We start from the raw sequence: 141,226 nt of genomic DNA on the forward strand, positions 1-141,226 counted from the left end.
TGGTGGGTTTTTGTTCTGTTTTGAGATGGTCTCACTACATAGCCCTGGCTGTCCTGGAACTCACTATGCAGACCAGACTATCGAACTCCCAGAGTTCCACCTGCCTCTGCCTCCTGAGCACTGGGATTAAAGACGTGTGCCACCACACTCAACCACAGATTAAAAGTATTTTTTTTTAAGTGTTGGGCACTTAACACTTTAAAACAAAACCAACACATAGAGGAGGATTTTTGTTTTGCTTTGTTTGTTTTTATTTTTGAGACAGAAGTTCAACCATGGCTAAAGGAAGAAAGGAGCCTTGCAGTGACAGGATCTCTGTGAGTTCAAGGTCAGCCTTGTCTACAGAGAAAGTTCCAGGACAGCCAGGGTTGTGTAGAAAGACTCTATGCGGGGGGGGGGGGGGGGGACAAAAAGAAGAGGAGGAGGAGAAAAAGAAGAAAGCAATATGTAGTTGGTTTTTTGTTTTTTGTTTTTGTTTTTTTTTTTTGGTTTATTTAGACTTCACTCAGCAGCTCTCCCTACAGTCCAATTATTTTGTTTTCCCTGAAGGTCTCTCTCTAGAGAGCAGATTTGCCAGAATAAGGAAGCAGAGGCTCCAAGGCAGGTAGGGAAGGGGAAGCACTGGAGAGAGCAATCCACAGAGACCCCAGAGCCAGCTCTGCCACGGGGGCAGGGGCGGCAGTCCAGACAGAAGGCGGTCAACCCCTAGTATGTCTTCCACAGACAGATTTCCAGGGTTTTCCGCCCTGGCAGGGTCAAGTTCTCCGTCGTCCCTCTTGTTCTCCTCGTTCTGCCTAAGTCCTGAGGGGTGGTGTGAAAGCCGCAGGTCACTGGGAGGCAGCGGCACCAGCAGCACAGGTGGCTGTTTTCCCGCCCTCATCTTTCACACCCTCCAAGGTCTCCATCTAGCTTTTAAACCTAACAACGGGGGACCTAAGTACCCCAGGCCAGCCTCAAACTCACTAGGTAGCTGGGAACGCCCTCTGGTCCTCCTGCCTTAGCCACTGGAGTACTGGGCTACAAGCCTACATCACCACACCCACCCAGCAAGGATGTATCCTTTTTTTTCTTCTTCTTTCTCTTTTTGAGAAGTTGTCTCACTGTGTATCCCTGGCTGTGCCGAACTCACAGAGAGTTACCTGCCTCTGCCTTTGTGCTGGAATTAAAGAAGCAAGCTTTAATTAAGAAGTATCTTAATTTACAAGCTACTCCTTCTCTACAAGCTACTCCTTCTCAAACCGGTGACTTCTTCCCCTCAGCTCTCTGTGGCCTTTGGCTGCAGGAGACTTTTGCTGCTTTATTTACACAAGAAACAATAGATGGGAAGCTGTGGGAGCAGAAAGTTTGGAAGACAAGCCGGTGGGAGGTAACAGGCTAATTAGGTAATTAAGGGGCCCTGTGGGCGGCTATGCACTGGGTTGCTAGCTGCATTTGGGCAGAAGTTGCATCTTATTTCTGTTACTATTGCGCATGACTCACTCACATGCTTCCTCTCCAACAGCTCCAGGAATTCCATGTTTCACTCAGTCAGTCCTCTCTGTAAGGCTGAAGAGGACATGGGCCCTCTGCTTCTATCTTCTGACAAGAGGAAAAAAAATTCCTATTACACCTATTTGTCTGCCTCCTAGATTTTCCTGTTGTCTTTAGATTTTTTCTGTTGTCTCCAAACCTACATTTTTCAAGCTTCTCGGGGTCCCTGGGGATGTATCATGATGCTAAGCTATTCTGAAACTTGGGTCTCCTGAAGCCCAGATTGACCTTTAACCTGATGCATAGCTGAAGCTGGCCTTGAACTCTTGGTCCTCTGTCTACCAATTGTTGGGATTACGCATTACAGGCGTGTGCTACCATGCTGGGCTCCTTCTGGAACATAAACTAATGGTTTTCATCCCCAGAACTGTTTCCTCTCTAGGGCCTTCCCCTGTGGCAGGCAGGTAGATCTTTGTTGTCTCAATGGAGAGAGAGGTGGACTGGGTGAACCGGTGAGGCGTGTTCTAGCTTCTGCGCCATGACTTCGGAGAACAGATCTTGTGTTGTTGAGATCACACGGGGCTCCACAGAATCCCCTCCACTCCCAGATAAGCCTGGGCCGCTGACTGAGGAGGTGCTGACTGGAGAAATCACGTCAGGGTTCTCAGACCTGACGCTGTTCTCCCCAGGACGAAGGAAGGCCAGGTCTCGTGAGTGTGAGTCTGGGATGGAGATGAGAGGAGTTGCCTAGCAACTGTCGTCTTCAGGACATCTTAGGTAGCATGACATACTATTGAGCGGGCAAGATGGTTGCGTGCATCTGTCATGCCAGCATTTAAGAGCACTGAGGCAGAAGGATTATTCTTGAGTTTGACGTCAGCCTGGGCTACATAGGAGGCTGCAGGCCAGCATCAGCCTTGTCTCAAAAAAGCAGACAGACTGGAAAGATGGCTCGGGAGTTGACAGTGCTTCATGTACGATCTTTAGGTCCAGGGTTCAAACCCCAGCACTCACATAAGAAGCCAGGTGTCCCACACAGGCATGCAATCCTAGCTCCTGGCTGGAAGGAAAGCAGTCAGATCATAGATTGTCTGAATTCAAGGAGAAACCCTGCCTCAGAGGAACAGGCAGAGACTGAGTAAGGAGGACACCCAATGCTCTCTTCTGGCTCCACTTACACACACAGGCGGCACATAGGCACACCCAAATAAATGTATGCTAGTTCCTTTTTCAGACTGAATTCTATGATTTTAAATTGTGTGTATGTATCTGTGTACAGATATGTGCTTGTGAGTGCACACACCTGAAGAGGCCGGAGGAGTTGGATCCCCCAGGAGCTGGAGTTACTGGTGGGTGTGAGGCTCTTAACATGGGCATTGGGAATTGAACCTGGGTCCCCTGGAAGTACATGCGCTTAATTGCTAAGTTATCTCTCCAGCCCCCATAAATTGCTTAAAACCGGGGTCAGGAACACAGCTCAATGGTCGAGCGTTTGCTTGTGTGTACAAGTTCCTAGGTTCGTTCAGTCTCCAGTAGAGGGGGCTGGACACTCAGAAACTGCTGCCTGTTTTGTTGGCCCTGGCGTTGGTGCTTTCTTCATTTCCCAAGATCACGTTAGGCAATGTCTGGAAGATAACCAGAAAATGATGTCCCACGAAGGAAAGGAAGGGAACATTCTGGGTCCCTCTAACGTGTGCATCCTGGGAGCTCTCGGCACACTGCGGCCTGCCCTGCAGAGCAGATGACATTCTGGAGCACAAAGCCATCTCCCCCGTGTCTTTGCCACCACAGAAGTCCCAGGGCACTGGGGTTATAACCCAGGGAGCAGCCTGGAGGTACAGGATGACCCCATCGCAGCTAATTGCAATCTGCAATAATTGCTACCTGGGCAAGCACAGGCCTCTGGTCTGTGCAGATTGATCTGCTGGGTGGAAAAGGGTAAATTAAAGATAACTAGTTGTTTGTCAGGTAGGAAGAAAATCCAGTCCCTGGGCTAGCAATTACCAGCTGAGCCACTTACAAAACACGGTCACAAGGAAGATGAGGAAATTAAGTACTTGAAGGAGAAAGGTCAGTGAGCTGAGAAGGCATGCTCACCCAGGGCAAGCAAGCATAAGAGGACTCCATTAGCTACCATGAAGGTATTGTTTCTGATCCTGTCTAGAACAATTGGAGGCTGGGACGTCAGGAGAGGATTAACAGCAGGGTGTGGTGACACAGGCTTTTGATCCCAGCACTGAGGAGAGAGGCAGGCAGATCTGTGAGTTCAAGGCCAGCCTGGTCTACCGAGTGAGTTCCAGGAGAGCCAGGGAGATCTTGTCTGAAGAGACTGAAAAGGAGAGCTATAGGACGAAAGGTGGGAAGCAGCTGTGAGAGGAGGAAAGGGGTGGGCAGCAGCTGGGGAAGAGCCTTTGAAGCCTGGAGCCCCTGACTGAAGGGAAAAGGAGGGACGTTGGGAAATCCAGAGAGGATGGAGTGCCTGAAGAGTCAACAAACAAGACACCAAAGCGAGGGATGGGAAATTGGCCTCAGTAGGGAAGAGATACGAATGCAGGCGTCTGCACAGAGATAACAGAAGCTGAGGGGATGCTCTCTGGCTCTGATTTACTGAGTGGGAGGTGCGAGAATAACTATTTGAGTAAGATGCTGAGGAGCAGGGATGGGTAAGAGGGGCTGGTGAAAACCAAAGAAAGGTAAGCTTTGCCAGGCAGTGATGGTGCATGCCTTTAATCCCAGCACTAGGCAGGCTGATCTCTGTGAGTTCACAGCCTGATCTACAAAAGCAGTTCTAGGACAGGCACCAAAGCAACACAGGGAAACTCTATATTGAAAAAACAAAACAAAGCAAAAAGAATGGTAAACTTAGAAACAAAACAGTCACCAGATGGATGGGTCCCAGTGCCAGGTGCCAAGAGGACATTTGTCCATCAGATCAGGTCTTTCATCTCGGCCAGTTCATGCAGAGTGAAAGGTGCGGTCCAGGGCTATAGTGCAGAGGAGATTCTAGTTGAATGGCAACAATTTGGGATTCATCAGTAGAGTTTGTCTCTGGGGTGCTGGGAAGTTTTGACTTGGCTCATGAAGAAACAAAACAAAACAAAACAAAACTGAAAAGTCACACTTGGAAACGGCAAAGCCCTCAGTGTCTAAAGGCCATCATGGAGGAAGAAGACTCACGACGGAGAGTTGGAAGGTAGAGCAGGAGAGCATTATAAGGATGGGGAGCTGGTCCCGGCCAACACCTGGACCAGCCCTTAGAAGGGAAGGGCTGAAGAACAGAAGTTCAAGGTTACCCTTAAGTACATAATGTATTGAGGTCAGCCTGGACTCTATGAGAACCTATCTAAATTTTTTTAAAGAAATGGGCATGCGTGCGTGTGTGTATGTGTGTGTGTGTGTGTGTGTGTGTGTGTGTGTGTGTGTATTTGTTCTTGCAGAGAACCTGGGTTCAGTTTCCAGCAGCCATATGTTGACTCCTAACTGCCTATAACTCTAGTTCAAGGATCTGGCGCCCTCGTCTGGATTCTGAGGGCACTGCATGTGTGTGGAACACAGACACAAAGGCAGGCAAAACACCCTACACATAAATAAGGTTAAATAGGCATAAGCATCCACACTGATCCCCAGTCACAGAGTCTCGCTCCCGTGAGTCTCTTCTATCCTGGGTTTCTCGTGCATCTTTCCGTAGTCTTTGCATATGCAAACACGGCCTACAATAATCCTTTTGAAAACAGCAGCTTAAAGTTAAAAAGAGACGAGACAGGCTGGTCACTCGGGGGACTCCATTTGGGAAGCTGAAACAGAATATCCAAGTGTGAGGTCAGCCTGAACTACATAATGAGGTCCAGACCAGACTAAGATGATAGCAAGACCTCACTCAAAAATGCGGGAGAGTGTGCTCTCTGGAAGAGCAGCCAGTGCTCCTGACCAATGAGCCACCTCTCCAGGCACACACACACACACAGGCACACACACACGCATGTGTGCACACACACAAAAACACTAGTCTAAAAAATTGACATTTATTTATTTATGTATGTGTGTGTTTGCACAGGTACACACACAGAGGCCGAGGGACAACTTGCCAGAGTCCTTAAAGAAGACCTGCCGTCTTCTCCTTCACCATGTGGAACCCAGGGATGGAGCACAGGTCACCAAGTGGGACAGCAAGCACCCATAGCCACTGAGCCCGTTCACCAGGCCCATTTTAGTTTTTTTAATTATATTATTTTAGTGTGTGTATGTGTGTGTGTGTGCTCGCTCACATGCACATCTGTGAAGGCCAAAGGGACCAAGGGCTCTCATTTTCCTATGTGGGTCCCAGGGATTGAATTCAGGTTCAGGTTCTAGGCTTGGCTGCAGGCTCCTTTATGGGCTGAACCATCTTGCTAACAGTTTCCAACAGTTTCTTTTCTTTTTTCTTTTTTTGATAGGGTCCCGAGGAGCCCAGACTGGCCTTGACTATCCAACGATGACCTTGACCTCCTGATTCTCTTCCTCCCAAGAGCTGGAGCACTGCGTTTTAGCACTTGCCTAGATGGAGGAACTGCAATGCTTACTATTCACATTTGAGTGCTATTTAATTAATAATTAATAATTAATTAATAAGCCCCACCAGAGGCATTGTCACCCATGAGTTCCAGACCAACATGGGCTACAGTGGATTAAAAAAACAAACACAAAAACAGAAAAAGCCAAACTGTGTCACCTGTGTGAAAATGTATTTTTAAAAACATGTTAAATGAATCATTTTGCAAGGTTCATTTGTAATGCAAGCAGCCACTCCCTAATTTGCTTTGGAAATGTTGACATTTGTGTACTGGATTTTCTTAAACCGTGAAAGACGAACATCTGCAAACCACACCCTGACCGCTTAAGTTTGTCACAGACAAAACCAGCCAAGCGAGTATGACGTTATTGAAAAAAAAAAAAAAACAAACCACAAAGGTAGTACAGAGAGGTTGAGTTGCTGGAGCAAGGGGTGGGGGGTGGTGGTGGTGTGTGTGTGTGCATGATACCAGGCCCTGTGTGTGGAGAATAGGGTACCAGCTCCTTTCTTCCAGGAAACTAGCTCCCCAAACAGGACCCTACCTAAGAAAAGATCATGCCATTTTTTTTGAAGGGGGGTTAGGGACTGGAGAGTGCTCACTGTTCTTGAAGAGAACCCCAGTTCAGTTGACAGTACCCACATCAGGTGGTCACAAACCCGTTAATCCAGTTCCAAGGCATCCAAAGCTCTCTGGCCTCCATAGGCACAAACACAAAACACATAAACTTATGCATATGCATATAAAAATAAATCTTTTTATTTTTTGTTTTGTTTTGTTTTTTGAGACAGGATTTCTCTGTGTAGCCCTGGCTGTCCTGGAACTCACTCTGTAGGCCAGGCTGACCTCAAACTCAGAGATCTGTCTGCTGCTGCTTCCTGAGTCCTGGGATTAAAGGCGTTCACCACCACAGCCCAACTTAAAAATAAATAAAAATTTAAAACTATGTTTTTAAGATTTATTTATTATGTATACAATGTTCCTCCTGCGTGTACACCTACAGGCCAGAAGAGGGCACCAGATCTCATAAAGGATGGTTGTGAGCCACCACGTGGTAGCTGGGACTTGAACTCAGGATCCCTGGAAGAGCAGCTAAATAGTGGGTGTGGGTATTGGGCAAAAGAAGTAGGGATATGAATCTTATTTTGAAAAGAGAGGACCAGAGCCTCCTGCTCCTGGCAACTCTTTGGCTGATTTTGGTGTGAGGTGCACTTACAGCTCCTCAAAGAATAGGCTCTTGAAGCCACATGCGGTCTAGCAGGTGACCTTTTGGGCTCTGACCTGTCTCCACAACCCACATCCTGCTCACAGCCATGTTTGCTGGAGCACACATTTAGGGAATATTTTACAAAATCATTTGTTTTCTTTTAAAATGATGTATAAGCGTGTTTGTCTATGTGTAGGTATGGGCACAGAAGTGCAAGTGCCCACAGAGCCCAGAAGATGGCATTGGGTGCCCTGGGGCTGACGTGACAGACACAGCAGGCTAGCCGATGTGGGTACTGGGAACCAAACTCGCTCTTAACTGCTGAGCCATCTCTCCAGCTCCCACTTTTAAGAAAAAGTTAATTGGTGCACCACAAACCCTCTCAAATTAATTTTGGAAAATCCTATGTAATCTGTGAGCCCTGATGGACAGTCATAGGGACATTAGCAGTTCTGAGATGGCGTGTGACAATGAGACCCCCGTGACTTCCCTCAGCCCGCTGCTTTGCTTTGCCCATAGACATGGAACGCATGACCCCAAACCACTCCATTTACAGGGAGCGTATGAGCTATCTGTCGGTTCGCAGCGAAAATAGTTCTCGGGTCTCTGAAAATCTGGGAAGATTTAGGAGTCTCCCCAAGGAGCTGGAGAGGTTCATGATTCACGCAGCTCTCTACCCCTCCCGTTGGAAGAGTCCCAGCAACTCCCTTGTCTCCCTGGGAGGTTCCCAAGCAAACAGTGAGGTCAGTGGACATCCTATCCCTTTCAGTTCTGGCTTCCAGAGGGTTTTTGTTGTTGTTGTTCCTGGGAACATATTTTCTCCCTCTTTTTATTCAGAAACTAGAGTTCTTTTCCTCTCTTCACTCGGATGCCTGCAGGCTACCCACGCTAGCATATTTCCCTCCCTTCGACTATTATTTGGTTTTTCAAGACAGGGTTTCTCTGTGTATCCCTGGCTGTCCTGGAACTTGCTCTATAGACTAGAATGGCCTTGAACTCAGAGATTCGCCTGCCTCTGCCTCTTGAGTGCTAGGATAAAAGGCGTTCACCACCACCACCCAGCAAATTTATTTATTGTTGAGACAAGGTTTCACTGTAGCCCTGGTGGACCTAGAACTTACTCTGTAGAACAGTCTGGCCTCGAACTCACAGAGATCTACCTGCCTCTGCCTCCTGAGTACTGGGATTAAAGGGTGACACCCTACCTGGCCCTGGTATCTGGTGTGCCACCCTACCTGGCCCTGATATCTTCATTTACAAAGGCTGAACTGGGAAGCAGATGTAACTTGGGTGATGACGGCCCCTAGACCAGCCACACCTTAATCTCTTCTTGACATTCTCACCCCCATTTCCCAGAGAAACACTGACTCATTGTAACACACAGATGTGGTCACCTGGAAAAAAATTACTTTAAAAACTGTATTTCTTAAGATTTTTCCAGTCCTTTTCTCCTCATCAGTAATCATGGCAGCTTAAGAAGCCGTCTTTGAACTACGAGTAAGTAGAATTGTAAGTCTGAAACCAAGAAATGATGTAAAAAGCTATTTTTTGTCTTTTTTACTCTCTTTGCTTAGAGGTTTTTCAAGTTTCAAGTTTTGTTAGCAGTGAGGGGACAGAGGCATAGCTCCATGTCATCCTCAGCCATTTGAGAAGTTCCTTTAATATTTGCCTGCATGTATGTCTGTATACTGCAAGTGTGCATTGCCCGCCAAAGTCAGAAGCCGAAATCCCCTGGGACTGGAATTACAAATGGTCATAAGCCTCCGTGTGGGTTCTGGGAGCTGAACCCAGTACTCTGGAAGAGAAACCTGTGCTCTTAACTGCAAGGCCATCTCTCCAGCACTCTCCCCCATGTGCTGAGATGTAGCCCTGGCTGGCCTAGATCTCACAATGTAGGCTTCAGCAGGCAAGCATAGGAGTGGTTTAGAAAGCTCTGCTTGATTTGGGCTCTGCACACCACTCTTTGAAAACCTCATCCAGCAGCCTGAGAGTTCCATCTGTGCACACTACACACACATACACACACACACACACACACACTCCTCCCAACCCCTCAGGCCCCTATCCCCATCAGGCTATAGTACACCCCTCTTTGAACAGTGGGATAAGCTCTCCCTCCCTTTAATGACTGTCAAATTCAGTTTCTATTTAAATGTATTCCCAATACATCCTGGGACAGGATGTGCATCTGTAATCCAGTCTGAACTGGTTCTGGATTCCTGCCCAGTAAGGCAAAATTATCTCATCAAGTGAATTTACAGGGAGACCTCTCTAGTATCGAATGTCTGGACACGATTGGGGGTGTACAGGATCCCGATCAGATGCCTTATGGGAAGGGGCTTGAAAAAGAAAAAACAATTATATGAGCTAATTTATCAGGCGAAACAGAGACCCGCCCTCCCCACATCCTCATAAACAAACTCTGCTTCACTGAACCTCATGAAAGAGAACCCTGGCAGTAACTGTGGCCCCTGCTGCTGTAGTGTAGGATGGTCTGTTCCATCCCTGTGCTTTCTGGGGATTTAGTCACGAGCCACCATGTCTTGTTTGGCATTCCCTGGCCAAACCTTTTAGGGACCCCAGTTTAGGAAAATCCAGGATTCATGGCTTTGACATAGAAAAGACTCTCAGGACTAGCTTGTTTAAAGCAGTTGAGGGTTAATAATAGAAAGGGTGCCAGGCGGTGGTGGCACACACCTTCAATATCAGTCCTTCAGAGCTAGAGGCAGACAGTTCAAGGTTAGCCTGGTCTACAGAGTGGGTTCTGTCAGAGGACACGAGCTGGGCTCCCAGCACCCATGTCTGGTGGCTCACAGACGCCTGTACTCCTGCTCCAGGAGATCTGTGAGCCTGCATGGGCACCTGTACACAAGAGGCATGCGCGCGCGCGCACACACACACACACACACACACACACACACACACACGGATAAAAATAAATCTAAAATAGAAACTCAACAATGTACACCTGAGAGCATGGGTATGTTACTTTCTCAAGAAGATTTGCAATATTTATTTATTTAGGTTGTTTGAGACAGGGTCACTGTGTAGCCTGGCTGTTCTGGAATACACTCTGTAGACCAGGCTGGCTTCAGACTTACAGAGATCCTCTTGCCTCTGCCTCCTGAGTGCTGGGATTAAAGGCGTGTGCCACCACTGCTCAGTTTAACTTGCAATTTATTAGAAAAACACTTTTTATTTATTTATTTTTATTTTTTTGTTTTTTGAGACAGGGTTCTCTGTAGCTTTGGAGCCTGTCCTGGAACTATAGAAAAATTCTTTTAAGAGAATTTAAGCGTGAGGGTTAAGGGAAAAAGAGATGCGGAAGGAAGGTGTAAGGGTGGGGGTGGGTGTCGAAGTGCTAGGTCTTGGAGTTACTTAAGGCAGGTGCCATTCAAGCTGACTCAAGGGTGAGTACCGACTCTGACGTCACAGGCCCAGCGACGGTGGAAGCATTGTGTGGAAGTTGTCCCACCAGTCAAACCGTTGAAGACATCAAGGCAATGAAGTGAAAACGGAAAGGATCGCAATAAGGGGTGAAAGACAACCCAAGTCGAAAGCGGACGCCTTCATAGGGGCGCAGGCGGGAGTGAACAGGCAGGGAATGACTGCTACTATTACAGGTCTTGTAGGTCACGTGGTCTTTATTTGCAAGTCTGTACCTGCAGTGTAGAATTTAGTAAGAATAAAAACTAGCCCAGTGCCGGACTGTGGTGGTGCAGACCTTTAGTCCCAGCATTTGGGAGGCAGAGGTAGATGGATCTCCTCGAGTTTGAGGTCAATCTGGTCTACAAGAGCTAGTTCCAGGACAGGCTCCAAAGCTACACAGAAAAATCTATCTTGAAAAACCCAACAAATAAACAAATGAATAAATAAATACAAAATAAATGAAAATGTTATATGGGCCTGTGGTAGTTTGAATGTAATGAACCCCCATAAACTCATAGGGAGTGGCACTATTAGATGTGGCTTTGTTGGAGTGGGTGTGACCTTGTTAGAGGTATGGTCAAGTGTGTCTGTTGACTTCCTGTTGCCTGAGAGATGCAGTACTCCCTGCTCCAACGCCACATCTGCCTGCATGCTGCCATGCTCCCCATCATGATGATGACGGACTGAACCTCTGAAACAGTAAGTGAGCCTCAATTAAAGGTTTTCTTTATGAGTTGCCGGAGTCATGATGTCTCTTCACAGCAATCAAAACTCTAACTAAGACACTGTATAAGCATGAGGACCAGAGTTCAAATCCCCAGTTCCCATGTAAAAGCCAGGCATGCTGCGCAAGTCTGTACCCCCAGCACTGGAAGAGACAGATCACTCACTGGAGCTTGCTGGCCAGCCAGTCTAGCCAATCAGTGAGCTCCAAGTATGGTGAAGAGACCTGGCTCCAAAACTAAAGTGCAGATAGAGGAAGATATGCCTACATCAATATCTGTTCTCTCCACTCATGACGGAGAGAGCAGGGGCGGTGGGGCCATACCTATGCACACTCATGTGCACAAACCCACACAAACACATACATGCATCATATCCACATATGCATCTCCTTAACTGCGGTCTTGATAGAGGACTAGGACTTCTGGCCCTTCTTGCTACTCCAAGGTGATCCTTGCATCAGCATCGTCAGCAGGGCCTGGGTTCTACCTGACCTTGGAGCTGGCAATCAAACCCATGCTGGTCAAGCACGCTACCTCCAAGTTACACAACCCAAAGCCTAGAATTTGATTTTTTTTAGAAAAAATTTTCTCTTCAATTTGATTTAATTTTGTGTTTATCTGTGTGTGTTTGTGTATGTGCGCGTGCGCGTAGGTGCCTGTGAAGGATCTGCGAGGCTCCAGGCAGTTATGAGTTATCCAGTGTAGATGCTGGAGCCAAAGTTGGGTCTCCTGCACAAGCAATGTGTACTCTTAACCACTGAGCTCTTTGCCCAGCCCTGTTTCGCTTTTCCACACTTATTTTTAACGTACGTGTACAGGTGTCTGCTTGTGCACTCCCCATGTGCAGTGCCAGAGGAGGCAAGAAGAGAACATCAGATCTCCCGCAGACTGGAGTTACAGACGGTTGGGAGCCATCATGTGGGCGCTAGGAACTGAATGTGGGTCCTCTTGCAAGAGCAGGGTATGCTCTTAACTGCCGAGCCTCTATGTAGCCCCGTTCTGCTCTTTAAACCGGTCTTAGGGAATTATGTGTATGCACACTGGAGTCAGGGAAGCACTGCATCATCACACACTAAGCTCTGATCCCGGTCTGTCATGTCATGGAAGAACAGAGTCAGCTGACAGTTGCCTCTGTGGGTGGGGCACCAGCGCCAGGGGCTATGGTGCCCGTCCTTCTGTGCTTTCGGCTGGTGAGGCAATCACTTGCCAGCCTGACGAGGAAGCAGGTGACCGCTGCAGAGTGACTCGGGACCGCACAGAAAGATGAAGAAAGAGGAGGGATGAGGTGAGAAACTGAAGGAAGGGTGAGGGGATAAGTGTGGCCAATGGGGATGAGGGTGAGTCCTTAGGGGATTGAGGGTGAGTCCTTCTTAGGGTGAGGGTGAGCCCTTCTTAGGGGATGAGGGTGAGTCCTTCTTAAGGGTGAGGGTGAGCCCTTCTTAGGGGATGAGGAATGACAGGAATAAAAGCCTGCACCACCTCTCCCTGTTTTGGAAATTAATTTTCTTATATTTTTGGTTGTGAACCTAGACTTTAATGGCTGAGCCATCTCTCCAGCACACAGAAATTAATTTTCAAAAGATACAAATGAGTACTCTCAGGATTTGGTAGGCTGAGACAGGAGGATTTCAAGAGTTCAAGGTCCATCCTCAGCAACACATTGAGTTTGGTGTCAGCCTGAGCTACATAAGACTGTCTCGAAAAAGAAAAATTTAAGAGGCTGAAAGATGTCGTAGCAAGATAAGTAATAATTCAATACAATTCAAAAAATAAATCAAATGGGGGCTGGAGAGATCATTCAGCTGTTAAAAGTACAGAGGACCCCGGTCCAGCCCCCAGCATCCACATGGCAGCTAGTAACTTTCTGTAACTCCATTTCCAGAGGATCTGACACACTTGCCTTATGATGGGACGGCATACATGTGACGTACACACAGACTATCTTACAGGCAAACACCTCCCACATACAACAAAAACCATCACTGCTGCTGCAGCATCTTAGCCATTTGTCCGGGTTTCTTTGAGATCAGAAACACATACCTGCAAGTCAGAGGACAAATTGTAGACTTGTTTCCTCCTTCCGCCGTGTGGGTTGTGGGGATTGTGTTGTGGAATATTTGTTTAGACTGTGAAGATGTGTCTTTGCCAAGGTACCTTCTGACTGGTTTAAGAAAGACTTGAATAGCCAATAGCTAGATAGGAAGAGGTTAGGCGGAACTTTGGGGGACAGGGAGGACTCTGGGAAGAAGAAAAGGTAGAGACTCAAAGGAGATACAGAACAAGCAGGATGTGCAGGAGGAGAGGCAACAGCCAGAGCCATGTGGCAGAATGTAGATTAATATAAATGGATTAACTTAAGTTATAAGAGCTAGTTAGAAATAAGTCTAAGCAATAGGCGAGAGCTTCCATAATTAATAAGACATCTCCATGTCATTATTTTGGGGCTGGTAGAATAGAAAAGGACCCCTTACAACATTGAGTTTAGGGCATCTTGCTTAGCAGCAGGCAACTTCTTCACTTGTTGAGCCACCTCGCAGGCCCTTGTTTTTGTATCATTATTATTACTACTATTATTACCATTATTATTTTTTATGAAGGCAGGTGACCTGAGGCTGGTCCCACGAGGGCCAGTGGCAGGAGACCTGAGGCCTGAGGCCTTGGTGGATCCCCTTGGTGGATGGCAGACTGAGACCAGGGCGGGTGAGAGACAGACAGATATGCCTTGCAGAGAGAAGGGAGAACTGGGGTATAGAATTTATTTAGTGGGTTAGAGAGGGGGAAGGGAGAGGGAGAAGAGAGAGAAGCAGAAGTTGCCAGAGGAAGGGCAGAGAGAGAGAGAGAGAGAGAGAGAGAGAGAGAGAGAGAGAGAGAGAGAGACAGGGCACCCAGGTGACAGACCAGGCCAGCAGATTATAACATTCCCATCTTTTTTTTGGGAGGGGGAAGGTTTCGAGACAGGGTTTCTCTGTGGCTTTGGAGCCTGTCCTGGAACTCGCTCTTGTCGACCAGGCTGGCCTCGAACTCACAGAGAACTGCCTGCCTCTGCCTCCCAAGTGCTGGGTTAAAGGCGTGCGCCACCACTGCCTGATCATCTTTTTCTTACAAGAAAAAGGTGGTGAGTTCGGCACAGCAGGTTGAAGGAATTGGGACGGCAGATTCTCAGGACTGCTTCCTGCTTGTTTGTGGGTGGAAGTCTTTCTCGGGGACCTGAAATAACTGGGTTTTGGTAACATCCTAGGGCAGCTGGTCACTTTACTCCTATCCAGGATTTGTGTTGTGGAGCTGTCTGATGTCTCTTGGATCTGGCAAGGTGTTGGCAGAGCAGAGAAGAAAGTTAAGTTTAGGAAGGAAAATTTTTTTCACAGTCAGGGAATTGAGAGGGGTATATCTGACCTGTTCAAGATGAGTCCTTCAATTCGGCTCCCTGGAACTCACATATATTTTTTGAGTTTGTTAGACACATACATTGTATATACAGCAGCATATTTATATCAGAATGACTGTGGCAGATGTTTTGGCACAATGAAAAGTATCTTTAAGACTATGAAGGGCAGCATGAGAGAGTAATTTGATAGCATGCATTTGTCCTCACACATTTATAACTTGCAGGTACATGCCTTAATAACTTGTATTTCTTAAAATATCCTTTATTTAGAACATGTTAAGAAGTTATACTGAAATTTGTTTGGTGAGGTTGCCTTTTAAACTGACAAAACCTCTCAGCTGTCAAACTTCATCTTTGAGAAGGATAAAATTTTACTTGAGGTATTGATTTAAAAATGACAGAGCACTTACTCCGTTGGCTTCCTGGAGCCACTCCTCAGGGTCCTCTATGGTCGTCGACGGCAAGGGCATCAGGACATATGTGCCTCCTGCTGTTTAGTGCAGAGCCTGCCAGGCTGAAGAAGATCCTGTGGGTTAGGAAATCTGTAGGATGACAAGCCTACCTTGACCTAAGCAGCTAGGCTGTCGATTCCAGCGATTCTGTCCACGTCTGGAGATCTTCAGTTTAGATGAAAGGCAGTTCTTGCCAGTGGTTAGCGCTTTCATTTGCTGAAGCGAATTGTGAATTGATATTGTTGTGTGCCCATCTGTCTTCTGTCTTCTTTGGAAGAAATAGAGTGCGGCTGCTAGGAGCCAACCTGTTTCTCTGTTATGAAAACTCTTTTAATAATTAAACATTTAAATGCCATATTCCCCAGATCTCTGAGCAGTTGAGGGCTGTTTATCAGGCATAGATAGATGAGTTATAACTACAGCGTAGAATCGGCCGGGGCTGGAGAGATGGCTCAGAGGTTAAGAGCATTGCCTGCTTTTCCAGAGGTCCTGAGTTCAATTCCCAGCAACCACATGGTGGCTCACAGCCTTCTATAATGAGATCAGGCACCTTCTTCTGGGTGCAGGCATACATGGAGACAGAATGTTGTATCCATAATAAATAAATCTAAAATAAAAATAAAAAAAGGAAAGCATAGAATCTGCCTGGAGAACTGGCAGACTGTACTGGTTTTTAACTTAAGAGGTGAGATTTATACTTGTGAAAGACAAAGAAGAAAAAACTTTTCAATAGAAGCTTAACAGTAGCACTGACAATGGCGGAGAGCAGCTTAACATATTTAAAGCAGGGCTGGATTGCAGATACAGTATTTTCATATGAGAGTTAAGAATACATACCAATTTAAAATATGAGACTTATTGCTTTTTTAGTCTGGAATGAGACACAATGAACAGACTATTTAAAACATTCAACAGTAAGTACATGTACATTTACACACAGTTGACTTTAAGTTCTGCATGAAGTTAAATGGAAAGTGAGTAAGACTTTTTCTACCCAGGAAAGGAGAGTCTTTGCCGGGGAGGAGATGCACTGCAGGTGGGTCTCTGCCTATAATGAGCACCTCAGGGATGGCTTACAGGTAGCTGGTGACAGGTCACATAGCTGGGGCAGCCAAGCCACTGCTGTGCGGATGTCTGTTAGCAGGCTGCCTGTACTGTTTGGCTAGGGGCGGGACCTCATGTGGAGAACCTGCTGTGTGCACTCTTTGGCCAGGGGATTCCCTTTGTTAATCTCTAAGAAAATGGCAGCAACCATGGTTGTCCTCGTGGGGTAACTCTTTACATTTTACCGTCTGCTGTGGTAGAAGTTAGAAATGTCAGCCTGTTTCCCACAGGTGAGGCAGAAAAATAAATGACTGGCTCAGGCCATTATTCATTTGCCCATAAGTCGCCTGAGAAGTGCTAGGCCGAGAGGGAACAGTATCCCAAAAAGGAGTCACAGATCTGAGGGGCCCTGGGTCCAAAACACAAGGGCACTGCTCAGTGAGCCCAGTGCTAAGGCAGAGCCGAGAACCTTGCTTGTGGGAAGTGTCAGGGGTGACCTTATCCATTGTCCCAGCAGACTGACGGAAAAGTCGGGAAGTAGGCTGGTAGAAGGTCCAGGTTCAGGATTTTCCCCACAGTGTAGCAGTGGCAGAAACAGGGTTCCATGACTGGAAGAAAGACAGATTCTGCCGCTACAGTGAGAGGGTGTGCCGGCAGGATAGAGTGATCTTTACGCTGCCAAGCCGGGAGCCAGAGCCGAACCCGTGAGATGGTGTGGGGCCTGAGGCAGCAATACAGTTCAGCACGTATGTGATTTTATACCGGGAATGAAAAGCAGATAGAAAAACACAGAAAAAGTAGTCTGCATTTCCAACTAACAATCACTGGCGAAATGTAAGCTGATAATAGATAGCTATGTAGCTTGATATTTGAGGAGGGGGTTGGCACAGTCTCCATGAGTAAGACAAGAAGATCCAGAGACCGAACTTCAGCATCCCGTAAGTTCAACAGAGACCACAGGAGGCTCAAGCTGGCTTTGGGTTGTCACTCACAAAGTCCAAGAGCTATGAGAATGGGTGGGCGCAAACCAAACCCCTATGTCATCACGTGGAGTTGGGGGCCCAAGCGAGGGACTTTAAGCCCGATGGGCAAGTGGTTGACCAGTACTGGGCCTTTTTTACACCAGGAACCACTGCCAAGCGACTGCACACTCGTGGAGGCATGGCCAAATGTGCGGAAGGAACCTATCATTTGATGTTGGGTGTAGAATTCCAGTGATTTTTAAGTTGAAAGTGAGTTTAAGTTGAAAAGAAGAAGAGTTAGACGTTTAGAGGATCCTGGGTAGTCCTCAGCTGCAAGGGATAGACATCCGCGTCATGGAACCAATGTTATCATTCATAACACTGATGACCTAAGGCTGGTCTCACGAGGGGCAGCAGCTGGTCACCCAAAGCCTTGGTGGGTCCCCTGGCAGGTGGCCTGAGGCCTCAGTGAGAGACAGACAGACAGATACACCATATAGAGAGAGCTGGGGTATAGAGTTTATTTAGTGGGTTATGGAGGGGTATGAGAAGAGGGTAGGGGGAAGGGGAGAAAGTGGGAAGAAGAGAGAGAGAGAGGCCTAGGCTGCCTCTCTAAGAAGGGCAGAGAGAGAGATCTGGAGAGGAGGCCGGATATCCTCTTGGCGGAAGGTGGGGGAGGTTGGGAGTGGGCAGGGCTTGTCTCTTGAAGGGACAGGGTACCCAGGTGACAGACGAGGCCAGGAGATTACAACAATTATTATTTTGATTTTTCAAAACAGGGTTTCGCCAGGCAGTGGTGGCGCATGCCTTTAATCCCAGCACTCGGGAGGCAGAGGCAGGTGGATCTCTGTGAGTTCGAGGCCAGCCTGGTCTACAAGAGCTAGTTCCAGAATAGGCACCAAAGCTACAGAGAAACCTTGTCTCAACAAACAAACAAACAAACAAAACACCAAAAAACAAAACCAAAAACCAAACCAAACAGGGTTTCTACGTGTGGTCTTGGCTAATCTGGGAACTTGCTCTGTAGATCAGGCTGCACTAGTATTATAGAGATCTGTTGGAGGAGGCCATTTGTTGGTTCCCTGCTGCTCAGTCCTGAAATAATCACACAGAAACTGTATTAATTAATTCACTGCTTGGCCCATTAGCCCTAGTTTTTTATTGGCTAACTCTTACATATTAAGTTAACCCATCTCCAATAGTCTGTATTGCCACGTGGCAGTGGTTTACTGGCAAAGTTTCAGCATGTCTGACTCTGACTCCTTGGCTTCTCCTCGACTCTGCCCTACTTTCTCTCAGCATTCAGCCTAACTTTCCCTGCCTACCTAAATTCTGCCTTGCTATAGGTCCAAAAGCAGTTTCTTTATTAATCAATGGTTCAGAGAGAAATTCCACATCAGAGATCCACTTACCTCTGCCTCCCAAATACCATTATTGAAGGGGTGAGCTACCATGCCAGAAGTTTTATTTATTTAGGTTTTTCGAGACAGGGTTTTTCTGTAGCTTTGGAGCCTGTCCTGGAACTAGCTCTTGCAGCCCAGGCTGGCCTCGAACTCACAGAGATCCATTTGCCTCTGCCTCCTGAGGGCTGGGATTAAAGGCGTGTGCCACCACCACCCGGCTTAGCAGTTTTATTTTTGTGTGCGTGTTTTGCCTGCATGTATGTCTATGTATCATGTGTGTGCCTGGTGCCCTTAGACGCCAGAAGGGTCATGGATCTCCCAGGGCTGAAGTTACAGAAGTCACAGACCATTGTGAGTTGCTATGTGGGTTCTGGGACTCGAACCTGGGTTTTCTGGAAGAGCAACTAGCGCTCTTACTCACAGAGCCACCCATCTCTTCTCTTCAGCCCTGTTTTTGTTTTTAGACTAAAGGAAACCTGGCTTTGAAGATGACACAGTCAAGCCTTTTTCAGACCATGAAGGAAACGTCTGGGATTTCATGCTTGAAGAAAGCCAAATCTCATGGTCCCACCAGTTAGGAAAGGGTGAATGGGAACAGTTACCACCAAATGCTCAGGGAATGAATAACAGGAGGAACATTCTTCTCTTGCTCCCAGAGGACCCGTTGGCAGGGAGGCTGGGATCTTGGGTCACTCACAATTGTTTCCAGGAGTTTAGAACTTCCCTATCAAGATCACTGTGCTCAGTTCTCTGGGCATGAACTAGCAACACCTTTAAGGTAAGATCCGTGCACAACGGAGAGGTCTAACGTATAAGAGATCACCTGACCCCAGACCAAGCACATTAATTCTTTGCAATCATGAAAAATAGGTAGGGCCAAGGACTCCAACAGACTATGGCTACAATGATCGGAAGTCAGGGAGGGTGGAGAAAACTCTGATTAAATTTCAGAGAACTACAGACACCCTCACACGAGTTCATGCCAACTGTTAAAATCCCAGGCACGCTAGTTGATTGCATTGGCTTGGTTGATAAAGAGCCAAAATCAATTTCCGGGTGTTGAGACGGTGTCTTATGTAAGACATTTGAGAAAGCTGGGTGGGTGCTGGCCTTTACGGAACTTCAGCATTTTCATTTTGTAACTTCTGGTGAGTCTATAATTATTTCAAAAGAAAAAAAAAAGCAAAAAACAAAACAAAGGCGAACTAGCCCAGCCCAAGCCACCTCGGAGTACGCCCCACACTGCACTCCTCCATCCTCCCTAAACCTTGGCTGGGCGCAGCCGGGTGAGGGGTGAAGAGGTGGGCGGGGCGCCGGCGCGCAGGCGCAGTCCCGCTGCCCGGGGAGCGCCGCCGGCGTATGGCGCATGCGCAGTCTCGGCCGCGGCGGCCCCTCGCCACAGACCGAGGGGTACCGGGGAGCCTCGGCCCCTTCGTGCTGCCGTCTGTTCAGGCAGTTGGGGTTCTTCCCGTGGTCCTCTCCCGTCGCGGCTCGGCGGCCGTGCTCCCTCGGAGTCCCCGGCGCGTCGCCGTCGCTCTCGGGCCGCCCGCACGTCGCGTCTGCGCGGTGGCCGCCGGCCCCGCGCCGCCCTCCCCCCGGGTCTGGTGAGTGTCTGGCGGCGGTCGCCTCAGGCTCGCCGCCTCGTCCGCCCGTCAGCTTCTCGGCACTCCGGGGCTCCCCTCTCCCGTCGCGGGCCGGGTTCCCCGCGTCCTCCCGTCCTCCTCAGCCTCTTGTCAGCGTCCTCTCTGCGGTCCCCAGAGCCCCCTGGTCCGTCCTCTTCCCTTCCACTCCCGTGTCCCCACTCGGCGTGCAGCCGGGACGGGCAGCCGCTCCCTCTTTCTTCCCTGGTCGCCAGCTTTGTGTGCCGGCTGCCCCCGGCCCGTCCCCTCTGGGACCTCGGTCAGCACCACTCTTCACCTTGGCCTCTTCCTGGGGTGCAAGGACCCGAGGGTGTCCGAAGTTCGAGAGTCCCACTGTGTAGGTGTGGGACCTCGGAGGCGGTCCCCCTAGTTAGCGGTTAGTTTTGGGGTACCCGTCCCCTGAAGATCACCGCAGTTGGCCTGAAGAACTGTGGAAAGGAACCCGAGCTGGAGGACAGGAAAAAGTGGCTAAGGAGTCAGAGGATAAGTGTGTCAGAAAGCGTGTAACGGCTGCCAGCGGCGCCCTGCGGGGGACCCACAGACACGGGGCAGTCTTGTTTCTCGGCGTGAATAGGAAGGTCAGGGTGAGGTAGACCCGCTGCTTCCTCCTTCAGCTCACCTTGGCCGTGAATTAGCCAGGACGTGCGGTTTCCCTAAACAGAAAACCACCAGCCTGCAGGAACAGCTCCCCGCTCCACCCCAAACATCAGATACCAGCTTCCTCATAACATTACAGGAGAGCTCCATCCTCCGACCCTGCTGATCACCACATCGTCCCGCCACGTACAGCTCTCCATCACAAGTTCCCCACTCCCACGAGTGGACGCCACAAACGGAGCGTCTTGTTTGTTTTGAGACAGGGTCTCACTGTGTAGCTCTGGCTGGCCTGGGATTTGCTGGTGTAGACGAAGGTGACCTCGAATTCACAGAGATCCACCTGCCCCTGCTTCCCTGGTGCTGGAATTAAAGGCGTGCGCCCCCACACCCTGCTCCCCAAGCAAACGTTTGAAAGTTCTAGGTGCCCAGCACTGTTTGGGGAAGATATTAAAACACATACACCTGACGTTTGCTTATCCACAGTTCAGGAGAGGTTCCACTTGTGACTCATCAGAAATAGTCTTGGCCCCTGCTTGAATTGTTCAATGAAAGATCTTTTGGTCCTGCGGTGGTGGCGCATACCTTTAATGCTAGCACTCGGGAGGCAGGGTCAGGCCGATCTCTGTGAGTTCAAGGCCAGCCTGGTCTACAGATCAAGTTCAGTTTGGTCACAAAGAAATAAAATATTGGTGAAATGGTGTTTGTAGAGATGGCAGACCATTGTAAAGTCAGCCAGCCAAGCATAACTCTGTAGTTCATAAAACAGTGGTTCTCATTTGACTTCATGAGTTCACAGTCCTTAATGCTACGTTTTATGAGGAGTATGTGCTTTGTTAATTAAAAAACAATAACCTTCTCAGACTTTCTTGCCTACTGTTCCCTTTGCCCAACTGAAGGAGAATGAAACAAATAGGACAGGGGCTGCTGTAGCCCTTGTGGGTCAGGGCAGGAAGCTGGAATTATGGAAAGCAGGAGGAAAAGGAAACCCTGCCTCTTAAGAAGCTCTTGGTTGACCCAGTAAATCCAAGAAGTGCCGTTGGGCAATATTAATCGTATCTTTTGATTAAAGGTTATTAGAATTAGGCTGCACCTTTTATGAGTGAAGGAAGAGAGAAGGGTTTATTTGAACAAAGGTCAAAGGGGCAGGGTGTGGTGGTGTCCACAATCACTGGGGAGGTAGAGGCAGGCTGAGCTTGTGGCCCCCTTGGTCTACATAGTGAGCTCAAAGGGGAAGAAGGATAGTGTAGTCCTTACCATTGCATTAGATCCTGGGTGGAAAATAGGTTTTTGTTGGCCTAATGTATTTGTCATCTTTGAGTGTATGTAATATCCTATTGGCCTGTTCCTTTTATTTTTTATTTTTTGAGATAGAGTCTCTATGTACCTTTGCTGTTGTGGAACTCACTTTGTAGACCAGGCTGGCATCAAACTCAGATCTGCCTGCCTCTGCCTTCCAAGTGCTGGGACTAAAGGCGTGCACCATTACACTCAGCTTCCTGTGGAACATTTTAGTTATTATTTATTTGTTAGTTGTTTTGTTTGTTTTTTGAAACAGAGTTTCTGTTTAGCAATGACTGTCCTGGAACTTACTCTGTAGACCAGCTGCCATTGAACTCAGAGATCTGCTTGCCTCTGCCTCCTCCCCAGTGCTGAGATTAAAGGCCTGACCACTACTGTCACCGTTGACCTCGCCTAGTTCTTTACGCACTAATCTGTAAACGTTCTCTCCCTTCCTGCATTTGTGTTTACAACTAAAAAAACTATTAGCTTGCTCACCTTACTAATTACTCATTGTGTGAAAGGCATTGTCTACCTCTACCTACAGGTCAGTCTTCTTTTCTAACTCTGAGCTGTATTTTAGTTGTTAAAATGTAACTGCCTGAGGGCCCAGAGGTAGTGGCCTATGGCTTTAATCCCAAAATTTAGGAGGAAGAGGCAGGTGGATCTCTATGAGTTCTGGGCTACAGAATTCCAGGACAGCCAAGACTAACACAGAGAAACCCTGTCTGGAAAAACCAAAGCCAAAATAGAAAAATGTAACTGCCTTTATGGCTGGGTGTGTAGCTCATGCTTAGAATTCCAGCACTTGAGAAGCTGAAGCAGGAGAATTGCCACGAGTTCAAGGCCAGCCTGGTTTACCAAGTGAATCTGTCTCCTACTTCCTACATACACACACACACACACACAGAGTTTGTGTAGACTCTCACACACACATGCACACACACAAATTGTGTAGACTCTCCAGAAAATTTTGGACAACTCTCACTTACCTCATTTTTAACTTTATTTTATGTGTGCACTGGGTGGAGTGGGAGGCTTGGGGTGACTTCCTGTGGTGAGTGTGTGGAGGTCAGAGGACAACTTGCGGGAGTGGACTCTCTCCAGTGACCATGTGGGTCCCAGGCATAGTTTAATATCTAAATGGTTGGTGGCAAGCACTTTTACCTGATGCCATTTTGCTGCCCTGTTTTGTTTTGCTTTTTTTAATGTTTGGTTTTAAGTGTTCTATCCAACTACACTTTGAGTGCATGTGGTTTTGATTGTGGGTGGAGGGTGTACAGGCTGACAAATAAGAAACCACACCCAAGCTTCATAAACCAGTTTTTTTCTCCCTTTGAGACAGGGTTTCATTGTGCTGCATTGGCTGTCCTGGAATTCACTCTGTAGACCAGGGTGGCCTCGAACTCATAGAGATCTACTGCCTCTGCTTCCTAAGTGCTGGGATCAGAGGCCTGCACCCCCGCCACCCGCTCGGAGTTCTTCTTTTTAATCCTCTACCATTGTTTTAAAAGCAGAATGTTTAGGTATTGGTAGGAACTTCTCTGTTTAAAAAAAAAAAGATATTTTCTGGAAGTAGTATTCAGTACTTCACTGTTTTGGATTTATGAATATATTTGCTGTCATGGATCAAAATGTTTGACACTAAAATGGTACCTTGATTTTGAATCTCTATTCTGAATGCATTGTCGTTTGTACATTTTTTGTCTGAACATCTTTAAAAGAAACAAAAACAAAAACCTACTGCCGTTAATCCAGCACTCAGGAGACTGAGTCAGGTAGGTGGATCACTATGAGGCCAACCAGATATGTATACTTAGTGAGTTCCAGGCCAGCCAAGGCTGCACAATGAGACTCTGGCTCAAAAAAAAACAAAACAAAACAAAACAAAACAAAACACAACCAGCTACTAATGTTAAATTAAGCCTTTTTTCACTCTTAGTAATAACAAGTATCTTTACATTTTTTGCAAACCTTAATTTAATACACAAAACTAGCAATTTAGAGAGCTGGGCGGGATCAATGAAGGACCTCTAAATGTTTTTTCATTAAAGGTGCTGTCTTTGAAAGTGCCTTACTACTACTCCTGAGTTTTGCTCAGCTTTCTATTGGGGGTAAAGGACAGAGTCAGATCACTAGGCATGGTGGTGCACACCTGCAATCCCAGTGTTTGGGTGAAGGAGAGTGAGTTCCTGGCCAGCCTTGGTGACAGTCATACCCTATCAGAGAAATCTAAATGAGAGCCGGACGGAGGTGGCGCAGGCCTTTAATCCCAGCACTTGGGAGGCAGAGGCAGGCGGATCTCTGTGAGTTCCAGGCCAGCTTGGTGACACAGTCATACCCTATTAGAGAAATCCAGATGAGAGGAGAAGGTGGAGGAAGGAAGTAACTTAGTTGTACAGACTCGAACGCGGGCTCGGGGTAAACTGTGGAGTGCTGCTACCCATGCTGGAGCCTTTCCGTTTGTTTGACATCTGGCCAGGTGTGGTAATAGAGGTAATTTGATGGAAAGTGAGTTTTTAAATTTCAGGGGAAAAGCATTTAGACCTAAAGGGTTTCGTTTTGTTTTTAACTGTAAAATGAGGAAGTTGGGGTCTCTGATTTTTAAGGTATCTTTGAGCACTAGAATTGTGTTTCAGTTTTCTTGTCATCCTACCACTCCAAGACAGGATTTCCCCTGTGTAGGCCTGGCTGTCTTGGAACTCACTCTGTAGAGCAGGCTGGTCTTGAACTCAGAGTTCCATCTGCCCCTGCCTCCTCAGTGCTGGGATTAAAGGTGTGTGCCACCATGGCACATCCTTTTCCTAAAGTTTTCTTCTTTGCAATAGTATTTTTAAAAATTGTTTAAGCTTATAAAATGAAGCAGTAAACATTTATCAAATACCTTAAGGTAAGTCAGACACATAAGTACCTATAGATGAGCGTTTCAGCCATAGAGATTCTTCTCATTGTAGAAATTGAAAATCTGAATACATTCTAGATGGAAATTATATTCTCACTGTGCGGTGATGGTGCACATTTTTAATCCCAGTACTTGGGAGGCAGAGGCAGGCGAATCTCTGAGAATTTGAGGCCAGCCTGGTCTACAGAGTGTGATCCAGGACAGCCAAAGCTTCACAGAGAAATCCTGGCTCAAAAACAAAAACAAAACAAAACAAATTATATTCTCATTTCCCATAGTTAGAATATGAATAACACTGATACTTTCTGTATTTTAGATAGACCAGGCTGCCCTCAGATTCCTTACTAAGCCGATGATGACCGTGAACTCCTGAGCTTCCTACATCCCAGGATAGCAGGCCGGTGCTGCCATACCTGACTTCCCTTTCTTTAAATAATTGAATACATTTTGCTGGGATTTTTCATATTTTTTAAGATAATTTATTTAGTTTTATGCACATTGGTGTGACAGTACGGATTCCCGGGAACTGAGTTACAGACAGGTGTGAGATGCCATGTGGGTGCTGGGAATGATTGTACCTGGGTTGTCTGGAAAGGCGGTCAGTGCTCTTAACTTTTGAGCCATCTCTCCAGTCTCCTTGTTTTTTGTTTTTTTTTTTTTTGGAGACAGAATTTCTCTTTGTAGACCTGGCTGTCCTGGAACTCACTCTGTAGACCTTCAACTCAGAGATCCCCCTGCCTCTGCCTCCTGAGTGCTGGGATTAAAGGTGTGTGAGCCACCACCATCTGGCAGAGTTGTTCATACTCTCAGTCACATATTTATTCATGGTATTTCTAATTTTCTTTTGTCATTTGAATGTTTCTTTGGCCAGGTGACAGTGGTGGCACACATCTTTAATCCCAGCACTTGGGAGGCGGAGTCAGGCAGATTTCTGTGAGTTCGAGGCCAGCCTGTTCTAGGACATTCAGAGGTATACAGAGAAACCCTGTTTTCAAAAACAAAAACAAAAACAAAAAAACCAAAACAACAACAACAACAAAAGTTTCATTGAAGCAGGGTGTTGGTGTACATGCCTTAGTCTCAGCACTTGGTAGGCAGAGGTAGGTTGTTCTCAGAGTTGAGGGCTGCCTAGTCTACAGAGTGAGTACAGGACAGCCAGGGCTACACACGGATATCCTGCCTCAGAAAAGCAAAAGAAAAAGAATTTTTTATCGAACCAACTTATAGGAATCTCATTTTCTTTTTTTAAATGTTTGAATCTTTATGAATTATTTTTTCAAGATAGTTTCCTATTTGGCAAAGAATGGAATGGTGTATAATTGTGTGTGTACTTACACTCTTTGTTTGCTTTGAGATCGGGTGTCTGCTAGTTGTTCTGTTATTTTCAACTTGATACAAGCTAGAATCATCTGAGAAGAGGGAACTTGAGTTGAAAATGCTCCTATTAGAATGGCCTATGGGCAAACCAGTGGGACATTCTTGAATGATGATTGATGTGGAGAACCCAGCTCACTGTAGGCAGTGTGCCATTCCTGGGCAGTGGTATATAAGTGGGTATATAAGAAAGCAGACTAAGCCATAGAGAGTAAGGCAGGAAGCAGCACTCCTCCATGGTGTCTGTGTGAGGTCTTACCATGGCTTCCTTCAGTGAACTTGGGCTGTGTTAGCCAAGCCAATCCTTTTTTTCCAAGTTGCTTCTGTTCATGGTCTTTATCAGAGCAGTAGAAAGCTAACTCAAGATGGTGTTGTGCCGCTGCCTCCCGAGCACTGGCATTACAGGCATGACACCGTACCTGGTGATTTAATTTTGTCTCCTGCTGCTGTGGGAAAACATCATCTTGAAGGAGAAAGGGTGTGTGTGGCTCACAGTCCCGGGTACAGTCCATCACTGTGGACGTCAAAGAAGCAGGAACTTGAAGCAGCTCTTCCCATACACCCAGAGCCAAGATCAGAGAACAGTGAATTATGCTGTCTGCTAGTGTTCAGCTTCCATTTTTATCTTTAAAAATTTTGTGTTTGTATGTGTAGTGGGTATGTGTATATGCACCCCAGGTATAGAGCTGAAGAGGGTGTCAGATCCCTAGAGCTGGAGTTACAGTTTCAAGTTGTCTAACGGGAGTGCTGGGCACCGAATTCTGGTCCTCTGCAAAAACAAGTTCTCAACTGCTGAGCCATCTTTCCAGCTGTCTGGTGCCACGCACAGTGGGTGGTTGGTACCACAGCAGCACAATCCAGAAAACTCCCCATAGACATGTTCTTAGACTGACCCAGAATAGACAGTCTCATTGAGAATCCCTTTCCCGATGCTTCTGTATTGTCTTGGGTACTAACCACGCCTGTCTTATTTGCCTGACGCATTTCATATTATGTTCGTCCTCCAGAAAGATTGTGCTGGCTTATATTTTACCAGGGGACAGGGGAGTGCTTAATTGTTGAATTCCAGCTGGAAGATGCCCAGTAATCTCTCTTTTCTTCCAGCAGCCATGGCAATGACAGGTTCAACACCTTGCTCATCCATGAGTAATCACACAAAGGAAAGGGTGACGATGACCAAAGTGACGCTGGAGAACTTCTATAGCAACCTCATCGCTCAGCACGAGGAACGGGAAATGAGGTAAAGAATACTGCTTGAAAGCCTTGTGTTTGGGAGCTGGGCATGCTGCCCGTGGTAGAGCGCCTACCAAAACCGACAAGAATGAAGAACTTGCGGTTACATGTTGTAGCCTGTGTTGTTAAACACAAGGAGATCAGGGTAGCAGCAGCCATGTTATAGCCCATCTGCTGCAGTGGACAGTGTGACAGATTTCCAGATCCTTTCTAGTAAAGCTGTATCTACTGGTCAGTAGTTCAGGAGTCTTGTACTATAAAAAGAAAGACTTGGTCAGATCACTTCTGTTCATTATTAAAGCAGTGTGATCTAGTAGAGGGCTTGAATCCCGTCTCTTGAGTAGCAGCTGCTATAACAGGGGAGCACTTGCCTTAGTTAATGGCAATGGTGATAACTGTTTTATTTTAGAAAGCAAACACCTCAAAACCTATTAGGTCTTACTATGTAGCCCTGGCTGTCCTGAAACTTGCTTTGTAGACCAGGCTGGCCTTGAATTTACAAAAATCCACCTGTCTCTGCCTTCCAAGTGCTGGGATTAAAGGCCTGCACCACCACTGCCCAGCCCAATTTAAAATACTGTCTTGACTTTTTATTATTGAGTTTCAGGAGTTCATTTTATTTTATTATATTTTTTGAGACAGTATTTCTCTGTAGCCCTGGCTGTCCTAGAACTCACTCTGTGGAACAAGTTAGCCTCTAGCCTGGAGATCCACTTGCCTTTGTCTCCCAAGTGCTGGGGTTAAAGGTGTGCGCCACCTCTGCCTGGACCTTGTTTTCAAGTCATAGAGACATTCTCTGTTCTAGAATTTTTGTAGGCTTAGCCTCTCAGATTTAGTTCCATGATTCTAATAAGTGACTGTGTGACTAGGGGTGTGTGCGTGCTGTGGCACATGGGTGGCGCTCAGGACGGTTTTCAGGACTCAGGTCTCTTTCCATCCTCACTTGGACTCTGGGCTCCATTCAGGCTCTCCAGCTTGTACAGCAAACACTTCTACCCTCCGAACTAGCTCGTCCTCTGAGAGTGCATTTCATTAGGTGAGATTTGAGGTATGATTTTTCCTTTTGGGTTTATAGTTATTTTCCCTCTAAGATTGATTTTGGACATTGTAAGTTCTTCACAGTTTCTTATAGATTTTGTTAGCTTGTTAGCAAATATAGAAAATTATAAAATCCATTGGTTATAAATTGGAATTATGTTGATTCTGTAGCTCAGTTTGGAATGATTAATGCTGTAACAATGCTGAAGATTCAGATACATTGACATTATATATTGCTCTACTTTATAAGTCTCTCTTAGAGGCTAGACAGGTGGCCAAAAACATTTAAGAGCATGGTTGCTCTTCAGAGAACCTGTGTTTGCTTCTCAGCTCCAATATAGTGGTTAACAACCATCTGTAACTTCCCTTTTAAAGAATCTAACTCCCTCTTCAGGCCTTCATGGGCACTGCATGCATACAGTATACTGACATTCACGCAGGCAAAACACTCCTGAGCATCACATAAAATAAAAATAAATCTCTCTCTCTCTCTCTTTCTCTCTCTCTCTCTCTCTCTCTCTTTTTAAAGACAAGGTCTCTATGTAGTATTGGCTGTCTCTCAAGTGTTAAGATTAAAGGTGTGCACTGCCACACCAAAAATAAATGTAAAAAGACTTTTTTTAAGTCTCCCTTTTTTTATTTTTTTTTTAAATCAGTGTACAGTGTATAGTTCCCACATACTGGTTCCTTTATATCTAATCTTTTTATGCAGTTGTAAATATTTAGGATTTTTTTTGTCCTATTTGCTGCTGCTGTTTTTTTTGTCTGTTTGTTTTGTTTTTGTTTTTCGAGACAAGGTTTCTCTGTAGCTTTTGAGCCTGTCCTGGCACTCGCTCTGTAGACCAGGCTGGCCTCGTACTCACAGAGATCCACCTGCCTCTGCCTCCCGGGTGCTGGGATTAAAGGTGTGCGCCACCACCTGGTTTATTTTATTTTTTGATTTGGTCTCACATGTAGCCTTGTCCGGCCTTTTCCCAAGCCTTTATCAGCTTCCAGAGTGCTGATATTATAGGCATGTGCTATCACATCTGGCTAAGGTTTTATTATAAACAAGAAACTTACTGCATGGGGAGATATGTCGAAGCTCTGGAGATAAAAGAAAAAATAAAACTCATTTGGGAATTGTTTCTTGTTTACAAGTAAAACAGGAGAAATTGAGCCGATTCATGGAAATACTATGGCAAGTCCCACAGATAAGTTGAGGGCAGTTACTTTCGGGGCATTGTGGCCCGCCTCCGCTTGAGATATTGAGGCAAGAGGATCAAGAACCCAGGGCAGCCTTGACCAGATGCTAAGTTTAAGGCCTGTCTGGATTTAAGATGCCAACAACATTCTGGGCAGTGGTGTCACGCACCTTTAATCCCAGTACTCGGGAGGCAGAGGCAGGCAGATCTCTGTGAGTTCAAGGCCAGCCTGGTCTACAGAGCAGTGCCAGGACAGGACAGGCCCCCTTCCAAAGTTAAAGAGAAACCTGTCTCTTAAAAAAACAAAACAAAACAAAACAACCACCAGCCCAAGAGTTTGCTCTTCCAGTGTAGTGTGCCACACCGTGCTGCAGTGTTTCCTAGTTTCTTGGGGTCCCACCGCAGACCAAGCACATTATGTAGCTCCTATATGGTGCTTGCTTTCTTTACTCTTTAGTCTCTAGTTTGCTTCTCTAGAACAGTGGCTCCCCTCCTATTCTCTCTGGTGTATACCCAAAGGTACCCAGTAAGTATTGATAATTACCTATTCAAGAAAAATAATGGTTTAGATAACTTATAGCCGTCAAATTAAAACCACGGAAACAGGCATTTCCTCCGACAAAATAGTGTATATCTTTTTCTTCCTGAAGACTTTGATGGATTAACTAAAGCCACAGACCTAACTTATTACATAGTAATGGTTGCCCTTTTCCCTGAAGTACAGACATGTGCTCTGCTGTCTGAGAGTGTCCAAATCCCACAACTTTTTACAGACAGTCTTACCCAGGAACTGGCAGTGTAGGTCAGTGGTACAGCACTTGTTTAGTGTGTGCAAGACTTGGAGTTCAGTCTCCAGGACTGAAAGAGAAGAAGATGAAGAAGAGGAGAAAGAGGAAAAGTGGGAAGAAGAACAGCAACTATTCTCTTAGGTCTTAGGGTTTTTTGATTTGAGACAGGGTTTGCTGTCCTAGAACTCATTCTGTAGACCAGGCTGGCCCGAACTCACAGAGATCCGCCTGCCTCTGCCTCTCGAGTGCTGGGATTAAAGGCATGTGCCACCACCGCCTGGCTTCTCTTAGGTTTTCTTAACTGTGCAGCGTTTCATATAATCAGAAATTCAGTAGAATATCGATGATGATTAGTGATCCAAGGTCAATTTTATTTAAGACCCAGGATAGGGAAATCCAGCCCTTCTAATGGTCTCCCCCGAGTAGGTGTCAGTCAAACTAGAGGATAGGATGGAAGGACTAATATGTTGAATTTTTCAACAATTGTGCAATATTAACTTTTAGGGTTTCTCTTCGGCATTTCTCAGTGTTAATCATGGAGATACAATCATGTTATTTCTGTACTGTTTTTATTGCTTTTATCTGTCTCATCAACAGAAATTATATTGTTAATGTACAGACACATTATTTGTTCAACCCTTGTGGAGTTGAACAGCCCTCTTATATTTTGGTGACCTTTGAATGAGGCTGTGCAAGGAAGGGAGCCTTGTTAGCTATTAAGGGAGCAAGTTATAGGTAGTAGTCATGAATGTATCCACATACTTATATGTTTGAGCTCTTTAAGAAGTACCCTAGAGGCTGGGCAGTGGTGGCACATGCCTTTAATCCCAGCACTCTAGAGGCAGAGGCAGGCAGATCTCTGATTTGAGGCCAACCTGGTCTATAGAGTGAGTGCCAGGACAGTCAGAGCTGTTACACAGAGAGACCCTGTCTCGAAAAACAAAACAAAAAAGAAGTACCCTAGGTGGAGAGGTGGCACTTACTGCTCTTTCAGAGAACCTGGGTTTGGTTCTTAGCATGCACGTAGTGGTTCATAGTCATCTGTAACAGCTCCAGGGGATCTGACGCTCTCTTTTGACCTCTGTGGGCACCAGGCATATATGTGGTGCACAAACATACATGCAGGCAAATCACTAGCACTCATACACATAAAATAAATCTAAAAATTTTAATAATACCTTAAAGATACTATCTGTGTATAAAGTACTATTTATATTGGAGATGGGGCTTCAAATGTGTTCCCTCCACTTCAAGAAGCTTCCAGTCTTCTTCAGAAGTGTGCATACATGTAAACACCTGGGATGCTCAGGAGAGGGTCTCTGCCTGGGAAAGTGGCCCCATCTCTGCCTGGTTCTGGTTGGAACATTGCAGTTGAGGGAAGAATGCTCATGGAAAGGGTGAGGAAATTCACTGACCTGGCACTGCCACATATTAGTCCTTGTCTCAGGCCTCTGGACTCTCCATTGCCTTCAGAAAAACAGCCAGCTTCCATGTGATGTGCCACATCAGTTACTGTGGACTGTATGCTCACATACATTTAAAAAATATTTTAATTTAATGCATATGGCTCTTTTGTCTGCATGTATGTCTGTGTACCACTTACCTGTCTGGTGCCTGCAAAGGCCAGAAGAGGACATCATACCCCAGGAATTCGAGTTACAGACGGCTGTGAACTGCTGAAAATTGAACCTGGGTCTCCTACCCCCACTCTTATTCCCTGGGCCCTATTCCAGCCCTATTCTTTGCTTTTCCTTATCTATGCACGTGGTCTGCTTGTTTGGATTATTGAGTTGGTGGGGAGATTCCAGCCTGTGTGCTTCCCTTCCTCTTGCTGATAAATGGAGGTTCTGCAGAGATGGTTATAAGGAATTTTTACTTGGTTATTTCAGTTTTATCAAATCACCACGAGGCTGTAGTTACCCTCTCTCTTTTTTGCTTCTTAAATTTGAGATTTAAGTCTCTAAGATCAGTCTGATCTTGAACTTACTGTGAGGTGAGGCTGGCTCTGAACTCCTGATCCTTTTGCTCTCACCTCCTAAATGCTGGTGTTACAGGTGTGTACTACACTGCCTGGCTTCTTTGTTACTTTACTATCTTATGCAGTCTTTATTTATTTATTCATTCTTATGCAGTCTTTTTAAAATACAGTTTTGCAGGGCAGTGGTGGTGCACACCTTTAATCCCAGCACTCAAGAAGCAGAGGCAGGCAGATTTCTGTGAGTTTGAGACCCCTGGCCCACAGATCGAGTTTCAGGACAGCCAGGGCTGTTACACAGAGAAACCCTGCCTTGAAAAATCAATCCCCCCCCCAAAAAAAACCCAAAAAGGTAAAAAATGTGTTTCATGACTTTTTACTTAAATGAAGACTTTTTTTTTTCTTTTCCTAAATGAATACTTGCAAGTGGCTAGCAATCATGTTCATATAGGCTTGTCAGAATAGAATGCTATTTATATATATTTATATATTGTTGTTGTTTATTTTAGACAAAAGAAGTTAGAAAAGGTGATGGAAGAAGAAGGCCTAAAAGATGAAGAGGTGATTGATGTGGTTATTTTTTCCTTGGACCCCGGTATGAAAGGTTGTGTTTTATCTGTCAAGTTAGCTTTGGTGCCAGAGAAGCATTGGCTCAGTGACAGGAGTAGGAGAGATGACATTACTTTGTGGCTCAGTTACTCATGCAGAGGAAGAAATTAATGAAATACTCAGGAGAGAGAGGTATCCCTAGTTGCAGTTAGGATAATTAATTAATGTTAGAATTCTAAGAAAAGAAAAGATGAAATTAGCAAAACTAAATTACAATGTAAAAGGACAAGGTGAGCATTTCTTCAGAGTTCATGGTGTTTCAGACCTGTAGTCCCAGCACTTGGAAACTGAGGCACAGCTGCTGCAAGACTGAGACCAGTGAATTCACGGTCTGTGAATGAATGAATGAATTCTCCAAAAAGGCTCCATAGCCGTAAGGAGCATCTCTGAAAGTATTGTCTCAAGTCAGCCTTTCTGTACACTGCCCACATGTGAAGTGAAAAAACAACCAACACGGGATGGTGCAGCTTACCAGACAGCCCGGACAGGCCTTCAGAAATCCAGTGACACAGCCAGGACAGAGGAGAAAGGGAGTTCTGGCTTGGTGCTGAAAGGCAGTGTGTGCTGGTCCCGGAGTTCAAGAAAAAACACACTTAACCTAGGAAGGAGCTCAGGGAAAATAGACTGTCTGTCTTCGTTAGACATGTCTGGACAGTGGATTGTTAAAGTGGTTCAGTCGGGGTTCTCACATCTCCTTCAGTGGGGCTTGCTTGTTGTATCTGATGGCCAGGGCAGGAAGAAGGGACCGCTGAAGGATGCTTGTGTGAGAAGCCGTGTGTGAGAAGATCATGTGTAGACTGGTGTGGCCCTGCTCCCAACTGCACAAGGCAGATAGAACTTGGTTTCAGAGTTTCAACTTTTCTCCCTTCCCTTTCTTTAAACATTAGAAACGACTCAGGAGGTCAGCCCACGCTCGGAAGGAAACGGAGTTTCTTCGATTAAAGAGAACAAGGCTTGGACTGGAAGATTTTGAGTCTTTAAAGGTTATAGGTCGAGGAGCATTTGGGGAGGTAAAAAATATCCCAGAACACCACAGCTTCTAACATACCAGGAGCTCCCAATTGTGTTATACAACTTGAAATATACAAGATATGGGGTTCAGTGGCATGCACCGTTACCCCTCACCTCATTGTCTCCTCTTGTTTCCCCAGTCATTGTCTCAAATCATGTCTCTGTCCTGTCAGAGATGACGGTGGCTAGCTCTTTCTTTATTTTTAGGATTTGTAATTTTTTTTTAAATTTTATTTTTAGGATTTTTTTGAGGTAGGATTTCTGCATTGGAACTTGCTCTGTAGACCAGGCTGGCCTTGAGCTCACAGAGATCCACCTGTTTCTGCCTCCCAAGAAGGCATGTGCCACCAATATCCAGCTGGAACTTCCTTTTTTGGAACAGTCACAATATGTAGTCCAAGTTTGCATCAACCATATGATCCCCTGCCTCAGCCCTCAGAATGTTGGGGTTTCAGGCACATGCCATTGTGCTTAGACACTGGTGTCAGGATACTTTGCAGCTATCAGTGCATCAACAGTTCTCTGTAATCACGACAGGGACCCACTTTAGAATTGGTGTCTACAAATTAAGACTCTGAAGATGTGTGCTGTCACACAGCTGTTGCCCTCCGACACCAGGGCTGGACCGGAGTCTCCCGCTTTAGAGCTCTTGCTCTCCCAGTACCACAGTGTTGTCACATAGAGACCCTGTCTCTTTTTTGTCATGGTTTTTGCTTTTCTTTGAGTCAGGGTTTATCTATGTAGCCCTAGCTGTCTTGGAACTCGCTCTGTAGACCAGGCTGGCCTCGGACTCACAGATACCTGCCTGCCTCTGCCTCCCATGCTGGGATTAAAGGCGTGGGCTACCACCACCAGGCAGGGTTTTTTTTGGTTGTTGTTGTTTGTTTTTTAACCTGTAGACATTTTTTCCATGGAAACGCTTTTGCTTTCATGGTTTGTTGTTGTTTTTTGACAAAGGATCACACCATAGTCCAGGCTAGCGTCACACTGGTGGTAGCTCTGCCTCAGCCTCTTGAATACCAAGATTACTGTACTCAAGTACAAATAGACCTGGTGTGTTATTTTCATTTTATATGCTGTGATTACTACTTAGGCTTTCCAAGATGACTGACTAATTTTTGTCATGGGTTTAACTAGACCATAAATTTGAAACTGAAGGGTTTTAAATTAGTTTGGTCAACCGGGAGCCAAAATGTTCAGAGGCAAAGATGGTTGAAGATCTTCCCAGCATTGGTATGGCTCCAAAATACATTCAAATGTAACACTAAAAAGTATTGTCTGGTTTTTTGCTAGTTATTGCTTATGTTCGAATTATAATGCTTTTCTAGTGTAAATAGTGTTTGTGAAGTCCCAGGTTTGATCCCCAGAGCTGGAAATGTAAATTCTCATCTTGGCAGTGTGAACTCGACCCAGCATTGCTTTTGTAACCTTCCAGGTGCGGCTTGTGCAGAAGAAAGACACGGGGCATGTGTATGCGATGAAAATCCTACGCAAAGCAGACATGCTCGAGAAGGAGCAGGTAACGTGAACAGTGCTTTACTGTGGAGGCTGTGGAGGAAGTGCTGGGTCTCCGAGATGGCACAGCTGCACTACCAGGGGTGACTTCTCTTGAGGTCACACTTGGTGTGATGGGAGTTTCTTACCTATTCTGAGAAATAACTAGTGTTTTGTTCTTGGGTGGGGAGGTAGAGCTCAGGTTTGTTGGCGCACACTGTGCTCTGTACCTAGACCAAAGATGGGGCCTTCTGTCAGGCAGCTCGTCAGTGCCTGAAGAGGCTACTTGCCAATGCTGGATTAAATTGGAGAAATAAAAATGGCAGAGCAATGGAGAGTTTCCTTTAATGGTTAGGAACACTTTCTTGGAGCTACAGTGCAGCTTAGTGGTGAGTGCTTGTCTGTGATGTGCATGGCCCTGGGTTCCATCCCTAATAACATCCCACCCTACCAAATAGGGATTGGAGCTCACATTGAAAATAGGTCTGAGATAGATACTTAGAGCAGATTCCATAAGATTTAAATATTTGATAGCTTATTGTTTTAAAAGTAAGAATATAGACCTTATGTAGATCTGGTTTTGCTGGTTGCCCAGAAACGAGTAGCAGTGGGTTATGCTATTGAATTCCAGTATACGGTCAGAGATCTTGTGCCAGGCAGAGCTCTCTGTTTGGAGCCCAACAGCAAGGATAGAGACTGTCTGTAACCTGAGAGGTATAGTTATAGAGTCATTTTTGCCTATATTCAAGTGCCACCTCAAAATTTAGTAGTTTTGGGGGCTGGAGAGATGACTCAGTGGTTCAAAGTAGTGACTGCTCTTTCAGAGGATCTGGATTCAATTCCTAGCACCTTCATGATTGCTCACACAGTCCACGTCTAGTTCCAGGGAATCTGACACCTTCTACTGGCCTCTTGGGGCACTGCATGCACATTATACTCAGACTAAATATGTAGACAGGACAACCATATACATGATTATTTAGTCCTTTTCTTAAAAAAGGATTTATTTATATATTTATTTATTTACAGGTCCATTTACATACATACATTTTATATGCATGCACCATTCATTCTACCTCCATGTCTGCCTGCAGGCCAGAAGAGGGCACCAGATCTCATTACAGATGGCTATGATCCACCATGTGGTTGCTGGGAATTGAACTCATGACCTCTGGAAGCAGCTAGTGCTCTTATCCTCTGAGCCATCTCTCCAGCCCCTTTTATTTTTGTTTCCATGTTTTACTCGGAAGCCTTAGAATCTTGATTCCAGTTGAAAGCAGGTGTTAGCAGCTCTTCAGATATCACTGCAGTCTGAGCAAACACCAACTTAATGCAGAGTGCTGTGTAGCTCTGCTTGTTACCCAGAGGACCGTGTGCTGTAGATGTGCAGCACTCAGGAGCACCAGTTAATCTCATGAAGGACACAGTTTCCGTGTTGGCTAGTCAGGATAGTTGTAGATCACGAGCACGTTTTCCAGTATGCATTTCCTATCATTTTAACCAACACTCAGAACTAGTGTCAGTTCGTTAGCAGTCACAAGAGTTACAAAGTGGGGCTGGCGAGAGGCTCAGAGCAGTCAGGTGCTGCCAATGAGCCTGATGGCCTGCGCTTACGGTTGGGACCCACAGAGCGCGAGAGAAGCAGCTCCTGAAGCTGACCTCTGACCTCCATTCAGACACGTGGACACACATGCATACAAAAGAAAACACTTCAAACGTTAGGAAAAAGGAGCATGCTGGCACACACCTTTAGTTTCAGCTTTGGGGAGGCAGAGGCAGGAGGATCTCTATGAGTTCAAGGCCAGCCTGGTCTGGTCTACATAGTAGGTTCTGGGACAGCTGGGACTATGTAGAGAGACTTTGTCTTGAGAAAGGAAAGCTCATAACAGGAAGCTCCATATAGCAGGTGCCAGGTGTCCATCATGATAGCAGGTAATCTGCACAGAAGTTATAAGCTCTTCTTAAATACTACTCTTTCTTCATGGTTAATAGCTACGATTTTCTAAATGAAAGTAAATATCAATTAGAATTAGAATTTTTAAATACTGCATTAACATAGACATTAAATGGAACACTAACTTAATTATTCAGGTCACCTTAGTTGGTGGACTCAGTACATGACCAGTTAAATCCTGAGAGAGCGTTGGGTGCTTATGCTAGGTGAGTGTGAAGTGGGCCAGCACAGCTCTGCCCTGTTCTTGGGTAGAGACTGAGAATCTATGCTGTTGTGTTGTCGGTGCTGTGTTACGTTTCTGAACTGAGCAGGGTTTATAGCTGTCTTTGGAGAGCTCAGGTTGTTACTCTGCCCACAAAGGGGAGCCTCTGGTATCTGGAAGCATGTAAAGACAAGACATGAGCATCAGCTGGTGCCAGATAGTTCCTTTCAGTGCGGGCAGTGCGATGGCACTGCTGTAAGGACAAGGCTGGCTGGTGTGCCAGCTTCCTCAGTGCCTTGAGTGTGCGGGCAGGAAGAGAACCTTCTGTGAGGTGTACCTCTGGCTCTGTGTCCACTGACTCCACTTGTAGATCTTAAGGCTTCTGGCTGCCACATCTCCTCAGGAGAGAAGGCTAAGGTGGACTCCCAGTGGTTAGCTTTCCTCTCGACAAACAGGGAATGTTACAGTCACCATTCTGTCCTCCAAGATGAGTGACAAGTGGTAATACTAGTGCCTTCTTTTTCCCTTGGGTCTTTGTAGTAGGTGGGGGCCCAGGAGAGCAGAGGTCATAGTCTTCTGGCCTCTGATACAGCTGCAGGTCAGCAAGCAGCAGTAAATTTTCACAAGCTTTTTCTGTTCAAGGAAAAGCAAGGTAGATGTTAGACTGGTTCTGTGGTTTCATAGCACTGTTCTTACCCATGGACCATAATAACCCTTAACAAAAACCTAGGAGTTTGATTGGTCATATTGAAGCTACTAAAGAGTTCCCCAAGGAACCATGTTAATGGAGACTGAAAACTCATATGTAAATTATTATGCCCTCAACCCCACAGGGCTTGGGCTGAATAGGCAGGTTAGATAGATCTAAGTCAGGAGATGATAGGGTGTGTCACCACCGAGTCCTGGAAGAGCATGTGGTCCTACTGAAGACATCCCAACAAAACAAGCAGTGCATAGACACTGTTTTAGGTAGAGCCACAGAAGTGTCAGTTCATGACGTCATATAACCGTGCCCTTGGAACCTACTGTCAAAACTTAAGATCAAACTGTTATTACAAGCTTGAACTGACTGTGATGAACTTAGACTTGACTCAGCCCATCTTTGGATCTTGTGACACTTAAAGAAAGGAGTAATTTGAGGATGTGCCATAATGTTCCTGTTTACTATTACATAATTTAAATAATGTGAATTTGACATAGTCATCATTTTTGAGACAGGATTTCATGTAGCTATGACTGGCCTCAAATTTGCTATGTAGTGGAGGATGATCACCTTGAACTCCTAATCCTCCTGCCTCTCTCTCAAGTGCTAGATTTGAAGGTATGCATCCCCGCCCCCTAGCTTCACATGGGCTGGGGATCAAACCCAGGGCTTCATGCATGCTATACAAGCTGTTTACCAGCTGAGCCTTACCCCTTCTCATAAAGTATTACATTTTTTAACAAAGTGATTTTACCAGGTCCCTTAAACTGCCTGTAGCTTGGTCTCTTTTTACCTAGATTTTGCAGCAAATGTAGAAAACTAGAAATGCCTTGATTTTTGAATCTGTAACCCAATAAAAACTTTTTATTTTTTTCTTATTTCAGTGTACTAAGTGCTATGGCATCATAGTATCCTAGAATTGTCTTCCAGAGCTCTGTTACTTTGATGTCACTGGGGGCATGTAGCTGAGTACTTAAGGGACATGAGCACTTGTGTAGAGTGCTTTTGTAGCTTGAGCAAGGTCCTGGGTTCCATCGCAGGCAAAATGAAACCAGAACCAGACAAAACAACCTCAGACAAAAATAACTTATCTTGGATAATGCAGACTGAGGTGGGGCTATTTATGCTATGGAATTTTTAGAACTGTGGGTTGGGGATGCTAATAGAGTGCTTGCTTATTCCTGGTTGAGTGTTCTCACTACACAAACCATGTACATGCCTATAATCTTCAGTTGTCAAGATGGAGGTGAGAGTGTCTGAGTCCACGGTAAACCTTGGCTACATAGTGAGTTCAAAGGCAGCATGGAACACAGAGACTCTGCCTTAAAAAAATAAATAAAGATTAGGACAAATATATAAAAGAATGGTAATTTTAATTAATCATAGGTTTACTGCTACGGTTGCTGTTGCATTCAAGCCATTCATTCATTTTGGCATTTTTAAAAACCTTTCTTACCAGGTTTCTATTACTGGCTTCCTTCAAGTCAAATGTCAGTTTCAAGTTGGTCAGTTTGTGATAGCAGAACTTTTGCTTGTCACAAGTAAATACTCAGAACAGTATTTAAATTGTTTATACAGATATACAGTTTACAGCAGAGCAAGGCTTGTCATTAATCAAATGCGTATACCTCCAGGTTGGCCACATTCGTGCGGAGCGTGACATTCTAGTGGAGGCAGACAGTTTGTGGGTTGTGAAAATGTTCTATAGTTTTCAGGATAAGCTAAACCTCTACCTAATCATGGAGTTCCTGCCTGGAGGTAATTACTTCACGATGAAGCTCGATTCCCCTTTGTTCTGTGGTTTTCTCTCACATCAACAATTAACCCTCCCTTCTACCTGTACCTCTCACAGAGTTGCTTTCTAGGTCTGCTCTAGGTCTAGAAAGGAGGTCAGTGCCTGCCCTGGGCTGGTCATTCACTCCCCATTTCAGATGGACAGGCCTTCCTGTCTTTCCTCTAAACATGCAGAGACAAAGTGGGGAGCTCTGCCTGCTTTCCCCCTCACTCATGTTGCCCAGCTGATTACACTGAAGCCATAGAATTGTTTGCTTCAACCTTTTGGTTTCTTTCTCAGTGATTTATTAGTAAAGAGTAATTTTTTTTTTCTTCACTTAGGTAATATCTAGAGACCACTTCCCTTTCTGAGATGTCAGACTTAGACAGCTACAAAGTAACCCGGAGCAGAGTGTCCCGTCTCTTTGGGGGACAGTTTCTCCTGGTGAACCAGTGAATTCTGAACAAACAGAAGACAAATTTCTCTCTCTTTTTACTTTTGTTTGTTTGTTTTTACATCCCAACCACAGTTTCCCTTCTCTCCTTCCAGGTCCCATACATCTTTTTGTTTTTTAACAAAGCAAATGTAATTTATTAGGACATACTATATTGATTTCGTGACACTCCTTAATTTAGACCCAGAGTCACCAATAATTTTTACTAACAACAGATCAAGATTACAATAGATGCTGGGTGCTATGGCAGGTATCCATTTGTGCCCCCCCCCCGCCTTTTTGCCCTAAACAAACATATATAAATAGATATAGTATTTATATATATTAAATAGTAATAAACAGCCTGGCTACCAGCTCCTTACCATGTGTCTTTCTAGCCATTACTACACCTCTTCCTTAGCTTTTCATGTCCCTTGACCTTACCCTTTGTACTTGGTGATGCTGGCCTGCGCAGCTATAGACCAGCTGGCCTGAGCTCTCCCACCATGTGGACAACGGCACACAAGTGAGGCCATCAGCCACTCTCCTTGGTCGTGAGTGACAGCTGCATAGACCTTAGAGCTGGCTTCACCCACTGTCCCTGGTCTCTGGGTGTTACCAGGAATGCTGAGGACTCACGATTTCAGGTCTTGGGTTTTTATTTAATTAATTAATTTTTGTCCAAGGGAAAATTCTTGCCAAGAATACAAAAGAAAAAAGAGTTATTAATGAAGGCAGCATGAGACTGTTAAGGTCAGAGGTCTCTCTTGTCCTTGTTTCCTACTGTAAGTAGCTTCACATGAGATAGAAACCGAACTTTCCTGTTTTTCTTAGCTTTTTATTTACTTTACATATTTTATGTGCTTTTAAGTTTAATTGCTGAATTTTTAGGATATGAATCTTTTTTTCTTGCCTTATGATGATGGTATTAAGCTTTAAATTTTCACCTTGCAGGAAACTAAGGAGTTTATCATTAGATTAAACGTTCTAATGGATAGTGGTGTCCATTTAAATACCTTTAATAAGATGTTAAGTGAAGGCCCTGGTGGTCTTGAGAACTGTCGATGTGCTCGCCTGTCAGGAAGTTAGAGCCCAGTGCAGAGCCGGCTCAGTGTCTGTTGGCTGATGCTTGGCTGCCCGCAGGCCACTTTCCTGTTAGTTTGCCTTGCTGTGTTATTAGTCCCCTAAATATCTATGTTTTATTTGGCATTTCATTCTAATGACAGCAACTCAACCTGTGTGGAATTGCCATCTGCTCTAGATACAGACAGCTTTACAGATACTGGAGCAAACATAAAAGTAAAGTAGTCCCAGCACTCAGGAGGCAGAGGCAGAGAGATCTCTGTGAGTTCAAGGCCAGCCAGGTCTACATAGTAAGTTCCAGGACAGCTAAGGCTACACAGAGAAACCCTGTCTCAATAAAATAAAAAACGTACAAAAAAGAAAATGTAAAGTAGGTTTTCCCCCAGTCCAAAATACTGTTATAAGCAATACACTGTAATCGTGAGAGAAATTCTTAGTTCTCCGAAGAGGAAAATTAAATTATAGCGTAGTAGTCATCATTACCTGGCTTAGGTGCAAGATGTGTTTCTCTCTGTGACTGATTTTTACCCTTTAAGTATTAGAAACCTCTTGCTGTTTTCTCCCATGTCAGCACTATGGGACACAGCATAGTTGGGTTTAGTTGGCTTGTATCTGAAATCTGGTTCTTACTCACTGTGTGTGTGTGTGTGTGTGTGTGTGTGTGTGTGTGTGTGTGTGTATGCGCGCGCTGGTGGCTTTGTATCTTTCTGCTTCTAGGGGACATGATGACCTTATTGATGAAAAAAGATACTCTGACAGAAGAGGAGACTCAGTTTTACATAGCAGAAACAGTATTAGCCATAGACTCCATTCACCAGCTGGGCTTCATTCATAGAGACATCAAACCAGACAACCTTCTCTTGGACAGCAAGGTATGTGGGGGGCGGGGGCGATGCACCCTGACCAGTGTGTCCACTGAGCTAGGCAGCCCTGTAACATGCAGTGATGATATGGGAACTATGATCCACCTCGTATGTTCTTTTTACACGTAACTTTGCCTTCACAGCATCACATCCTGTCTCTCAACTATGATTTTGTAATTTAATTGAATATTCATCTCTCTTTTTTTAAAGATTTATTTATTATGTATACAATGTTCTGTCTTCATGTATGCCTACATGCCAGAAGAGGGCACCAGATCTCATTACAGATGGTTGTAAACCACCTGTATTGTTGTTGCTGGGACTTGAACTCAGGTCCTCTGGAAGAGCAGCAAGTGCTCTTTATCTCTGAGCCATTTTTACATCCCTATTTTTAGGTTTTTGAGGTGGAGTTTCTCTGTATAGCGCTGGCCATACTGGAACTTGCTCTGTAGACCAGGCTGGTCTCTAACTTAGAGCTCACCTGCCTTTGCCTCCCAAATGCTGGGATTAAAGGTGTGCGCTATCACACCCAGCTGGAGTGGTTTTAGTATTTTTTTGTTATGTGGATTTCATTGTAGTGTGCTGGGTGGGGAGCACTGTGCTTACTCGAGAGGTGGTGATTGCTGGAAGGACCGGAAGGTAATGCTCTCTCTAGCCAAGAGTGCTTGTCCGTCCGTCATCGTGCTTCTTCTCCCTCACAGGGCCATGTGAAACTTTCTGACTTTGGCCTTTGCACAGGCCTGAAAAAAGCGCATAGGACAGAATTTTATAGGAACCTGAACCACAGCCTCCCCAGTGATTTCAGTAAGTGTAACAGTGACGTTAATTGCCCTGTTCCTTAACCCAATGGTTAAGGGTGATTTCCCTGGTAAGTGAACTATGCAGGAATGCCACAAGCCAGGTCTGAATGAGTGTGAAAACTGAACATAAAAAGTGAGGAGGGAGATGAGGAGAATAACCTGAGTGCATTCCGTGCACGTGGGAGGGGTGACCACAGAATAGTGACCAGAAAGAACATGTAGTTGCAGCCCGCTAGTAGACTGCATGCCTTCAGCAGTACCACTGCCAAAACCCCAAAAAGCACATATATGTACAGTTGATACACATTAGAGCTTCTTTCTCCTCAGTTCTGATAAGGCCTGTCTGTCCTCTCTGGCTACGTGAGCCCCATGAAACTGTTGACAGCTCCCACTGTGACTCTTGGAGCTGCTGTGTCTAGAGCTTTGTATTGGGGTGATAAAAATGGATGAAAAATGAGTCACCAGAGCTGATTTGGTTTTGTTTGTTTGCTTATTTTATTTTGTTGCTTTGAGGAAGGAGTCTCCATGTATCCCCAACTAGCCTGGGGCTCACAGAGATCTGCCTTCCACTGCTGTGCCTGGCTTCACCCAGAGAGTTTAGTGGGTGTATGGTGCGATTAGTACCAGATCCCCTAAAGTACTAAATATTCTCACCTGAAATTTTGATTAGGACTTGATTTCTCTACTTTTAGCTTTCCAGAACATGAATTCCAAAAGGAAAGCAGAGACCTGGAAAAGAAACAGACGCCAGCTAGTAAGTAATATTGGAAGCTACTGAAATACTACAAAACAGTCTGAGTAAGTTTTAAAATGAATACAAATGGGCTGGAGATGGAGCTCAGTAATAGAATGCTTGCCTGGCACGCACAAGGCCCTGGTCCTGTCCCCAGTACCAGCCATCACCAGCAACAACAACAACAAACCAAACACCCAGGAAAGTGCACATGTGCCTAGGTGATGAGCATTTGAACATCTCCCTTGGGTTGAGTACTTCAGCAGCAGCGCTGTCCCTGGGCTGATAGCCCCAAGGACCCAAGTAGTTCTCTGAGGGAAGGTAGGTAACTTAGGCAACAGCTGGTGAATTTTCAGGAGGTGACTTCATGCTGGCCTTCTACCATGTGGGTCCTGGGATGCAAACTCAGGTCATTAGTCTTGGTGGCAGGTGCTTTAACCAATTGAGCTATCTTGCTAGGCCAGAACTCATGTGTATGTTTGTGTGTGTGTTTTAATTTTTCATTTTTATTTTATGTATATGGGTGTTTTGCCTGTATATATGTCTGAATACCATGTGTGTATCTCTGGTATCCTCGGAGGCCAGAAGAGAGCAGAGGACCCTCTGGAAGGAGTTACAGATGGTTGTGAGCCACTGTGTGGGTTCTAGAAATTAAACCTGTGTCGTCTGCAAGAGCAACCAGTGCTCTTAGCCACTGGGGCATCTCTCCAGCCACACCAACATTCTTTTTGTTGTTGTTTTTATTTTTCAAGACAGGGTTTCTCTGTGTATCTTTGGCTGTCCGGGAACTCTCTTTGTAGACCAGGCTGGCCTCAAACTCACAGAGATCCACAGGTCTCTGGCTCCTGGGTACTAGAATTAAAGGTGTGTGATACCATTGACCGACCACCGACTTTTAATCCTTTTTTTTTTTTTTAAATTATTTTTTGAAACAGGGTTTCTCTGTAGCTTTGGAACCTGTCCTGTAACTTGCTCTTGTAGACAAGGCTGGCTTCATATTCACAGAGATCCGCCTGCCTCTGCCTCCCGAGTGCTGGGATTAAAGACATGTGCCACCACTGCCCGGCCCCAACATTTATTCTTAATAAATGATTGATTGATTTATCCTATCTGAAAATGAGGTATGTGCTATACTTTGTAACAGCCGTGGTCAAGTGTGTGTATGTAGAAAGAGCAGCACTTTGCTTGTCACATATTCACTAGTAGCTTGTCAGGTTGTGTTTAAAGCAGATCTCTGAGTAAGTGCTGGCTTAGACTTTCTTACAGTGCTTTACTGACTTGCCTCAACAGGAAGTAGATGTCAGTAGACAGGTAGGCCAGTGGAATAGAATAGAGGACTCACATAAGATGACAAAACTATACCCACTTAATATTTTGACAAATGAGGCAAAAGCATACATTGAGAAAAAAAAAATAGCCTGGGGCTTGAGATGGCTCAGCGTTGAAGAGCACTGTCTGCTCTTCCAGAGGACCCGGGTTCAATCTCCAGCACCCACGTGGTGCCTCACAACTGTCTGTAGCTACAGTTCCAGGGGACCTGACACCCTTACACAGGCATACATACAGACAAAACATCAATGCACATACAAATAAATAAGTGTTAGAAAGGCCTGGTCAACAAATGGTGCAGGATTTTTACCTGCAGTATTATGCTGTACTTTGAAATGAAATTAGATTCTTATTTCCATTGTGTACAAAAATCAATTCAAAATAGATCAAAGGCCTTCATTTAAAACCTGAAACTGGCTGGAGAGGTGGCTCAGTGGCTAAGAGGACAGACTGCTCTTCCAGAGGACCCAGGTTCAATTCCCAGCTCCACATGGCAGCTCACACCTGTCAGTAACTCCAGGTCCAGGACTTCTGGCAAAACACCATTGAACAAAAACAAAAACCTGAAACAAGACTGGACATGTTTGTGGATGCCTTTAATCCCAGCACTTAAAAGGCAGAGGCAGGTGGATCTCTGTGAGTTTGAGGCCAGTGTGATCTACATAGCAAGTTCTAAGATAGCCAGGGATACGTAGAGAAACCCATCTCAAACAACAATAAAAATCCCTTGGAGCTTCTAGAAGAAAATGCAGGGGAAAATACCCTTCGAGATAATTGGGGTAGGCTGGGACTTTTTGAGTAGAGCACCAGTAGTAGCACAGGGACTAATCCATGTGTCAACAGATGGGACCACACGAAAATGTTTCTACAGCAAAGGAAGCAATCAGCAGTGCAGACAGCCCAGAGTGGAGAAAACCTGATATATTTCAGACAAATGACGACTATCTAGAACTTGCAAAGAATTACAGGAATTAAATACTAAGAGAGTAAAACTGTCAGTCAATAATGGGCAAGTGACCAGAATAGATAGTTTTTAAAGAAACACAAATGATCAATAACTATTTTTAAACACGGTCAGCTGGACTTGCTAGTGCACACCTTTAATTCCAGCCCTTGGGAGACAGAGAAAGAAAATCTTAAGTTCAAGGCCATCCTGCTCTACATCAGGAGTCCCTGTCCAGCCAAGGCTGTATAGTGAGACCTATCACAAAAAACAAGCCCCCAAACAAATGTCCAGTCTACCTCCCCATCAGGGAAATGCACATTTAAACGACTTTGGTATACCTCAGCCCAGTCACAATGGCGACCATCAGCAGATCTGGCAAGGACAGGAATATGGAGAGGATGTGGAGAAGAAGGGCCTGTCCTCATTGTTGCTGTTGTGCAAATCTTATAGCTGCTGAGCCGTCCCCAGCCCAAATAGGACAGATTATTAAGGCTATCAGCGTCTACTGCAGGCCGGCAGATGAGAGTAGAGCTCATTTTTATTTCAGAGGCTGCTTACACACGACAAACCCCAAATGGAAGGCTTTGGCTGCACATCCTCCTAGGTTTTGTAGCCTAGTGTGTATGTGAGAGTAAAGTACTGGCGTTTGGAGACTGTTCTTGCTCATCCCAGAAAGAGTCTGCATTGTAGGACATCTATAAGCTTCTGGTCACTAACAGAGCTTCCCTTTGTGACTCTCAGACTACTTAGTATAATTTGGAAAGTGGGATGACTTGGAGCCGACATTTCATCTCCAAACTGGGCTGTCCCTGCACTGGTTCTCAGGCCCTGAGTAATGAGTTTGGATCAAGTTTTATCTGCATCATTGGGCTAGTTCGTTCTTTCTTGTATACATCTCAACAGAATTAGGAAGGCTCATTCAGGTATAGAGCCTGGTTCTTAGTGGGTTGTTTATGGTGTGGGCTCTGGGTGTGCTTAGGAGGGGTCTTCTGCCTTATTAACAAAGCTTATTGTTCATTTTGGAAAGTGCTGTAGCAGATGAGTTTGTAGGAGGCGTGGGCTGTCCTACTTATGTAGTTGGGGTGCCCCTGGTGGAGCTTGAGGCCTGTGGTCTCTGGAATAGCATTCTTAGCTTAGGCACTCACTCCTGGCCAGGCCTCTCTAATGTGTGTATGTGTTTTAGGCCTTCTCTACAGTGGGCACTCCTGATTACATTGCTCCTGAGGTGTTCATGCAGACCGGGTACAACAAGCTCTGCGATTGGTGGTCACTCGGGGTGATCATGTATGAGATGCTCATCGGTAAGTTGCATGCAGGAGGGCTTTTCTGAGCACCAGGAAAGACTCCATTGCTGTTACTGTCTCACTTGGAGGAAGAAGGTGCTGGTGTTTCCTTGATAGACAACTCTGGCAAGTGAGCCCTGTTGTGTAACGGGTTCCCTGACCTCTTGTGCTGCCTGTGCTGGTCATCTATTTAAATTTCTTCCGTTCCTTCATTCTCTCCATCTGCCCCTTAGCCACTCTCACCTATCAAGCGCCTGCTGTGTATAAAGAGCTCAACTAAGGCTGTGTCTCTCTTGGTTTGTGAATTGTGGATTGCTTCCTCTCTCGAGGCTTTTTCACAGCATGGAACCTTTCTTTCTCCTTGTCTGTGGATGGTGTGTCTCTTTATTTAGGGAACACATCTATGGCATGACCATATTGCCATGGAGCACTAGATGAGACTGGATAACAGGGTGGGTTTGGAATCACTTTATCTTGGAGAACATTGGATATGGATGTACTCCTTGTGGAGGACAGGCTAGCAGCAATAGGGAGTGCAAGTGTTTGTCCTTTTTGTTTTGTTTTTTCAAGACAGGGTTTCTCTATGTAGCTTTGGAGCCTGTCCTGGAACTCCCTTTGTAGATCAAGCTGGCCTTAAACTCACAGAGGTCCACCTGCTCTGCCTCCTGAGTGCTGGAATTAAAGGCGTGTGCCACCACTGCCCAGAGTGTTTGTCCTCTTGCTTAGACTTCCAGAAAACAACAAATAGGCCATGGTGGTCTCTTTAAAACCCATGCTTTCCCCTTAGCTTGCTGACACTGTGCCCTTATGAGGAGCTCCCTAGAGAGGGCCCTTTTTGTGGTGTTCATCCTGTTACTTCTTCTGGCATGCTAATTTCCACACTGCAACTCTGCCTGCCATTTCTTTTCTCACCTTCAACTGTTAGCTGGCTTTCTAGTGGTATCAGAGGTATAACTCTTCACCTCGAGTTGGCAAAAAAATGAAAAATGGGTGTAGATAGCCAGGCAGTGGTGGCGCACGCCTTTAATCCCAGCACTCGGGAGGCAGAGGCAGGTGGAGCTCTGTGAGTTTGAGGCCAGCCTGCTCTACATAGTGAGTTCCAGGACAGACAGGGCTACACAGAGAAACCCTGTCCAAAAAAACAAAACAAAAAGGGGGTTTAGACATTTTCTGGGCAGAATGAAAATTAGCGAGTGGTAGAGGAGCAAGCATGCAGAGGTGGTAAGTTGATGTGGAACTGTGCTGAGAACTAATTGCCTCAGAGTCCGGGTTCTGAGTTGGAAAGCTCACACTTCCTGCTCGTTACAGGCTACCCACCTTTCTGCTCCGAGACCCCACAAGAGACTTATAAGAAGGTGATGAACTGGAAGGAAACTTTGACCTTTCCCCCAGAAGTTCCCGTCTCCGAGAAAGCCAAGGGCCTGATTCTGAGGTAGTAGAGCATCTCTCATCTCCCACGCTCAGCCCTGTAACAGGAATGAATCCTGGGTGCTCCTGCTTCCTCCCTCCAGGGATGGGGTTGGGGAAGAGCATGCAGGAGCCTGGCTATTTATGTCTCTGAAGAAACTGTTGGAGTGTGCTGAAAAGCCCATTTTTCCAGGTTCTGCTGTGAATGGGAACATAGAATCGGAGCTTCTGGAGTTGAGGAAATAAAAAGTAATCCTTTTTTTGAAGGCGTTGACTGGGAACATATCAGGTATACACCATTACAGTTTCCAGGCTTTACCATAACTTGTTATTGGAGGGGAAGGGTGTACATCCCATGGTGTATGAGTCAAGTTCAGAGGACAGCTCTGTGGAGTTTGTTCTTCCCTTTACCTTTGGCATGGACTCTGGGATCGAATCAGGTCACCAGGCTTATGGAGCAAGCACCTTTCCCCATGAGCCATCTCCCTGGCCACAGACTGGGTCCCCTGCAGCCCAGCGTGACCTAGAAGGTATGTAGCAGGTGATCATGAACTCGATTCTCCTGTCTCTTCCTCCCAAGTGCTTGGGGATGATGTACCACCACACATGGATTATGATTTCCTTAGTACTAGTTTGGGAGGATCATCATCAACTTTCATTTGTGGTGAAAATGAGGAGTCACGGTGCAGTAGACGCAGCACTGACCGTCAGTGAGGGGAGGGGTGTCTGGGAAGCTGCTGTCTGTGCTCACAGCTAACCTCTCTGGTTGAGGGCCTCCAGCAGAGGCTGTCTGGGAGCTAGAAGGCCATGAGTAGAAGGCAGAAGGGGTGTGGTCCACAGGGCAGGAGTGGGGAAGAGGTGAAGCCCGAGCAGCTAGACTACCTGCTGAACGTTAGCGCTCAAGGGTTACTAAGCAGAAGGTGTCTCGCCATTTTATATTATAATTGTGTTCTGATTTCCATCCTTGAATTTTGTTTTTCGAGACAGGATTTCTCTGTGTAACAGCTCTGGTTGTCCTGGAATTCCTTTGTGGACCAGGCTGGGCTCATGAAGCTAGCCTGGGACTCACAGTCTGCTTTCCTTGGCTCCACTGTGGCCAGCCTCCTGGTGATTTTATCTTTCCCGTTTTGGAATCTGGGTAGAGCCCAATTCAGGCTGCTTAGCGGCTTTTTCCTTTCTAGGAGTCCTCCACTATGGGACAGGGCCTTAACGGCTCTGTTCTTCTGTCTTTCTAATGGAATTTTTTTTTCATTTTTTGGTTTTGTTGTTTTCTGAGACAGTATCTCAGCCAGGTGGTGGTGGTGGCACATACCTTTAAATCCAGCACTTGGGAGGCAGAAGCAGGCAAATCTTTGTGAGTTCGAGGACAGGGCTACACAGGGAAATCCTTTCTCAAAAAACCAAACAAACAAAACAACAAAAAAGAGACAGGGTCTCTGTATATTCTTGGCTGTCTTGAAATTAGGCACACCAGGCTGGCCTTGAACTCATAAGAGGTTCACTTCCCAAGTGCTGGGATTAAAGGCATGTGTTATCGGGCCTGGCTGAATTGCCAGTTTTTAATAATTTTGCTTGAATGCCATCAGTTGGCTTATTTAGCATTCAGAGAAAAAAAAATGCCTACCAGTGAATAGTCCTCACATGCCGGACAGGGGTCCTCTCAGAAGGACGTGGTCAGCATCCTCCATGTGAACACTGACTGGTGACTTATTTGTCTGTTCTTGGCAGGGAGAGACCGGCTGCGATCTCTATCGAAATCAAGAGCATCGATGACACCTCAAACTTTGATGAATTTCCAGACTCTGATATTCTTAAACCCACAGGTAATCTCCAGGCTGTCATCCTCTCCCTGCGGTTGGGGTGGAGGAACTTCTGATCCTGCAGGAGTATTTATCCGTGCTGTCAGGCAGCGGTGTGAGTACAAATTCGTGTTCAGACTTCAAGCTGGCCGAGCAGCTGCAAAACTGCTCCTTTGCTACTCATAGGTTAAAGGTTAGGCAAACAGAAATGACAGGAGCAAGAAAATAAGACTTAGATTCTGAAGCAGAAATAAGAAGTTCAGAGAACATAGGTGAGCAAAATAGAAAATTTGCACAACAAAAAATACTCCCTTTCCAAATGAGAACTGTGCTGTGTTCTTCAGGGTGTCCTGTCTCTGGGATTGCACTGTTCCTGAGGTGGGGCAGTGACTCAATCTCACCTCTGTTTCTTTGCCAGTGACCACAAGCAATCACCCGGAGAGCGACTACAAGAACAAAGACTGGGTCTTCATCAATTACACATACAAGCGCTTCGAGGGCCTGACAGCCAGGGGGGCCATACCTTCTTACATGAAGGCAGCAAAATAAGGCCTCTGCTGGGACCGTACACTAGGCAAAGATCACTGTACAGCATTGTGGTTTTCCTCACACTCTTGAAAGAACTTCCAAGAAGTTTATAGAACCCATTAACACACATAGTCAAGTCTCTGAGATGTGATTGTAAGTGGCTGTTCCTCCATAGTGCACCAGGAAACTGATAGGACAAAGACAAGCATTTCTCCATCGGCCATAAGCAGCTGTCTTGCTTCTCCAGAAGCCCCATGAGCCAGTTTGTCATGCGTTTCAAAGAGAATTTGAATTTCCTAAGTTCATCAGAACAAAGGGAAAAGAGCCATTATCCACCATTACTGAGAGTAATGTACACTTGAGTACCAGCCAATGCCTGCATTGTGGTGATAAGCCACCTGCCAAGCCCACCGAGTATTTTTCTCTTTATAGCTGAAAATCCTGTAGTTAAATAACGCAATAAGGAAAGTCTGTGTGAACAGCCAACAGTATGGCTGAAGGAATGAGCTCTGTCCTGCAGGTGTGGGTGTTTTCTCTTCATACCTCGGCCTGGACGAGTGGCTTCCCACAGCCTTCATTCATGGTGCACTTTACTTATGGTACTAGGGCAAAGACCCTGACCCACTGACCTATCTCCCCATCCGAAAGACTCGTGCTGCTCTTCTGAGTGTTCGTAGGGGAGGCACTAGTGTGATCCTTTGTGGCTGTTAGAAAGCCCACAAAGCCACTGGGCACTGCCAAGGAGTTATGGACCATGTGGACAACCCTCACTCTTTACGGCCATATGAGAAGATCTGGAGACACATGCTGCCTACCAGCAATACCTGAAAGTGCTACAAGGACTGACTTGTTCCTGAGGGCACAGCAGAGAGCCTAGTGGAGGCTCAGGTGCTGCCATGCAAGATTTCACAGCCTCCTTGGAAGTCAAGGCGGAACCAGCCTACTGAGGAGTCCTCAAGCTCATTCCTCAACTCATGGTGCAACCGTGTTTGTCTTGGTATTTTCTTATCCCAACTTTAAGTAGCCATTTTGCCTTGGAATCATGATTACAAATTTTCCCTTTGCAGATGCCTTCCTGGGGGGCACTTGCCCCTGCACCCAAAAGTGTTGCCTGCAGCTTGGGCTGACCTGGCTTCTCCGCTGTGGCATTCTCTAATGAGAAACACTGAATTTAGCACAAAGTGCCTTCTGTCACAGCTGCTGCCACCTTTAGAAGATTTTTGCTGCATCAGAAAAATGTGGAGGTTCGATATTAATGCATTATTAGTTTGGTGTCATGTGTTCTGTTAAAGCATTATTTGCACCTGTGTGGTAACTTGCAGTGTCACAGCCAAGCTACAACTGGGACTCGCGCTCTGCCAGTCTTGACGTTGTGAAGGTCAGCTGTCGTAGATCAGCCATTCAGAGAACAGAAAGAAGACTTCAAATTGTAAGCGAAACTGCTTTGGTGTCCATGTCTTAGATGAAGAAAAAGGAATGTTAGGGAAGTCTTGACTCTGGGAAAGGGTGCTGGATGTGTTAGCTCCTTAATTTTTCATTTAGAGCCTGCTAGTGCAAAGGAGATAGAAGGTCCTGTGTGGCTTTGAGCTTTGTATTACCAAACCCTGTGTGTTTGCAGGAATGTGTGAGCATGGGTGGAAAAGTAATATTGGTAGAGCCTGTGTGGTGGGGGATGCTTTGTTTTTGGGAAAACGCCCACATTTTATCTGTTAAACTTCTGAGTAAACTGTGAAAACAGTAATGGAACTTGGTAGTAGTTTTATTTCATGTGATGCATTAAGTAAAGTATCTGTGGTTTGGCCGGGTGGTGGTGGTGCACATCTTTAATCCCAGCACTCCTGGACCAGAGGCAGGGGAACCTGTGAGTTTGAAGCCAGTCTGGTCTACAAGAACTATGACAGCTAGGGCTGTTAGAAATCCTGTCTCAAAAAAACAAAAATACCTGATTTGAAATACAAGCAAGCAGAGCACTGGTGGCCCTTTCCAATCTTTGTCCAGAGAGAGGTATTTGGATCATTGCACTGTTCTCTTAATACAGGATGCTGTCTTGGAGCTGATCTGAATTGGTATTCAGAGACTATGGAGGCCCCTCCTACCTCCAGCTCTTGTTGGACAGGTGCCTGCCTTTAATCCCAGCACTAGAGAGAGGGTAGGATATAGTCACAAGATTTCATAGAGGTAAGAACTTTCTAGTGCCTTGGCTGCTTTGCTTTTCTGATCTTCAGGTTAAACCCCAGCATCTGTCTCTGGATTTTTATTCATGCTACACAAAGTTCAAAGTCCTTTGACTCAACTGAACCCAGTACTCAGAGCCAGCCAGTGCTGTTAGATCTGGAAGGGCTTCGTCAATAACAACAGAAGCTCTGACTACCATTCTACCAGTGCCTGCCTCTTAATCCCTCAGACCACTGTAGAGACTTTGGAAGACCTTGTCTCCCTTGCTGCCAAATTCTAAGTTGGATTGGAGTGTGGGGTCTCCAATAGCAACTAACTGTGAACTCAAGACGGCAGCCTAGGACAGCAAAGAGGAAGAGCACAGGCAGGCTTCAGGCAAGCCCATGTCCTAAGGAAAGGAACCCACTGTCCTGGGCAGTGGGCACCACCCCCTTAAATCCATTACAAGTTGGTTCTGTCATTTTCTTTTCTATTAATAACAATGGACACAAATAAAAATACTTTATTATAGAAAAAGCATCCCATATACAGGATTCCGTAAACACTGGTAGGTGAACAAGTGCAACTTCAAAAGAAAATACAAAGTAAGAGGCAAAGCCTACAAGCATTTTGCCATTAGGAGAAAACAGTTTTCCAGAAATGATCCCATCCAGACACAAAAGTGGCTCTGCCCCCTGGGGAGGTGGCAGCGCTCTGCTGTGCTCCCTGCGCCCACCTCAGAAGTTGTCGTTTGTTTTAAAAAACAAATTCAAGCACATAGTTTGAACTGAAGTCTGTGCTCTGAACATTCATTCTCCCGAAGACACACATCCTGACTCTGAGGATGCCCTTTTCCTGTGCTGCCCCCACAGCTCTCCTCAGGCCTGTCCGCTTTCCCAAGGGGCTGGGTGAAGTAACTGGCTACTGTACCCAGTCACTTCAATCTTCAACTTTTGCCCTCACCTTGCTCCACCATGGAGAGCCATGTAATTTTCAAAGTAATGCTGTCTCTGTTCTCCAGGTCCTTACCGGCAGGTAGTTTCTCATCAGTGTCACAGCATACAAGGGCACTGAACAGTCAAGCCTCGGGTGTAGGTAATCTTATATCCTGCTAAGATGCTCTGAGACTCTAGGTAAAGTCACTTTTCTCATGAGGTTGTTTCTGTGCACACAACACGGCCTACTTATTCAGACACTCGCAAGAGACACACGAGCCCAAAATCCATTTTTTTTATTGGCACAGTCCTCTCACTCATAAAGCCAATAACCAATTCCAAAGACCCAGTTCTTAGTCCGCAGGGACTAGAATGTCCCAACTCCCAACTTTGGAACAGCAGGCAAGGCTGACGGGAGGCACCAAACTACAAATGACAATGAAATTTAGGGAAGGGTGCAAAAGGAGCCTCCTCTCCCCAAGGCCTCGATCCCAGGCCTTCCTTTAGTCACCAGCATCCCATGGCACTGGCCAGCCTTCAGACTGCCTCCTACTCAAACCCCATGGGCTGCAGCCACAGCGTGGTAACTTATTTGGGGCTGAAGGCAGTGAACCAACTCCAAAGGACAAAGAAAGGACTGCTCACACCTCAACACCACGCAAGCACACAGTCATACTCCAGTGGTCAACAGTTAGCACAGAGGAAGCACCACTGAGCAAGGGCCTGGGCTGGTCACTGCGAGTAGACAAACATGTAGCACCAACAAAGTCAAGGCCAGACCTGACCTCACTCACATATAAGCCCATCAGCTTTCCAGAAGTAACTTCTGGACAGATAACCTTAACCTGTATTTTGGATGCTGGCCTTGAGCCTCACCAAAACACCAACGGTCACCACAAAAAGCAGGGCTGCTTAGTTACCCTTCAGTTCTTTTCTGAGCAAGAAAGATCTCACACCAACTCCAACTTGTGATGCTGCCACAAAACGAACACACCCTTTTAAGAACATTCTTGTTCTTCAATTCTGGAGAGAGGGGTTTCCCAAACCTGAATTTACTGCCATCAAGTAATATACTATATAGTACTTAATGGAAGCAGACTTCAAGAAACCAACCATGTTCTTTAAGGAACTTGAAGCAAACAGCTTACAATGCACCACCTATGAAAGGAAAATGTCCAGGGTGGAGGACTGACTCAAAGGTCAACTTCTACCACAAAGTAAGGTAATCCCAGATACTGCTGTCTGGCTTGACTCTGCAAACAGTCAAGGAAATGTGAGAGGAAGGGGCTGAGGAGTGATCTGGACTGCCATATACCACACATGTAAGAGTGAACAAGAGACAAGGCCTGGACCTGACCCTGGGGAGGACAGTAGCATTTCTTACCATGTCTGAGCAGCTAACGGGCTATTTAAAAAAGAAAGAAAGAAAAAAAAGTGAATGTATTGGTGTGAGGACGCAAGCAGGGCCTGCAAAGTTGATGATTCCATTGAGCTCGCCACAGTCCTCCCTGGTGCCCACAGGAAGGTACCAAGCAAAAATCTCTTCTTACCTTCAAACACCAGGTCTCCTGCCATACCCACAGCACCACGCTATCCCTGGGTGCAGTCTGCAGGCCTAACCTGGAGTCATTCTGCCACCTAATTTCCAAGTTTTCCTTCCAAACAAAGCACCAGTTTGGGCTCTGACTCCCTGAGGCCAAAGGCTGCACTAACACTGCTGGCCACTGCTCTCCTGTGTCGGACTGTTCCTGTGTTAATGGAGAGCAGTGCTGAACCTGAGCTCCTGGGGATTCCTTTCAGACATTCTAGCCAGGTGGCACCTGGGTGCAGCACCCAGGAACTACCTTCCATTCACCCTGGCACACCTCCTCAGCAGAGGACACCTGCCGCAGCACAGACTGTCTCTGACATTTGGTCCTTTTGCTATTAAGCAATTTGTCTGAGGCAAAAACCCACCCACTGGGTATAAAGGATGTGGGGCTTCTGTGTCAACCGTGAGGCGACAGGAGTCCACTTCCTCTCCCGCAGCTGTACAAGACTCAACCAACAGCAACAGACCCAGCGTCTGTTTCCCAGGGCCGGCTAAGCTGGTAGTCTGATTACCAAAGACAGACTGAGAAAGGGGCACAATCGTGACGGAGAGGGGATGGAAACAGACTGGAGGAAGCATCTCCTAGGGGTAAGAAACCAGGAGGCCAGGTTGGGGGCACCCACAGAGAAGCGCTCTGGTGAGGGCAGAGGGCAGACCCTCTTTGTCCCTAATCTTGGAAGTCATTAGAAGCCATTTGAGAGAGTGGAGCGTTTAGCCGGTCAAGTTCGTCCACCTGTGGCGGGTGATGCATTATTATTTCCTGGTCTTCCAAGACGTCCTCTCCAGCAGCCACCAGATTAGTGAGGGACTTGCTGCGAACACACTGGAAATCCACGTGGCGACTCTTCCCTTCCTCCTTTTCCCAGGACATCTGGATAAAGGGGCGCTGCACATAATTGTAGATAACCTCAGACCTCCCACCAGGTCTCCTCTTAATCTTTTCTTTACAGGTAGGGTACCCTGCAATGGGAAAAGACTGTGGTCACAATCATGGTAGACTGTGCTTGCTCTGGCATCTACTTCCAAAGTCAAAGACAGCAAGAAAAGCTCTGTGACAAGTGACCAGTGTCTCCCTGAGGCCCCTCTGCCCCTAGAAGGTACTGGTCTGTGGGAAGTAACAAGGATTCCCTGCCCCCCTTCTTTTAAGTTTTTCGAGACAGGGTTTCTCTGTAGCTTTGGAGCCTGTCCTGGAACTCACTCTGTAGACCAAGCTGGTCTCCAACTCACAAAGATCTGCCTGCCTCTACCTCCCAACTGCTGGATTAAAGGTTATGTGCCACCACTGCCTTGCTCTTATCCCCCTTTTATTGGAAAGGGAAGAGAAGCCACTTACTAAGAGCCTTTAGCTGTTGGAAACAATACCACAGGACAAAACCCCACCTGGGCAGATATTCTGTCATCTTAGTAAGGTTCTTGTGTAGAAAGCATGGTTAAATAAAAAAGGACATGTGAAATGCTTACCTAAAGAGAAAACACAAATGTTGTCAGATACGCAGAAGGGGCTCACAGAGACAAGGGATTACAGCAGCAGAAGAGGCAGGAGGGGCAGCAGCCAGGTCTATGCATTTGGAGTGCCTTCAGCCACAAAGGCTAGATCACAGGGACAAGGGGGTTCCCTATCACCCTGTCCTCAGTTCTTCTCAGAAACCAGGCAAAGACAATGTGCAAAGGAGAGGCTGAGGAAATTATCTCAAAAGTTTCTTCTAATTTAAACTTCCTGAGTCAGAAACATGCAGTGCTAGCCATAGGCAGAGTAAGGCAGTGAGATCAACAGGGTACAGGAGCCCAGGAGACAACCACACCTGCCCCAAGACAAGGCAGCTGTCTAGACACCCTCAGTGGACCAGGCTGGCCTCCAACTCAGACCCACCTGCTTCTGCCTCCCAAGTGCTGTATTAAACGCGTGAGCCACTACTGCCCAGTTAAATCTTAAATTCTTAAGCTATTTTTCAAAAGGATAATTGGAGATCCCAGAAACATGTTCTTGCTGAGATGTGCCCAGGCGCCCTCTGATTCACCCAGGTCCTAGTTTTCTGAGGGGCACTGAGGAACTGAGGAAAGGTAAATGCAAGCCCAGGACAGAGAGCAATAGGCAGGACCCTCAGTGCATGTCGTGTAAGTGTGCGTCCTCAAGCTCCTGTGAGCCAAGTCAGAGGCACAGCGGCACCCAGAGGCCCACCCTATCGCTGGCTGAGACTTCTGTTTTTCTGAGACAGGGCTTTTCTCTATGTAGTTCTGTCCTGGAACTCCCAGAGATCCACCTGCCCCTGCCTCCCGAGTGCTGGGAGACTTCCATTACCTTCAATTCCAATGCGAATGTTCTTCAGGCCCCGCTCCTTCAGCACTGTTTTAGCAACATCTCGGTTCTCAATGTACTTGAAGAATCTGTAGAGCTTGGAGCTGTAAAGAACTGAGAACAAAGTCCACAAAAGCTGCAGTTAGTCAGAGGGAATGAGTGAGGTGATAATCAACAGGAGCTATGTAACCCATGATGGCATTCGACGTGGAACACCCGCCCCGACCCCAGCAGCCCAAATACTGGGATTCCTGGACCGCTGCAGTCTGCTGGGAGAAGCTTCAGAGCTTGAGAGAAAGGGAAGCAGCAACCGGCTTAAACTCGGCCTTTTGTTTTTGTTGTTTTTCCTCTCACTATGTAGCCCTGGCTGTCCTGGAACGTACTTTATAAACCAGGCTGGCCCTAGAGATCCATCTGCCTCTGCCAGGCTAAAAACACGGCCTTTTTGGGGGGAGGGCGGGGAGCAGAGTCTCGTGTAGCCAAACTGGTCTGAAATTCACATGATAACCAAGAGGATTATAGGTGTCTACCATACCAGGCTCTATCATACTGTTTTCAGTGCAAACTGGTATAACCTTTAGAAAGGATAATTTGGCAACGTGTCAAAATTATAAAAGCACCAAGCTTTTGACATTCCATGTTTAGGAATATCCAGTAGTTGATAGATGTGCAAAAATGCTGCTGCTTGAAACTGATCGTGCATCATTTCTGTACATAGCTTCAGTGCCCTACCAGGACAGTGAGTTACAGCACATTTACAATGGAAGATAAGCAGCCTTAAGAAGACTATATAGAGAGGTTTTATATAAAGAGACTATAAGCAAAAGGACACTGAGGTAGAGCAGGGTTAACACACCTTTAAGTGCACATCCTTCTGTAAAGCCTGTGTGCACGATGAACGTGGGTGAGTGCACCTGCCCCTGCATGTGTGCGGGGGTCAGAGGATAACCCAGACCGTCAGTCCGCCCGCCACCTTATTTGAGGCAGGGTGTCTGCTTTGCTGTTGACTGCTGCGCACTGCAGGGCGAGCTGGCCCATGAGGTTCCGGGGCCTGTCTCTCCTCCCATCTCACCACAACAGCTCTGCATCACAGATGTGCTACCACATCCAGCTTTTCTCTTGGGTTCTGGGGTCTGAACTCAGTCCTCACACTTGCATGCCAAGTGCTCTTCTCATGAGTAAACTTCTCAACCCACCATTTAAGTTTTGAATTATTACCAAGTCAACAAGATTTAAATGAGAATTTAACCCCCAACTTCAGCATCTGTCAGTTCCATCCCACAGGGGAGAGAGCGGTCCCAGTAGAGGACAGACCTGTATAGTGCCGGCTGCCCTCTAGATGCTCTGCCCATCACTTGCTATCAGTGGTGTCTGCCCCCAGGTCTGTATTCTACTCTAGGCAGTGTTTCTCTAGCTGAAAACATCCACACCCTGCAGGGGCTCCTACTTTGGGAATACTCTTCCCCCATGGGTGGGGGGTGGTCTTCATCCCAGTCCACAGAATCCTCATCTGTCAGCACGACAATGTGGCACTCTCGCTCCCCTTTCTTGGCACAGCCCACCATGATGGGCAGAATCAGTTCCTCGAGGTAGTGATCAAACTGCTTGTGAGCACCATCGTTGGACAGCTCATGAAGTAAAGCACCTGGGAAGAGAACAGGTAGATGAAGCCATTTCCTGTCTACACCCATGCTGCTGGGTGGAGACTAACACTGCCGCCATCACAGAGGACATACAGAGATGAGGCACTGTATGACATAGCTCCTGCCCCGAGGTGATAATTAGTTTTATATACTTAATGCTGTTCAGTTTGACCATGATCCTTTCCTCACTGACACTCAGTACTCCTGCTTGTCACAGATGACACCATGGTCCTACTCTAGAGGGAAGCAGTAGCCCAGTGACTAGGTGGTCAGATTAGATTCATAACTTTCATTCCCGACCTCCACTTCCTGAACACTGAAATCACAGGTCTGACTCATCATGCCTAGTACTTGGTGCTGAGCATGGAGCAACCCAGGATCTCAGTGCTAGGTGAGTACTCTATCAACTGAGAGACATCTCCAGCCTTTTCTTTTAAGATAGTATCACTCTGTAGACCATGTTGGCCCTGAACTTATGGTGATCCTCTTGCCTCAGTCTTCTGAGTGCTGGAATGATGGTTGTGAGCCACACTCCCCAGCTGATTCCTTTCACTTACTCTACTTCCCCATATCCCTTAATGTAAAAGCAGCAATGGCTAGTTAGCAGGATGTCCACCTCTGTGCTGGTTCTCAACCCACGCTCCACAAGCCCTGCTAAGCACAGTGACCATGCACTGGCTGAGAGGTGAAACAGCTGCTCCATACTCACTCAGGTCTTGACAGCGGATAGTGTTGAAGTCAAAGTTAATGCAGAGATAGTCACACGTGTCTCTCAGATCTGGGATAGAGATGCCGTCCGGACAGTTGATGATGCCAGTTTTGTAATAATCCTGTGAACAGATTGTGAAGTAGAAATGTAGGCAAAGAAATGCACGAAAATGACTCCTCTAACCCTACACACTTCTAATGCTACTGAGACAGTAAGATCTTGGAGTCAACTGCTCAGTGCATTAGGCTCCCATCTACCCAAGTTTAACCAGAGCCTGACAACTGAATACAACTGAGCAAGGACTTAGAAGTTATAGACAGGAAAAATAAAGAAGAGAAATGATGTGGAATATCCTTCTGTACATATGTTGTTGTTTTTATTAATTGATGAAGAAAGCTGCTTTGGCCAATATTTCTACTTTTGTTGAATGTATTTTAGACAGCTCATTAAAAATGTAATACATAATTTAAAATTATAGAGTAATAGTTATTTATAATAATCAAACTTTAGTCATGTTAGGTTTTCTAGATAAATATTTCAGATAATCTTCAACACTTCAAAGACCTACAGAATATGGCATTTAAAAGGTTTTAAGAACTTAGACTTCTCTTGACAGTGAGACAGGTCTGCTTCTGGCAGCACCAATTACTTCACAGAGGATGATGGAGATCAAAGAGGTTCCTTATGGAGTTCGCTAGCCATTAGGGCAAGAAACTGCTTTTGCCTGGACTGCCTGATGATATGCTGTATAAACTGGACATGCAGGACACACAGAAAAATGACTGCTGAACTTGCCAAAAGAAGGTCAGACAGTCCTTCAGGGTTCCTGCTTCATGGAAGAGTCTGCCAGACATTCTGCAGGACACAGAAGAAAGTGACTGATAAACTGCCAATATAGGCAGAACAGTCTTCCAAATTTCCTGCTTCATGGAAAAGTCTACCAGATACTTCAGAATGTAGACATTGCAGGCCCCAACATTACAGAAGAATTTTGGGTGACTGTCCAGGCAGTGAGATGACTTTATCAATTCTAGAGTTTTGGATGTTTCTTACAATGTGCTACCTCCTGTTTACTTAGGTAATGTATCTTTCTGGGGTCTTTGATGGAGTTGAACACAGATCGTTTTCCTTAGTTATGGTAAGAGACAAATTAGATATAAAATTTTAGACTCACAAAGATAGGATAGATAAGAGTATTTTTCTTAATTTGCCAAATGTAAACAGACTAAATATTATAAAATTTTTGCTTGATAACTGTTTTATATATGTAATTTTACTATGTCCTTCTGTACATATGTTGTGTTTATTGGTTGGTAAATAAAGCTGTTTCACCCAATGGTTTAGAGTAAAGTCAGGTAGGAAATTCACAGAGAGTAGGCAGAGTCAAGGAGATGCCATGTAGCCACTCCAGAAGTACGATGTAGGTAACAAACCATGAGCCTCGTGGTAAAATTAAAATAGAAATGGGTTAATTTAGGAGATAAGAGATACCCAGAAACATACTTGAGTGGCCAAACAGTATAATTAATGTAGTCTCTGTGTGATTATTCAGGTCTGGGTAGTTGGGAAATGCAAAAGCAGTCTCCAATTACAAGGGAAAGCAACACCTGAATACCAGAGACCCAAGAGTCAGGCATACAACTGTGGAGCACATAAGGGTACAACATGCAAGCATGCACGCCACAGTGGAGGACAGAAAAGGGAAGAGAACTGCATACCAGTACTGTACGGAACACAGTGGCACTGATCCCTTCTGCAATCTCGTACTCCCCCTTTTCATTGGGCCTTGTGAAGTTGTATTCTATTCCTGGTCCAAACATCCTGAAAGACACCAGCAACAGTATCACCTTCACCAACAGGACTCTGCAGAGGCAGCTTTCCTCCCTCCTACACATGGCCTTACTCTTGCAGCATAATTGAAAAGCACAGCACTAGGACCTGATACCTCGCAGATGAATGCACGTTTCAGGAAACTCCCTCAGACAAAAGGAAAAGAAGGAAGCATCCGTCTGTGGCAGCAGGTACAGTGCAGTGGCAACTGCAGAGGAAGCTGTAGAGGCCTCTGCATTGTAAACCAACTGAGGGAGTAGCTTCTAGTGCATCCCTTCCTGGCTCATCTTCTCTTTTGAAATGGCCAACTCCAACAGGCTGCTCTAGCCATGGATTTCAGACCAGTGTGAGGCTTTTCTACTCCTGACATTTTCATGAGAAGGCCTGCGTGCACCATAAACTCAGGATCCAGGTTAGATTCCCAACACCCATAGAGCAGCTCACAATCATAGGAACTCAAGTCCCAGGGATCCGACACCCTCTCCAAGCCCCGGCAGACACTGAATATATGTACTACTCACACATGCCTGCAGGCAAAACACACATGTTAAGAAATAATAAACTGGCAACAGGCCAGGGCTTTAGCTCAATAGAGTGCTCGCCTTCCATGCCTGACAGCCTAGGTTCCTAGTTCAATCTCCAGTACTGCTAACCCACCTCCTCGCCCAAAAAAAAAACAAGACCCCAAGTTGAAATGGGTGGAATGCAAATGTTTTTTCTAAAACGGCATCCATGTTTTTGTGCCATGTGGATCATTTCTAATACGTTTCTCACAGAAGGAAAACTACATGACTTCGGACTCAACTTAGCATCTCCGACCTGTACAACATTTAAAGAGGGGTGGGGTGGCCAGGCAGTGGTGGTGCATGGCTTTAATCCCAACACTCGAGAGGCAGAGGCAGGCGGATCTCTGTGAGTTCGAGGTCAGCCTGGTCTACAAGAGCTAGGACAGGATCCAACGCTACAGAGAAACTCTCAAGAAAAACAAAACAAAAAGGGGTGGGGTGGGGTGAGGCTCTTCCCCATCCAGCTGTGCAAACACTACCTTCCCAGCATCCAGGCTCCCACCAGCTATCCTAGCCTTCCCCACTGAAGCATGAAGGGAGGAAAGCCGGAAAGCCAGCCCTGTACTGAGTTCAGTGTAGTATCACATCTGATGTGAGGCCAAACACCTCTCCTCACAGGGAACAGAGTACACATAGAAGGAAGCCGTCATTACCTTCCCAACATGGTGTCCGGATGAGCGGTAAAAATCTGAGGATTCACCACAAAGCGTGTGCCATCTACAAGAAGCGTCACTTTTTCTGGGGCTGGGGAGTGAGAGCTACCTCCGAAGCCTACGCTGCTGTTCCCAAATCTCTCTGAAACGATGAAGGGCTCGTGGCTCCGCTTGCTTCCAGTCTGGAAGCATGAGCCCTTGCTGCTGTCTTCAGGGAGTGGCATTATGTGAGGATACTGAAGGCTTGCTGGCTGAGGGGCATAGTCAAGTGCGAGGTCTGAAAGAGCAAATAACCAAGTAACTAAAGCGCAAACTTCTGGAGAGAAAAATGAAGCCATGTCAGTTCTAAAAGAAACAAAAACCTAAAGCCATAAGTTCACAGCTAAAAATACTAGCCTAGGGAAAATTAAAAAACAAAACTAGACACTCTGAAGCAAGGGGCAGGCAGATCTCTGAATGAGGCTAGCCTGATCTACAAAGCAAGTTCAGGGCAGCAGGCAGGGTTACAGAAAAACCTGTCTTGAAAATCCCAAATCAGTAAACAAACCACCACCACCGCTCACAAAACTAGAGCCTTATACACTTACTGCATGTGTGTGATATGCAATTGACAGAGATTAAAGGCAGAAATGTCCATGCTTTAAAGCGATTGCAATTCTAGAGTAAACAAAGTACAGTTAGCAGTGAAAGACTGGACCAAAGAGCAGGGCTTATATGGTGGCCTAGCAGTCTCCTGCCAATCCCCAAAAGCTGGTGTTCAGAAGCAATCACTTCCTATTTCTGTTGCGGAATATCACTTTAACTAGGCAAAGATGTGTTGCATTTGTTTAATTACATAAAGATGTGTTGCTGTTTCACCTTGCCTGCCTAAGGAATCTGACTGGTCTAATAAAAAGCTAAACAGCCAATAGGTAAGCATGAGAGGGATAGGTGGGTCTGGTGGGCAGAGAAGAGAAAAAAGAGAACAAGGTAGAAAGGACACATCCAGGGCCAGAAGCCAGGCAGCTGCCAGCCAGATCTGAGAAGCAGTGAAAGGTACACAGATTGAAAGGTAAAAAGCCCGAGGCAAGACAGAGAAACAGACTCAAATAAGAGCCAAAATAAGGCCAAGCATCCATAATATCAAGTATTGGTGTATTGAGTATTGATTTAGAAGCTGGTTGGTGCCCCTAAGAAGTCTGGTACATACTTTCATTTCTACCTCTAAGTATATTTACATTCCGTTACTCTCTTATTTATTGAGATTTTTGTGTTTGTGGATTGAGTGTGAATGTGTGCAAGTGCCCAAGGAGGCCAGATGATGAAGTCAGATCCCCGAGCTGGAGTTTCAGGTGCTTATGAGCCACCCAACCTGAGTGCTGGGAACCCAACTCAAGTCGTCTGAAAGAGCAGGAAGCATTCTTAGCCCCATACTTAATGTCTTTGAGACAGGATCTCTCGCGTGTAATCTAAGCTATCCTTAAACTCTCTGTAGCTGAAGCTAGCCTTTCATTTCCAGTCCTCCTCCCTCCACCTCCGAGTGCTGGGATCAGGGCAAGTGCCATCATACTTGGTCACAAGGGCTGGGTCTGTGTGCCAGGGCCTCGTGCCTGCCAGGTTCCTGTGCTGTTTACTCTAGACTCAGCTATAGCCCGAGGACTGGTATCTGCATTCTAGGAACTACTGTGTGCTAAAATTCAATTTTCAGACTTCAGGGCTGCTTTTTGGTTTTTTAATTTGCCAGAAAGAATGAAAGTCTTAGGCGGTTTTTTAATTTGCCAGAAAGAAAGTCTCAGCCGGGTGGTGGTGGCTCACGCCTTTAATCCCAGCACTCAGGAGGCAGAGGCAGGCGGATCTCTGTGAGTTCAAGGCCAGCCTGGTCTACAAGAGCTAGTTTCAGGACAGGCTCCAAAGCTACAGAGAAACCCTGTCTCGAAAAACAAAAATACAAAACAAACAAACAAAAGAAGCAAAGTTTTTCTGTAAAATTCATTTCTCTTCCCAGAACAGAGCATTCTCACTGCGTTAGAGAATCCCTGTAGCCCCACCCATATCAGCATTCGGTCTTCCAGACCCTGCTGTCAGCTGCAAAGCCCCAGTGTGAGAGGAATTAGGATTTACTCTTGGGATCTCATTTTTTTTTTTTTTTGTCCTATCACCAAAAAGCTATTTTTCTTCAAATTATTTATTTAAAAACCTCCTCTACTTCTGAGACAGGGTCTGGTAAAGCCTAGGCTGCCCTTGAACTAAAGCTGTAGCCTGAGGATGACAATGAACTTCTGGTCCTTGCAGTTCCTTCCCCAGTGCTGCCATGTGTCACCACAAGGACCAGCATGTAAATACCGAGAGTGCTGTGACAGAGCAGGACAGGCACCTCTGGTGGGCCCCAAACAGAACATCTTCAAACTTCAAACTTTGAACCCATGTAAAGATGGGAAGAGAGAACTCCATAAAGTTGCCCTCTGACTGCCTGTGTATGCCACAACACACATAAAACTTTATTAATAAGGAGCTCTTCCCCAGTCAGTGGAGTATTTGCTCAACATGCTTGAAGCCCCAAGTGTGACCACAGCACTACTTCAGCACTGGCAAACTGGAGGCAGGCAGGATATCTGAAGTTCAAGGTCAGCTACCAACAAGAGGCCAGCCTGGGCTACCGGAGACCCTGTCTCAAAACACAAAAGCACAACAGCCACCCCTCAGAACAAAAACAAAACCCTAAAATCTTAACGAAAATGGCTCTAGCCAAATTGGACCATTTTGTAACCTCTGCTCTAACGAATATACTATGGGCTGGATAGATGGCTCAGTAGAGCATTGACCTGGGTTTAATTTCCAGAACCCACGAGGTGGTTCCCAACCATCTGAAACTTCAGTTCTAGGTGATCTGATGCCCTTTTCTGGCCTCCATGGGCACCTGATATGCATGTGGTTCCAGACATGCATATAAGCAAAGCATCCATACAAAATAATGAAAATAAATTAAAATATATATGTAAAAATTTGTATGCATTTGTACTCAGTAAATGGTAGTTACCTATTTAAAGTTATAGGCTGAAAAATAAAATAAAAAGTCCAGTCATTTATATTTATTTATAAATAAATAAATAAATTTATTTAGTCAATTGACTAAATAAAAATTAGTCAATTGAACCAGGCGTGGTGGCACATGTTTTTAATTCCAGCACTTGGGAGACAGAGACAGGCGGATCTCTGAGTTCAAGACCAGCCTGGTCCACAAGCAAGTTCCAGAACAGCAAAAACCCCATCTAGAAGAGGGGGGAAAATATCAACAACAAAAGAAACAAAACAAAAACTCCACCAAAAAATAAAAAAAGAAAGAAAGAAAAAAAAACAAAAAAAAAACAAGAATACAAATAAACCGAGTTCCAGTTTAAGAAAGAAACAAAAAGTTATCAAGGTTACCTGAGAGTGAGGTATGATAGCATATGCCCGTCACTGTAGTCGTCAGGAGGCAGAGGCAGGAAGGCTGCTCTGAGTTCAAGAGCACGGTCTACAGTGACACAGGCCTGTCAGCCACAGTTAAAGACTCCATGGAAGCCTGCCCATAACAGCTTATCAGGAACTGTCCCGCCATTCACACTGATCCAGCAGCCCCCTAAGGGAGGGCGACCATGAACAATTCTGTTCACTCCGTTTACAAGCAGAACTCTTATCATATTACAGCTGATGTGGACCACAGCAAGATCAATGTGCCTCCTGACTCCAAACTCACAGCTGTTTGTCTTACACACTCATGCAGGTGGATGGGCCAGGCTGAATGTCAGCTGGATCCACTGTGAAATGTAAGCCAAGCCAATGAACTGACTATATAGATGCTCAGGTTAAGAATCTGCATTCCTTCTGGGTAGATGTTTGAGTGCGAGAAAACCCCATCGCTGTACCTTCACTCCTGGTAGCTAGGGGAAAAGTGAGAACATGAAGGCCAGAGGACACCAAGCTGCTGCTTTCTTTCTCTCGAGTGGCAGCTAAGGTCTCATCTCCTAGGCAGCTGAGCTCTGGCTGCAATAACCTGTCGGCATCACTGCCCTGGTGAACATTCATTCTTAGAGAGGAAGCCTGGAAGACAAGGAATGTGTATGATTTAGAAATCATGAAACTGGTTCCCCAGGACTTCCGGGGTTTGTAATGGTTGGTTAAAGATATTTGTGACATCAGTGGATCTATGATGGAGGAGGGTTAACTGTCTATGTGTTACTTTCATTGGTTAATAAAGAAACTGCCTTGGCTTTTGATATAGGACATCAGCTTAGATAGGTGGAGTAAATGCTGGGAGGAAGAAAGCAATGAGGCAGTCGCCATGACTCTCCTCTCCGAGACAGCCACAGGTTAGAATCCTCCCGGTAAGCCACCACCTCATGGTGCTACACAGATTATTAGAAATGGGTTAATTAAGATGTGAGAGTTAGCCAATAAGAGGCTGAAACTAATGGGCCAAACAGTGTTTAAAAGAATACAGTGTCTGTGTAATTATTTTGGATAAAGCTAGCCGGGAGCCAGGTGGCGGGACACAGCCCGCCGCTCCTTTTACAGATCTAGATGGCTTTGACCAACCACTACAAATTGGTGAAGCTGCTACAGGAAACATTATTTTGTTTTGTTTTGAGACAAGGCGCCACTACAAAGGTCTCTCTTCCTAGCACTGGCTGTCCTCGATCTCAGATCTGCCTCCTGAGAGCTGAGGTTAAAATCATGTGCCGCCATGCCTGGCTATGCACTATGATTTCTACATACTAAGTGGTGGAACATAATTTGGTGTCACTCATGCCACAAATGAGGCGGTGAAAGGAATTCAATAGCTCTAATTCTGCCTCTGGTTATTATTTGAGTTTTTTTGTGTGGCCTTGGCTATCCTGGAACTCACTTATGTAGACCAGGCTGGCTTCGAACCCAGAGACCCAACTCTGCTTCCCAAGTGCTGGGATTAATCCTCCCAGCTCTACCAATATTTTTTTTTAACGGCATATGCATGCCTGCAACTATTAAACATCCAAACATCACAACCTAAAGCCATACTAAAGTGAGTGGTGGCCAGCACAGATGCTCGGAACCGCTCAAAGTGCAGAACACACAACAGCTAGTGCTCGGCTGGAGAGAAGACCTCTATATCAGCCTCCACCCTAAGGATGAGGGAACATCTCAGAAGAAGGGGTGGAGAGAATAGAAGAACTGGAAGGTGAGGGTCATTGTGAAACATACATGTCCTCAGCCAGATATGACTGCTGCCCACATGAACCCTAGCAGCTATGGTCACCTACACAAGATCAAGTAAGTTAAGAATTCTAGCATGAAGTAGGCCACAGGCAGGATGCCCATACCCAGTGGATGATCCCATCTCCCACACCATGCACCATGGGCAGCATATCTAAACTCGAAGGCATGAAGTTAGAAGGAACCAGGGGAGTGGGAGGGAAAGAATGGGAGTGAATGTGACCAAGAGACATCGCATACACAAATGAATTTTTCAGACTATATAAAAACAGCAAAAAACGGTGCTGAAGAGATGCACAGTTAAAAACGCATACCAGTCCTACAGAGGCTCTGAATGTGGTTTGCAGCACCCACACCAAGTGGCTCACTTCTTAACCCTAGCTCCAGGGGATCCAATGCCCTCTTCTGGCATGCATAGGTACCTGCACTTACATGCACATAGCCACATAAACAAGTACACAGAATTTAAATAAGTTAATAAAACAAGTAAATTTTGACTTGTGCTACTTAAGTTCTCATTTTTACCTTCCCTTTCTCCAATTTTTTTTAATATCTACTTTTTATTTTATGTGTACTGGTGTTTCGCCTGTATATACTTTGTGTGGGAGGTGTTGCAGCCCCTGGAACTGGAATTACAGACAGTTGTGAGCTACCGTGTGGGGGCTGAGAATTGAGCCAGAGTCCTCTGGAAGAGCAGCCAAGTGCTCTTAACTGCTAAGCCATCTCTCTAGTCCCCTCACCTTCTAATTCTTACACCCACCCCTAAAGCATACTGGCCATAAAGCTTACCATGTCACTTCTCCCCACAAGCAGCTCACAATCCCTCACACACACACACACACACACACACATACACACACAGTCCTCTAGGCTGATGAGAAAACTGAAGCAAGCCTGATTCAGACACTTTAGAAACAATTGCCAAACAATTGCTGTATATAAAGCCGAGCAGAAAACAGCAGCTAGGAAGTGGTGACATCAAGCAAACATGTCAGCCTCAGGATGCTGTGGGGAGACTGGAAAGGGCTCACTGATGGGTAGGACCCTGTAAATATTTATAGGGTCCTTTCCTGGTAGGCAAAGTTTTCAGCAGGGAGCCTGAAGTAAGAATTCCAACTGGAATGGTAAGCTCTTCTGGTAAGGAATGAGACAGTAAATATTCTAGGTTTTGTAGGCCACGCTACTACAGTGCAAAGAGCCATCAGCAATCACAAATGAGTAAACACGGCTGTGTTCTAATAGAGCCACTGAGAAACATGGCACAAGTCAACAACATCCTGCTGCTCTGGATACAAAAAATCTGAGAAACATTATCAGTTCTGACCCAACTGCACCCAAGACTGCAGAGCATCATTTTCAAGCATTCTTGGAGACTTGGCTAGAGCTGAACATGATTAGGCAACATGGCCTCATACATTTAAATGGACCGACACTACAGCTATGCTCTCCAAGTACAGGGTCACAGTAATCAGCAACACAAACCAAGGTCTGCAAGTGTTAGAAATAAAGCGACACACTTTGGAGTTATCCAGGTTAAAAAGGAAAGGAAATCCCAACAGGACACAGGAGTGGCGCATGCCTTTAATCCCAGTCTGGGGAGTTTGAGGCCAGCCTGGTCTACAGAGTGAGTTCCAGGACAGCCAGGGCTACACAGAAAAACCCTGTCACAAGAGGGAAAAAACAGGAGAGAGAACTATTTTCAAGTGAATGACAAAACACAACACAGGCAAGCTTAAGTCAAGTTAAAGGTCAACAGTTTTAACAAGCATACTGGAAAAGAACCAAAACGACAAAATGTTCTTGATAAATACTTCCTCAACCCAAAGAATATATAGAAAAGAAGGGTAGAAATTAGAGAGAAAGAAAACGTGCCAGGGTGTTGTCCCACACAAGCCTGGGACACAGTGAGGTTCCGTCTCAGAGAATACAGCCTAACAGGTGGGGATGGGGAGGTGCTGTCAATGATAGAGAACTGATTTAACATTAACAGGCCCAAAGCCTGGGTCCTATAAACCGATAAATTACCAAATTACGGAGTCAGCAGGTAAAGGCACTTGCCCAAGATAACAACCTGAGTTTGGTCCCAGAACCCCAGAGAGGAAGGAAAGAACTGACTATTGCAAGTTGTTCTCTTAGCCGGGCAGTGGTGGTGCACGCCTTTAATCCCAGCACTCGGGAGGCAGAGGCAGATGGATCTCTGTGAGTTCGACGTCAGCCTGGTCTACAGAGTGAGTTCCAGGACAGGCTCCAAAGCTACACAGAGAAACCCTGTCCCGAAAAACAAAAACAAATAAATAAATAAAAACAGATGAAGAAAATCTATAGGCATTCTAAAATTCATCAAGAAAAAACGCTGATAATGGTTACACAATCTATGATTGCAGTAAATACCACAAGACTGTACTTCCTAAAGATGGAGTAAGATACGTAAATTTCCTCAATGAGAAATTTTCTAAAGGCTCATTAAGCAAAGTGCTAGTCCTGACTAACATCCAAGGCTGTCTTATGGCCTCCACATGCATGTGCGTGCACACATGAACATACACTTGTGCCTGCACATACAGACATATGCACAGAAATAAAACTGAAAATACATAATAAAATTACATGTCTGGGAATATGGTAAATTCTAAAACTCTGAAATCTGAAATGCTTCAAAACCCCCAAATTTTCATCTTAGATATGAAACAAGTAGAAAATTATACACTATAAAGTTGTTTCATACACAGAAGTATCAAAAAATCACATAAAATACCTTTAGAACATGTGTGTATAAAACAAATGAATTCATGACATAAGTCCTACCTCCAAATATGCTAATACTTCCAAATTCAAAACCATCTGAATTCTGCTGCACAGTATTCTGAATATGGGACACCCTAGCTGTATCTTTTGGTGTGTACATGGGTATACATGTCCATGTATGTTTGTGGGGGCAGAGGTTGATATCTGGTGTCTTGGTCTAACACGCTCCACCTTATATTTAAAGACAGGCTCTCACTAAGGAAGCTCACCGACTGACTAGCCTGGTTGGTTAGCGTGCCTTGGTCTTGCTGTCTCCACCTCTCAGTGCCGGACTGCCGGCATCTACTGCCACGTCTGGCTGTCCGTGGTCCTAGGGATCTGAGCTCAGCGCTCACGCTTGCGCAGCAGGCACTTTACTGAGACACGTGCCCAGCCCTCAGCCTGTCCTGGGAACACAAATATGACTAGCATCACAAACCTGAAGATTAGTGGTTATGGCAAAAATTAAATTTTGAGATGAACATACAATTCAAAATAAAACAGAAAATAGTCTTAAAAATCCTAGTGCTTTTTTTCTGAAACAGGGTTTCTCTGTGTAGCCCTGGCTGTCCTGGAACTCGCTCACTAGGGTGGCCTTGACCTTCCGAGTGCTAAGATGGTATTTGCCATCATGCCCAGCTTAAATCCTAGTAACTTAATCACAACTATTATAAAGAAAATTCCAACACCGAATGTATAATTGGCAAAATTCTCCACCACCACCACCCTTTTTAAAAGTCTCTTGATACAGGGATTTCTCTGTGTAACTGCCCTGGCTGTCCTGGAACTCACTCTGTAGACCAGGCTGGCCTCGAACTTACAAATATGCTCCTGCCTCCACCTCCTGAGAGCTTCCCCCAAACCCCAGTCTAATACCTGACAGTGACAACAGCAGCCCAACACAACTGCAGACGCTCTGGATACTGCCCCGCTCGCAACTGCTCAACGCCCATCTCTATTAATTCTTTCCTAAAGCCAATGTTTTCAAACAGTGAGCTGCCACCACTCCTGGCTTTGCCCTCTTGCTCTTACTCATCTCCAGCTCCCAACCCAGCGCTCTTGGTACCTTCATCCCTCAGGAACTACGGTCAGAACCATCCCCCAGGGTCCCGGATAACACTGGCTTTGTGGTCATGGGAAAGCCTCTCCACTGTCTTCACTTTTCTCTTCTTTGCGCCCTTTCCCTTTCGAAGCAGCTAAAAAGATAATTAAGAGGGAAGAACAGCAGGCTAGGAACCATCTCATCTCTCAGCCTTTCCTGCTGGGAATGGGGAATATTTGCGGACCAAACCTAGTGCCTCGCACCCATGCCAAGCAGGCACTCTACCTCTGAGCTAACGCCTAGCCTATCTCGGGTATTTCCCTGAGAGACGAGGACTGCACTAGGTACATTTGTAACAGGGTCCCTTGGTCCTTTACGGTTCACATTCCCGTGATGGAGTTTCCCCGCTTAAATTATTTCACATTCCAACAGTTCTCTTCCATTCCCCACTCCAACTGGCTACAGAAGCTTGGGAAGGTCAGATCTGGGACAGACGCGAGAAGATGCTCAGTACTACAGAAAGGCACGACATTTTGCATGAACAACAACCACCCATCAGTAAGTGAAGCCAGCCATCCAAAAAGACACCAAAGCCAAGAAAAATGCCAAAAAAACTACAGCTACTTTAAGGTCACCTGTGGAGCCTATCTGAAGGGACAGTAAGAAGTAGAAAACACCTTTTGGCAGATGTGGAGGTAATCCAACCCTCATTTCTGCCAGACAGCAAGGGAAATCTGGGCCATATTTGGGACACTGCTCAGAAATTGACCTCAGTGTTTTGCATAAGATTGGCATTACTCAGACATTCAGAAAGTGAAGAACCAAACGCCCATCTGATGGTGGTACATCCCAGAGAACCCACGAGGCTATGGGAACTGGCGTGGAAGGCAGAGCTGGGGAGGGAGATTCGACCTAAGGGCACAGCTTAAGCTCTGATGCTCCTAGCGACGGGCTCCGGAAAGAAACAGGGCAAGTTAGCCAGATCCAGGTGATCTTTCTCCTACCTACACACAGCATATGTATAAAGCCATTTCCTACCCTGATGACAGGGTTCCAGAAAACTATCCCTTCTCACACTGCCTTCCGGAGTCAGGGCTTCTCGACTCCTGTCTGGATACACACGGAGACGAGTAAGTCAACAAAAAGGGAAAGGCACTGGACAGTTTTTTACTATTCTCAGGCCAAGCTAATTCTGGTTTCCCAAAGTCTGGTCTCGGCTTACCAGTGCCGCCCAAGTGAGGGGGTGGGTGCCTGCTCACAATGCCGACTCAGAGGCCCACCCCAGATGTCTCGAATCAGTTTCTGAGAGCCCTGCAACCTTTTAAGGGGGCAAGCACGTTTGAGACTTGCTACTTAGGGTTTGTTTTTGTTCTTTAGGAGTGGGGTGGACGTTCTAATTCAAGATTCACCACAACTAGGGAAGGGAGCTGAGAAAAATGTAGAGCTCAATAACAATAATAATTAAAAAAAAAAAAAGATTCACCACAACTAGTATTATTCTAACACTTTGGGAGACCATTAAAAAGATAAAAATATATCAAACTTCCTGGTAAATAATAACTTATCAGCAACCGGGCACCGTGAAAGCGCTTAGAAACGCTTCTTAGGCCGGCCAAAGAGTTCCTTGTTTGTCTTGTTCGTTTGCTGAATTCTCATTTATAGGATGAGATTTAATTCCAAATAGTAAATCGGCGCCCAACCCAGGAATGTTCAGAAAGAATGACAAATGCCCACGAAAGGGAACTTTTTTTGACGGCACAGGCCTGCTCTAAAAAAAAAAAAAAAGTTCTTGTTATTGGCAAGAAAACTACCGGTTCTGCACTCGGCCTGGGATGACGACAAAGGGGCGACAGGCCCCGACGGAAGGTTCCAGAGTCCCGTGGGAAGCGTGACCAACCTTCCCCAGCCCGGGCTCCCCTCGAGGCCGGGCCGCTCACTCGGGTCCTTTCTCCTCACACCGGGGAGGAGCCCCGCGCAGGGCCCCAAGGCGGCCGCTTCGCGCGCGTCGCCATCCTCAGCCCGCGCCGTCCGCCCGCCAGACCCGGCCCGCCACTCACCGGTCCCCCGACGCCGCGCTCTCGGTCCCGGAGCCCTGAAGCCGCCCGGGACGCGAGCGAGCAGCCGCCGCCGCAGATTCCCGCTGAGCTCCGGCAACCGCGCGTCCCCGCCCCCCGCCCGGGCCACGCGGCTGAGTCACCCGGTCCTTCAAGATAAGAGTCCCCCATCCCCGCGCGGGGCACGCCGGGAAGGCCGCGCGGGGCGCCCCGCCCCCCGCCGCGTTCTAGGCCCTAGGCCGGGGCCTCGCCTGCTGCTTCCGCCTGGTGCAGCCTCCCTCCTCCCCCGCGGGCCCGCAGTGCGCGCCACCCACGCTCGTGTCCTCCTGTGGAACGGAAGAGCAAGCCCCGTCTAGGCCGAAAGAAGCTCGGCAGCCCCAGGACGGCTGACGCACACAGGATTAACGAGCCTCGCCTCCCCAAACGTTTGTGTGGTGGATGGATAGGAATTGCAGCCCAAAGGAAGAAAAACAAAAAGAACAAAAGAGAAATGAAAAGGAAAAACATTTTTTTTTCTTCTCAACCTTTGCGTTTCACGGATCAACCCGCTGTAGCAAACCAAGTTCCATAGGCTTCACATTGCCTGGAATCTAATTATTAGAAAGCTGGTTGTGTTCCGTGTAAAACATGTCCTTCGTGGGGAAAACCTGGAAGGAGGAAAGTGGCGTCATCTCTCACTGTCACCGGATTGGGTGGGCTTTTGTACTTCAAAAAGTTATCAGACCGGTTGATTATACAATCACAAAGACTGTACAAACTTCATTAATTAAAAAAAAGTCACAGTTATACACACAGTTCACTGATGGAGGCAATGCTTCAATTGAGGACCCTCTTCCCAGGTGACTCTAGTTTGTGTCAAGTTGACTCAAAAAAAAAAAAAAATCAAAAAACCAAAACCAACCAACATAACCATCTAACAAGTTGGAGGCCAGCTTGGGCTACTTGTGACCCTGTCTCAAACAACACTAGACTTAATGACAGACTAATGACCTAAAACAATGAACTTCGAAGGAGCTGAAAAGCTCCCACCTCAGCATTTCTGATAAAAACACCTACTGGTTGGTGGTGGCACACCTTTAAATCCCAGCACTCAGGAGTCAGAGGCAGGTGGATCTCTGTGAGTTGAAGACCAGCCTGGTCTACAGAACTAGTTCCAGGACAGACAGGAACAGAGAAACCCTTAAAAACATACAGAAAAATCACCTACCTACCAAGAAAGTCAACAAAGTAATGAGACCATCAGCTGGGATCACTGGGCCTTGGCATGACCAGGAACATACCCACCAATAAAACTTTTCTCCCAAAAGTTCCCCCTTCTGCCTCTGAGCCCTGGCACCGTCTCCACATGAAGACAGCTGCCTCCCTTCTTCTGAATAAGCGACAATTGTCTTCCTCTTTTATTTCTACATCCCCTTCATCAATCCTGACCTAACACTTAATACCTGTTACTTAGAGGACACACTCAATGACATACTAAAATGTATGTTAATAGTTAAGATTAAAAGGGTTGCCTTTTTAATTAAATTTCGTATGTCAGCATATCAGATATGGCACTGGTTTTGAATAAATATCAAATTATAGGTAGCATATGAGAAGTGTATTCAAGCTGACTTTTATAACTTTTTCATTTAATGTATCCCCAAATATCAAGCCTCTGAGCTAACGTTCTCACCTAAGACTCTTTCGAAAGCCAAGCTGGCAGGCCGGGAACTTTCATCATTCATAATGGCCGATTTGGAAGGCAACATAGGTTCGCTCAATTAAAGGATTAATTTCATTTCCTAAAAACATGGCCTCTGGGGGGCTGGAGAGATGGCTCAGAGGTTAAGAGCACTGACTGCTCTTCCAGTGGAACCGGGTTCAATTCCCAGCACCCACATGGCAGTTCACAACTGTCTGAAAATCCAGTTCCGGGGGATCTGACACCTTCACACCAATGCACATAAAATAAAGTTAAATAAACTATAAAAAATATTTTATAAATAAAATGACCTCTGCTGCCAGTACTGTAGAACGTTCTTCGTGATATTTTACAACCTTTAAAACTTCTAAACCACCAAAAGGGGATATTTGAGCATCCAGATTTTCATAAGAAAACCAAGACAGCAACAAATAATGCTCAAGGGTGTTAAACTGCTGCATAGCGTTTATAGGGTAATAAACCGGGTCAGCAGACCCCAGTCCTGGAATTGTTCTCATTTTACTCTTTTACTCTTTGGGGACCCGCACCCAGCCTGGCCTTAGCTTGGTTTATTTCTAGTCATTTTTTTTTAACTTAAATTATCCTGTTTACCTTTTGCCTTTGGGCTTTTATCTTTCTCTATTTCTATATTCCTTTTTTTCTTCTTACTCCATGACTTGCAGTATAGCTGAGTGGCCTCATATTCCACAGCACCATACTTGCCATGCAGTGAGACAATTCCATCTCATTGCTTCCTGGGAAACTCCTCCACACTCCTAATCGATACTTTGCTTTGCTTGTTATTTATGTATGTATTTATTGTATTTACTTAGAGATGGAGTCCCACTGGCCTGGAACTTACTTTGTAGCTTAGGCTGGACTCATACTTGTGGCAATCCTCCTGCCTCAACTCTCTAACCACTACAATTACACCTCTTTACCACCATGCTCCGCTGGGAAGTATGGTCTGCGTAACCATGACGACCTCAATCTGTAAAAAACCAGGTGCCGCAGCAGCATATGCTTGTATCCCACCTCTTAGGACAGGAAGAGCCCTGGAGCTAGCCGGCCAGACAGTATAGTTAGGTTATTTAAAGAGAAAAATAAATGCATTAAGAAAAAGCAAGCTATGGGGGCTGGAGAGAAGACTCAGTGGTTAAGAACATTGCCTGCTCTTCCAAAGGTCCTGAGTTCAATTCCCAGCAATCACATGGTGGCTCACAACCATCTATAATGGGGTCTGATACCCTCTTCTGGCCTGAAGACATACACACAGACAGAATATTGTATACATAATAAATAAATAAATAAATATTAAAAAAAAGAAAGAAAAAACAAGCTAGGCAGTAGTGGTGCACTCCTTTAGTCCCAGCATTTAATAGACAGAAGCAGGCAGATCTCAGCGAGTTCGAGGTCAGCCTGGTCTACAAAGCAAGTTCCAGGACAGCCAGAACTGTTAACACAGAGAAATCCTGTCTCAAAAACAAAAACGAAACAAAAAAACAACAGAAAAGAGAAGCTAGCTGAGCTAGAAAGAGGGCCACCCTCTTGCCCTTCAGGTTAATACACGTTAGTATGGAATCTGGCACTGAACCATTTTTAGATGATCTACTTCTGGGTCAGGGTTTCTTTTCTTTTCTTGTTTTGTTTGTTTTTTCGATACAGGGTTTGGAGCCTGTCCTGGAAGTCACTTTATAGACCAGGCTGACCTTAAACTCATGAAAATCTGCCTGCTTCTGCCTCCTCAGTGCTGGAATTAAAGATGTACACCACTACCTCCCGGCTTTGGGTCAGGGTTTCTTACATAGCAGAGCAGCTCCCTTGCTGTGATCTATTGAAAGTTGACTCTCGACACAGGGTTTGTCTAAAAAAGAAAAAAAAAAAACAGTTGGGTAGTGGTGGCCTTCAATCTTAGCATTAGGGAGGCAGAGGCGGGGATCTCAGTGAGTTGGAGCCCAACCTGGTCTACAAAGTGAGTTCCAGGACAGCCAGGACGGTTACACAGAGAAACCTGGTCTCAAAAAAACAAAACAAACAAACGAAAAAGAAAGAAAGAAAAAAGAAAAGAAAAGATAAACAACAGCAGCTGTGGCAGTGTGATTTAACCCCAGCTCTCAGGGCAGAGGCGGGCGCAGCTCTGAATTCAAGGCCATCTTGGTCTATATGGCAACTCCCAAGACAGCCATGGCCACACAGTGACACCTGTCAAAAAAAAAAAAAAAAACAAAAAAATGGTGCTGGAGAGATGGTTCAGTAGTGAAGAGGACCGGCTGCTCTTGCAGAAGACCCAGAACCCACATGGCGGCTCACAACCACTTGTAACTCCAGGTCCAGGGTGTCTGATGGCTCTGCTGACCTTCATGGGCTCCTGAATAAACAGAGGCCAAACAAACACATAAAATCAAACAAATAGATATATAATAAGTAAAAAAAAAAAAAAGAGTCACCAGTAATGAACGGTAGCCCAGAGAGCTATCTATAAACACTGCAAGTTATACTTTTGAAGAGGGCAGGAGCTCATCTCAGAGCCTTGACTGTTTACAAACCCAGACAGAAGCTAAGCTCTCCCGTAGGGAGCTGATGGGGTACCCCAGGCTTCAGTGCCGGCTGTAAGATGGTGTTTATCTCACCTCACTCTGGCTACTGGTTCACAAACAGGCCGTGAGTCAGCTATGATGACTGTGTTTGTGATACACAGTCTGTATTCTCACATTCAATATTGGATATTGGGAAGGCTTTTGTTACCTTATATGAGTTGTGGGGTTTTTATTTGTTTGTTTGTTTTGTTTTGTTTTTCCAGACAGGATTTCTCTGTGTAGCTTTGGAGCCTGTCCTGAAACTCACCTTGTAGACTAGACTGACCTCGAACTCACAGAGATCAGCCTGTCTCTGCCTCCTGAGTGCTGGGATTAAAGGCATGTGCCACTACCACCTGGCAAGTTTTTGGGTTTTTTTTGTAATGTAGTCCAGTCAATTGTATTTTTATATGATTTTTAAAAGATTTATTTTTAAAAAGTTGTTTTTTTTTCCATTTTATGCGTATGGGTGTTTTGCCTACACCTGCTGTGTGTCTCTAGAGGTCATAAGGGGGCATTGGATCCCTCGGAACTGGGGTGACAAAGGCTGTGTGTGAGCCACCATGTGGTTGCTGGGAATTGAACTCAGGTCCTCTGGAAGAGCAGCCTGTGCTCTTAACTGCTGAGCTGTCTCTCCGTCCCTCACCTAATATGAGTTTTAAAAAGACTTCATTTGAATAGAAAAACCAATATGCAAGCCTTAAAATACACATGTGTCAACCAAGGATTAGGAGCTGTGAACTTGAGGCTTTCAATGCTTCTAAGCCACCGTGGGAGGCCGTAGGGTTCTTGGCTACATGCTGAGTTTGAGGCCGCCCTGCCCTGTCCCTACACAAATTCTCAGTCCTGGAACAACAAAATGTCTTAACCAACAGACAGTCGTGCGGATTTGGGCAGTCTTGTAAAGAAGCTAGAAGTGAGCCCAAGGAGGCTGCAGCTGAGTCTTGGCAGCCACGCCCCTCTGCCATTAAGCGTCCTCGAGGCCGTAGTCAGTTGCTCCACTCTGTCAAAAGCTAAGGTGCCAAGGCATTTCCCCACAGGTGCACTATAGGAAGAATCTGTATCCCAAGAGAGCTTGGCTTCACTGTGGTACCATTTACATTGTGGCTTTAAAGCCCTCCCCTTGTCACTCCGGAGGATCGTGGAAAAAACAGACAAAAGGAGATCTGGTCTACCATTTCTAAGTGTTAGATATGTCAAAGGCCAGCACGTAGGCGCATACCATAACTAACTACAGTACCAAGGCGTCCGATGTCTCTGGCTTCCCCAAGCACCCGCACTCACCCGCACACAGTTAAAAATAATAAAAATATGAATGTTTTTGAAGTCGAGAGTGTAGGGATAAAAGGAACAGGGGCTGAGGATGTGCTCAGTTGGCAGAGTGCTAGCTGATGTTTTTTCAGATAGTAAGTTTCCCCGCTGATGCAGAAAGTTGAATCAAGTCAAATTACAAGTATAGCAGCAGGCTTACTGAGAACTAAACACTCCCAGGTGGGTCTACTGGACTCAGAACGAGGCCAGAGAAGTTGCTCCCTCCCAACACACGTTAAAGCAGGGAGGTTTTTTAGATCTTAAGGCGAGGGGTGATGACATGCCGGCCAGGAGCTGGGACTGTCCACAAGAATGACCAGCGGGTAAGCCCAGGACAAGCACTTGGGTGGGCTGGTCCGGTTAGGAAGGCAGGTTGCACCGGCTGCCAGGAATGTGAAACTGGGCTTTGGATGCCATCCTTAATCAGAGATTTTAGCACGGTCTGGGCTGGGGGAAGCAGACCAGATGGAGTTTCCCAGCATCTTCAGGGGTGAGCTGGAAGCGCCAGTGGAAAATTAGCAAGCACACACGAATCCTGGGTTTGACCCCTGGCACTGCACATACCAGGTGGGATGGTCCACTTGGGAGGCAGAAGTGGTACACCTATAATCCCAGGACTAAGGAGGTGGAGGGCAGGCGCATCAGGAGTTCAAGACCAGATCCTACAACACAGCAAGTTCAAGACCCGTCTAGGCTACTTGAGACTCTATCTCAAAAAACACCACCACCACCGAAGGCATTTTTTCCCGTTGCTAAGCCTGCCTAACTTTTAACTCAAAAGGGTAACTTTCCCCATCTTTTTTCTGTTGTTCCTGTTGTTGCTGTTTTTGTTTTGTTTTGTGCCCTCCTCTCCCGACAGATTTCTCTGTGTACCGACAGCATTGGAACTCACTCTGTTGACCAGGCTGGCCTCAAACTCACAGAGATCCATCTGCTTCTACCTCCCGAGTGCGAGTGTTGAGATTAAAGGTGTGCACCACCACACCTGGCTCCCAGCCTATGTTTTTTTTTTTAATTTATTATGTATACAATATTCTGTCTGTGTGTATATGCCTGCAGGCCAGAAGAGGGCACCAGACCCCATTACAGATGGTTGTGAGCCACCATGTGGTTGCTGGGAATTGAACTCAGGACCTTTGGAAGAGCAGGCAATGCTCTTAACCTCTGAGCCATCTCTCCAGCCCCCCAGCCTATGTTTTTAATCCCAGCATTTGGAAGGCGGAGGCAGGTGAGTTCCAAGTCAGCCTGGTTTAGGCTCCTAGGACAGCCAGAGCAGCACAGTGAGACTCTGTATTAGGGAGAGGAGGCAGAGAGGAGGGGGAGAAGAAGGAGGGGGGGGGGAGGAAGAGAAGGAGGGAGAGGAAGGGGGAGAGAGGAGGAGGAACAGGTGGTGTAACTTTGCTCTCCCCTCTTCCGACTCCTTGAGCATCCATCCAAACCACAAGCATGCCTGCTTGTCCTGACACTCCCGCTTCCTCGCTGCTTTGGTGAAGACACCTGTTCACTCCTTTCTGCTGCTGTCTCTAGACCGCCACTGCCGACCCTAACTCAAAAGTCATGATTTCCTTCCTCCTCTGCAACCCCCCCTCCCCGCAGCTGCTAAGATTTATAGCTTGCCCGCCCTGTTATTTTTCTCTCCAACGCTAATAAAACCGTCCTGGAATCACTTTCTGGAAACTTAAGACCGCACAAAAGGAAACCGTGAATTCCTAATAATGTGCTCACTCCTACTAAATTGTGCAGAAAGCCACTCGGGGCTATGATGTTCTCTGCTATACACGCACAGCGCTAGAACGTCCCCAGAGAGAAACAGGAACTGCCATACCAAGGTCTGCAGATCTTATGGGGTCCGGTGCGCTTCTCAACCGCCTTGGCCTTGATCAAGCTCTTGTCCTGGCCCCTCAGTTTGCGGTATCCGGACAGTGCCCGGCCCGCCAGGCCACCTGAAGCCCCACTTCACAGACGTGAGCCACACACAGATCGTGAGCCCTGACAACGCCACAGCTTGCTCTGGATGGCCCTGCTGGGTTACCACAACCACAGTCAGCAGGGGCTCACACCCTGCAGTGGCTGATCCGCTGTGGTGTCGCGCTAGAGGCGAGGGAGAGCGCCTCCTAGCGAGGACCGAGATTACATCTCCCTGAAGGAGGATCTGAACCATTGCAGGCAAACAGAATTAGCTCATCCTGAGCATGTGAGAGATGGCTGGCATTGCTGAGGCCTGCAGGGCCTTCTCGCAGCGAAATCACATCAAGTGACTTTTCAAGAGGAGACACAGCTGTGTGTAGATCCCCCCCCCCGACCGGGAGCAGAAGTCACCCTGAGGTGCTACCCCTTGAAGATTGCCCTGACCTGCCAGAGGGATGGGGAGGACAGAACTCAGGACATGGAGCTTGTGGAGACCAAGCCTGCTGGGAATGGAACCTACCAGAAGTGGGCAGCTATGGTGATGCCTCTGGAGAAGAGCAGAGATATACATGTCATTTGCAGCATGAGGGGCTGTCCGAAGGAACCCCTCACCCTGAGGTGTGGTCCCCGCCTCCTTCGGCGGCTCCCATCCCCACCCTGGGACTCACACTGTTGGCCTGGTTCTCTCACTGGAGCAAGAACACAGGGGTCTCTCCCGCAGCCTCCCAGGCTGGCTTAGAACTCACTACAGAATTCCTGAAGGCTAAGCTTGTTACCGCACTGGGCTCAGACCCTTGCTGGAGTCTGGGTACTTATGTGAGGGCAGTCCTCCAGCTGGGAAGGAAGACCCACCTTGAATTTGGGTGGAACCATTCCATAGGATGGGGACCCAGACTGAATAAAATGGTGGGGAAGGAGAAAGTCTGATGAATCCAGCGTTCTTTTTTTATTACTGTTTTTATTGAGCTACATAGTTTTCTCCACTCCCCTCCCTTCCTCCTCCCCCTCCCCTTCTTCCTTCTCCCACGCTCCCCACGCTCCCAATTTACTCAGGAGATCTTGTTTTTTTTTTTTTTTACTTCCCATGTAGATTAGATTCATGTATGTCTCCCTTAGGGTTCTCTTTGTTGTCTAGGTTCTCTGGGGTTGTGAATTGTAGGCAGGTTTTTATTTGCTTTACGTCTAAAAACTACTTATGAGTGAGTACTTATTATATTTACCTTTCTGGGTCTGGGTTACCTTACTCAATATGGTGTTTTCTAGATCCATCCATTTGCCTCAAATTTGAAGATGTCATTATGTTTTTCTGCTGTGTAGTACTCCGTTGTGTAATTGTACCACATTTTGAGTCCCAGTATCCTTTACCCACTTGTGACAGAGAGAGCTAACACCATGTGCCACAAATTTCTCCAGATCCTCTGTGCCTTCTGAAGTCACAAACCAAAACAAATTCCCACTGAGAAAAAAAAGGGACTGGAGAGATGGCTCAGCCATTAAGAGCACTGGCTGCTTTTCCAGAGGACCCAGGTTCAATTCCCCGCACCCACATGGTGGGTCACAACTGTCGGTAACTCCAGTTCCAGGGAACCTGACATCCCCACACAGACATAAATGCGGGCCAAACACCAATGCACATAAAATAAAAATAAATTATTTTAAAAAGGGGACGGGTGGTGGTGGCACACACCTTTAATCTCAGTATTTGGGAGACAAAGGCAGGATGATCTCTGTGAGTTTGAGGCCAGCCTGGTCTACAGAGTGAGTTCCAGGACAGGCTCCAAAGCTACAAAGCAACCCTGCTTCCCCCTCCCCGCCAAAAAAGGAGCCTGGTGGTTGTGGCACACCCCTTTAATCCCAGCCCTCAGGAGGCAGAGGCAGGTGGATCTCTGTGAGTTGAAGGGCAGCCTGGCCTACAGATCAGATCAACTAACAGCCAAGGAAACACACAGAGAAACCCTGTCTTGGAAAACCAAAACAAGACTGGGCAGTGGTGACTCTTGCCTTTAATCCCAGCACTCAGGAGGCAGAGACAGGCAGATCTCTGTGAGTTCAAGGCCAGCCTGGTCTACAGAGCTAGTTCCAGGACAGGCTCCAAAGCTACAGAGAAACCCTGTCTTGAAAAACCAAAGGAAAAAAGAAAAGAAAAATCCAGACAAACACATAAAAACACCTTAGGGTGACTGGAGAGATGGTTCAGCAGTTCCGATCCTAGCACCTAAATAGTATCTCAGAAAGATCCGTAACTCCTCTAGTCCTAGGGAGGCCACCGAATGCACCAGGTGCACATTTATATACCTGCATGCAAAGCGTCTGTATGTATAAAATAAAATTGAAAAGAAAAGAAAAATATTTAACAGCACCCTCTCCTTCTTCCCATCCATGAACCCATGTTTGTAGAAAAATCAAAGCATTGCTATTCATATAACACATCAAAATATTTACTGGGAACACTGTCTAAGGATGTATTTTGTTTTGTTTTGTTTTGTTTTTTGAGACAGGGCTTCCCTGTGTAACAGTTCTAGCTGTCCTGGAACTAGCTCTTGTAGATCAGGCTGGCCTCGGACTCACAGAGATCCGCCTGCCTCTGCCTCCCGAGTACTAGGATCAAAGGCGTGCACCACCACCACCACCCAACTTTTTTTTTTTTATTTTTCGAGACAAGATTTCTCTGTGTAGCCCTGACAGTTCTGGAACTCAAACCAGGCTGACATCAAGCTTACAGAGATCAGCCTGCCTCTGCCTCCTGAGGTGGGATGAAAGGCGTGGGCCACACCATCGCCTGGGGGTATATTTTTCAACAGGGAAAACAACAACAAACCTCACGGGACAGCACTGTATATAAACCCAAAGAAGTTCAGAATCCAACTCTCAAAGTAACATTGTTACAGATCACCGTGGGCAAAACAAGCTTCTTTCTTCCAAGAAGTACACGACCCAGCTTGCCGGCCGACTGCCAGTTCCAGCTATGCCACGGAACCCAGGTAAGGTTCTGCGTCAAGCTAAGATAAATATTTCTCTTAGAATGTGCTTTTTCTCACTATTGAGAACATAAACTTGAACATTAAGTGTATTGTTTAAAAATTAAGGTGCTGGAGAGGTGGCTTAGTGGGTGAGAGCTCTGGCTGCTTGCAGACGACCTGGGTTTGATCCCCAGCACCCACATGTGGATCTCACAGCTCTCTGTGACTCCAGGGAATGTGGTGCCCTTTTCATCTGACTTCCAAGGGCACCCCACCCCATGCACACATAAATAAAACATTCTTTTAAAAAATAAAAACGAATTGCAAGAAGACAGTGGTAAACTCATATATCTCTTTGTAAAAATCTCTAACTGCCTCATGTAATGGTCTGCTTTGTCCCTTTAAGAGACAAGCCATGTTCACTCCCTCCCCAGTCTGCCGAGGCAAGCTGATCTCCTCCCCCAAGAGGCAGCTTCTGCCTTGATCCATTCTCCCCACTTCTCCCCCCACACACTCTGTTTCTCTCTGCTCTTCTTCCTTTTCCCCTTACCCCCTCCCCTTCCCTTCCATAACTATCCAACCTCACTCTGCATGGCATGCCTATCCGGCTGACAGCCCATGGAGGCCTCACCCACCATGCAGCTGCCCACTGCAGCCACTCGGGGACCCGCTGCGTGGTCTCATGTCTCAGTCACTTGGGGATCCACTGCGTTTTACTTTTACCATTACACCTCACTATCCTGAAGCTCGAAGTTCCTATTAGCGCCGAGCCACTGGTGAGAGAAACTAATTAAGAACTTCAAATCGACTAAAATAGATCACGTTTATTTTAATTGTTTCCATCATCGTTATTATTATTATTATTATTATTATTATTATTAATTATTATGGCTTTTCAAGGCAGGGTTTCTCTGTGTAGCTTTGGCTTTCCTGGAATTCTCTCTGTAGATCACGCTGGCCTCGAATTTAGAGATCCGCCTGCCTCTCCTCAGTGCTGAGATTAAAGGCATATGCCACTACCATCCGGTTTTTTTTTATTTTATTTTTTTCCTTTTTCTTTTCTTTTTTTCTTTTTTTCATTTTTTTTTTTTTGGACAGGGTCTCATTGTGCAGCCCTGGTCGGCCATTGTGTAGACCAAGTTGGCCGCGAATTCACAGATTCCTCTGCCTGCGACCCCTGAGCGCTGGGATTAAAGGCGTGTGCCACCTCGCCCGGCCACGTTCATTTTTCCATAAAACTGTCTTCAAGGGTCCTGAGAGATGGCTCAGTGTGTAAAGTCTCTGGTAAATTCTAGAGGTTAGAGAGAGAGAGGGCTCCGCGGTCCGTGGTTGCCTGGAGACGGTTCCCGGCATCCAACCTGGTGACTCACACCCGCCTCCAACTCACGCACATGATTGAAAAGAAAATAAATCTTGGAAAGAAACAAGAAAGAGAAAGTTAAAAAAAATGAGAAGGAAAAAGAGGAAGACAGAAAAATTAAGAGGATGGAGGTAGAAAAAATAAAAAGGGAGGGAGAATGGGGAGGGGGAGAGGGAGGGTGGAAGGACGAGCTGATTGCTATTCAGGAGCTCCACCTCCGTGCTTCTCTTTGGTTGGGGGGAGAGCACATGACCTTTTCTAACAGCTTGTTGGAGCTGGTCCCCCTGAGCCTTAGGGTTGGAGTGAGGTCAAGGCCAAGGTGAGGAAGCTTTGAGAGCCCTGCTGAGTGGCTAACTGAGCCCTAACCCCAGTGCTTCTCAGAGGAGTCCTGAATCCGAGGTCCCCCTCTAATCAACAGCCATTTTTACAACAAAATTTATGTATGTGAGTGTTTTAGCTGCATGTCTGTCTGTACATTACTGTGTGCACGTGTGCCTGGTGCCTGTGGAGGCCCGAAGAGGGCGTTGGATCCCCTGGACCTGGAGTTACAGATGGCTGTGAGCTGCATCTGGTTCCTGGGAATTGAACCCAAGTCCCCTGAAGAGCAGCCAGTGCTCTTAACCGCTGAACCATCCCTCCTCCAGCCTCTACAACCATCATTTATATCCCTCTCTTCTCTATTCTGCAGCGTTTGGGAGATCTTTATCGACACTGATTTTTTTTTTTATATAATATTTATTTATTTACTTATTATGTATACAATATTCTGTCTGCAGACCAGAAGAGGGCACCAGACCTCATTACAGATGGTTGTAAGCCACCATGTGGTTGCCGGGAATTGAACTCAGGACCTTTGGAAGAGCAGACAATGCTCTTAACCGCTGAGCCATCTCTCCAGCCCCCTCGACACTGATTCTTTATGAGGTCCCCAAAGCACCTTCAGGTGGTGGGTTAAAGGCAGTCTAGACACGTGGCTTGACCCACACCCTATTTCATAGGAAGGGAAGAGGGAATATCACTCACACACACACACACACACACACACACACGCACGCACGCACGCACGCACAGACACACAGCTTTGCAAACTCAGTGGCTGTCTCTTGAACACTTCTGTTCTTGCAGGTCACAGTCCGCTTTCTCAGCCTGAGGAGAACAACCCTGGCCAGGGCCAGCAGGAAGAAATCCAGGCAGTGATTATGCAGCTGATACAAATTGGGGACAGTGTCCATCGCAGGATGACTCAAGAGGTAAGGCCACAGTGTACCCAACAGCGGCCTGCCAGGTTGGGGAGGGAAGGAGGGACAGAACAGTGACTGCCCAGTGCCCAGGAAGGATCAGAACTCATGGATTAGTGGTGTTTAGGTCACCGAACGTGATACCTACAAGCTAGGGCCCTGGGGCAGAGCCAGCATTTGGCCTCATACTTGTACCTCACTGTGGTTCAAGAATAAGGTGGCTGGTCACAGCATCTCTGGGCAGCTGATGTGCGCTGACTCAGGCCATGGCCTGCGCCACCAGCAGACACTTCTCTTTTCAAGGGTTCTGGGGGGGAATCGGCATGGCATTAGCATGAGAGAATGGCATGCAGCCCAATTTTACAGAGGCATTTTTTTCAACTGAGACCCCTCTTTTTTTTAAAAAAAATTTCTTATTTTTATTTTATGCTCATTGATATTTTGACTGCATGTATGTCTGTGTGAGGTGTCAAAGCCCTGGAACGGGAGTTACAGACAGTTGTGAGCTGCCATGTGGGTGCTGGGAACTGAACCTGGGTCCTCTTGAAGAACAACCAATGCTCTTAACTGCTGAGCCATCTCTCCAGCCCAGCCCCCTCTTCTCCAGGGACTCCAGCTGGTGTCGGTGAGAGACAGCAAGGGAAATGAGGACAGGCTGTGCTCTTGGGAACCTCATGCAAGCCTAGTGTTCTTCTAGAAGCTCCTGCAGAAGGGAGCGATCATGGAGGATCCGCGGCAGGGTGGGAGGGTGCTGGAGGGTGCTGTCCCTTGGAGCCAGCTTCTCGCTCCTCAGCCCGTCTAGGCTAATCCACACAGCTGCACAAAAGCTTCCTATGCCCACCAAGTCCGGTCTATGTATTGCCGTTATTTTTGCTATCATGGCGAAGAAACAATGGCCTGATCCAAGCTCATGAGGGTTTATTCTGTCCGTGCAGAAGTTTCACCGTCTTAGCGGTTGAATTTGGGTCTGTGATCCTTTGGGCGTTGATCATTTTTGTTCACTTTGAGCCAGAGAGCCGTCTTTCCCAGCCCCAGCGCCCCCCTCCCCCCCAACCCTGTGCGTCTCTGGCCGCCCCAGCACCAGCTGTTGACAATACTGCTTGTCCTATTGAATTGTTCAAAAGGAATTGGCTGAAGATTCGGAGGTGTGCTCTTGAACTTTCGGCCCTGTTCTATCCATCTATGTCATCTATGTCTCTGTCCTTGGCTTTGTCTTGCAGAGTTGTCCAGTCCTGTATGACAGACTTGTCCCGAAGGTCCTCTAAACCACAGCTGTTTTGTTTCTTGGTGTGCTGTTTGGTCTTTTGAGACAGGGTTTCACTTGGCACCTGAGGCTAGGACTCACTTCGTAGACCAGTCCTGCTTCTGTAGCCCACGTACTGGGGCTGCAGGGATATGCCACCTTGTCTGGCTCCGTGGAATAAACTCCATTTAAAAATAATGGAAAGGCCAGGTGTGGTGGTGCACGTCTTCAATCCCAGCACTTGAGAAGCAGAGGCAGGTGGATCTCTCTGTGAATTTGAGGACAGCCTGGTCTACAGAGCAAGTTCCAGCACAGCTAGGGCTACACAGAGAAACCCTGTCTCAAAGCAACAAACCTCCTAGGTTTGGCTTTAAAATGTTGTAGTCTCTGCTGCTTCAAGGCTTTTGCATCTGCAACGATTTCAGATCTGGTTTGGTGGCCGTGTATTTGCCAATGCCATTATAAATCGAGTGGCTGCGTTGGCTATGGAGCTGTTTAGAGAATAGGTCATCGGAACTGCCCAGGAAGGACTCACAAACCACCTTTGTTTTTTTTTTCTTTTTTTGGTCTGTCAAAATGATTGATTGAACTGGACTGTGGTAGTACAGTCTTCAATCCCAGCAATTGAGAGGCGGCAGCAGCAGGTAGATCTCTACTTTCAAGGCCAGCCTGGTCTACTGAGTGAGTTCCAGGACAGTCAAGTCTATACAGAGAAAACCTATTTTGAAAGAAAAAAAAAAAAAGAAAAAGCTGATTGTTCTTAAGCTGTTTTTCCTTTGTTTTTACTTAACCGAGCATATTCAAGTGTTTTGTGCTTCTTAGAATGTGTTGATTTTGCTGTTTAGTTATGTGGGGTTTTGGTTTTGTTTCACCTGTTTGTTTTATACAGTTTTTATATAGTTTTGTTGCTGTGTCTCCCCCATCCCAAATCTAGGCCATGTGATTCTCTACACACAAAGTTTTAAGATACCACACATAGAAGCCCGATGTGGTGACTCTGACCTGATATACCAGCTTTCCAGAGGCAGGAAGAGCAGAAGTTCAAGGCCATCCTCAGCTACACACGGAGTTTGAGGCTAGCCTGAGCTACTTGAGATCCTGTCTCAAACAAAATAAAACAAACCCCATAGCAGTTCAATTCGGTTTCTTAGCTTCAGGGGGATCTTTGGGCCTCTGTAGGTCCCTGGTAGGTGCTGGGAACTGTCCCCCTGGGAACATGGGTTCTTTATTTAATTAGCCTTTTCAGGACATTGTGCGGTTCCCGGGGACCCAAGTTATATAGTAATGCAACAGAGAATTTAGAGTTTGCTTCTAGTATGTGAGATCCTTTCTGAGAGATTTCCCAGCAGCACTGGGGATTACTGCGGTGTCCTTGTCAGGGAGACAGGGGGTTTCAGAGATGTGACGCTGTCAGCTTGCAGCCACTAGCTGAGTGTGAGTGGCCAAACCGTGATTTATAGACCGAGTGCTCTGTGGCTTTTCTCATGGCCACACCGGAGGGACAGGCATTCAGTCTTCCTAAGTGACGTCTGCTATAGAAAGGGTTAAAATCCCTTGTTTTTCAGTTCCTGACAGAACCAAGTCCCCATTCCTTATTCTGCTGCTGGTAGCTTTTCATTATTGATCTGGTCATTCGATTATCCAGTCTCCTGTCATGAAGGTGCTCCTGCTGTGAGCCTTGCAGTACTTAAATACAGAGTTACAGCCTTACAGCCTTGAGACAAAAGTGTGACCTCAAATAGTAAATGAAGTGTGTCATTATCAGATAGAAGGAAGTGTCTGGGAGCAAAAGACAGAAGGAAAGGGAGACCGAGCTTTAGGAGTGACCCCTGCTGGGGGCTGGAGAGATGGCTCTGTGGAGAAGAACACTCTTTCAGAGGACCCAGATCAATTCCCGCAACCCCAGATCAGCTCGCCGCTGTAAATTACAATTTCAAGTAATCTGCCGCCCTCTTCTGGCCTCAGTGGGAATTGCATACAAGTGCTGCACATGTGGACAAAATACCCACACAGGTCCTGAAGAGGTGACAATTAAGAGAATGGACTGCTCTTCCAGAGGACCTACGTTAGGTGACTCACAACCCCCTGTAATTTCAGCTCTAGGGGCATCCAATAACCTTTGACCCCTGCGGTATCTGCACTCACATACACACACCCCTCATATATAGATGTAATAACAAAACCACACCAGGTGGCGGTGGCGCAGACCTTTATTCCCGGCACTCGGGAGGCAGAGGCAGGGGATCTCTGTGAGTTTGAGGCCAGTCTGGTCTTCAGAGCGAGTTCTGAGAGTTGGGGGTGGGGTGGCTGGGCAGACCACTGAGCCCCTGAGGCAGGAGTGGTCCACCTCCTCTGAAGAATGGCCAGGAGGGCCAGCAAGTTGGCCTTGGAGGAAGACGTAGTAGTAGAAGCTGGTGGAGCACACGGGCAACCATAGAGCTCCAGAGGCTGCTGCGGGAAGATCACGTATGACCTAGTGGGCAGAGTGGGTTGGTTCTTCAGGGCAGCCGTGGAGACAGAGACAGGTTTGCCCTGTCTCAAGACAAAGGCAAACCCCAAATAAAAGCTTGTGATCAGGGAGAGGTGGTGACAGTAGATCATGAGGGGCTCTGATGTCACCTGAAAGACTGTCCCCTCCCCCAAACCCTGGGAATTGAAACCAGGGTCTCACAAATGCCAGGCAGGTGCTCTATGACCAAGCCATATTACTAACTCTTCTTTTTTCCTTTTGGTCTTTCAAGACACAGTTTCCTGGTGTAGCCTTGGCTATCCTGGAACTCACTCAGTAGACCAGGCTGGCCTTGAACTCAGAGATCCACCTGCCTGTGTCCCCCTAGTCTGGCACTGTGCTCAGCTGACTTATTGCTTTTCTTCTGAGGACTGTCTGAAGTAGGGTTTCTATTGCCCTGAGGAGACACCATGACCACAGCCAGGCTTGTAAAGGAAAACCCTTACTTGGGTGGCTTACATTTCCAGAGGCTTAGTCCACTATCTGCATGGTGTGACAAGGTGCTGGAGGAGGAGCCAAGTGCTTCATCTCAACCTGCAGACAACAGGAAGTGGTCTGAGATGCTGGGCGTGGCTTGAGCATCTGAAACCTCAAAGCCCACCCCCACACTGATGCACTTCCTTCAGCAAGGCCGTACCCACTCCAAGCCACACCTCCTAACAGTGCCACTCCCTGTGAGCTTTGGGGACCAGTTACATTCATGCTACCATAGGGATGGAGTATCTAGCCCAGGATTCCCTGAAACTTCCTGTCCTCTGGCCGCAGCCTCCCCTGGAGGGGCCAGCTGTGTGCCGCCATCCCTGGGCAGGATTTTTCTCGAGTGAGACAAAACGATGAGACTTCTGCTCCCATGTTGCTGTCTGAAGCTTCCCTCACGTTCCCCCCACAAACCAGGTGCTGGGGCCTTTTGTCCCTCCCGACTTTGCCTGGATTCGCCCCTCCTCCTCACTCCTTTATGTCTTTTTGGTCCCTGGTGCCCCCGATGGGGCGTACTTGCTTCTCTGAGACCACCAGGAAGGGTTTTGGGATGCCACCAGAAGGCAGAGAGGAGTGGGGTCTCGTGTCTGAAGTGCCCCATGATCAGGACAGGAAGTGCCCCAAGGGTTGTGGTATATGCAAACACATGGGAGCCATCACCCCAGTCACACGCTTGTGTCTGGGCTGTGATGGATTGAAGAGTTACAGAATGGGGTGGGGCTCTGCGACCACCCTGTGCTCCCAGGTTGTTGGGATTGATGGCAACAGGAAACACGGGGCAACTGTCTGTTTCTTCCACAGGACCCCGGGGACGCGCTGCCTCCTTTGGTGGAGGAGATGGTTTTCATGAGAGGACGGGTGCTGCTGCGATTTTTCTGGAACAACCATTGGCTGTAGAGGACGGACAGACGGACAAGCCCTGCCCTCCGGTTGCTTCCCAAGGGGCCTGCAGGAGGCCTGCTGCGGTGCCTGACCTTCTCCAGCCCTACTGTGTCTTTGCTCGTTTGCTGAACTGCAGGCTTGACGCCCAGAGCCCACAGATGGTGGGAGAGCCTCCAGAGCCTCCTGGTGAAGCCAAGCATCAGGAGCCTGAGAGGCCTGACCACACAGAGAGCCTCATGAGGGAATCCCTTGTGAACTTTTCCACAAATCTCTGGGGCCTCCCCCTGGCTCGGCCTGTTGGATTCAGTTACTCCTTCTCTATCTCTTTCATCTTTATTTGTTCTTTTGAGGTTTTGTCTGTCTCAGCCCTTCCCACCTCTGTTAAACGAATTTCTGGTCCTAGGACGGTTTGTTAGTAATCACAAGTTCTGTGTATGCACATTTTTGAGTTCTTAGTAGGAGGTATTAAAAAAAAGTGAAATAAACATCATTTTATTGTGCATAGAACCTCTGTGTGTCTCCTTTGTAGAGGAGGGATTCCAGGTGTTTCTCCTTAGAATGGTAGACATATGCTCAACCCGTTCTTCCGAGGGAAAGTGTTCCCGTCTTGCCAATCTTTTGGGTTGACTGGACAGCTTAGCCAGTGAAGGGCCTGCCGACAAGTCTCATGGCCTGAGTTCAATCCCAGGGACCCACATGAGAAGGAGGGACCTGACTCCAGAAAGCCGTCCTCTTACCCACACATGTGCCCACACTGTGCACACACATAGGCAAACAGAATAAATTATAGTTATAATTTATTATTATATATAGTTATTATATATTATATAGCTATTATATATTATATATAGTTATAGTTATTATAATTATAGTTATATTTTATTTATAAAATATAGTATATTTTGAAATCCTCTGAATAGGTATTCATGTGGTTTCAAAATCAAAGCAACAGAAAAAGAAGTATAATGAAAACCCTTCTTATTTTTTGAATCTCCTTAATATACATAGAAATATATACATATTTATACATATGTTATATATAGACACACACACACGTGTGTACACACACACTACACACCATATATTCCTCCCATGGTAGCTGAGAGGAATTAGCTGTTTTAATGCCCTTATCAAATCCATAATTCTTTTCTCAAAGAAAATGGAGCATAGGTTATTGTTAGGAATTTTTTTTAACACGAGCTCTCTGCTGATGCAAAATAATCCCAATCAAATCAAATCAGATCAAATTAAAAGATATCCAGGTTTAATTGGACTCCTGCGCTCTCCGGTGGCCCCAAGAGGAATTGGAAAGCCGACAATGCGGGGGCTTGGTTCAAGGGGTCAAGGTTCAAGGGGTACAGAGGTAGGGCCTCCAAAAATGGAGGCCGGAGACTGGGCTTTACAGTTCCACAGACCGTCTGTACGTCCTCCTATCTACTCTAAGTCTCTGAATTAAATATCTATCACAGCTGAAGTGCTGCACCCGTAGCTGGTGTATTGTGTGGTTTAAGGAATCATGGCAGGACACATTCACTCACAAGCAGTTTCTCTTTCTGAATAGTTTCCTTTTGGTTTTAATTTAATTTGTGTGTGTGTGTGTGTGTGTGTGTGTGTGTGTGTGGTATTCATGGTATACACATGTGTGCTGACTCCCCTTGCTTACAAAAGGGTAGAGGAGTTAGACACGTCCCAGGCCTTAGGTTTGCTTGCCTTGGGAACAGCACCAGCTATAGCCCCCCACAGTGGGAGCCAACTCAAGGTGTTAGCTAGCTCCAGTCCCCACACACAGTCAGGGCTTGCGGAGTTTGCTCTGCTGACTCAGGTCTCCAAGATGCTGGCTGCTCTTTGACACCGAGGGAAGCCTGGCCCTGCCTGGAACTGCTGTCCCTACAGCTACCTTCATACTGGAAGCACTGAGCTGGTGAGAACCCAAGGGTCCCTGTCTACTCTGTGTCTTGTCTCGTGTTTTTCACTCATTCTGATTTGGATCAACCCAGGGCAGAGCTAGGTTTAAAGTTGTGAAGATTTCTGGGTTTCTTTCCTTTTTCTCTTAAAAAAAAAGTCTGCTTGTTTCCATGCTTTTAAAATTCATTAATTTTATTTTGTACCTGAGTGTGTATCTGTGCAGAGTGTGTGTAGGTGTCATGGGAGGCCAGAAGAGGGCATTGGGGCCCCTGGGACTGGAGTTACAGTTGTGACCTGTTTTGTGGGTGCTGGGAATTGAACCCGGGTCCCCTGGAAGAGCGGCCTAAAAGGAAAAGTATTGGCTCAAGACACCCAAAGCCAAGTTCTTGTACAAAGGATATTTGCACCAGAAGGAAAAGGACAGAGTAAGAGACAAAGACAGGACAAGGGACAAGAGAGAGAGAGAGAGACAGACAGACAGAGGACAAGGGAAGGGGGGGCACAAAGGAAAGGGGGGGGGTATTTGTCCCTGAGGACAATGGCTGCCTCTGGATAGGGAGGAGACAGTCTTGGCACATAGAGAACTGGAAGTTTATGAAGATACAAGGAGAAACCCCATGTTAGGATGAGGTGCTTCATTTTAACTGAGCATGTGAATTAGGGGAGACAAATTTAATTAGGGGCTTTTGATACTGGACTTAATACTTTGCTAGCTGGACCTTGGTAGTCAGCCTCAGGAGGAGGAAGTAACCACAGAAGGGAATAGACCTTGGGGACTAGTTTTAGGGATGTAATCTAATGGTTTTTAGCAAGGCTGAGGGAACGGGGAGAAGGGCAAGGCCTGCCAGAGGCACAGATGGGCTAGAATCCCTTCATAACCCATTTTAACATAGCCCATCTCAAGTTGACAGTGTGGTTTACCTGTGCTCTTCCAGCTGCTGACAAGAATGTGAGGTGAGGCCTGGTAGTGGTGGCACACGCCTTTCATCCCAGCACTAAAGAGGCAGAGGCAGGTGGATCTCTGTGAGTTAGAGGCCAGCCTGGTCTACAGAGCGAGTTCCAGGACAGTCTTGAAAAACCAAAACAAAGAAAGAGAGGTGTGACTAAGAGGTCTTGGGGAGAGATTGGAGCACCCACAGGCCCGGCTGTCCCCTGTGCGCCTCTGCTAAGGGACAGAATGGCGCCTTTGCGCGGCTGGGGAGGGAGGATGGGGCCTACACTGGTCTTGTGTAAGAGGCCTTATTTTGGGCCATCAACCAGCTTTCAGATGACATGGAGGTGTCTTTTTAGTTATGAATGCCCAGCCTTGTCTTATGCTTGTCCCTCACTCTTATAACTTCCTTTAACCTGTTTCTCCTCATCTACGTCTTACCTCGGGGCGTTTTTGCCTTTCTTTCATTCTGTTTGTCCTACTTCCCGTCTGGCGGCTGACAGCCGCCTGGCCAGGTGTCTCCCTTGTTCTCACTGCTTCTTCCCTCTACTGATTCTCTTTGCCCCGTGCCCCACCTATCCCTCCTCCGCCTAGCTGTTGGCCGTTCAGCTTTTTATTAGACCAACCAGGTACCTTCGGCAGGCAAGGTAAAACAGCAACACACCTTTAGATAGTTAAAAGCGGCACACACAAATACAACACACCTTTACATCATTAAAGTAATGGTCCACGGCAGCCTCACTTGGAGCAGGTTCCGGGGGAAGGTATGGAAGGAGCAGCGCCAAGGGGAGCCGCGAGGAGGCCACAGGGCACAGGGGCTCCAGAGCCACCCACTCTGTTGCTCGCCTGTTCCACTGGCTAAGTCCCACGAGGTCCACGCTAAGTCCCACGAGATCCACGCTAAGTCCCACGAGGTCCACTGGCTAAGTCCCACGAGGTCCACGCTAAGTCCCACGAGGTCCACGCTAAGTCCCACGAGGTCCACTGGCTAAGTCCCACGAGGTCCACGCTAAGTCCCACGAGGTCCACTGGCTAAGTCCCACGAGGTCCACGCTAAGTCCCACGAGGTCCACTGGCTAAGTCCCACGAGGTCCACTGGCTAAGTCCCACGAGGTCCACGCTAAGTCCCACGAGGTCCACGCCGGTGGAAGCCCTGGATGTCCTCTTGGTGTCCCTCTCGTATTCCAAAAAAGAAATACAAGGCCAAGTTTCCAGCTAGGGTCTCCTCTCTCCAGTCCCTTCCTTTCTGGAAAGAGGGCACAGGGACAGGTGAAGAAGGTTCGGAATGATTAGTCGCCTTAGTAAACACAGACACATAGCCTTCTGGTGTTTTGAAGTTCAAGGGCTTGTCTTGGGACCAGCTGTGTGCTCACTGGGGCGGGGGTGGGGAGGCGGAAGGCGACCTGGGGCAGGGGTTGGGCAGCGCTTGGTAAGATTAGAAGTTGCTAGCTAGAGAATCCTCTCCACCAGGATTCCCCCCTTTCAGATGCCCTTAGCAAATACCTCCGAAATTCTTGCCTTTTCTGAACCTTGATTAAAACAACAGACCGGGCATGGTGGGTCATGGCTTTAATCCCCGCACTTGGGAGGTAGAAACTGGATCTCTATGAGTTTGAGGTCAGCCTGCTTTCCAGGGCAGCCAGAGCTATGTAGTATGTCTAAACAACAGAAAACCACCACCACCACCAGATTTATTTTATTTTATTTTGGTGTTTTGAGACACAGTTTCTCTGTGTAGCCTTGACTGTCCTGGAACTCACTCTGTAGACCAGGCTGGCCTCAAACTCAGAGATCCATTTGCCTCTGCCTCTTGAGTACTGGGATTAAAGGTGTGCACAATCACTGCCTGGCTACAAATCTTTTTTGTTTTGTTTGGTTTCTTGAGACAGGGTTTCTCTATAGTTTTAGAGCCTGTCGTGGGATTAGCTCTTGTAGACCAGGCTGGTCTCGAACTCACAAAGATCCTCCTGCCTCTGCCTAACGAGTGCTGGGATTAAAGGTGTGCACCACCACCATCCAGCATACAAATCTTTTTTTTAAATATTTATTTATTTATTATGTATACAATATTCTGTGTGAATGTCTGCAGGCCAGAAGAGAACACCAGACCTCATTACAGATGGTTGTGAGCCACCATGTGGTTGCCAGGAATTGAACTCAAGACCTTTGGAAGAGCAGGCAGTACTCTTAACCACTGAGCCATCTCTCCAGCCCCCAGCATACAAATCTTGATTAAAAGCTAAAGACATAAGGATCGAATATTTTCTTTTCTTTTCTTTTCTTTTTTAAGATTCTATTTTTGGGACTGGAGAGATGGCTCAGCGGTTAAGAGCACTGACTGTTTTTTCTTTCTTTCTTTCTTTCTTTCTTTCTTTCTTTCTTTCTTTTTTCGATTAGTGATCAATGGGAGAGCACTAGCTGTTCTTCCAGAGGTTCTGAGTTCAATTCCCAGCAACCACATGGTGGATCTCACAACCATCTGTAATGAGATCTAGTGCCCTTTTCTGTCATGAAGGCACACATGCAGGCAGAACACTGTATGGAATAAACAAATCTTTTAAAAAAGATTTTATTTTTGGGCTCAGAGGTTAAGAGCACTGACTGGTCTTCCAGAGGTCCTGAGTTCAATTCCTGACAACCACCATTGACTCACAACCATCCATAATGAGATCTGGTGCCCTCTTCTGGCCAGCAGGTGTACATGCAGACAGAACGCGAGGTTACTTCCAGCAGCTCATTGTTGCCGCTGCTATTCAGTTAAATGCCTTTTATTTGCCTCTGTGGAAAAACAGGTTTTTGCCGCGTGTGGCCTGTTCTTGTGAGGGTATGCAGCGCTGAGTCATGAGAACTTTCCTCCCGTGATTCCCGTACCCTCTGGTGTGAACTGTCTGAGGTTCTGGACAAAGCTGGCTGCCGCATGAGACTCTGGTCTGCCTCCTTTATCAGCTCCATTCTCCCAGGTCCCACTTCCTTGGGGCTGTCTACAGGCATGGGTCATCCCTGCGCGATTGTGTCCAAGGATGCATACGCGCGCATGTGTATCCTTGTCTTCTGGCGAGGGAGCTACTGCAGCCGAAACAGATCCTCACAGCATCCAGAAGCAAGCTCTAGTCTGTAGTCGGGGTTTGGTGGAAGCTGAACCTACGGCCTCGGATTCTATGACTCATGCTTATTGAAACTGCTGAGAACACTCAGGGCAGGTTTGTGACCCTTTGTAAACAGGTAACTGTTTTAGAAACTAGGTCGTATGGACTGACTCATTCTCCCATTCCCATCTAAGTAAGTACATAGCTGGCCCCATATGGAGGCTGCACATTCTGCATATGGCTGGGGTGGTCCCCTCAGCTCGCTCCGCTCCCCACACTTTGCACCTTCTGCCCGCCCTACGCTCTCCTGTGCCACCAGCTCCCCTTGTGTGGATTTGTCCATTTAAGTGTAGGAGCACGCAGAGGCCAGAAGAGGGCGTCTAATCTCTGGAGCTGGGGTTGCAGCTGCTCAGCGTGGCTGCTGGGAACCAAACTCAGGTCCTCCGCAAGAGCAGTGTGGGCTCTTAAGCTGAGCCATCTCTTCAGTATCCAGTCCAAGAGTTCTTGTATCCGTGTGCCGTCTTCGACATCTTGGAAAGAGAAATACTCATGATAGTAACACATGGGGCTATGTCGCTCCTTCCAGATGGACAGAGGATGGAAGTGTCTGTCACTGGAAGAGTGTGTCTCAGGAATACTAATATTTTATGGCATATGTATGCTTGGTGGGGATGGGTGTGTAGGGGGTTCCAAACCTCTCCCTGGAGCACCCCACTTCCCACACAGGGAACATCTTTGTGGAATGTCCGTAAAGCTAAATATGACCGAGAAGAAAGGTATCGTCAACAAAACCCATGGGGACCAAGCCGTCAGGGTCTCAGTGCACAGTAACACACAAGAAACAAAGGACTCCTGAATGGTGGTGGTGGACACCTTTAATCCCAGCTCTTGGGAGGCAGAGGCAGATGGATTTCTGTGAGTTCAAGGCCAGCTTGGTCTATGGATCAAGTGCCAGGACAGCTAGGACTGTTACACAGAGAAACCCTGTCTCAAAAAATAAAAAAAAAATGAAGAAAGAAACGAAGGAGTGTGGTAACTGATAAGCAAGGGTCCCCAGAGCACAGGACAGCGGTGGCGGATGGTGACAGAACAGGGAAGAGGGAAGTGACTTCTCATCCAGCCCTGGTCAGGTGCTAGGCAAAGGGACTCTGTGGGGACACCCCTGAGCTCTCCAACCCTTCTGATTTCACTAGCTCTGGCCTCTGCCCAGACAAATCTCAAGAGCGGGAAGGCAGCCAACTGGAAATCCCCAGCTAGCAGGCCACCAGGAACCCTTGAGACAGACAGCAAAGAGGCGGCCTGGGCATATGGCTCAGGGGGTAGGGGGCCTGCCTGGCGCTCAGGAGATGGAGGTGGGACGAGTTCACGGTCATCTTTGGACTGCAGGTCATCCTTGGGGTTTTGCCTTGCCCAGGGTGACTCCATTTCACAAGCAGCATCTGATTCCACTCAGAGCGTAAACAGAGGCAGAGTGACGCAGCACCTTGGCAGCCGTGTAAACAACGCCTCATGCCCGGTACCACCCATGGGGAGCAGACCAATAGCTTGATCCTAAAAATAGAAGGGTCCCGCCCTCTACATTTATCAAAGCACATCGGGACTACAGAAACATGGGCGTGTCATAGCCATATCAGAGAAACCAGGGCTGGAGACTTGCCCTGGATGCCATTGTGGGGGGGGAGGGCAGCTAACACTGTACACGTGTGTGTGCGTGTGTGCGTGTGTGTGTGTCTGTGTGTGTATGTGAAGGGACCATAGCCGGCAGAGAATTCCCCAGTGTCCCAGGGGCTTGAGCTCTTTATCTCACTCCCCACTTGTTGACATGGCCTGGCCCAGTTGCCACCCTCTGCCTATGAAGCTTGTTCTGCTGCACCTCCTCAGCCTGCGCCTCCTCTGGAACTTGATTGGGGTGCTCCCTCAGCAGCCTCTCCAGGGAACACTTCTCTGATCCTCCTCTGACACGTTTTTGTTTTTGTTTTTGTTTTTGTTTTTTCGAGACAGGGTTTCTCTGTAGCTTTGGAGCCTGTCCTAGAACTAGCTCTTGTAGACCAGGCTGGCCTCGAACTCACAGAGATCTGCCTGCCTCTGCCTCCCGAGTGCTGGGATTAAAGGTGTGCGCCACCACTGCCCGGCCCTCTGACACTCTTTAGGGGGTGGGCAGAGCTATCTTAGTTTTTTAAGGATTGACTTACCTCTCTCTCTCTCTCTCTCTCTCTCTCTCTCTTTGTGTGTGTGTGTGTGTGTGTGTGAGAGAGAGAGAGAGAGAGAGAGAATACCTTGTATGTGCACTAGAAGAGAGCGCATTGGCTGCCCTGGAGCTGGAGTGGCAGGCGAGTGTGAGCCACCCTGCGGTGCTGGGAACCGAACACAGGTCCTCTGCGGGAGCAGCAAGCACCCTCCCTGCTCAGCAGCTCTCCAGCCCTGGCACCTGTCAGTGTGTCAGCTTCCTACTCTGCTTCTCAGGGATGGCTGCTACTCTGCTGCGGCCTTCTTAACCCTTTGTAGCCCTCTGTAGCCCACACAGACACACAGCCATGTTTTGTATGATGTGTAATGTGTGGCCCGAGAGTTAATGTTAGCTGGTAAGATCAGTGTAAGGGTCGGGTGGTGGTGGCACAGGCCTTGAATCCTAGAATTTAGGAGGCAGAGACAGAGGGATCTTTGTGAGCTCAAGGCCAATCTGGTCTGCATAGTTCCAGGCCAGCCAGGCTACATGGGGAGTTCTAGCACTATCTTTAAAAATAAATAAATAACAACAGTCAGGGTGAAGATGGCTCTGGGTAAAGGTGCTATGTGCTTACTGCCAAAGCTGAAGATCTGAGTTCAATCCCAGGAACACACAGGGTGGAGGAGAGAAAGAGGATTTACACACATCTTCTGACCCCCCAGACACTGTGGCACACGCACACGAGTGTGTACACACTGAAACAACGGTAAAAGCAGTTTGGATTTAAGATCGGAATGAAGCAACCATGTTTATTTTGGCCCAGGTGATCAAGGAAAGCATGATCACCTGGCAAAGGAACGCTGACAGACTGCTAACCTCGTGGGTTTGCTGCTATGCGATAAGTTCTGGGCGGAAAGACACAATGGTGTTTGATCATCTATGTCTCAGATGCATGCTCTTGGCAGCAAGTTCAAGGTTAACCTGGGCTGCACGAGATCCTGTCTCAAAAAGAAAAAAGGGGACTGGAGAGATGGCTCAGCAGTGGACCTGTGTCCCAACATCCCACACTGGGGGGGTGGGGGGGCTCAAACTGCCTGTAACTCCCACTGTGAGAATCCATCATCTCTGGCCTCCAAAGGCACCTGCACTTGTGAGCACTCACACATGTGTACATGCCCATATAAAATTAAATGGCAAAAAAATATATAAATATATGTATTTGGTTTTTCCAGACAGGATTTCTGCCTAGCCCTGACTATCCTGGAACTCTGTAGACAGGGTTGGCCTAGCATTCACTGAGATCCACCAGTCTCTGCCTCCCGAGTGCTGGGACTAAAGGCGTGTGCCACCACTGCCCGGCCGAATTTCCTATTTAAAAGGAAAGGTGGAAAGGTAATGAGAAAGAACGGGAAACACAGCGGAGAAGAGGTTAGTCACCTGCCCAGTGTGGGGCGAACCCCAGGGAGGGCTAACTACGGGAAAGGGGAGCCCCGGCTTGACTTCTGCTGTAACTAACTCGGCGAGGTTCTGGGGAGTAGACACCTGCCACAGAGCTGGCCTCCATTGGCTCTGTCCTTAGTGCACCGGGCCCATGCCAGGCATTTACGAGCACTGACTGGTTTGTTTATCTCAGAAAGTACCTTGATGCCGGACACTGATCTTTAAATTGATGATGTCACTGCAGCTCGTGACAACCCTCTGTGACCTCGGATACGCGGTTGTTGTTATCATCCTCGTTTTACAGATGGGGCAACCAAGACACGATTAATTAATTCATATCACTGACAGCCGACCAGGCATGTTCTTGACCACTGTGTGTTTCTGTTTCATGCTTTAACTTTAATTTCTTTTTGTTTTGTTTTGTTTTTAACATTTTATTTATTTATTTGTGTGTGTGTGTGCGCGCGCGCACACACTGTGCACACGTCGTGACACAGGAAAAGACAGAACTTTCTGTGGTCCTGGGTTGGCTCCACAGGTATGCTCAGAGATGTGCACAAAGGAGCTGCCCACTGGCCTGTGCTCCAAATATGCCTTAAAAGCAACTCACAGTAGAGCTGGCTGTGGCTCCTCAGGCCTGGAATCCCAGCATTCAGGAAACTGAGGCGGGAGCATTGCAGTCCAAGGCTAGCCTGACTTATGAAGCAAGAACTTACCTCAAAAAAAAGGTGGATGGGGTGGCTGGCGAGATGGCTCAGAAAACAAAGGCGCTTGCCAGCAAGCATGGCGACCTGAGCTCAATGCTCAGGACCCATGAGACAGGAGAGAACCAACTCCTGCAACTTGTCAACGATTTCCAGCCAGGTAGAAAAGAGAAATCTTCTCTCCTGGCCTTATGCTTCCAAACACAACCAAGTTATTGGCAACCTTATTTATTTGGATATATTATTTTTATTTTAAAATATACGTATCTGTGTGTCTGTATTGTGTGGGGATGCGCACATGGGTGTGGTGTCTGCAGAAGCCAGTTGAGGGCACCGGATTCTGAGCTGGAGTTACTGGCTTTGTAGTGGGAACAGTGGCTGCTGGCAGGAAGCAGTCAAATGCCAAGCTGCCTCTCCCACCCGCTATTTGCTTATTTATAGACAGCGACTCCATATGTAGGCTTGACTGGCCTAGGATTCACTGTGTAGACCAGGCTGGCCTCAAGCTTGTGACTGTCTTCCTGTCTGCCTCCCGCGCGCTGAGGTTAAAGGCATGCACCACCACAACCAGCTTATTTATTTTTGAGTGTGTACATGTGTGCAGTATACATGTGTGTGTGCATGTAGTATGTGTGTTTGCGAATGTATGGGTGTATCATGCATGTGGGTACACATTCACATGTATGCCCATGCATGTGGAGGCCCGAGGCTGGCCCTGGGTGCCGCTCTTCACCTTACACTTGAGCGCAGAGGTTGCTGGTCCAGCTAGTCTAACGAGGCAGCTCACTGCAGGCTCTATCCCTTCTGCCCTTATTCTTCGGTTCCAGGGGGACAGCCATGCCTACTGGGCTTTGGCGTGGGCCATACGGATCTGATTTCCAGCCCTGATCTGATGGCAAGTGTTTTACCTGTGAGCCATCTCTCTAGTCCCTCTAGTAACAGCTTCACCCTGCTGGTCCTACCATGGCTTGGATTTTCTTGGAGGAGGCCATGCTGATGCTGGTGGGCCCTACTCTGTGCCAAGGAGAATCCTAGAGGTGACGGCCGAGCTCGTCAGCTTTCGAAACCGTGTGGGTGACCCGAGGTAACGGACAGGAGGAAAGGCTTTGCCTGGCTCACTGTTTTGGGGTTCGGATCTGTGGTTGGGCAGAGCTGTTGCCGTCATGCCTCTGATGGTGGGGAAGAGAAAGGCACTGAGTCCAGCAATCCCCTCTGAGAGCACACTGCCCATGACCTCTGACGCCCCCACGAGGCCCCACCCCTTAAAGGTTCCACAACTTCCCAGTGATGTTAAGGTGGGAACCAAGGCTTTATTCAAATGTTCTCCCAGAGATCCTAGAGAGGAGTGCCTAGGGACTAGCGGGGCAGCCTGGAACTCTCTTGGCCTGGGCTGTGCACACAACTCTTCCAAAAGTGCAGTTGGCAGCAGCCTGAGACCTTTGCCTGCAGATACTGTGTCTTCCCCCCCCCCCCCCCCACTGCCAGCCTCTAACATGCTGGTTAGATTTTGTCACCAAGTCTGGGGCACCTTGGAAGTTGAGAAAATCCTCCATCAGATCGGTCCATAGGCAAGTCTGCGGGGAAGGGGCCCTTTTTGGATTAATGATTGGTGGGGGAGGGCCCAGTCCACTGTGGGTGATACTACCCCTGTGCAGGTGGCCCTAGGTTGTATAAAAAAGCAGGTTGATAGGTGGTGGTGGCTCATGCCTTTGCTCCCAGCACTCGGGAGGCAGAGGCAGGCAGATCTCTGTGAGTTTGAGACCAACCTGATCTACAAGAGCTAGTTCCAGGACAGGCTCCAAAGTTACAGAGAAACCCTGTCCTGAAAAAAACCAAAAAACAAACAAACCAAAAAAAAACCATAACAAAACAAGAAAAGCTTTTCCGTAGAGGTAGCTACTGCAGTGGCTCCTCTCCTTTTCCCCCCGACTCTCTGCTTCTCTCTCTCTCTCTCTCTCTCTCTCTCTCCCTCTCTCTCTCCCTCTCTCTGCCTCTCTGCTCTTCTCCCTTCTCCCCTTCCCCCTCCATAACCCACTAAATAAATATCCAACCTCAAAAAGAAAGAAAGAAAGAAAGAAAGAAAGACAGACAGACAGACAGATAGACAGACAGCAGGTTGAGCTGGGCGGTGGTGACGCACACCTTTAATCCCAGCACTTGAGAGGCAGAAGCAGGCAGATCTCTGTGAATTTGAGGCCAGCTTGGTCTACAGAGTGAGTTCTAGGACAGGCTCCAAAGCTACAGAGAGAAACCATCTGCCTCATTAAAAAAAAAAAAAAAAAAAAAGAAGCGTCGAGCACAGTGCAGGTCAGTAAACCGCACTCCTCCATGACCTTTGCTCCAGTTTCTGCCTTGGCTTCCCTCAACAGGGTGGCCTAGAATATGGCAGTCAAATAAACCCTTTCCTTCCCCAAGTTACTTTCGGTCATAGTTTTTATTACAGCAACAGAAAGCTGACCAGGACATCCCACTCCAACACCACACCTAGCAACCCCTTAGCAACCCAGGTCCTCCCCCCCCCCCCCCCCGCACTGGCTGCATGCACACCCTTTCTGAGCCATGGGGTTTCTCCTGCCTTCCACTCCCGTTTGTGCGGCTACAGAAGGTGGGGGCTGCCCCAGTCTGGATGCTGCACAGTATGACAAACTGTGTCCTCGAACTGAACTTTGTTGTGGGGGGGGGATCCCATATTTACCTTCTATTCCTCTGCTTACCTGGGTGTGCTGCCTAGTTTTACGTCAACTCGACACAAGCTAGAATTATCTGGAAGGAGGGAACCTCATTTGAGAAAATGCCTCGATACGATCCAGCTGTAAGGTATTTTCTCAATTACAACTGGGGAGAGCCCAGCCCCTTGTGAGTGGGGCCATCCCTGGGCTGGTGGTCCTGGGTTCTATAAGAAAGCCGGCTGAGCAAGCCAGGAAGCAGCCCCTCCACGGCCTCTGCATCGCTCCTGCCTCCAGTCCTGCCCTGCTTGAGTTCCTGTCCCGACCTCCTCCAGTGAGGGAGTACAAGGTGGAAGCGTCAGGCGAATAAACCCTTTCCTCCACAAGTTGCCTTGGTCTTGGCGTTTCATCGCGGCAACAGAGAATCTCACTGAGACAGTGGGTGTGCATTAAAACAGCATGCAGTGAGGAGAGACGTGAACATTGGAGAAATGTCACATAATGATCTGTCAATCAAAACAGAGAAGCACCCAAACTATTCCTCTAGTAACAAACTACCTCTTGTTCCCCTACAAGGCAGCCTCAAAGGGTCCTTTCTCTTGGGTACCATCCCTCTTGTGGACGCTGTCAGTCACTTTTGGGTACCATCCCTCTGTGGCCGCTGTCAGTCACTCTTGGGTACCATCCCTCTTGTGGCCGCTGTCAATCACTCTTGGGTACCATCCCTCTGTGGCCGCTGTCACTCTTGGCAGAGTTATTTCTGGTTGGTACTGCCACTGTGAAGTTTTCTAGCTGTCTTGCAATCTCGTGTGAACTTATTTCAATGCTTTGAATGAGATGCCGGAACCTGGCAACACCCAGCTTGGAGACAAGCAGAAACACACAGGAAACCTCTGGTGGTGACGGGAGGGGACTCGCTTCTTAAGTAAGGTGTCAGATTCCCTCTCCTCTGCTCAGTCACTCGGTGAGATCTTGGGGGCAGCGGGGAGGGGACACAAATTTAGATGTAGGATGTGGTGGTGTGTTGTAGGAGGCCGCTCATTTGTACCTGGCCGCCGAGACTCCTGAAATAATCACCCAGAAACTATATTATTTAAATCACTGCTTGCCCTATTAGCTCTAGCTTCTTATTGGCTAGCTCTTACATCTTAATTTAACCCATTTCTGTTAATCTGTGTATCACCATGAGGTTGTGGCTTACTGGCAAGGTCCCGTTCGGCATCTGTCTCTGGCGGGGCTACATGGCTTCTCCCTGATTCTGCCTTATTTCTCCCAGCATTCAGTTTAGTTTTCCCTGCCTACCTATGCTCTGCCCTGCTATAGGCCCAAAGCAGTTTCTTTATTCATTAACCAATAAAAGCAACACATATACAGAAGGACTTCTCACACCAGTGGTGAGTCAAGGTGTGTCCTGAAATCAAGTATTAGCATTTAAAAAATATTTTTAGATTTAGTTTATTTATTTATTTATGTGCATGTGTATATGTGTGTGCGCGCGTGTGCCCGTCCATTCATGCATGTGTGTGCACTTATGCAGATGCCTCATGAAGTCTGAAGAAGGTTTTGGATCCCCTGGAGCTGGAGTTAGAGGCAATGGGTGCTGGGAACTGAACTCAAGTCCACTGTAAGAGCCATGAGTGCTCTTAAAAGCTGAGCCATCTCTTCAGGCCTTAAGAAATATTTTAATCATGATCTTTATGTTTTAAATTCCCTGAGCTTGTAAGTTAATTGCTCATACATTGGGGTGTGTAGGCCCACCCCCTGGCTTGGACAGCACTCACAAAAGTAGGAAAAACAATGCATTTGTCATGGACCCAGGAAGAGGTCCAGGGCTCACTGACACAGGGAATGACCAGGTGGTGCTGGGAATTCTGCTTGGGAGGTGCAAGGGGTGCATCACTAGGGAGGTGCCGTAGGAGAGTCATAGGACTCCAATGCCCGGGGGACGGGGACACGGGAGCAGGAAGGTGCGGGGCGGGGGGGGGGTGTGTGTGGAAAACGACTGACACTGTCTGAGACACAAGACATTCAGTTCCCAAGCCCCTCTTCAAGGAAAAGCCTGCAGTTTAAAGCCGTGTCCACCAGGAGGCGCAGAGCCCCGTTTGTGTCGGTATGGCATCCCACGGTTCTCCGCTACTGCGGACAGAGCAGAGCTCTTCAATCCAGGCACGCTTTGCAGGACTGGCCCTGGAGAGACCTCTGGATGATCGGAAGCTCGGATGATACGGCGAGAGAGACACCTGCATGCCAGAAACTTCCCTGCCCCCTGTCGGCAGGCATCAGGAGAACTGAGGCCTTTCCTGCTGGCTGTGGTGAAGCCCGCCTTCTGATCTCTGTGACGTGAGTGCACCCTCCGCCCTGCTGTCATGGGAAGCTGAAGAGAAACTTCAAGAGAAACAATGTGTTCACTGATTCAAGGAGCATTTCTTATGCATCTATTAACATACAAGGCATTGTACTTAACAGTGTGGACATAGTGGGCATGACAAGATAGACCTGCGATCCCAGCACTGGGAGGCTGAGGCAGGAGGATCAAAAGTTTCAGGCTAGCCTGGGCTACATATGGACCCCCGAAACAACAACGGCAACAAAAACAATAGCAGCAAAGAGAAGCAAAAGGAGAAAGTGTGGGCCATAGAGGCGACCAAGAAAGAACAGATAGCCAAGTCCGGACTGTTATGTGAGCAGTCGCGAGCACTGAGCAGGAAGTGCCATGGGGCTGCGTTAGAACGAGTGGTGCTCCCTCCTCCCTCGGAGGCACAGAGCTTAGCAGCAGTGGGTTTCCACCAGGACCCCTCCCCGCAGCCACTGTCCCCCTCTGCTTGGCCTGTGGTTCCCCAACAAGTGGCAGATGCTATTGTTCATCTTCATAGCAAGCAGTCAACTGTGGTCCTACTGAGTGTGCGCCGTGGTCAGAAAGGTAGGGGGCGGGGGAAACCACTGTCCACGTTCGGCTGGAATCTCCAGCTAGGGCCCATTCCAAACCCTGCCCTCTCAGAAAGACTGTCAAAAGTCCACACTCCCTCCCCAATGCTCCTAGCTGTTCAAAACTGGCCTACAGGGTATTTAAGTTCCCACCTCTAGGATAGTCATGTGATTCTTCTACTCCCTTCCCTCACCTCATCTCTGGGGACCGGAAAGGCCACCCGGGAGTGCTTGGCCCAATAAACCCGGTCTTTTTAAGTTCGGTTTGATTTGGCTTCGTCAGTGGAGAAACCTGTTATTGGGTACGGAAACATATTACTCCACAGCCATGTCTCCCCCATCCTTTTCAGTGAGACATCTTGAGTCGAGACACAGATCACAAACACAGACACAGATCTCAAAGTGTCTTCATCAGTCCTACAGATCCGGACCTGTAAAAACAGCATTTGGGAGTCTGAGGCAGAGGGATTGCAAATTTGAAGCCAGCCTAGGTAGGCTACATACAGAGATGGTGTGAAAGGAAACCTTGGGCAGGGGGTGTGACTCACAGAGCCTTGCTCTGTCCTCTGCACAGCAGATGAACAGATGAGTGAACAAGGAGAATTTCCCATTAGCTGACTGATGCTCCAATTGAGGAAATACAGAGCCCGGGGAAATGGAGCATCTGGAAAGTCCCCTGCCTCTGTTGTGACCCTTGAAATCCCAGCAGTTCTGAGAAAGAAGCCATTCCCCCTCAGTCACGGGGCATGTGCTCCTGGTAAGGTCAAGTTCAGGTTCTCAGCCTGGGACCGGGCATGGGGCTGCTCATCGGAGCCCTTGGGTGGAGGACTGGGGCTGCACAAGGCGTGTGACTCACCAGAAACCTTTTGAGCATCAGGGAGCCGCCAGAGAGGAGCCCAAGGGTCCAGCATCTGTCGTCGCCCAGAACCCTTGCAGCCTTCAGGAGGCGCCATTCTACCCAGCCGAAGTTGAAAGTGACTTGCAGTAAGGGCTATGTTTTCGCAGCAGATGGTGACTCACCAACTCAGGTCTTATCAGTCACAAATGAAAGAAAGGACTTTGACAGCAGGTGCTGTCCTGAGCCAGGGTCAGAAGGTCCCCAGTGAAACAGAGAAACAGGGCTGAATATGTGGCCTAATTGGTAGAGTTCTCATCTAGCACTCAGGAGACCCTGGGTTCAGTTCACACAAACCGGGCACTGAAGCACAAATCTGCCAACCCAGCACTCCAGGGGTGGAGGCAGAAGGACCAGAAATTCAAGGTCATCCTCAGTTATAAGGCAAGTTATAGGCTAGCCTGGGCTACTGTGCCTTCTTTTGGGCAGGGTGGTATCTCAGACATGCTTGCTTGCCCATTCCACCCTGCAGACAGGGCAACGTGCCCACACCAGAATCCCGCTTCCACGTTGTCTCCTCAGGGTCATGCCAGCTAAGGTCAGGCACATTGCTTCTTTCTCAGCCTCGTAAAGTTCATCTAGGGCTGCCATGAGCCAGCAGGTGGGGAGAGAACCTGTGAGGACGGATGGCTTGAGGGCCTCCGGCTTCTGGTAGGTTCTGACAATGGCCAAAGTGTCTATTGTCCCCAGTTCCCCTCGTCGGCTCCCACAAGCTGGCCACATACCTTTCATTAAGACCCAGTTTCCTACCCAAGCGGTGTGGCACATGCCTTCAATCCCAAAACTCAGGAGGCAGAGGCAGGTGGATCTCTGTGAGTTTGAGGCCAGCCTGGTCTACAGAGCGAGTTCCAGAACAGTCTGGCTACACAGAGAAACCCTGTCTCAAACAACAACAACAACAGACTCAGTTTCTCCTGCCCACTGCCCCGTCCACACAATCTTCCCAAGTTTCTCCTGTCCGGACCATCTAGGGGTTGTGACAACCTAAGGACAGCAACGTCGCTGACCACATCTGCACATCCACGCCTGCTTCCTTGTAAATGCACTTTTTAGTGGAGTCTCTCAACAGCCTACATGAAGGGCCTGTTTAACTGGCAATCAGCGGCAAACAGTGTCTCTGCCTCCCTGAGATTTCTGGCTGTCCATCTGGGAGCTCAAAAGCAGACTCTTTCTTCCTTCAGTCCCGGGAGAGAACTGCCCTGTAGTCTGCCATCTGAAATATATTTCTCAATTTCCCACCCAACTGTCTTCATACTGGGCTCCACCCTTTAGACTTCTCTGTGAAGGTGGCAATGAGCGAGTTCCCTTAAGTTTCCCCAGCATGGCCGGGTGGTGGTGGCACACTCCTTTAATCCCAGCACTCGGGAGGCAGAGACAGGCGGATCTCTGAGACCGAAGCCAGCCTGGTCTACGGAGTGAGTTCCAGGACTGCCAGAGCTTCCCTAGCCCCAGTTCTGGGGGATTTTTCTTAGAGGAGCTGATGGTGGCTATCCTCTGCAGGGAGAGGGGTACAGGGTTGAGGGGACTGCTCTCCTTTTCCAGTCTGTGAGCCAATCCCTGCGGCATTTCCCGCAATTCCAGCTGACACATCTTCTCATGTAAGTCAGCTGGAGTTGGCGTTTCTCTCCTACAGGATGGAGAGGGGAGGTTATATGTATATATAGTCCTGTTGTTGTTTGGCGCCCTTCAGGTTCCCTCCTGAGCCATTTCTCCCTATGGGTCCCGTGACTAGAAGTTCCCAGAAGGAGAGAGGTGCCCTTTGCCTGGGATGAGACAGAGGGATTGATGCCTTGAAGCCCAGGTTTGAGTGGAGGAGTCAGGCCACCCAGGAATAATTGAAATTTCTTCCTGGTTGAGGTTAAAGACCTGGCATTCACATGAGGGTCTAGTCTTAGTTTTAATCCAAAGATCAAGAGTTTAAGAGTTGGATGTGGTGGCTCATACCTGTAATCCCAGCACTTGTGAGGCTGAGGCAGAAGGATTGCTGCCAGTTTGAGGCTGTCTCAAAACAGCAAGAGTTGATGGGTATCTGTGTACCATTGTACAACTGAGAAACAAAGCACAGATGAATGACCTCAATAGACATCGGAAGAGTCCATTTAATTAATCCTTTTTCTTTTGTATGTGTGATCGTCTGTGTCAGCACATGCCCCAAGTGGACATCTGCTCCCTCCATCTGCAGCCTACCACATTAGCCGTTAGCCGCAGGGGATGCTGAGACTCTCCTGAATTAGCCTACCACGTTAGCCGCAAGAGATGCTGGGACTTGGTTGGATGCTTGCTCGCTTGCAGGAAGCCCTGGGTTCCACCAAGAGCACCGAATTACATCAGGTGCAATAGTGCTGACCTCTAATCCCAGCACTCACAGGGTGGACGCGGGGTGAAGAGACCGCCAGCGTGATATGATGAAGGGTTTCACTGTGGCTATGAGAGAGAGAACAGCCAGAGGCGTCTGGAAGAGCCCAGAGCAGAAAGAAAAGTAGGCTGAACGTGGCCAGCCGAGTGGACCTGGCCAGGGCGAGAGAAGAGCGGGAGAGAAGAGTGGAGCCATAGAGACAGCGAGACAGCGGGAGACAGAGCAGGAGCGTAAGAGGGAACAGGCAGGACTGGCAGAGAACAAAGGGGGGCGAGCAGCTGGGGCGGGGTGAAGGAGCTGGACACTAGGAGAGGGGTCTTTGAACTGTGTGACAAGTGCTTGTGAGTAGGGACTGGGGAGCCTAGAGGCAGCGTGAGCTTTGGCAGGCAGCCACAGGTACCTGTCAATGGAGAGTCCTATGTTCCTTCTGCCAGAGGTGAGGGAAGCGACTTCCTGCAGATGGGAGAAGTGTTCACAAGTATCCAGGGAATGCTGGCTTTTATCTAACCACCAGAAATCCTCCTATAGTTCAGACTGAATTCTTTTCCCAGTATTTGGACTGTTTGAGACTCAACCATCAGAAATTCAGGGTCATCCTCTGCTATACTTTGAGTTTGAGGCCAAACTGGGTTATTAGAGACCTTGTTTCAAAAAAAAAAAAAAAAAAAAAAAAAAAAGGTGAGCCTCAAGTCAGCCAGGTACCCCACCAGCGGAGTCCCCCTTTCTGCTCTGTAAGATGCCGCATGGCTGGCTTGGCACGGGCAAGCCAAGTTTATTCTTTGTGTACTTTCCAGAGATGAGGCATGTGGTTAAAATATTATTAGAAAATTCACAATAAGCTGAGTCACAGCTAAGCTGCCCTCGGTGCGGCTTTGCTTTCTCTTATCTCAGGGGGAGACATGTGACCTTGGTGGACAGGGCCAGCCAGCAGCTGGAAGTCGGCTGGGTTCCAGCTAATCCCACCGGGAGGAGTCAGAGTCCGGCTGACACAGTCGTGGGATGAGCTAGAGGCAGTTTCAGTCAGGGTTCCAGAATGAGGCAGACTGGGTCCCCATAGCTGTGACGCAGACAGTGCGGAGCCACAAGCACGTGTGTCCTCGCACGTGGCTGAGAATAAAGGGCTTCTTCTTAACTGTGCCCGGTCCAGCAGGAAACTATTCCTGCCTCATTTCTTCCCTAGAAAACAGGGTCGTTCTCCCAACCCCGCCAGAGCCCGAGTCACACCTGTAACTCCAGCTGCAAAGGATTTGGGAAATGGACTCCCCGGATCCCCAGGCCCTGAAGCAGAGGAAGCTCGATGGAGGCAGGGTGGGCTTGATGAAGCTACAGCTGAATTGGTAGAGTGTGCTTTCCACTACAGAGCCCTGGGTTCCAGGACCCCTAGCCCCTAAACTGAGCATGGTGTCCTTACCTGTAATCCCAGCACTCCAGATGTGGAGGCAGGGGGATCAGAAATGCAAAGTCATCCTCAGCAGTGTACTGCGTTCGGGGCAAGCCTGGGCTAGTAGAGACCCTGTCTGAACATCAAAACAAACAACAAAATTTCCTTTTGACAGCATTTCTGTAAGCATGGTTTTAGGATCTGTGCTAGTTAGGATGCCACTCCTTCCTTGCGTGAGGCGTCCAAGTGTTCTACCCACCGAGCCATCTCACCCACTGTAGAGTGCAGAGAGGAGGAGCAGAGACAAACCTAGGAAGCCTGGTGGTGGAAGAACAGATGGTTTGCTTATTATTTGGGACAAGGTCACATGTAGCCCAGGCTAGCCTTGAGCTTATAGCTGAGTCTGACCTTGAATTCTGATCTTCTCTGGGATTACAGACGTGTGCTCCCTGTACATGTCATTGGAGCATTTTATTTATGTTTTCGAGCCTTGATTTCTTGATGTGTGTTCTAGCAAGGAGCGCTTCATGCCCTTTTACAGTGTAAGCGTTAAGAGAACAGTCACTGTTGGGAACCAGGTATTCCCCCAGGATGCCTTCAGCCGCTCAACACCAACAGCTGTGTCATCACTAGCCACCAAACACAACAGTCATCCCCTTTAAAAAGTCCCCACTGGGCTGGAGGGGTGGCTCAGTTGTTAAATGCCAGACTCACTATATGTGTGTGTGTGTATACATATATACATATGTATAATATATATACACACATATATATGTATATAAAGTTCCCACCGTCACCGCCTGTCTCTCTCTCTGTCTCTCTCTTGTCCCAGCTTGAGATGGACTTTCATAACCGCCCCCTCACCCACCCACAGTAAATCTCTCTTGTGTGGTGTGATTTGATCCACCAAGGCACTCTTCCTCAGAAACCCTAACAGTTCTGATCATCCATGAGACCATACTCCATTTATTTATTTGTTTATTTGTTTGTTTTTATTTTTTTTATTTATTTGGTTTTTCAAGACAGGGTTTCTCTGTAGCTTTGGAGCTTGTCCTGGAACTGGCTCTTGTAGACCAGGCTGGTCTTGAACTCACAGAGATCCACCTGCCTCTGCCTCCTGAGTGTTGGGATTAAAGCCAGCTCTTTTATTTTTTTTTTAACAATTGATTTACTTGTACTTTATGAGCCTTGGTGTTTTGCCTGCATGCGTGTCTGTATGAGAGTGTCGGATTCCCTGGGACAGGAATGACGGACAGTTGTGAGCTGCCTTGTGGGTGCTGGGTCCTCTGGAAGAGCAATCAGCGATCTTAACCGCTGAGCCATGTCTCCAGCCCCTGGGGTCACACCCCTTTAAACCCAGCAATTGGAGACAGAGACAGGAGGGTCTCTGTGAATTCAAAGCCAGCTTTGTCTATATAGCAAGTTCCAGGTCAGCCGGGGCTTCGTAGAGAGACACAGTCTCAAAAATTTAAAAATAAACCCTGGCGGTGGTGGTGCACGCCTTTAATCCTAGCACTCAGAAGGCAGAGGCAGGCGAAGCTCTGTGAGCTTGAGACCAGTGTGGTCTACAGAGTGAGTTCCAGGACAGCCAAGGATGTTACACAGAGAAACACTGTCTCAAAATAAAACAAAACCCCAAATCCAAAACCAAACAGTCATGGATGGACAGACTGGAGGCACAGGTCTGACTGACACACCTTGAGCATTTGGCAAATGCCTCTTGTTACGGGAACCAGTGGGTCTTCTGGAGGTGAATGTCTGGGTCACAGTGTGGCTCTGCCCAGCTTGCCAAAGGCCGGACACCCACAAACAGCTGAGGGATGGAAATTCTGGAAGCCCCTGAAGGGGAGGGGGAGGCTGAGAGAGAGGGGAACCTGACAGGGAACTGGGAGGCTGTGCACTTCAGCGGGGAAGGAACATTCACTCTTAGGACACCTCTGGGCAGGAGTGTACGGTCAATGTCTTCAGGTCCCCTTGGTCACTGTCCTCAGGTCCTCTTGCTAAGGATGAGGGGGCCACTGGTTGCTGAAGGTAGGGGGCTTAGAGAACCCAGTGAGAGCTAGACCTTGAGTCTGAGAAGTTCAGGAAAGGGTGTGGCCCTGGGAGGAGGGCCTGCTGCCAGGTAGCTCTTTGCTCTGAGGTCATGGAGGGGCCCAGCCTCATTTCTATATGCAAATCCCTCTGCAGGGACAGGATAGACATTTGGCCAGCCGTGCTGCGCAGACACAGCACCATTTGGGGACAGTTTCTTAGCTTTGCTCCTCAGCACTGTCCTGAGACAAGCCTCTTCATTTCACTCAGCACCACGTTTGCTGGGTGCCCCGTGTCCTGGGCTGCACAGTCATGCCACACAGAGGGTACATGTCCACAGGGAGAAAAGAATTCTTTATTTGTGAATACACTGTTGCTTATTCACTTTCCTGACTAGGTATTTCAATAATTGCAAGTTTTTGACTATTACAAATTGTGCTGATGAGACATTCTTGTGGGTGTCACTTGAGGCCCTGCTTGTGGGCGCTGGTGGCATTTAAGGATACCTGGTTTCTAAGGTGATATAGTTCCTGCTCCTGGTAACATCAGCATCGGGCTAGGACTGGTCCCCATCTGTGTCCGTCCATGTGGTGGGCTTCAGGATGAGAGGCCAGGGCAATAGTTTACAGAGTAAGAAAAGCTGGACCAAAAGAAACCACCCAGGCACCCATGCCCTGTTTATACCAAGCTTGGAAATAGCCAGGACCACCTAAGGTGCTGTAGTCATGCGGGGAGCAGAGGAAGAGTCCTGGGGACTTTGCCCTCTCCATCCCTCTGTCCATTCCCCACTTTTATCCCTTCCTTTCTCCATTCTTCCTCTCCACTTCCTTCTGATCAGGGTGAAATTCTGGTTGTTAGACAAAAGCCAGCATTCCTCAGGAACTTGGGAAGCGGGTTCCCTCTACCAAAGGAGCCATTTCCCTTATCCCTGGCAGAAGGGACAAATGGCTTCTGGGGTGCCTATTAGCGAACCAAAGTGCATGTGGGCCCCAGGCTCCCTCAGCATCACAGGTACCTGCTACACATTTCAGAGTTCATGCCGGCACGTGTCTCTTCTTACCTCCTCCCTTACTCCAGACTCCCCTGGTTCAGGAGCTCCCTGCCCCCCAGGCTACCCATCCTCCTTATAACCCTGCTACCCCAGCCAAGTTCCCCCTTTCAGCTTTCTTTCTCAGTCCCCTCTTGATGGTCTCTCCTGTTCCTCACTGTTGGTCCTCTGTCTTCCCCTCTCTCTCACACACACCCCCACCCCCCGTCTCTCATGACAAGTCCAGTCTCTGCTCTGGACGCTTCCAGATACCCCTGACTGTTCTCTTCCTCATATCTATGGTTACAAACCTTCCGCTTAGCCATATCTTGGGTCAGTCATGTTGTCAATATATACACTTCCTATTTCTTTTCTCCGTTGTAGGGTGCGGGGCTCATTACTGTTTGTTTGTTTGAGACAGGGGCTCACCATGTAGCCCTGGCTGACCTGGAACTCACTGTGTAGTCCTGGCTAGCTTGGATCTTACTGTGTAGCTCTATCTGAGCCGGATCTCACTGTGAAGTCCTGATTGGCCTGGAACTCATGGACACCTGAACCTCTAAAATTAAAGGCACGTACCACCACCTTTGATCCTGTTGTTGGATTTTGAGACAGGTTCTCACTACTATAGCCCAGGTTAGTTTTGAACTCTTGATCTTATATTAACCTCTTACATATGAGATTATAGGGGTACACAACCTGACCTGTTCTATTCTGTACACAGGTCAGCAAGCTGTTTTTTTGTTTTTTTTTTTTTTTTTTTTTTTTGTTTTTTTTTTTTTTTTTTTTTTTGGTTTTTCGAGACAGGGTTTCTCTCTCTGTAGCTTTTGGAGCCTGTCCAGGAACTAGCCCTTGTAGACCAGGCTGGCCTCAAACTCACAAAGATCCACCTGCCTCTGCCTCCCGAGTACTGGGATTAAAGGTGTGCACCACCACTGCTTGGCTGCAAGCTGAGTTCTTATTTGTGCATGTTGGGCTTTGTTTTTTTAGATTTGTATATATACGTGTTTGCCTGCATGTGTATCTGCACACCACATGCCTATGTGATGCCCATGAAGGTCAGAATATAGTGTCAGAGCCTGGGTTACAGATGGTTGTGAGCCACTACATGTGGGTGCTGGGAATCGAACCTGGGTCCTCCGGAAGAGCAGCCAGTGCCTGCCTGTACCTCTGGCATGCTGGGATTGAGGGTGTGCACACCGTGATGTCTTAATGCCTTTTGAACAAGGGGTCCCTGGTGCTCATTTGTATTGTGCCACAGACACATACCCTGTGGCTGTCCCTGCTCCTCAGACCCCCAACTCTGTCTCTAGGGATGTAGAGTAGGACTTGGTCTTGGACTCTGATGGGGCAGTGCGGTCCCACTGCAGCCCCCTCTCGTGAGCACTGACGAGCAGGTGTGTCTGTAGCAGCGTTGCTGAGCTGCAGGAAGACCTGCCCCTCCATTGGCTTCTTTAGGATGTGATACGATACACACCAGAAAGTTTATCATCGTAACCATTTTCTGGTTTTTGTGTTTTGGTTTTTCAAGACAGGGTTTCTCTGTGTAGTTCTGGCTGTCCTGGAACTTGCTCTGTAGACCAGGCTACACTTGTAAAGGTGTGCACCATTAAATACAGCCAAAGCTAGTGCGCATTTCTAAAGCACATTTTGAAAAATTTATTTATGCATGTAAATGTTTTGCTTACATATGTGTGTGTGTTTATACACGTGTGTGTGTGTATGCACGTGTGTGTGTATGCATGGTGCCAGTAAGTCATGGCATGGGTGCTAGGAATGAAGGAATGAAACCCAAGTTCTCTGTAAGAGCAACCAGTGCTTTTAATCACTGAGCCAAATCTCCAGTTTCCACAGCTGGTTTTTTTTTTTTTTTTTTTTTTTTTTTTTTGGTTTTTCAAGACAGGGTTTCTCCGTAGCTTTGGAGCCTGTCCTGGAACTAGCTCTTGTAGACCAGGCTGGCCTCGAACTCACAGAGATCCGCCTGCCTCTGCCTCTCCAGTGCTGGTTTTAAAGATGTGCGCCACCACCACCCGGCCAGAGCTGTTTTTTTTCTTTGTTTTCTTTTAATTTTTAAGGTAAGATAAAATGACAGGAAAGAGCCAGGTATGGTTGGGCAAGCCTTTATCTCCAAAAAACCCCAAACGGTAACAAATCCCTACTGAGGAACTATTTGAATTAACTGATGGCTGCCAGGGTGGGAGGATCACTTTATGGGAGGGGGGAGGTTGTGCTAGTGGACTGATTGCCCTTGGACACAAAGACAGCACCTAATTACAGTGGGAGGGGCACACTTTGGTGGGGTCCAGAGGGGAGTGGAAGGGTGAAAGGAGAGATTCGGGCAGGAATATGATCAAGATACAGTGTATGTAAGTACATCTGTATGTTAAAGAATTAAATATAAATATTAAAAACAAACAGAAAAATCCGTGGTGACCCCATTCTCCATAGAGGGGTCTGGACACACGGCTTCCACCGTCAGAGCAGTGTCCAGTGATGCACGGCACACATCCCCTCCATGGCCTGATCTTCTAGCTCCTTCCATCTCCAGGGATCCTCAGTCATGACAAGGGAAGCCATGGAGGTGATACCACCCCCCACAATACAGTGTTTCCTGCCAGGCTTCGCTTTCAGTTTCATATACTGGTCAGACGTGTGGCTCGGGGACTCAGGTGTAATAAGGAAGTTGTCAACTGAAACTGTTTCTCCTCCTCTCTCTCCTGGGTAGCTGAACCAAGCTTCCTATCTCCGGCACAGCCCAGACGAGCGAGCGGGAAGCAGCCTGGGCGGGCAGCGACAGGTGCAGCAGTTGGGCCAGCCCTGCCCTCTGGTTGGCTACCTGTGAGTTCAGCTCTGGGAAGCAATGACATATATAGCCCAGAAGTTCTGAGCCCCTCTGAACATTCCCAGCCGCCTGTGGCAGCTTCTTGTTCTCCCTGGAGACACCGGACCCAAGCCTCAAAGGACTTCTACTAACAGGGGGCAATGCCCCGCTCCAGGAACCCCAGCCCAGGGAAGTCCCGGGACGGCGGTGACTTCCGTGGTCTGAGGTGGGTTGAATCCTCTCCTTGTGAACCTGGGCAATGGGTGAATATTTCAGGGCCCTGAAGGAAGCTAGACATAAGAGGAATAGACCCTAAGTCCAGACCTGGCTCTGCTTCTAGCTTGCTGATCCTCCTGAAATCTTTCTTCTTTCTTTCTTTCTTTCTTTCCTTCCTTCCTGCTTTCTTTCTTTCTTTCTTTCTTTTTTTTTTGTTTTGTTTTTGTTTTTGATTTTTTTTTTCCCCAGACAGGGTTTCTCTATGTAACAGTTCAGGCTGTCCTGGAATTCACTCTGTAGACCAGGCTGGCTTTGAACTCACAGAGCTCCACCTGCCTCTGCCTCCCGCGTGCTGGGGTTTAAGGTGTGTGCCATCACCGCTGGGCTCTTTTTTTCTTATTTTTAAAAAAATGGAAGAGGGGCCAGCAGGATGGCTCAATAGGTACAGGCGCTTGCTGCCTGACAGCCTGAGTCCAGTCCCTGGAACCACAGAAAGGAGAAAGGAAAGATGACCCCTCTGACCACCACATACGTGTCCCGTGTGCCGTGGCACACCCACACATACCCGCACCCCTCCACTCCACACATACACCACACATACAATGCCCACCTCACATCACACCCCAGCACACACAGACATACACAAACACACACAGACATACACATATACACTTACATGTACACACATGAGCACATACACACACATGCAAGAGAGAATTCAGGCCAGTCTAGCTGACCCACCACAGTGCTCTGGGTTTTCTGAGGGATCCCTGGGATCCTCGTGTGTTCAGGAAGGCAATGTGTGCTGATCTCTCTGCAACTGCCGAGGTCGAAGCCCTGGCAGGAGCCCCTGCCCTCCTGCCTCTGCCCCTGGCCCCCACAATGTACCAGGACCAGCTGGCAGCATCAGAGAAGGATGCTCAGAAGTGAGGGACCCAGGAAATGCCAATAGATCTGGGGTAATTGGGGCAACAGGCTGGAAGAGTAAGGGGCTCGGGGACTTTCTTTCAGTTAGTAAAGGAAGGCTGCCGCAGCTCTGGTTAACCCCCCTCGGACTCGGCCCCTGTGCAGGAAGGGTCCTCAGCACTTTCAGGAAAGCCTGCCAGGATGGGTCTGGAGGATTCCCACACTACAGTGGGTGGACTTGGCACTTTGCGGGGCCTGTGCGTTGTAGGAACCCAAGAAAGACCCCACAGAAAAGATGGAGACCTTGAGCTGTCACATTTAACAAGGGGGGCCAGGACAGGCCCGGTGTTTCAGGAGAACGAGGCCACCATGTTTCCCGTTCCGGGCGTGGCAGCGGAGGCGCAGGGGTCACGGAGGAATGTGGAAGGGGGCAGCTGTGAGAGGAGCCGCACCACTGCAGGGGTCCGAGTGATGGATACAGAGTTAGCTTCTCCTGGCTCTTGTTGGAAGGCTGGGAGCCTGACTGAGAGCTGCGGTCGCATGGGCCCGTGAGAGACAGCGTGAGCTCAGCCTAGCCATTGGCCGCAGGGTTGTGAGGCCCGCTCTGGGTTTGCAGTCTTGTGTCTGGGGTACATGTGTCCATTGCACACACATGTGTGCTTAGAAGATGTTGCGTGGTGTAGGAGTGAGAAGGCAGGGTTTGGAATAGGATGGTGGCTGGGGTCGGGGGTGGGGAATATTCAAGCCTAGCGCTCTGCTCCCAGCACTGGGACATCGGCTGTGTGAGGCTCAGGGCATCAGTCCCCCATGTCAGACCATCTGACTCATGGGGCACTGTCAGAGTCAATGAGATCACAGAGGTGAAAGGGCTCACGGTGTGTTTGTGTATAATTATGTATTTGTTCCCTAAATCCCCAGGACCTGCCTGGCCAGGGGTGGGAACAGCAGGGAAGCCGCTGGCCAGGCATCCCTTATGGATCTTAGCTGTGAGGCCAGCAGCAAGCTTGGCCATGCGATTTTAGCCTCTTACACTCAAAACAGACGGTATCGAACATTCTGAGCTAGGGCAGGCTGACAGCGTGCATGCGGTGTTCCTCAAGGCCTTCCGTGGCATCTGTGTATGGTGTCTGTCAAATGCCTACAGGGGTGGAGGAGGGAGCACTTTGTGGCATGAGAGAATCAGGCCAAGCAAATATAACGATGAGGTCAGAGTTCGGTTTTGAAAACATGCCAAACACAGCCTCGTGCTGGGGACAACTATGTCAGCTTGGTGTGACTTCTCTGGTCCTTTGTGGCTGTGAAATGAGTCACGGGAGCCATTTTCTTATTGTAAGCTCTGTGATCTCTGCATCACCAGGCATTTCAGGCTAGAGTGGACTTTGTTCTGAAGTCTCCTCTTCTCAGCCATGCCAATAAATGTGTTTACACCAACAGCTGGGTTTCTATGTAACATAGCTGAGTTTTTATGGGCTCCTGGTCTGGGCCAGGACAGGATTCCCCTACAGTCAGGCCAGACTTGGTGCAAAATTAAGAAATAGGGAAGAAGAGAGTCAGTTGTCCATGATGACTCTAGATAGGTGAAATGTCACACTGAGAACACCTAGAAAGGTGAGTAGCCGTGTAACATGGGAGGTGGGTCACTGTTGAACTCTTTGGGCTAACAGGCTCACCCACTCTGGACAGCCTGGATCTGGAACAGTGTTTCTAGAACATTCCAAAAAAGGAACAGGCAGAGGGGCCAGGGGAGAGTAGAGACCAGTTCAATCAGTTGAAACCACCTGAAAAGAGCTACCAGGAGGTGGTCATGGGGCCAAAGACCAGGACACCTTGGGCAGGAGTCTGGCAAGTAAGAAGAGGGCCTGGGCTTGAAGGTCAGGAGGTCTTGGGGACCCTGGAGGGGTCCTTCACTGGGAAACTTGGGAAGACTTGTGGGACTGTGTGGATGGAGTGAAGTCAGGCAGCAGGAAGGGGCTGGGTTCATCTCCACCGCCGGGGGGGGGGGGGGAACTGTTTTCATAGCAACCGTCCCTTCTTTCAGCTGAGTGGGGATGCTCTCCTACCTGCTGTGGGATGGAGCCCTGGGCCACGCCACCTCAGGGAAGAAGGGGGGCCTGAGCCGAATAGTGTGTCCTATCAGTGACTGCTTCCATGGTTTGGTCGACCAGTTGTCCTGGCTGACAGAAACCCTGACCACTGTTTGGTCAGCTCGACTTTCTTCAATCTAATTAATGTAATCAAGTCCACTAGTCTAAATTCATCTTCTCCTAAGTCCACGCACCCTCTAGTCCCAGCTTTATCAGTTTAAACACCAGAATATCCTGTTTTAGATGAACGTCATGTCCTGCTCACGACTGTGGGATTCCGGAGGCGTTGCTAGTGGGTGGTAAAAGCCAGAAGAAGTGAGCGTGGGGAAAGTCAAATATTTTCCTCAATGTTTGCTTCTCCTTTCCCACCTAGAACTGTGTTTTGGAAACAACAGCAAGGCGGCCGACCTCTGGGACTTTCTGGAACAGGAGCCACTTTCTATGTGAGATGCAGGCAGTACTGTGGGTTTCTACATGGCCCACATGTTCCCTTTAAGGAACATTAATAACCAGAGCTGCTGTCCAAACTGCTCACCTCCTCCCCTGGCCCAACAACATCCTCACTTCCTTCAGGATGGTCCATGTGTGACAGCAGCAGTGTGGTCTCCATGGCCTGCAGTGACCTGCTGTGGGGTTCAGGTCTCCCAGCCCAGACAGAGGCCTGAAAGACACCTTCAGATCCCCTGGGGCTCACCCTCAGCTTTCCCACTGCTTATTTTCCTTTCGTGAGCTCTCACAGATCCCACACACAGGGAATCGCAGCTCTAGGTGCTTTATTCTTAAATTATTTACGTTTTAATTGTGTGTGTGTGTGTGTGTGCTTGTGCCACGGCACTAGGTGAAACTCAGAGGACCACTTTTCAGAGTCAGAGTGTTCCTTCTATCACGTGGGTCCCAGGGATTGAACTCAGGTTGGCAGGATTGGCAGCAATCACCTTTATCCGCTGAGCCATCTCACCAGCCCAATTCCAGATTCTTATTTTGCTTCTGTGGTAGACCCATCAGTAGGATATATTTAAGATAAATTAACTAGTTAATAAAGGCAAGGGATGTGATGAAAATATGTATTTTATTGTGTGTGTGTGTGTGAGCATGTATGCGTGAACTGCCATATATATATGACTGTGGACAAGAGCAGATCCACCATGTGGAGGTGCCTGTGGAGGCAACAGAGGGCGTCAGATCCCCTTGGAGCTGGAGTTATAGACAGTTGTGAGCTCTGAGGTGGTGCTAGGGACAGAACTCGGGGCCTCTGGAAGAGCAGTACACTCTTGAAACCGCTGAACCATCTTACCAGCTCATGATATAATATAATATATATGTATTTTATATATCAATATATATGCAAGATACATATTAATATAGTAATTATATATATTCAAAGCACCCACATAAGACAACTCACAACAGCCTCCTGTAACTCCAGCTCTAGGGAGTTCAACATTCTCTTCTGACTCTGTGCACACATGTGCTCACATGCACATATCCACAGACAAACACATATGCCCAAATATGCTGGGCGTGGTAACACATACCTGTAGTTCCAGCACTTGGGCAGATCTCTGTGAGTCTGAGGCCAGCCTGGTCTACATATTGAGTTCCAGGATAGCCAGGGCTATGTAGAGACCCTTGTCTTGAAAAATAAACAAAACAAATGGTAGAAAGGGGGAAAGGAACAGGAGACCACACAGGGGTATGACCAGAGGTAGCAATCTTGCTAGCATCAAGGATCTGGGCACCAGCACCAGTGCTAAAAACATAAATATGACTTACAGAAACGTGAACAGTTTGCTGCCCTGAATATGAAACAGGTCAGGTCATGGTATGACAGTGTACTCAGGAGACTGAGGCATGACCAAGAGATGGAGGCTAACCTGGGCTACATTATGAGACCTTGTCTCTAAATAAACAATAAAGGGGAGAAAGGAAGACGGGAGGGAGGCAGCAGCACCCAGAGCCCGGCTTGCTCCCCTCATGGCTGCAGCAGCTTGGGTCCCAGCTGTTCCTGAACCTTCGAGTGTAAATGAGACTCGGGGCCACCAAGGTGCTTGTACTTAGTCTTTCCTCTGTGAGCTGCAGTTCTGGTCTTTGATTCTCAGATCACAGTTGCTGCGGTTGCACACAGTGTGGGAAGGAGGAGCGCGAGGGTCCCGTTTCTGCTGCGGCAAAGGTCTCCTGACCAGTTAGCTATTTTAGAGTCGCAAACCCAAAATCTTCTGGGGCTGTGTTCCTCTGGGCCACTCCGGTGGTGCTACAAGCTAGCTGGAGAATCTGGTTCCATTTCCTTCTCTGGAAAATGGGGGTGGTGACCCCCTTCCCCGTGGGGTTGTCGTTAAACAAGATGGAAGTTTTAAAGCGTCACCAGGGGAGGGTGACTGCACAGCATGGGAGGTGTGTGAGTGCAGGCGGGCACGGGTCAGTCTTTGACTGAACTCTCCTGAGCGACCTGTTTGCTTTGGTTGTAGCCCAATCGAGACCCAGAGGGGCCCGAAGAAGCCTCCCACAGATAAAAGAACCCAATCCTTGGACCGGCAGGTTCTCAAGGACTCTGAGTCCGCGAACTCCAAGTACTCCTCTGGGCCCACCCACAGGAAGGTGCTTCGCAGGACAGCCAGCGATGAGACCAGAGGTTCCGGGAGCCCCTACCACTTTGCAGAGGCCCAGGAAGCTGTGGCCGCAGCGCCCCCTCTAGGAGAAGAAAGCGAATTTCTCCCCTGTGAGCAGGGGCCCGTAGAAGGCCCTAAGAAAGAGAGGCCCCCAAAGCAAGCCCAGCAGAGCTGGATTAGCATGTTCCTGAATGTCTTATTCCTGAGGTTTGATCTAGAGGAGCCCAGAGAAAAAGCCAGCAAGAAATCAAAGGGGAAAGGAGAGATCAAGCTCCCAGAGGCAACGGAGGAGCCAGCCGTCAGGAAGAAATCCCAGGAGAAGAGGACCAGCCGTAAGAAACCCACACACAAGAAGCCTGCTCCTGAAGAGCCCTCAGGGCCCCAGAACTCAGAGGCAGAAGGCCACGAAAACTTACTGCCCAGCAGAGCTGCTTCCCACGCCGCTGAGGAGGCTAACCTGGGGCTGATCTGCAGGGGTGAGCAGACTAGGGTAACCCTATTGTCCCAGCCTCAAGGATCAGGGTGCCCCAAGTTTGTCTATTAAATGTCCTCCACTAGGTCAGATGTGAACTGTGAGGGACATTTCTATGAGGCTGAACAGCTGAACACTTGAGATCAACCCATTGGGATGCCACCATTCCATATGCTGCGTGGCCTAGGGTTGGTGACATCCCTCTGGGCCTTAATGTGCCCTCCGTCCCATCTACAAAAATAGATAAAATGGTTGGTTGCTGTCTCATGGGTCGATGCAGCTCATACAAAAGCAAGTGCAATGAGATTTGGGGAGGAGTGGAAGTTGCTGATCTCTTGCCCCACAGGTCTATGGGTGCCGGCCCGGCGCTCTGTCTAGACCTTGCCCCTGAAGAACAAATCTGCTATGGTGGTTTTTGCAATGGCTTGCCCTGGAGCCTTTGAGTCCTCCGTGGTAAAAGAAGAGAGCAGGGCGTCCCTGCAGCTGAGGCTGGGGAGTGACGTCTTCTCCACTCCCAGAGGCCTCAGCTGTGTGCTGGAGGCTTCTGTGCAGCCACAGACTCTGATGGGAAGGAGGCTCCGGGGAGAGCTGGAGGGAGGGGATCCTGGCCTGAGACACCCCCCTTTTCACTGGGAAATCCTAGCCAGTTTCTGATCTGGGGTGAGGATTAGGGTGGCTGCTGCTTGGCCTGTCACCCGTTGGAATCCACACCACCTGTGGGTTAATAAGGTTGGAAGAATGTCATTAACCCAGGCGTCTGCTCATTTGACTTCCAGAGACACCAGATTCTGAAATCCTTCAGGCCTTGCCCACCGAGGGAGGCCATGCTGAATCCTCAGAGAGTTCTGCCCAAGCCGCAGGTCCCCCATTAGAAGAGGACCCTCAACAGCCTGACCGTGAGTCGCAAATGTCTAGGGTCCTTCTTTCCTTATGGGTCAGAAAATATACTGCAGAAAACTAGAGGGGCCACTCAGGGTGAGACCTAATGGGGTGAGTCTATACACACACACACACACACACACACACACACACCTTTCATGTCTATCTTGTGCTTCTGGCACTGGGTGCTTATTTTCGAGTCTGAGAGGAAGGCAGAAGTTCCCGAAAGGCAGCTGGCAAGCACTCCTGCCTCTGAGTCAATGGGAATATGCCTTTGCTTTCAATCTCTCAAATGTACTTAAAAATATAGAAGAGAGGGCTGGAGAGATGGCTCAGAGGTTAAGAGCACTGCCTGTTCTTCCAGAGGTCCTGAGTTCAATTCCAAGCGCCCACGTGGTGGCTCCCAACCATCTGTAATGAGATCTGGTGCCCTCTTCTGGCATCCAAGGGTACATGTAGACAGAACACTGTGTACATAATAAATAGATAAATAAAGATTTTTTTAAAAATATAGAGGAGAGGGGCCAGGAGTGTAGCTCAGTTGGTAGAGAGCTTGCCTGGCACACACAAGGCTGGCATTCCCAGCATTGCATAAATGGGGTGTGGGGGTGTACGCCTGTAAGACTAGCGCTGGGGAGGTAGAGGCAGGAGGTTACAGATTCAAATCCACCCGGCAGTGGTGGCGCAGGCGTTGGGAGGCAGAGGCAGGCTGTCTCTGTAAGTCTGAGGCCAGCTCTCGTCTATAGAACAAGTTCTAGGATAGCCAGGGCTTCGCAGAGAAACCTTATGTAAAACAAAACAAAACAAAAAAAGATGTTCAAGGCCACTTGCTACACAGTGACTGCAGGAGACCAGTTTGAGCTACAGGACATCCTTCTCACGTATCATCTGTCTGTCTGTCTGTCTGTCTATCATCTATCTGCCATCTATCAATCATCTATCTAATCTAATCTAATCTATTTACTACATTTACTACTTATCTATCAAGTAGGCACTGAAGGTGTAGTTAGGCAGGGATGCTGCTTAGCACGTAAGAGGCGTTGGGCTTAAATAAATAAAACAGATATTGTAATAATGGAAAGAATCGTCCAGCGGCCACAGCTAGGAGCTGTCACACTGTTTTGGAACATTTTCTCTCAGAACCATAGGGAATAAAAAGACATTTCATCTCTACGGACTTAAACAGTGCACAATCCGGATTCAACCCTAGACAATCCTAACACACCCTCCTCATCTAATTCTCTAAAAAGCCAGGCCGTGAAAGAGGTAGAAAGACTTTTCTGTGCCCAGTTTGTGAGGCATTTGGTTTATAGTTGCCTCATAGGCTGCGCCAGGAAACTGGAAGCCCGGGGAACTGGTGTGCGAGAGAGCTGGACTGAGGGGCAGAGACTCTGTAGTTAGCCCAGGCACAGAGGCTCTCCTCTGCTTGACTTTTTGTGCAAACAGACCTTTGGCACACAGCTAGTGGAGTGGGCACACCCCCCTGGGGAATGTTCTCCTGCATGACATGCAGCGGAGGCGATTATGCGGCAGGGCCACTGTGACCCAATGTGCCAGCCAGTGTCCTCTCTGAGGCTTAGGCTGGGGATCTGCCATTTCTACAGTCCCCTGGGAATGGCATAGGCTGGACTTGGGGTCAGTCTTGGGAAATGTTTCTAAGTTCTGTTTCTTGTTTGATGTCTGGACAAACTCTGAGAGAGACAGGGTGAAATTGTGACCCACATTTCACAGGGACAGTTCTAAAGACCCAGAGAGTGTAAAGAAACATAGCCATCACCAACCACAACACTGATATTCACAAGTCTCTGAAGCTCAGTTAGCAGGGCAGACTGAATTCCTGGACATCTGGCCTTGAATCCCTACATAAAATGTCATGCTTTGGACTGTTCCATTCCACCAAGGCTGACGACCTGACCCACATAATAGAAAGGGAGAACAGACTTCCCAAAATTGTGCCCTGACCCCCACATGTGAACTGCTTCTCTTCTCCTTAATTAAAAAAAAAAAGAAGTAAAAATTAATTTAAAAAACTTAAAAAGTCATGCTTGGGCTCAAAAATGCTTCCCTGTGACTAGGGGTGGTTAGCTGGGGGACATGGGGCTTTCCCTTTGCAAACCCTTTAATGAGCTGTTGTGGATGCCCAAGAGAACCAGACTGGCCACATCGGAACACTGCCGCTGTACTTAGGAGTGGTGGGACCCTTACTCTCTTGCAGAGGACGAACTCATCTGGAAGATCGTGGAGTTGCTCAAGAGAGCAGGGGACCGTCTGGAGGAAGAGGTGAGGCGCTGGCATCAGAGACCGCCTGCAGGGCTCCTGCAGCTCCGGGTTCGTGCCCGCCTGTTAACCCCACTCCCACTCCCTGTCTGGGGCTGCCTTGACTCTCTCCCCAAGGTCAGGCTCCTGATTCGCGGTCTCCCTCCTCTCCACAGCAAGCGCAAGTCCCTCAGCCGGAAGTGGCTCCACAAAAGCCAACACCGCCCCCCAGGAAGAAATCCCAGGAAAAGAAGTCCACCCTGAAGAAAGCTTTGTCCCTCAAGAGGCCTGCCTCCGAGGAACCCAAGAGAGTGGCTGCAGCGGCCCTTGGCCCAGAAACCCGACCCAAGAGGCCCAGCTTCCTACCCCTGTGTCTTAGTGGCCAGCGACTTTCTGCCTCCAGCAACCCCGGTGAGCAGGCTCAGGCAGTTGTCATAGCAACTGTGGCTTCCTTCCAGCTCTGAAATCTTCCCAGGGCTGGGATTGGTCAGTTTCGTTCTGAAGTCCACACTAGGCCTTGAGCAGTGTAGAGAGGGTTGGGGATGGAGAAGGGACGGAAGCTGGTCACCTCCACATGGCCTCGCCTGGGTGCAGACAGCACACCCGAGCCCTTGATGGGACTGCAGGCCAAGACCCCAGCCACCGCCATCTCTGAGCGGGGCTGGGGATGTTCTCGTGACAGAACTGGAGACAGAGGCCTGGGTTCCCAACTACCTTTTCTTTTCCCTCTCAATATGTGTGGATGTTTTCCCTACATGTATGTCTGGGTACCATGTGCATGTCTGGCATCTGTGGAGGCCAGAGGTGGCATCGGACACCCTGGAGCTGGGGTTACAGATGCTTGTGAGCCACCGCGTGGGTGCTAGGAGTCAAAGCGCTTCCCTAGAAGAGCACGGGGTGATCTTAACCACCGAGAACTCCTCACACACACCCCTATTTGTTGTTGTTGCTTGTTTTGTTTTCTGCTTGTTTGTTTGTCTCACTTTGCCCAAGCTGGTCTCAAACTCCCTTGTGTAGCCAAAATTGTCCTGGTCCTCCTGCCTCCGCTTCCCAGATGCTAGGCTCGTGCACCACCATCGGGTTTCTTTCCTACTAGGAATTGAGCCCAGGGCCTTGGGTCTGCCAGGCAAACTGTCGACCAGCTGAGTGCCCCAGGCTCTCCCAGTTTCCTCTGACTTGTCTCTGTGTCTCAGATTGCTCTGTGTCCTACTGTTTGTCTGTGTCTCAGATTGCTCTCTGTGTCCTACTGTCTGTCTGTGTCTCAGTTTGTCTTAGGCAGTGAGGAAGCTGGGTGCAGGGGTGAGGTGATGTGATCATAGTCACGTGATTCATCAAAGCTGGAGAAGCCAGAGTTACAGGGACAAGGATGGATCACATTGGTTCTTCCCCGGAGGTGGGGGGCGGGGGAGCCAGTCTGGACACGTGACTAGGAGAGTTTCTGGCTTAGGGAGCGTGTGCCTGGAGTCATAAGAGGATAGATTTTCGTGCAAGACTATCTAGGCCATGGACCTTCATTAATATCATGGAGCCAGGCATCTTTTGTCCCAAGCCAAACAGGAGCTAGGTAGAGAGACCCGTGGAAAGGGGAAAGGGCAGAGAAACAGGGGGAACGCAGCTCTGGGGGCTGCAGAAAGCCAAGCAGAGCCCCTGACCTGGCACAGCCCAAAAGATAACTGAGCCCAACAGAACCGAGAGCAAAGTACACTGGCACCCGCCTGGGCTCAGCGCCAGCCGCTGGACGTGGCCACACACTTAACTAACTGCCCTTTCTCCTTCCCAGACTCAGAGGAGCCTGGATTCCACGAGGTCCAATCTGTAGACCCCGGATGCTCACATCTGTCTGAGTGCCACACCCCAGCTGCATGTCAAGGACCAGCAGAGAGGCCACCGAGGGACAGAGCCTATGAATCCAGTTAGTACCCTGCCCCTCAGAGACCCCCTCTGAGAACCTGTCTTGACTCTGCCACCTGAAGAAGAGAAACTGAGGTAGAGAGGGGGAGGCTGAGGCCTGTTTCAGCCTCCCCTTGGGAAAGCAGCAGGCTGTGGGGACAGCATGGGCCCTGAGCACCCTTCCTCGACTGGCTTCGGTTTCCTCATTTGGCAAGGGTGGGCCTAGCGAGTTGCTGGGGTTCCTGAACCACGGTCTGTGAGGAATGGGGGGCGGTGCGAACAGGTTGCATCAGCTACTGTGTGCTGTAATTCCTGTTAGGTGGCCGGCTTGAGAGTTGGGCTGAGGACAGAAAGGGGAAGTAGCTTTATCACTTTATCCTTGGCAGAGCCAGGCCTGGATGTGAAATACTGTCAGGTCCACACACTTGGAGACCTCTGGGGGGGGGGGGGCTGGGGGAGCTGGGGAGACAGCAGGCGGTGTTAGTGCCTCAGAAGCACGAGGGCCCATGTTTGCACGCTGGAGTGTACATGCAAAGAGGAGCAACGGAAGGGCTGGGGTGTGCAGACCTGCACCGAGGACATGAGTGCGGGTCACGGAGGCTTTTGTAAGAAACCCTGTCCTTTTCTTAGGAGAATTCAGGCGGAAGATCCTGGTCCTATTAAAAAACGCAGAGGAACAGAAGGGAGAGCAGGTGAGACTCCTTTGCCCGCTATCCTGCTCTTTGGGGGACCCCCACACCCCTTTGCTTCATTCTAAGCCCTGTCCTGGCCTCCCCCAAACCTCACTCCCCAGCTCCAAATGCCATCACCCCCCTGCTGGGTTACACTGTCTGCCTAGGCCATAGTTCACCTTTGACCTTTGACCTTCTCCAAGTCAGGGACCCTGCCTCAGTTTCTCTCTTCCTCCACATAGCAAGCTCAAGTCCAGGAGGCAGAGGAGGCTGGAGAAAACTCCACCCCTGCTCCCAAGGTGAAATCACACAGGAAGAAGTCGAATCTCCGGCGGGCCTTTTCCCTCAAGAAACATGGCTCCAAGGATCCCAAGAGAACTGAGGCTTCGGGGACTCCCGGTGCCGCCAGCCCAGAGGCCCGGCCACCCAAGAGGCACGGCTTCCTGCCCACGTGTGTCAGTGGCCACAGAGCTTCCATCTCCGGGGACCCAGGTGAGCAGGCCTGGTGTCTTGACATCAGCTTCCTGCTGTGGGAAGAGTGGGGGTGGGCAGTTTTCAGCAGGACACCCACCAAAAAACTCAGAGTTCCCTCTTCTTAAAAACAAAGGCATTGCTAGATCTGTGATTGTCTGTTAGATGTCTCTAGGGGACACTGATAGAAACAGACCAGGGGACTGTTGGATGGGACCGCACTAAAGCATGGGGCTCTAGGTGTGCCCTGATAGCCTGGTATTAGCCCAGTGCCTGCTGTATATCCCACTAACACAGTACCCTCTCATCTAACACGGGAGGTCCGTCTTATGATTCCATTTGACAGCGGGGAAGGTGGAGTTCAGACTGACCGGGCTGTGATTTTGCTGGGTGGGAGCCATGGGCTTGTCCCTGTGCTTTTTAAACTACAGACCAAGGAAGGCAGAGGACAGAGAGGGAACACTGAGATTCCCTGAGGAGGAGGGCAGGGCCAGGGTCTCCCCAGGACTGGGACCGATGTCAAGTTCATCTACTTTTCCTGTGCAGAAGACCTGGAGTTCCAGAAGCTGGAGGCTGCAGGAGGGGAACCAGTCGGGTCCCCAGAAGCTCCTTTCCGGTCTAGAAGAGTCACACCAGATGAGCAGCCTCTACCTGTACCAGAGGGAGCCTCGGAATCTAGTCAGTATATCCTGCGCCCATAGAGATAGCTTCTGCCAGCTCCTCTCGCACACAATAGCCCTGGCTAAGTAGGGATTGCTCCTAGGGGTGGAGAAAGAATCTGAACCCTGCCTCCAGAGACCTTACAGTGGGGACAGGGACCATCCATGTGCTCTTTAAACTGGGGCTCCTGGGCGAAGGTCCAGATGAGGCTTTGGGGGCATTAGTCCATTTCTCTGGTGTAGGCGGTTCTGTCTTGGTCCGACTTGAGCTCCCAACAACTTGTAATGACCTCTCCGTGGGTTTCCTGCATACCTCAGCCCAAACCGGCAACAAGGGGCTGAGGACCCAGCTGAGTGGCCCTCCTGTTGTGGCAACCCGTAGCTGGCCACCCCAGGAGCAAGTCTCCATTCCTGACGTTAGGAGCCCCCAGGTTCCCTCAGTGTCAGGTAGGAGCCGAGTGCAGTCACAGGTGGAGGGAACATCGATCTTTATTTGGTCAGCTATGCTGCTGTGGCAGTCTGTCATGGGCACCGGGTGCCACTGGGGACAGCTTCTCATCCTTCTCTTCCCCCAGAGGAGTCCATCATCCGTAAGTTGGTGGAAGGTCTCCAAGAGGTGGACGACGACCTAGGAAGGCAGGTGAGTGTCCCTCAAACTCCCTAGGAGGATGCTGGGGCTCACGCACCCTCCTCTGAGACCTGTGTCCTCCTTCTGAGTGACCTTGGTCATGTTCCTGAACCTCGCTGAGCCTCAGCTGCCTCTTCTGTAAAACAGGGATACTTCCTGCTTGCCCAGACAGTGCCAGTGTAGAGAACTCCTAATGCGGGCGCGGCAGGTGCAAAGAATGTTTATTTAAGATAACAGGACACAGGCAGGCTAGGGTGATAGCTCAGCAGTAAGAGCCTGAGTTCAAAGCCCAAGCACACATGTAAAAAAGCCGGACATGGCCTTGTGCTCCTGTAAGCCCAGAGCTGTATGGGGGTGGCAGCACACGCACCAGAATGTCAGAATGTTCAGTGGCTCCCCAAGCCAAATCCCCAGCACCCCAAGACCTTGCAGCATCCAACCCTTCAGATCCTGCTGCAGGGACACTTTCTGCCGTGGCAGCCATGCTGGTGAACAGCTTAGCTGGATCCAGTTCTTACAAGCTTGTGGCTTACCTGCCCATGACCAGCAGTCTCCCCAAGAGTGAGAGCGACAGGCAGGTCCCATGTGAGAGAGGGGAGGTGCCTCGGCTTTCCAGCACCAGGACATCTGCATCTCACCACCTAGTGACCCAGAGACCAAGCAGGGAGAAATCAACACTGAGCAACCAAGCAGCCTCCACCATGGTTGCCAGGAGTGAGGGTCTGAACACCCCAGCCCTCCCTAAGACGCATCTACACACCCACTGTCTGGGCCTCCTTGTCCCAGGTCCTTATACTCCATCAGTGTGCCCCTAGATCTCAAATAAACCACATGGGACCCAAGTCTTTGTTTTGGGGGTCCCCTGTCCCCCAGGAGACCCCGGCTGCCATATCCAGATATGAAGAGAAAGAAACTGATCAGAAGGACCTTAGAGAGGCGCTAAGTGGCCACTAAATGTTCTGCATGAACTGTCTTGCTTCTGCCCCTAACCATTTTGGAGAGGGGATCTGGTCTCCTCATTTTTATAGCCAAACAGAAGCTCAGAGGGACACATTCTGCCCGGAGCGATATGCATGTGACTTCAGTTTTTGCTGTGCTCTGCAGCTGTGGGCCATTCTTGTACAAGTGAGAGTGGGTGGTGAAGGGGTTTAATGAAGGGGTGCGCACAACGGATACTAGGGAGCAGGCTGGGGTGGCAGGGACTCTGCCAGCTGCACTGACGACCTCCACGCTTGTTCCAGATCCGGCAGTACCCCAGCTTCAGGGACTTCTTCAATCAATTCTCGGAAGCCTCTCTCAGGAAGCTGGTGGCCACCTTAGAGAGACAGAAGGCCCGCCTCGCAGAGGAAGACAGCAGCCTCGTCAACAGACCCCCGCCATGCGCCTTTGGCTCACTGAACAAGTTTGCCGCCAACCACAGCTGTGCCATCTGCACCCTCATGCAATCCAGAGGTCAATACCAGGGCCACAGTTATGCCCACTTCCTGTCCAGGAAGGCCCAGCAGGTGAGAGTCGGAGGGGAGGGGCATCAGTGGGACACAAGGGATAAGTGGCTTTTCTGACTTTTCCGATATGATCAATCAGACTCTAAAGTCTTCTCTCAAAATAACATTTATTTGTTGTGTGTGGCACGTGCACACGCACCATGCGTGTGAGTGCCACAGCACATGTGTGGAGGCCGGGGAACAACTTGTAGGAGTTGGCCCTCTCCTGCCGTGTGGGCCCAGGCTTAGTGGCAAGTGCCTTTACCTGCCGAGCCATCTTTCTGGCCCCTCAGTCAGACTGTTTAGGCTTCAGTTCAAAGGCCACCTCCTTGCCGCAAACTCCTGAGAGATTCTGAACCTCAAGGACAGAATTAAGCAGTAGTCAAATGTCAGAGGACTGGCAGCCAAAGCAGGTGAAGCCAACGGTTGGCAGATGCAGTGTGGGAGATCAGACTTGGAGACTGTAGCTGAGGTGGAGGGACTGGGGACAGCGGGTATGGTGGGGGAGGGCTGCAAAGGCTAGTGGACACAGCGTGGGTGTGGATAGGGGCATAGGAAGCTTGCTGTTTGCAGAGTGGGAGCTGCTGACTGGCTGTGGCTCTTCCCTTCCCAGAACATCATGAGTCTGGATGGTCAGAGTCCAGACTGAAGGCCGCATTTCATACCCAAGTTCTTCCGGACTAGCCAGAGTCAGCAGCTTTGGCTAGAGACCCAGAAGACCCTGAAGGATGGCCCGGTTCTGTGCTTCCCAAACACACCTGGAGACGAGCGTGGGCAACGACCCTCTGTGCAGTTGACACTGCCTGAGACTGCTTTTCTTCCTGGAAACTGGCCCCAGAGGCCATGTTGGGGGTGGGCAGTGGGTTGGGGTTAGGGAAGCAGATTCCATCCATGGAACCTAAGGAGAGGTCGCACCTCTGCACCTCTGCATTCCACCATCATGAAGGAGGCTGACTGCCAGGCAGTGGTGGCGCACGGCTTTAATGCCAGCACTCGGGAAGCAGAGGCAGGCGGATCCCTGTGAGTTCGAGGCCAGCCTGGTCTACAGAGCTAGTTCCAAGACAGGCTCCAAAGCAACACAGAGAAACCCTGTCTCAAAAACAAACAACAAACAAAAAACAAAACAATGAAGGAGGCTGACTGCCACCTGCTAGAAGGAGGCTGACTGCCACCTGCTAGATCCAGCTTTCAATGAGTCTTAGCTGGGGCATGTGTGTGTTGTCTGTCTGTGTGTGTGTGCCTCTCTCTCTCTCTCTCTGTGTGTGTGTGTGTGTGTGTGTGTGTGTGTGTGTATCTGTCTGTCTGTCTGTCTGCCAGTCTGTGTGGGACAGAGCTCAGGTGGAGAGACTTTTTACTGGTGGAAAGTGAATGGGAAAGGGGAAGGTGAGAGGGGCCTCTGGGGATAGGAGAGGCAGAGAGAGAGAGAGAGAGAGAGAGAGAGAGAGAGAGAGAGAGAGAGAGAAAGAGAGGAAGAGACCAGAGATGGGAGGTGGGTAAGGCCCACCTTTTAAAAGCGGACCTAGCCAATGTGCACAGTGGGTGGTGTTCTTAGTGGCTGCAGCTGAGGATCCTTCCTATCAGGACCTCAAGGGCAGCCAGTGCAGATGCCTGCATACTAACACCCAGAGACCTGCCTGCCTGTATGTCTCTGTGTGTGTGTTTATCTGTCTGTCTGCCTGTCTGTTTCTGTGTATCTGCCTGTCTGTCTCTCTCTGTCTGTTTATCTGTCTGCCTGTATGTCTGTGTGTGTCTGTCTGCCTGTGTCTGTATCTTTGTGGGTGTGCGGGGATGGTGTGTGGGTATAGGTCAGAGGTCAGCCCCAGATATCCTGCTCCAGTTCCATCTGCCTTGTTTTCCAAACAAGGTCTGTCACTGGCATGGGACTCACCAAGTAGGCTTGTGTAATGTTGAGAGCCCCAGGGATCCACCATTTCTGCCTCTCCAGTGCTGATGTCACAAGTGTGTGCCACCATACCCCACCATAAATGAGTCTTTGTTTTAAAAAATAATTTTTTTAGTTCAGTCTCCAACCCAAAAAATGTCCATGCATTCAAACAGCTGAGTCCCTGCCACATGTCCTTTACTCTGTTGGCCAAATAGTGTTTAATGCTCCTGGATTCATGAATGACCCCTGGGGACTCTGCAGAAGCCTGGGGTGAACTGTAGATTGGGGGAACCCCTGATCTGCCAGAATCCTATCAGCCCTCGTGAAGACTCCGAACGTTATCTAGTGTTATGTCTATAATGATTGTATTGAGACGAGGACTCACTAGGTAGTCCAGGCTAGCCTCTTGAGTACTCTGAGTACAGATGCGTGCTACACCTGGGCTCCTTTATCATGGTCACATCCGAGGTCGAGGAGGGCGTCAAGCTGGACTGCCCCGGATGGCTGCACAGGTGTGCACTGTTCCAGAGCCTATGGCCCGGGACACGCAGCCTTCATCTTGTCCTTCTGCACACGGTGAATGTGATGAGCGGCTCCCACTCCCCAGGACATGCAGCCTTCTCCCTGTCCTGCACTCTGTGGACATGGCAAGACGCTCTGAGCTGATGGCTATGAAGTGTCTTGAGATGGCTTCTCTTGTGGCTGTGTCTATTTGTACAACTGTGAGGTGTGGGCACAAAAGGCCCTACATCCGGGCGCAGCTGGTCAATGACTCAGATGGGCAGTTTATCACATGTCAGGTGACAGGGCCACTGACTCCCTGGGCTGTCGGCAGGAAGGTGTGGCCATGAGCATTAAAGTCTGGATGGCAGACGGAGTCTCGGAGTCTCGTTAGCTTGGAGACTATTCGTGGCCACGTCAGGCTCTTGGCAAGCACTACAGGCTGGAGACAGAGTGAGGCAGGGAGGTCTGGACTCTCAGGTGGGGCCGGCCTCACACCCGACAAATCCTTTCAGGAAGTTCAACTAAAATCATCCATATTTTTTTATTGCTTCAAGGTGTTTTTATTGGAACTTGGTGACCTCTTTATAGATTTATTTAGGCAGTATTCAGGGATGTGTCACTGACATGCAAGAACTAAGTTTTGAAATGAGGGTCAGGAACGTTTTGTGCATAATTTATTTTTCTTTATTATTTTTATTATTAAGACAATCTCATACATAGTCCAGGCTGGCCTTGAACTTTCGGCAGTTCAGCTCTGCCTAATAATAGCTGGGATTACAGGTGTGTGCTGTCATACCCAACTGTACAGTTTCTTTTTATCTATTTAAGGTTTGACTTTTATTTTAAATTATGCATGCGTGGGTACGTGCACATGAGTGCAGTGCCCTCAGAGGCCAGAAGGGGGCACTGTATCTCACGGTGCTGGGGTTGCTGGTGATTGCGAGCTGCCTGATGCGGCAGTTTCTCGTCGGCAGCCACAACCTTCTGGGTGTGGAGGGTTTGATATGAGTTTCTGATGCTGGCATCCAAGTCTCATTTTTGTACTGTGTTGTTTGAGCTAATAAAGAAGCTGACTTTCTCAGAGAGTGAGCTGGATCTTTCCTGGGACGCCCGATGATCACCCCTTTGCTCTATGCAGTGCAAACAAAATGGCTGGCCCCCTGTCCCATCCAGTAGATGCAAGATGGCCACCACCCTGCCCCATCCGGGACAATCAGAGGCCACTTGATAGTGGGGCCAGGCTCCCTGTCCTTGCCCTGGGTTCTCTCTGGATATCTCTCAGGTGATCCATCCATGGGGTAACACCATGATGGCACAGTAACAAAGAGGTCATAGGTTGGGTGGTCAGGAGTCGCAGGCTTCCCATCTGCAAGGTCAGGAACAAGACACTGCCCTCCTGACTTGACTCGCTACAACCCTGTGAATATCAGGGCATTAGACAGGGGAGGCGGGGAGAGGAGGTCAAGAAAGGGAGAAACACAGGGTGGGGGAGTCAGACCAAGAGAAGAGCCATGGACTGAAAGGCCAAAGAGCACCTGGACCAAGAGGAGACAGAGCCAAAATGGCTGGGTTATTTAGGAATCAAAGAAGCTGGGGTCAGGAGAGTGATGCTCAGGGACTGGAGAGGTTGGGACCAGGGGATGTCAGCCAGGAAGACTCTGTGACAGGTCCTTGTGAGTAGGGACCAAGGGAAAGACCAGAGTCCACTCTGATATGTTAAATAGTTAGCTATTTGTCCTGGTTTTCTTTGAGAGCCAACAATATCCGGTCTGAGTTCAGCTTGAGCTAAATTAGACCTGGTCTGCAAACAAAAATCAGTGTCTGAGTGTGCTGATAAAGGAAGGGCCAGCACACCTTTGATCCCAGCACTCAGGAGGCAGAAGAGGGTGGATCTCTGTGAGTTCAAGGCCAGCCTGGTCTACCTAGTAAGTTCCAGGCCAGCTAAGACTATGTAATAAGACCCTGTGTTTAAAGGAAACAAACAAATGAGGGGAAGAAGGGATTAACAGAGACTAATTAAAGTTACCAGAGACAGCAAATGAAAATACAGGCCGCCCAGCAAATTTGAATTTCAGGTAAATGGTTGTAAGCCGGGCACACACTGCCGTGAAAATAATGGTCAGTGTTTACCTGAGATTTTCAGTCACAAGGTACCCTGTGTTTTATCTGCCAATCCTGGAACTAATACAAAGGTCTTTTCATTAGTTCAAAACAGGGGACATTAACACAAGCCAAGAGAATCTATTATAAGGGAGTTCAGGATCCTTGGGACAGTGGTGACATTGGAAGGCTTGATATTTTCTCTCTGAGGGAAGACAGTTGTTAATGGGGGTTGCGCACCCTGGTGCCAGGGAGCTGGCATTTCTGTGTTGAGATGGACTCTCCTGTAGATGAAGGTTCTCACACTTAGATGAAAGTTGTGCCTTGGGGACTTGGGGTCACACATCAACCTCCAGGTCCTGCCCCTCATGGCTTACACTACTGGATCAGCCAGAGTAGCCCTGGCGACATCAGGAATCTTGATCTTATGTTGGCAGTGGGTGGGTGGTAAGGAGACTATCACATCTGAGACAGTCTTATGTAGCTCAGGCTAGTCCCTAACTCACTTTGTAGCCTAGGATGACCTTGAATTCCTGTCCCTTTAGAGTTGAGCCACCATGTCTCTCTCTGTATCTTGATTCTTTGTTAGCCTTTCAAAAACCCATTTTTCCCCACTGAGATGACTATTTAGGCTCCTCCAAGGCCTTCTTGTCTGCTGACATTTACCCCTGGGTCCTCAGTGGCCAAGTTCAGCTTGTAGCTGAGCATCAGCCCCGGCTCTAGCTTTTGCATTTGAGTATTTGTTAAACAAATGCTGCTGGAGTCTCCTTCTTGGGCCTGGCTGCGGTGGTTTCCTTTCTAGGGAGCCATGGGGCACATCTTCTGCTAGAAAGGCTGAAAATGCTGAGGCTTATAGTGAGACCCATCCTCCGGATCCTAGTCAGAGTGACTCCATCTTGCAGAAAGCCTTCGGCAAACCAAACCATCCTACCCACGGTCAGTGTTTGCAGAGACCAAGAGACTCAGAGAATGCGGGCAAGCGTGCAGCCCCAAAGTAGCCAGAGTCTGGTGACTCTGTGGTTCGTGTCAGCCAGGCCAGGACCATCTGGACTGCGTCAACTTGAGGTAGTGTTTCTTAGGTCTCAAACCAGGGTCAAAGGCCTGAGATGCCTATTGACGTATCAGAGCAGACCTGGCCACCAGGATCTCCCAGCATTCCTCAGTCCCTATCTATTTCAGGGTCCTCCTGGCTGGCATACCCTGCCCCCTGCCCTGAACACTCTGCCTGAAGCTGGGCTACCTTTCCCCAGTTGCTCTTTTCTATATAGTCTAGTCATTTGGGCTACTTGGTCCTTTTACCCTTTAACCTTATGGTCTCTTTGCCTCCGGGCCTCTTGGCTCCTGGATTTCCCCTCTCCCCTCCCTCATCTCTTCTGCCTGCTTGAAATAAGGTCACGTTCACTCTGGACTCTCCCAGGCGCCTCCGGCTGTTTTCTGTGTATCTACTATAAACTGTCTCCTCTGTCATATCTAGGAGCGGCCGTGTCCTCTTTTTTATTTCTTCTTGTCATTCAGTGCTCTCATGGGGTCTGCATCAATTCTGCTGGAGATTCAGAGTCTGAGAGCTACAGCTATGTTTAAGTTTAAATCACTGTGTTTAAAACAGAACAAAAAACGCCTCTAACCAGTGCATCCCACTTGCCCTAGGACAGATAACTTCCTGAAATGCTGGGCTGCTGCCCGTAAGTTAACAAGCCACATGGTTCGCTTCTGCAAACAAGGTTGGTTGCCCCAACTGCACAGGATGTGCTTGATCACGTGTAGGTGGGAGGTATGTAGGCAGGAAGTACGTCAGGATGTATGCTTGCCTCTGACTGGACAAAGGCATGAAGTACATAGCCTTGTGGCTTTTGCCTTTATAGGCATTGGACTAATGTAGTTCATAGCCATTCTCTGAAAATCCCAGGTATGAACCTGGCCAATATCCATCACCCTGGCCTGTTTTTAATAAAGCTTGCTTCCCAGCACTCAGGAGCCAGAGAC

At 48.0% G+C, this 141,226-nt stretch overlaps 4 protein-coding genes and 1 long non-coding RNA gene across 11 annotated transcripts; 3 read left to right on the forward strand and 2 right to left on the reverse strand.

The window, feature by feature from the left end:
• The first annotated feature begins 19,975 nt into the window (after positions 1-19,975).
• On the forward strand, positions 19,976-53,325 carry Stk38 (serine/threonine kinase 38). Of its 2 annotated transcripts, none has more exons than XM_048451226.2 (14): positions 19,976-20,228; positions 27,520-27,655; positions 33,143-33,194; positions 34,130-34,252; positions 35,689-35,772; positions 40,241-40,364; positions 42,614-42,768; positions 43,461-43,563; positions 44,252-44,313; positions 47,751-47,868; positions 49,159-49,282; positions 49,451-49,546; positions 50,986-51,080; positions 51,475-53,325. In XM_048451226.2, the coding sequence occupies exons 1-14, from the start codon at positions 19,991-19,993 to the stop codon at positions 51,603-51,605; spliced, it is 1,641 nt and encodes a 546-aa protein (XP_048307183.2). In that variant the 5' UTR covers positions 19,976-19,990; the 3' UTR covers positions 51,606-53,325. The 2 variants fall into 2 exon arrangements, with proteins under 2 accessions (XP_048307183.2, XP_048307182.2); XM_048451225.2 differs by having other exon boundaries at positions 27,523-27,655.
• Positions 53,326-54,245: 920 nt separating this feature from the next.
• Positions 54,246-82,602, reverse strand: Kctd20 (potassium channel tetramerization domain containing 20). Of its 3 annotated transcripts, XM_085679855.2 has the most exons (8): positions 75,056-75,177; positions 67,846-68,020; positions 63,962-64,238; positions 62,631-62,733; positions 60,913-61,033; positions 60,008-60,205; positions 58,564-58,674; positions 54,246-57,224 (listed from the first exon to the last, which is right to left on the reverse strand). In XM_085679855.2, the coding sequence occupies exons 2-8, from the start codon at positions 68,003-68,005 to the stop codon at positions 56,932-56,934; spliced, it is 1,263 nt and encodes a 420-aa protein (XP_085535981.1). In that variant the 5' UTR covers positions 68,006-68,020; positions 75,056-75,177; the 3' UTR covers positions 54,246-56,931. The 3 variants fall into 3 exon arrangements, with proteins under 3 accessions (XP_085535981.1, XP_048307185.1, XP_085535982.1); XM_048451228.3 differs by lacking the exons at positions 67,846-68,020; positions 75,056-75,177 and adding an exon at positions 82,446-82,602; XM_085679856.2 differs by lacking the exon at positions 67,846-68,020 and having other exon boundaries at positions 75,056-75,190.
• A 2,797-nt stretch (positions 82,603-85,399) lies between these two features.
• Positions 85,400-93,704, forward strand: Pxt1 (peroxisomal testis enriched protein 1). The gene is made up of 3 exons (XM_087897845.1): positions 85,400-85,509; positions 87,974-88,098; positions 93,117-93,704. Exons 1-3 carry the CDS (start codon positions 85,494-85,496, stop codon positions 93,210-93,212), a joined length of 237 nt encoding a protein of 78 aa, XP_087753971.1. The 5' UTR covers positions 85,400-85,493; the 3' UTR covers positions 93,213-93,704.
• Positions 93,705-108,100: 14,396 nt separating this feature from the next.
• On the reverse strand, positions 108,101-110,018 carry LOC125411165 (uncharacterized). Its single transcript, XR_007235258.3, has 3 exons — positions 109,878-110,018; positions 109,216-109,452; positions 108,101-108,481 (listed from the first exon to the last, which is right to left on the reverse strand). It is a non-coding gene; the product is annotated as an uncharacterized LOC125411165 (long non-coding RNA).
• Positions 110,019-119,479: 9,461 nt separating this feature from the next.
• On the forward strand, positions 119,480-138,228 carry Bnip5 (BCL2 interacting protein 5). Of its 4 annotated transcripts, none has more exons than XM_048451221.3 (13): positions 119,480-119,758; positions 125,204-125,820; positions 126,593-126,712; positions 128,911-129,023; positions 129,128-129,362; positions 130,732-130,863; positions 131,472-131,533; positions 131,755-132,004; positions 132,530-132,661; positions 132,886-133,089; positions 133,218-133,282; positions 134,512-134,775; positions 135,368-138,228. In XM_048451221.3, the coding sequence occupies exons 1-13, from the start codon at positions 119,694-119,696 to the stop codon at positions 135,401-135,403; spliced, it is 2,295 nt and encodes a 764-aa protein (XP_048307178.3). In that variant the 5' UTR covers positions 119,480-119,693; the 3' UTR covers positions 135,404-138,228. The 4 variants fall into 4 exon arrangements, with proteins under 4 accessions (XP_048307178.3, XP_048307179.3, XP_048307180.2 ...); XM_048451222.3 differs by having other exon boundaries at positions 128,911-128,975; XM_048451223.3 differs by lacking the exon at positions 132,886-133,089 and having other exon boundaries at positions 119,484-119,758.
• The last annotated feature ends 2,998 nt before the right edge of the window (positions 138,229-141,226 follow it).

The sequence above is a fragment of the Myodes glareolus genome, chromosome 18 (genome assembly GCF_982192425.1).
Source record: "Myodes glareolus chromosome 18, mMyoGla1.1, whole genome shotgun sequence".
Taxonomy (NCBI): domain Eukaryota; kingdom Metazoa; phylum Chordata; class Mammalia; order Rodentia; family Cricetidae; genus Myodes; species Myodes glareolus.

What these genes read in the sequence shown, in the direction of transcription:
- Stk38 (XM_048451226.2), top strand. Translation starts at nt 19,991, where the DNA reads ATGCGCAGTCTCGGCCGCGGCGGCCCCTCGCCACAGACCGAGGGGTAC. An exon ending in CATGTATGAGATGCTCATCG is followed by an intron (nt 47,869 to 49,158) that starts GTAAGTTGCATG and finishes TGCTCGTTACAG; the next exon opens with GCTACCCACCTTTCTGCTCC. An exon ending in GCCAAGGGCCTGATTCTGAG is followed by an intron (nt 49,283 to 49,450) that starts GTAGTAGAGCAT and finishes CCATTTTTCCAG; the next exon opens with GTTCTGCTGTGAATGGGAAC.
- Bnip5 (XM_048451221.3), top strand. Translation starts at nt 119,694, where the DNA reads ATGCCCCGCTCCAGGAACCCCAGCCCAGGGAAGTCCCGGGACGGCGGT. An exon ending in GGACCCTCAACAGCCTGACC is followed by an intron (nt 126,713 to 128,910) that starts GTGAGTCGCAAA and finishes ACTCTCTTGCAG; the next exon opens with AGGACGAACTCATCTGGAAG. An exon ending in ACGACGACCTAGGAAGGCAG is followed by an intron (nt 133,283 to 134,511) that starts GTGAGTGTCCCT and finishes CGCTTGTTCCAG; the next exon opens with ATCCGGCAGTACCCCAGCTT.
- Kctd20 (XM_085679855.2), bottom strand. Translation starts at nt 68,005, where the DNA reads ATGAATGTTCACCAGGGCAGTGATGCCGACAGGTTATTGCAGCCAGAG. An exon ending in CTGTGTTCCGTACAGTACTG is followed by an intron (nt 61,034 to 62,630) that starts GTATGCAGTTCT and finishes ATCTGTTCACAG; the next exon opens with GATTATTACAAAACTGGCAT. An exon ending in GGGGGAAGAGTATTCCCAAA is followed by an intron (nt 58,675 to 60,007) that starts GTAGGAGCCCCT and finishes CTTTGTTCTCAG; the next exon opens with TTCTTTACAGCTCCAAGCTC.
- Pxt1 (XM_087897845.1), top strand. An exon ending in ATCGCAGGATGACTCAAGAG is followed by an intron (nt 88,099 to 93,116) that starts GTAAGGCCACAG and finishes TTTCTTCCACAG; the next exon opens with GACCCCGGGGACGCGCTGCC.